Below are 121,896 nucleotides of genomic sequence, written 5' to 3'. Positions count from 1 at the left end.
TAAATATCACTGATTCACGGCCAGGAAACGTGCCTACCGGCGCTGCTGTATTGGACTCTCCCAAGGAACTAGCCCGGGGTTCTGAGGAAGTGCTCAACAAATACCGCTGCTTGATTTATGGAGGCGGGGGACGCGTCTACCAGCTCCGTTCCACTGGACTCTCCCAAGCGTTTAGTCCAGCGCTCCGCGCACGGTTAAGCGCTCCATCGATACCCCCGATTGAGGCCGAGAAGCAGGGGGTCCCAAGCCCTGCCCGGATGCCTGGGTCCCACGGGGGCGGCCGCAGGAGGGGTGCGGAGGGAAGCCCGGCCCAGCGCCCCGAAAGGGGGCCGGGATTTTGGGGTGCACGAGGTCAGGTGGGGCTGGTGCGGGGGAGACCCGCTGAGTTTAGCTCAGGGGGTGCGGGAAGGAAGGGTCGGGAAGGAGGCGGCGCGTCGGCTAGAGCCCGGGCCTGGAAGTCCGAGGGACCTGGGTTCTGATCCCGCCTCCGCCGTGTGACCCCGGCCAAGTCACTTCTCTGGGCCTCAGTTCCCTCGTCTGTCAAAGGGGGGTGAAGGGGGTGCGGCCCGGGTGGGACAGGGACTGGATCCCATCCGCTTAACGTGTCTCTCCCCCGGCGCTTAGAACCGTGCTTGGCGCACGGTCAGCGCTTCCCAAGTACCATAACGACGACGATGAATCAATCCGTAATGAGCGCAAAGCCACGGGTGCAAGGGCGAGGGAGCGGGGAAAGGCGGGGGTCCCGGCCGGGGGTCCGGGGGCTCGCGGCCCCGTCTGGTCCGTCCACTGGGGAGCCCCGGGGGTGGGGGGGGGGGCGGCTCCCGAGGGTCCCCGTCTCTGGGGGGGTCTCTGGGAGTCTCTGAGGTCTCTGCGCCGTGCAGGCCAAGGTCGCCGGGGTCGGGGGCCGAGGTCACACGGGCATGTGCAGTTCGTTGTACTCGTCCCGCCCGTCCTCGTCGAAGTTCGGCTCCGCCTCTTCCGAATCCAACTGGGCCGCGGCAGGAGGGAGGAGAAGGGGGCACGGGGTTAGGGGGGGGTCCCCGAATTTCCTCCAGGGGAAACTCCCCCCCCCGGTCTCACCGCCTTTCAGCGCAATGTCTGTCTCCCCCGATGGACTGTGAGCCCGCTGTGGGTGGGAATGTGTCTGCGGTTGAATTCTCATGAGGCTAATAATGTTGCTATCTGTTAAGCGCTTACTACGTGCAGAGCACCGGTCTAAGCGCTGGGGGAGATCCGGGGTCATCCGGTTGTCCCACGTCAATAATAATGTTGGTATCTGTTAAGCGCTTACTACGTGCAGAGCACCGTTCTAAGCGCTGGGGGAGATCCGGGGTCATCGGGTCGTCCCCCGTGAGGCTCACGGTTAATCCCCATTTTACAGATGAGGTAACCGAGGCCCAGAGAAGTGAAGAGACTCGCCCACAGTCCCACAGCTGACGAGTGGCAGAGCCGGGAGTCGAACCCAAGACCTCTGACTCCCAAGCCCGGGCTCTTTCCACTGAGCCACGCTGCTTCTCTAATACTAATGATGCCGCTTGTTTAGCGCTTACTCTGCGCCGAGCACTGTTCTAAGCGCTGGGGGAGACCCGGGGTCAGCAGGTCGTCCCTCGTGGGGCTCCCGGTCTTCATCCCCATTTTCCAGACGAGGCAACTGAGGCCCAGAGAAGCGAAGCGAAGTATAGTGCCTGGCACATAGTAAGCACTAACTCATTTGCATGGTGTAGTGGGTAGCGCCTGGGCCTGGGAGTCAGAATGTCCTGAGTTCTAATCCCGGCAGCACCACTCGTCTACTGAGTGACTTTGGGTAAGTCCCTTGACCTCTCTGGGCCTCAGTTCCCTCATCTATCAAATGGGGATGGAGACCGTGAGCCCCACGGGGGACAGGGGACCGCGTCCCACCTGAAGAGCTTTTATCGCCATCGTTCTCGTCCGTCCGTCTCCCCCGATCAGACCGTAAGCCCGTCAAACGGCAGGGACCGTCTCTATCTGTTGCCGACTTGTCCATTCCAAGCGCTTAGTCCAGTGCTCTGCACCTAGTAAGCGCTCAATAGATACGATGGAATGAATGAATGAGCTTAGATCCACCTCAGGGTTTAGTCCAGTGCCTGGCAGAGACTGGGCACTAAGGGGGTAGGGCGGTTGGATGGTGGGGGGGGGGGAAGAGGTGGAGATGATGGGGGGAAGGGGAGGAAGGGGAGGGTGGGGGGGATGGGAGGGATGGGGGAATGGGAGGAATGGGAGGAATGGAGGAATTGGGGGAATGGGAAGGATGGGAGAATTGGGGGGGGATGGGAGGGATGGGAGAATTGGGAGGGGATGGGGGAATAGGAGAATGGAGGGGATGGGGATTGGAGGGATGGGAGAATGGTGGGGTGGGGGAATAATAATGTTGGTATTTGTTAAGCGCTTACTATGTGCAGAGCACTGTTCTAAGCGCTGGGGTAAACACAGGGGAATCAGGTTGTCCCACGTGGGGCTCACAGTCTTAATCCCCATTTTACAGATGAGGGAACTAAGGGAATGGGAGGGATGGGGAATGGGGGAAGATGGGGGGGATGGGGGAAGATGGGGGGATGGGGGAATGGGGGGGATGGGGGGAATGGGGGGGATGGGGGGGATGGGGGGAATGGGGGGGATGGAGAAATGGGGGGATGGGGAAATAGGGGGATGGGGAAATGGGGGGTGGGGGGGATGGAGAGGATAGGGGGTGGGGAGGATTGGGGGGGTGGAGAGGACTGGGGGGGATGGAGAGGACTGGAGGGGATGGGGGAGGATTGGGGGGGGGATGAGGGGGGAACGGGGGGAGGCCAGCGTAGGCGGTGGACGCTCACGGCCTGCAGCTCGCGCTGTCGGAAGAGCCTGGGCAGGAGGCAGCGTCGGAGCGGCACGGTGAGGAGGAGGAGGAAGGGGAAGGCGAGGGAGGCGGCGGTGGACTTGACGGCCCACAGCAGCGCGATGCAGCTCAGCTGGATCCCCGTGAACAGGTGCATGCGCCACGTCTTCACCTGCAGGGGGCGCGCCCGAGCGCAACGGCGGAGCGTCAAGGACGGCGCATGCGCCTCCGCCACCCGCCCCGGCCCCGCCCCCTTCCCCCGCACGCGCCCCTCCCAGCGTGGCCCCGCCCCTTGGCCCTCACGCGCAGGGCTCGGCCCGGCCCCGCCCCCTTTCCCCCCACGGGCAGCTGCCACCCGGGCCCCGCCCCTTGGCCCCGCCCCCTTCCTGCCCTCACGTGCTTGGCCCCGCCCCCTTATCCCCGGGCCCGCCCCCTTCCCCTTGGCCCCGCCCCTTCCCCCGCCCGCAGCCCTCCTCATCTTGGCCCCGCCCCCGGCTCCGCCCCTTTCCCCCTCACGTGCAGATGCCGGCCCCGCCCCCTCTCCCCTCGGCCCCGCCCCTTTCCCGTCACGTGCAGCGGCCGGCCCCGCCCCTCCTCCCCGGCCCCGCCCCTGTCCCGTCACGTGCAGTTCCTTGGCCCCTCCCCTAGGCCCCGCCCCCCATACCTCGACCCCGCCCCTTCCCTCGACCGCGCCCCTCCCCCTTGTTCCCCGGGCCCGCCCCCTTTCCCGTCACGTGCAGATCCTCGGCCCCGCCCCCTCTCCCCTCGGCCCCGCCCCCCCTCCCCTCGGCCCCGCCCCCTCTCCCCTCGGCCCCGCGCGGCGCCCCCTGTCGGCGGCGACCTTGGTGACGTAGGGGCGGTCGGGATGGTGCTTGGCGGGCACGAGGAGGAGGAGGAGGCGCTGCGCCAGGCGGACGCCCGACAGCGACGTGACGCCCATGTAGAGGAAGATGCCGAAGAGCACGGCCAGCGGGATCCGCCGCAGCACCGCCCCCATCGCCATCGACAGCCCTGCCCCGCCGCCCGCGACGGCACGGCACGGCACGGGACGGGACGGGACGGGACAGGGGCGTTCATCGCACCCCCCCCCCGGCCCACCCCCCCCGTCATGATTGACAGGCGGAGGGGGGGCGCTCACCACACCCGGCCCACCCCCCTCGTGATCGACAGGCTGGGGAGGGGGAGACGCTGACCCCAGAGACCCCCCCCCCATGATTGACAGGCAGAGGGGGGCGCTGACCACACCCACCCCGGCCCACCCCCCTCATGATTGACAGGCTGGGGTGGGAGGGGGAGACACTGACACGCCAACCCCAGCCCACCCCCATCACCATCGACAGGACTGGGGGGTGGGGAGGGGACACTGTGTAGGCTGGGAGCCCATTATTGGGCAGGGATGGTCTCTATCTGTTGCCAAAGTGTACATTTCAAGCACTCAGTACAGTGCTCGGCACCTAATAAGCACTCAATAAATACTGTTGAATGAATGAATGAATGAATGGTCGAATGAATGGTTGAATGAATGAACGGTTGAATGAATGGATGGATGGATGAATGAATGAATGGTTGAATGAATGAATGGTTGAATGGATGGATGAATGGATGAATGAATGAATGAATGATTGAATGAATGAATGGTTGAATGGATGGATGAATGGATGAATGAATGAATGAATGATTGAATGAATGAATGACCACACCGGCCCCAGCCCACCCCCATCATCATCAACAGGACTGGGGACGAGGGGTGGTCACTGACCACAGAGATCCCCCCCCCCAGCCCACCCCCATCGTGATTGACAGGCTGGAAGGGGGGGAGCCACTGACACGCCAACCCCAGCCCACCCCCATCATGATTGACAGGCTGGGGGGTGGGGGAAACACCACCCACACCGACCCCCGCCCACCCCCATCACCATCTAACAGGCCCGGGGGGTGGAGAGGGGACAATGTTTAGACCGTGAGCCCGTCACTGGGCAGGGACGGTCTCTATCTGATGCCGAATTGTCCGTTCCAAGCGCTTAGTACAGTGCTCTGCACGTAGTACTTAGTACAGTGCTTGGCACACAGTAAGCGCTTAACATGCCAAAATTATTATTATTGCTAACCCCTTGGAATGGACAATTCGGCGACAGACAATCCCCGCCCAACGTCGGCCTCGAGGTCTAAATAATAATAATAATAATAATAATGTTGGTATTTGTTAAGCGCTTACTATGTGCCGAGCACTGTTCTAAGCGCTGGGGTAGACATAGGGGAATCAGGTTGTCCCACGTGGGGCTCACAATCTTAATCCCCATTTTACAGATGAGGGAACTGAGGCCCAGAGAAGTTAAGTGACTTGCCCACAGTCACACAGCCGACAAGTGGCAGAGCTGGGATTCGAACTCATGAGCCCAAATAAAACAAGTTGTCAGATATCAGTACCGTCGAGATAATTAAAGGGAATCAAAGATCTGTGCACCTCATTAATAGAGTGATAAATAATATATAAACATGCACAAGTGCTGTGGGGAGGGGAAGGGGGAAGAGCAGAGGGAGGGAGTAGGAGGAATGGAGAGGGGAGGAGGAGCAGAGGGAATGAGAGGGCACCGTGTGGGAAGGCCTCCCGGAGGAGGTGAGCTCTCAGGAGGGCTTGGAAGAGGGGAAGAGGGAGTTTGGCGGAGGTGAGGAGGGAGGGCGTTCCGGGACCGCGGGAGGACGTGGGCCGGGGGTCGACGGCGGGACCGGCGCGAACGGGGGACCTTTTTTATTAACGATGTGTATATATCTCTAATAGAGAAGCAGAGTGGCTTAGTGGAAAGCCTTTTTCCCTCTGCTCCCTCTCCCCCCCCTTCACCTCTCCGCAGCTCAACCCTCTTCTCCCCCCTTTCCCTCCGCTCCTCCCCCTCTCCCGTCCCACCCCCTCGGCACCGTACTCCGCCGCTCGACGGTCTATATCTTCCTCACCCTATTTATTTCGTTTAATGAGATGTTCGTCACCCCGATTCTATTTATTTGCCATTGTTTTTATGAGCCGTTCTTCCCCTCGACCCTCTTTATCGCCCTCGTTCTCGTCCGTCCGTCTCCCCCGATGAGACCGTGAGCCCGTCGGAGGGCGGGGACTGTCTCTCTCTGTTACTGATCTGTCCGTTCCAAGCGCTTAGTCCAGTGCTCTGCACATAGTCAGCGCTCATTAAATACTATTGAATGAATGAAAGAGCCTGGGCCTGGAAGACGGGGGTCATGGGTTCTAATCCTGACTCCACCACTTATCGGCTCTGTGACTGTGGGCAAGTCACTTCACTTCTCTGGGCCTCAGTTACCTCATCTGTAAAATGTTCAATAGTATTTATTCAATAGTATTTATTGAGCGCTTACTATGTGCAGAGCACTGTACTAAATGTGTGCCCCACACATCCAATCCGTCACCATCACCTGCCGGTCTCACCTTTACAATATCGCCAAGATCCGGCCTCTCCTCTCCACCCAAACGGCTATCTTACCGTTACGGGCTCTCACAATGTCCCGGCTGGATTATTGTGTCAGCTTCCTCTCGGATCTCCCTTCCTCCTCTCTCTCCCCGCTCCGGTCTACTCTTCATTGCGCCGCCCGGCTCATCTCCCTGCAGAAAGGCTCTGGGCCCGTCACTCCCCTCCTTAAAAACCCCCAGTGGTTGTCTATCGACCCCCGCACCGAACAAAAACTCCTCACTCTGGGCTTCGAGGCCGTCCATCCCCTCGCCCCCTCCTACCTCTCCTCCCTTCTCTCTTTCCACCGCCCACCCCGCCCGCTCCGCTCCTCCGCCGCCCGCCTCCTCGCCGTCCCTCGGTCTCGCCCGTCCCGCCGTCGACCCCCGGCCCGCGTCCTCCCGCGGTCCCGGAACGCCCTCTCTCCTCGCCTCCGCCAAACTCATTCTCTTCCCCTCTTCAAAGCCCTACTGAGAGCTCACCTCCTCCGAGAGGCCTTCCCACACTGAGCTTCCCCTTTTCCCTCTGCTGCCTCTCTGCCCCCCCTTTCACCTCTCCTCAGCTAAGCCCCTTTTTCCCCCCCTTTCCCTCCGCTCCTCCCCCTCTCCCTTCCCCTCCCCTCGTCACTCTGCTCATCCGCTCATTTGGATAGATTTTTATTACCCTGTTTATTTTTTTAATGAGGTGTCCATCCCCTCGATTCTATTTGTCGCTATTGTTTCTGTCCGTCCGTCTCCCCCGATTAGACCGTGAGCCCGTCGTTGGGCAGGGATGGTCTCTATCTGTGGCCGAATTGTCCATTCCGAGCGCTTAGTCCAGTGCTCTGCCCATAGTAAGCGCTCAATAAATACGAGTGAATGAATGATGATGATGATGATGATGATGATGGGACGTGTTAAGCGCTTACAATGTGCCAAGCCCTGTTGTAAGCGCTGAGGAGGGGACGGGTTTGGGGGTGGGGGGGTCTTCCTCACCGACGAGTCCGGCGATGAGGAGGCCGGTGACCCGCTGCTCGCGAACCTCCTGGATCTGGGGCTTGTCTCCCGGGGCGATGGCCGTGCGCATGACGGTCAGGGCGTTGACGTGGGTGACGGAGCGGACGGTGGCGGCCGTCAGCCAGGGCAGCCCGAACAGGCCGCACACCCCGCCCAGCGTCCCGATCAGCAGCAGGTCCAGGTGGAAGCCCGACCCCTTCTGCAGCCGCCGTCCCTTCTGGCTGACGATCAGCCTGAGCGAGCCACGGGGAGGGCGGGGGGCCGGGCTCAGGCCGGGGATGGGGGCCGGCGTGTCCGCGGAGTGCCCGGCCCGGCCCGGCCCGGAGGCCGGGGGCTCGGGGAGCGGGGAAGGCCCGGGCTGAGGCCTGGGAGCGGGGTGGGCTGCGGGAGTTGGGGCGATGGGGGCCGAGGCCCGGTGGGGGGTGAGGTGTGGGCCTGTGGGGGTGGGGGAGGCGGGGGGCGGCAGCCGGGGGGAGCGAGGGGGCTGGGGGCAGGGGTGGGGATGTGGGGGAGGCGGGGGGGCTGCAGCCGGGGGGGCTGGGGGTGGGTGAGTTGGGGTGAGGAGGCAGGAATCGGGCGGGGGGGGCTGCAGCCAGGGGGTGGGGGAGGCTGTGGGGGTGGGGGAGGAAGAGGGGGCGGGGGGCAGCACTGTCAGGGGAGGGGGCTGGGGGGGTGGGCTGGGGGGGTCTCCGGCGTGTCACTCACGCGGTGATCTGGGTCTCCATGAAGATGAGGATGAGGACGAGCAGGGCGGGCAGGGCGGCGGCCACCATCATCCAGGGCGGGAAGGGGTGGGCGCTGCCCAGCGGGGGCACCAGCCACGAACGCTTCTCCGGGGACGTCACCGACAGCCCCGACGGCACCGTCAGCTTCTGTCCGCCGGCCGACCCCCCGACCCACGGACGCACGGAGGGCCGAGAGGGCCGAGAGGGAAGGAGGACACCGGGAGCGAGGGGGGACGCCGTCAGGGGCCGGGGGCGCTCCGGGGGGGGGGGCTGGGGGGGGCTAGGGAGGAGGGGACGGAGACGACGCGGAGAGGATGAGGAAGGGGGACGGTTGGAGGGAATGGACGGGACGGGGGAGAAGGTGGGGGGGGAGGGTCGGGGGTCGGGGGTCAGAGGTCAGGGTGGGACCTACCTGAGTGTAGGTGTCGGGGATGGAATAGTCCACCAGGACCATGAGCAGGATGGAGATGGGGATGCCGAAGTCCCCGATGAGGCGCCGGGCCTTGGCGGGGGGCGGACGGGGGGAGAGGGATGAGGATGGGCGGGGCCGGTCGCCCCCCCCCCCCCGGCTCCCCCCTTCCCCTCCGCAGCCCCCTCCCCCCACCCCGGGGCCCCCGGGCCCACCCCGTGTCCGCCCCCCCGGGCCCGGGCCCAGACCTTGCCCCCCAGGAAACGGCTGTTGCGGAACTTGCGCAGGAAGAAGGCGATGAGGAAGGTCCCCAGCATGAGGATGAGGGACAGCAGGGCGGTGTTGGGCCGACTGCGGGGTCCGGCCGGGGGGCCGCGGGCCGGGGGGCGTCCCCCGGGCGGGGCGGTGCCGGCGGGGGGCTCCCCGCTGCCGTTCACGACCTCCGCGACGCCCTCCGGCCCCCACGGCGGCGGGGCGGCGGCCTCCGGCGGGTAGAAGGGCAGGAGCGGGTGCTCGGCGAAGACCTGTGCGGGTCACGGCCCCCCGGGCCCACCGCCCCCGCTCAGTCCGTCGGATCGCCCCGGGCCCCGGCCTCCACCCCGGCCCCCCGGCCGGCACCCCCAGCTTCCCCTCCAACCCCCCGGCCTCCACGGGGGCCTCCACGGGGGCCTCCCCGACCTCCATGCCGACCCGCCCCCCCCCCCAGCCTCTACTCCCGGCCTACGCCTCCCACGCCGGCCTCCCCCAGGCTCGATGCCGACCCCCGGCCTCCACTCCCGACCGACGGCCTCCACGCCGGCCTCAATGCCGACCCCCCCACCCTCCGCGCTGGCCTCCCCCGGCCTCAATGCCAACCCTCCAGCCTCCGCTCCCAGCCTAGGGCCTCCACGCCATCCTCTCTCAGCCTCCACACTGGCCGCTCCCCAGCCTCAATGCCAACCCCCCCGGCCTCCACTCCCACCTTATGGCCTCCAAGCCATCCCGCCCCCGACCTTATTACCGACCCCCCGGCCTCCACGCCACCCTCACCCTGGCCTGGATACCAACCCCCCCGGCCTCCACTCCCATCCTATGGCCTCCACGCCATCCTCCCCCCGGCCTCAATGCCAATCCCCCGGCCTCCACTCCCAGTTTACGGCCTCCTCACCGTCCTCCCCCAGCCTCCACTCCCAGTTCACGGCCTCCACGCCATCCTCCCCCAGCCTCCGCGCCCGGCCTCCCCCCGCCTCCATGCCAACCTCCAGCCCCCACTCCCGGCCTACGGGCTCCACGCTATCCTCCCCCTGGCCTTAACGCCGACCCCCGGCCTCCACGCCACCCGCGCCGCCCTCCCGCCAGCCTCCAGTCCCGGCCCACGGCCTCCACGGCGCCCTCCCCCGGCCTCGACGCCCGCCCCCCCCACCCCCCGGCCTCCGCGCCTCCCCCCGGCCCCGACCTTGTAGAGCTTGTGGAAGGTCTCGTAGATGAAGATGAGGGAGATGAGGAAGGCGAAGATCTCCTGGGTGAAGGGCGAGATGTAGCGCACCAGGAAGCTGCCCTCGGCGGCCACCAACGCCACCACCAGGACCGCCAGCCACAGCCCCACCCACACGCGGCCGGTCAGGTACTCCAGGCCCCGGGCCTCGCAGAACTGCACGGGAGCACAGGGGCCGGCGGGCCTCCTTACCTCCCGCGGCCTCGCCCCGCACGGACCCGCAGGGGGACCGGGGACGGAAACCGGGAGGGGGCCGGCGGGGGTCGCTGGGAGAAAGTGGGGGGCCGCGGGGGGGCTCACCCCCCTCCAGGCCGAGAGGGGACGGGAGAGGGGGTGGCCTTAACCGCCAGGCCTAGAGAAGCGACGCGGCTCAGGGGCAAGAAAGAGCCCGGGCTCGGGAGTCAGAGGTCGTGGGTTCAGATCCCGGCCCCGCCGCCCGTGACTTGGGACGAGTCCCTTCACTTCCCACGCCTCTCTCTGTCGCCATCGTTCTCGTCCGTCCGTCTCCCCCGATCAGACCGTGAGCCCGTCAAAGGGCGGGGACCGTCTCTGTCTGTTGCCGACTTGTCCGTTCCGAGCGCTCAGTGCAGTGCTCTGCACAGAGTAAGCGCTCAATGAATACTATTGAATGCATGAAGGAATGAATGGGCCTCAGTGACCTCATCTGGAAAACGGGCATGAAGACTGGGAGCCCCACGTGGGACCACCTGATGACCTTCTATCTTCCCCAGCGCTTAGAACAGGGCTTGCACGTTGGAAGTGCTTAGAGAAGCAGCGTGGCTCGGTGGAAAGAGCCCGGGCTTGGGAGTCAGGGTTCGAGGGTTCGAATCCCGGCTCTGCCGCTTGGCAGCTGGGTGACTGTGGGTAAGTCACTTCACTTCTCTGGGCCCCAGTGACCTCATCTGTAAAATGGGGATTAAGAGTGGGAGCCTCACATGGGACAACCCGATGACCCTGCATCTCCCCCAGCGCTTAGAACGGTGCTCTGCGCACAGTCGGCACTTAAGAAATATCATCGTTAGTATTATGATTATTATCTATGACTCAGTGACCGCATCTGTAAAATGGGGATGAAGACCGGGAGCCCCCCGGGGGATGACCTGATCACCTTCTATCCTGCCCAGTGCTCAGAAGAGTGCTTGGCACATAGTATGAGCTTACATGCCATCATTATTATTATCGTTATTATTATTATGAGGACCCACGACCTCCGACTCCCAAGCCCAGGCTCTACCCACTAGGCCGCATTGCCTGTCGACCTCTGGATCAGAGCTGAGAAGATCAGACCAGAGATTAGAGAAGCAGCGTGGCTCAGTGGCAAGGGGCCGGGCTTGGGAGTCCGAGGTCATGGGTTCGAATCCCACCTCTGCCCCTTGTCAGTTGGGTGACTGTGGGCGAGCCACTTCACTTCTCCGGGCCTCAGTTCCCTCATCTGGAAAATGGGGATGGAGACTGTGAGCCCCACGTGGGACGACCTGATGACCCTGGATCTGCCCCAGCGCTTAGAACAGTGCTCGGCACATAGTAGGCGCTTCACAAATACCAACACTGATTCTATTTATCTTGATTCTATTTATCGCCATTGTTCTCGTCTGTCCGTCTCCCCCGATAAGACCGTAAGCCCGTCACTGGGCAGGGACCGTCTCTATCTGTTACCGATCTGTCCATTCCAAGCACTTAGTACGGTGCTCTGCACATAATAAGCGTTCAATAAATACTATCGAATGAATATTAGTACGCGCTTACATGCCATCGTTATTGTTATGATTATTATAATAATAATGTTGGTACTTGTTAAGCGCTTACTCTGTGCAGAGCCCTGTTCTAAGCGCTGGGGGAGATACAGGGTCATCGGGTTGTCCCACGTGAGGCTCACAGTTAATCCCCATTTGACAGATGAGGTCACTGAGGCCCAGAGAAGTGAAGTGACTCGCCCACGGTGACACAGCCGACAAGTGGCAGAGGCGGGGGATCGAACCCATGACCTCTGACTCCGAAGCCCGGGCTCTTTCCACTGAGCCACGCTGCTTCCCCGATTATGAGGACCCAAGACCTCTGACTCCCGAATCCGGGCTCTACCCACTAAGCCGCGTTGCTTATCGACGTCTTTTTGAGGGATCGGAGCTGGGCGAGGAAGCAGGGGAGCGGCGGAAACGAAAAGGGGGGGGGGAACCCAGTGTGTTGGGGGGCGAGGGGGAAGGGGGGAAAGGGGGGCTCACCTTGAAGAAGGCCTCCTCGAAGACGAGCAGGGGGCCCGAGAAGCCGACCACCAGCAGCGGCTGAGCCCCGAGCAGCGCGAACACGATCCCCAGCACGGCCGTGGACACGATCAGCTCCGAGACGCCCATGAGCCCCTCCGTCTTCTCCCCTGGAGGGGGGCAGGCGCCTCCGTCAGCGGTGGCTCACTCGGTCAGTCGTACTGATGGGTCATTCATTCGATCGTATCGATTGAGCGCTTACTCCGTGCGGAGCACTGGACTAAGCGCTTGGAAAGTCAACAGATAGAGACCGTCCCTGCCCCGCGACGGGCTCACAGTCTAGAAGGGGGAGGCGGACGGCAAAACAAAACATTCACTCATTCAATCGTATTTAACGATAACAATAGCGTTGGTATTTGTGAAGCGCCGACTTATCTGTTGCCGACTTGTTCATTCCAAGCGTTTGGTACAGTGCTCTGCACATAGTAAGCGCTCAATAAATACTATTGAATGAATGAGTATGTGCAGAGCACTGTTCTAAGCACTGGGGGGAGATACAGGGCCATCAGGTTGTCCCATGTGAGGCTCACAGTCTTCATCCCCATTTGACGGATGAGGGAACTGAGGCCCAGAGAAGTGAAGTGACTTGCCCAAAGTCACACATTATAACGATGGCATTTGTTCAGCGCTTACTATGTGCCAAGCACTGTTCTAAGCGCTGGGGGAGATGCAGGATCATCAGGTTGACCCCCGTGAGGCTCACAGTCTTCATCCCCATTTGACAGATGAGGGAACTGAGGCCCAGAGAAGTGAAGTGACTTGCCCAAAGTCACACATTATAACGATGGCATTTGTTAAGCGCTTACTATGTGCCGAGCACTGTTCTAAGCGCTGGGGGGGGATACAAGGTCATCAGGTGGTCCCCCGGGGGGCTCCCAGTCTTCATCCCCATTTGCCAGATGAGGTCCCCGAGGCCCAGAGAAGCGAAGCGACCGGCCCAAAGTCACACAGCTGACGCGTGGCGGAGGCAGGATTAGAACCCAGGACCCTCTGACTCCCAAGCCCGGGCTCTTGCCACCGAGCCACGCTGCTTCTCTGTTCATTGAGCGCTTACCATGACGAGCGCTGACTGGGTGCGGAGCGCTCGACTCGGCGCTTGGAAAGTACAATTTGGCAATAAAGAGAGACAGATCCCTGCCCACCCTGGGCAATTGTTCTAGAGGTGGGGAATAACTGTGGTATTTATTAATAACAGTAATAATAATAATGATGTTGGTATTTGTTAAGCGCTTACTATGTGCTGAGCACTGTTCTATGCGCTGGGGTAGATACAGGGTAATAATAATAATAAAGAATTACGGTATTTGTTAAGTGCTTACTATGTGCTGAGCACTGTTCTAAGCCCTGGCGTAGATACAGGGGAATCAGATTGTCCCATGTGGGGCTCACATGTTTTTTTTTTTAAAGTAGGGAATAACTGTGGTATTTAATAAGAATAATAATGGTATTTGTTAAGTGCTTACTATGTGCTGAGCGCTGGGGTAGACACAGGGTAATCAGGTTGTCCCACGTGGGGCTTTTTTTTTTTTTTTTTAAATCCCCATTTTTACAGATGAGGTCACTGAGGCCCAGAGAAGTGAAGTGACTTGCCCCGGGTCACAGGCAGACAAGTGACGGAGTCGGGATTAGAACCCATGACCTCCAACTCCCAAGCCTGGGCTCTTGCCACTGAGCCACGCTGCTTCTCTATAGTAAGCGCTCAATAAATACTATTGAATGAATGAATGAATTCTCTACCAAGCCAGGCCGCTTCTAGCGAGCGCTTAGTGTGCGCCCAACACTGTACCGAGCATGAGCCCGTTGTTGGGTAGGGGTTGTCTCTATCTGTTGCCGCGTCGCACTTTCCAAGCGCCGAGCACGGCGCTCCGCACACAGTAAGCGCTCAATAAGTACGATGGAATGAATGAACGAGGGCTTGGGCGAGGACAATAAAGCAGAGGAGGCAGGCAGGTCCCCTCGCCCACAACGAGCAGGTAATAATAATAACGTTGGTATTTGTTAAGCGCTTCCTCTGTGCAGAACACTGTTCTAAGCGCCGGGGGAGATACAGGGTCATCAGGTCGGCCCACGGGAGACTCACAATTAATCCCCATTTTCCGGATGAGGGAACTGAGGCCCAGAGAAGTGAAGCGACTCGCCCACGGTCACACAGCTGACAAGTGGCAGGGCCGGCATTCGAACCCATGACCTCTGACTCTCAAGCCCGGGCTCTCGCCAGTGAGCCGCGCTGCTTCTCACTCTAAGGTCACACATCTTTCTCCCTTCCCCCCTGCTGTGAGGGACACTGAGGCACGGGGGGAGGGGTCCTCCCTCCTGCCCACCCCACACCCTCAGTCTCTCCCATCCCCCCGCTGCTCGAACCCGGCAGCCCCGCGCCCCGCCCCGCATAATGCTCCTCCTGTTCATTCTCCATCTCCTCGGTGGGCTTAGTCCAGTGCTCTGCACATAGTAAGCGCTCAATAAATACTATCGAATGAATGGGCTCCTCCTCCGCCTCCCACCCCCTCACTGTGGGGGTCCCTCAGGGGTCACTTCCGGGTCCCCTTCTAGTCTCCATCTACACGCACTCCCCTGGAGAACTCATTCGCCCCCACGGCTTCAATAATAATAATGACGTTGGTATCCGTTAAGCGCTTACTATGTGCCGAGCGCCCTTCTAAGCGCTGGGGGAGATACGGGGTCAGCGGGTCGTCCCCCGTGAGGCTCACGGTCTTCATCCCCGTTTTACAGATGAGGGAACTGAGGCCCAGAGAAGTGAAGTGACTGGCCCACGGTCACCCAGCTGACAAGTGGCGGGGGCGGCATTCGAACTCGTGACCTCTGACTCCCAAGCCCGGGCTCTTGCCACTGAGGCACGCTTCAACCCCCGCCTCTCTGCGGACGATTCCCCAGTCTCCATCCCCAGCCCTGTTCTCCCTCCCTCTCTCCAGGCTGGCATCTCCTCCTGCCCCCGGGGCCGTCTCTCGTTGGCTGTCCTCCCCTCCCCTCACCTCAGAGAAGCAGCGCGGCTCGGTGGCAAGAGCCCGGGCTTGGGAGTCAGAGGTCACGGGTTCGAATCCCGGCTCCGCCACTCGTCAGCTGGGTGACCGTGGGCCAGTCACTTCACCTGTCTGGGCCTCAGTTCCCTCATCTGTCAAATGGGGGATGGAGACTGTGAGCCCCACGTGGGACAATCCGATGACCCCGGATCTCCCCCAGCGCTTACAACGGTGCTCTGCACAGAGTAAGCGCTTAACAAATATCAACATTATTATTATTATTATTAGTAGTAGTAGTAGTAACCTGTCCTAAACAGAGCGCCTCACCTTTCCTACCCAAACCCCGTCCTCCCCGTGACTTCCCCATCATCACCGTAGACGGCACCACCGTCCTCCCCGTCTCTCGAGCCCGCAACCTCGGTGTCGTCCTTGACTCCGCTCTCTCATTCACCCCACACGTCCAATCCATCGCCGACAGCCGCCGGTCTCACCTTCGCGACATCGCCAAGTTCCGCTCTCTCCTCTCCATCCAAACGTCTACCTCGCCGGTACCATCGCTCCTCCTCTCCCGCCCGGTTGACGGCACGGGCCTCCTCTCTGACCTCCCGACCTCCTGCCTCTCCCCACTCCGGTCCACACTTCACTCTGCTGCCCGGATCATCTTTCTACAAAAGCTTTCAGGACATTTCACCCCCCTCTTCCAAAACCTCCAGGGGTTGCCTCTCGACCCTCCCTTCAAACAAAAACTCCTGCCTATTTGGCTTCCAAAGCCCCCCACGGCCCGGCCCCGTCCTCCCTCCCCTCCCTCCCGTCCTCCTCCGGCCCGGGCCGCGCGCCAGGCTCCTCCGCGGCCGCTCGCCTCCTCCCCGGGCCTCCGGCTCGCCCGGCCCGTCGTCGACCCCCGGCCCGCGTCCTCCCGCTGTCCCGGACGCCCTCCCTCCACTGATCCCACGGACGATTCCTCTCCCCCGACCTTCAAAGCCTTCTTGAAGTCCCGCCTCCTCCGAGAGGCCTTCCCCGACCGCGCCCTCCTCTCCTCTTCTCCCGCTCCCTTCCGCGTCGCCCCGACTCGCTCCCTTTCTTCATCCCCCCGTCCCAGCCCCCTCACCCCTTATGTCCACCTCCCTCATTTTATTTATTTGTAATAATGATGTTGGTATTTAAGCGCTTACTACGGGCAGAGCACTGTTCTAAGCGCTGGGGGAGACACAGGGTCATCAGGTCGTCCCACGTGAGGCTCCCAGTTAATCCCCATTTCCCAGATGAGGTCACTGAGGCCCAGAGAGGCGAAGTGACTTGCCCACAGTCACGCAGCTGACGAGTGGCAGAGCCGGGAGTCGTGACTTCTGACTCCGAAGCCCAGGCTCTTTCCACTGAGCCACGCTGTCTCCCCGCCTCCAGACGGTGAGCTCGTTGTGGGCGGGGAATCTAGAGGAGCAGCGCGGCTCAGTGGCAAGAGCCCGGGCTTTGGAGTCAGAGGTCGTGGGTTCAAATCCCGGCTCGGCCACTTGTCAGCTGCGTGACTTTGGGCAAATCGCTTCACTTCTCGGTGCCTCAGTGACCTCATCTGTAAAATGGGGATGAAGACCGTGAGCCCCACGTGGGACGACCCGATTCCCCTGTGTCTACCCCGGCGCTTAGAACGGTGCTCGGCACATAGTAAGCGCTTAACGAATACCGACATTATTATTATTACCGTTGCACAGTCCTCTCCCAAGTGCTCAGTACAGCGCTCTGCACACGGTAAGCGCTCCAAAAATACGACCGAGTGGATGAATGAATGCCCCCATCTGCCCCTCCACCAGGATGCCCCCCGTCCCCAGACGCTTCGCCCCCCCCCCCCCTTGGTGCCCCCCGGGGTCGCCCCCGCCCTTACCCAGCAGCCCCCCGAAGGTGATGGCGGGGGAGAGGGCGGCGAAATAGATGAAGATGACGGCCGCCAGGCACTGGGGGTCGAGGGCGTCACGCAGGTCGCTGGGGTAGCGAGGGTAACGGCGTCGGATGTCCCGGATCAGCCCCCCGAACGCCGAGCCCGTCCGACGCAGGGGGTCGTCCTCCTCTTCCTCCTCCTGCTCCTGCTCCTCCTCCTCCGGGGGTCTCTCGCCGCCCACCGCCCACAGCTCTGCGGGGAACGGAAGCACGCGTCTAGATGGGTACGGATCTTTCGTTCTCTTGATTTCTCTTGTCGCCCGCTCCCTCGTTTGGATGCCTGTCCCCACTGTGAGCCCGGTGTGGGAAGGGATCGTCTCTTTTTATTGCCAAATCGGACTTTCCAAGCGCTGAGTCCAGTGCTCTGCACAGAGTGAGCGCTCAACAAAAACGACGGAGTGAATGAACGGCAGAGGGACGAGGATGGAGACGGGACAGGATGGGGGGGGGGGGGGGCGGGCGGGGACAGGAGCGGGGACGGAACCGGGACGGAACGGGGAGGGGGTCGAGGACGGGACCAGGAAGGGATGGGGAGAAGACAGAGACTGAACTAGGACCAAACCTGCACCTAGATGGGCCCGGGACGGGGAGGGGTCAGGGACAGATCCGGGACGGGCCCGGGATGATAGTAAGAATAATTATTTGTCGGGCCAAGCGCTATTCTGAGCGCTGGGTAGATACCAGGTCATCAGGTTGTCCCATGGGGGGGCTCGTAGTCTTAATCCCCGTTTTCCAGATGAGGCCACTGAGGCCCGGAGAAGCGAAGCGGCTCGGCCACGGCAGAGAAGTGGCAGAGCCGGGATTCGAACCCGCGTCCCCCGACTCCCAAGCCCGGGCTTCTTACAGCCAGGCCCGCTGCTTCTCGCTGCCGGGACGGGACAGGGAGGAGGCGGGAAGAGGACCGGGACGGGCCCGGGAGGGGCCGGGGAAGGGGTCGGCGACAGAACCGGGACGGAATCAGGGACGGGACCGGGACGGGGCGAGGTCAAGGCCAGGCCCGGATAATAATGACAATTATGGTATCTGTTAAGCGCTTACTACGTGCCGAGCACTGTCCCGAGCGCTGGGGGAGATACGGGGTCATCAGATTGTCCCATCTGGGGCTCACATTTTTTTTAATCCCCATTTTTCCAGATGAGGTCACTGAGGCCCAGAGAAGCCGAGCGACCTCCCCAAGGTCACGCAGCGGACGGGTGGCGGAGCCGGGATCAGAACCCCGACTCCCGAGCCCGGCCCCTTCCCCCCGAACCACGCCGCTTCTCGATTTGGGCCGGGCCGGGGGGGGGGGGGGGCGGGGGGGGGGGCGGAGTGGGCATCGGGGGCTCTGACCTCCGTGGGCCGGGCCTCCCCCGGGGGCGGGGGCCTCGGTGCGCCGCGGGGGCTTGGCGCGGCGGTCCCGGTCCCGATCCCGGCGGTTCCTGAGCAGCTCCCGCTGGAAGGCGGCCAGGGAGCGGAGCAGGTGTCGGCCTTCCAGCTCGGAGGGCGGGAGCACCACGCTGCAGTCCAGGAACTCGTTGATGGCCCCCAGCAGGTCCTGCCGGTCGTCCGCCTGGTAGGCCGCCTCGTGGAACAGCTGGGCCGCCGGGGGGAAGGGGGCAGAACGTGGGTGGGGGGCGGCCGGGGCCTACTCTCATCGCTCCGGTGTCTCCCCGTCGCACCGTCCTCACTGTTGTAGCCAACTCTCCCGGTAAGAACAGCCATGGCATTTGTTAAGCCCTTACTCTGGGCCCAGCACTGTTCTAAGCGCTGCGGTGGACACGAGCTGTCCCCCGCGGGGCTCCCAGTCTTCATCCCCATTTTCCAGATGAGGGAACCGAGGCCCCGAGAAGCGACGTGGCTCGTCACGGAGCGGACAGGCGGAGGAGCCGGGGTCAATAATAACTATAATGTTGGTATTTGTTAAGCGCTTACTACGTGCAGAGCGCTGTTCTAAGCGCTGGGGGAGACACAGGGGAATCGGGTGGTCCCGCGTGGGGCTCCCGGTCTTCATCCCCGTTTTCCAGATGAGGTCACTGAGGCCCAGAGAAGTGGAGCGACTCGCCCACGGTCTCACAGCCGACAAGGGGCAGAGCTGGGATTCGAACCCATGACCTCCGACTCCGAAGCCCGTGCTCCCTCCACTGAGCCACGCTGCTTCTCATCCATAATAACGGTATCTGTAAAGCGCTTACTACGTGCTGAGCGCTGCCCTAAGCGCTGGGGTAGATACAGGGCAACAGGGCAATCGGATTGTCCCACATGGTGCTCACACTTTTTAATCCCCATTTTTACAGATAAGGTAACTGGGGCCCAGTGCAGTGACTTGCCCAAGGTCACCCAGCAGACGAGATTCATTTATAGTAATGTCCGTCTCTCCCTCTAGACTGTAAGCTCGTTGCGGGCGGAGAGCGAATCCGCTAATCCAATCGTACCGGACTCTCCCGAGCGCTTAGTTCAGTGTTCTGCGCACGGTAAGGGCTCGATAAATACGAATGAATGAATGAATGAGTGAACGAATGCATCAAAGGAGAGACCCGCGGGGTCTCCCCACCTCCCCCCCCCCGCCCCTAGACTGTGAATTCGCTACGGGCAGGGAACGCGTCGGCTACCTCCGTTGGCTAGGACTCTCCCCCGAGCGCTTAGCACGGCGCTCTGCACGCAGTGGGCGCTCGGGAAGTCCCGTCGTTTACGATGACGAAGAACGTAACTAAATTATAGATCGCGACTTATTTAAAGGAATGCCCGTCTCCCCCTTTACACCGTAGAGTCATTATAAGCGGAGAACGCGTCGGCTAATCCTGTCGGAGTGGACTCTCCCGAGTGCTTAGCTCAGTGCTCTGCACACAGTAAGATGATGTACATGTCTTTAAATCGTATATTATGACAGACATTTATAGTAACGCCTGTCTCTCCCTTTAGAGTTGTGGACGGGGAACGTGGCTGTTCATTCTCCTGCACTGGACTCTCCCAAGCGCTTAACTCAGTGCTCTGCACATAGTTAGGGCTCCACCAGTACCACTGACGCCGCCGATGATGCACCTAGCTTTATTCATTCATTCAATAGAATTTATTGAGCGCTTACTATGTGCAGAGCGCTGGACTGAGCGCTTGGAATGGACAGACCGGCAACAGGTAGGGACGGTCCCTAGCTTTCAATCAGATATCACGCAGGACTCATCTATCACGTCTGTCTCCCCATCTGGACCGGAAGCTGGTCACGGGCTGGGAACGTGTCCGCTCGTTCTTTCATTCATTCATTCAATAGTATTTATCGAGCGCTTCCTATGTGCAGAGCACCGGACTAAGCGCTTGGAACGGACAAGTCGGCGACAGATAGAGACGGTCCCCGCCGTCTGACGGGCTCACGGTCTAATCGGGGATCGTTCCGTCGGAGCCGATTCTCCCAAGCCGATTAATACAGTGCTCTGCGTGCAGTAAGCGCTCAGTAAATAACCAGTGATGGACTGATTGATCGACGGGACCCGGCTCTGCCGCTTGTGTGCTGTGTGACCTTGGGCAAGTCACTTCACTTCTCTGGGCCTCAGTGACCTCATCTGTAAAATGGGGATGGAGACCGGGAGCCCCACGGGGGACAACCTGATTCCCCCGTGTCTCCCCCAGCGCTTAGAACGGTGCTCGGCACGTAGTGAGCGCTTCACAGATACCAACATTATTATTATTATTAGATGGAGCGGGCGCGTGGAGAGACGGGGCCGGGGGGAGGCGGGGAGGCGGGCTCGAGTGCCCTGATGGGGTGACCCAGTGCGGGGCGGGGTGTCTGTGTGTGTCTGTGTGCGTGCGTGAGCACGTGTGTGTTGGCCGGGAGGGGGGCGGGCGAGGTCAGCTTAGTACAGTGCTCTGCACTTGGTAAGCGCTCAATAAATACGGTTGAAATATGACTGAATGAATCCCAAGGAGGGTGATGGAGCAGCCCAGGTGGGAGGGTTGGGGATGGGGGGGGGGGGGAGTGTCAATAATAATGACGACGTTGGTATTTGTCAAGCGCTTACTATGTGCCCAGCACCGTTCTAAGCGCTGGGGGAGACACAAGGTCACCAGGTTGAACCGCGTGGGGCTCCCGGTCTTCAGCCCCGTTTTCCAGATGAGGTCACCGAGGCCCAGTGACAAAACAAGGAGATGGGCATCGATAGCATCAATAGAAATAAGTGGAATGATAGATATAGACACACCAAAATAATAATAATAATAACGTTGGTTTCTGTTAAGCGCTTACTCTGTGCAGAGCACCGTTCAGAGCGCTGGGGGAGATACGGGGTCATCAGGTCGTCCCACGTGAGGCTCTCGGTCTTCCTCCCCGTTTGACAGATGAGGTCACTGAGGCACAGGGAAGTGAAGTGACTTGCCCACGGTCACACGGCTGACAAGGGGCGGAGGCGGGATTAGAACCCATGACCTCCGGCTCCCAAGCCCGGGCTCTTGCCACTGAGCCACGAGCTGGTCAGATACAAGGGGGGTGATGGAGCACCCCAAGTGGGAGGGTGGGGAGAGTGGGGGGGGGGAGGGGTCACCTTGATCAACACACGGCAGGGGGATGATGGAGTAGCCGGATGGGAGGGCTGGGGGGGGGGTCACCTAATAATAATAATAATGATGTTGGTATTTGTTAAGCGCTTACTACGTGCAGAGCACCGTTCTAAGCACTGGGGTAGACACAGGGGAATCAGGTCGTCCCACGTGGGGCTCACCGTCTTCATCCCCATTTGACAGATGAGGTCACTGAGGCCCAGAGAAGTTAAATGACTCGCCCACAGTCACACAGCTGACGAGGGGCAGCCCGTTGGTGGGCAGGGACGGTCTCTATCTGCTGCCGAATCGTCCATTCCACACGCTCGGTACAGTGCTCTGCACAGAGTAGGCGCTCGATAAATACTATTGAATGAATGAACCTGAGGACACGTCTATATAGGTACAGATCTATCAGTCTAGTTATTTATATTCATGCCCGTTTAGAGAAGCGGCGTGGCTAGAGAAGCGGCGCGGCTCAGTGGAAAGAGCCCGGGCTTGGGAGTCAGAGGTCATGGGTTCGAATCTCGGCTCTGCCCCCTGTCAGCTGGGTGACCGTGGGCGAGTCACGTCACATCTCTGGGCCTCGGTTACCTCATCCGTCAAACGGGGAGGAAGTCTGAGAGCCTCACGTGGGACCACCCGATGACCCCGTATCTCCCCCAGCGCTCAGAACGGTGCTCTGCACATAGTAAGCGCTTCACAGATACCAACAGCATTGTTATCATGATTTCGGCGTGTCTATAATTCCACTTATTTCTATCGATGCTACCGATGCCCGTTTCCTTGTTTTGTCGTCCGTCTCCCCTCCTTCTAGACTGTCAGCCCGTTGTTGGGTAGGGATCCTCCCTATCTGTCGCCGAACTCCACCCATTCATTCATTCAGTGGTATTTATTGAGCGCTTACTACGTGCAGAACCCCGGACTGATGAGAACGTCCAATTGGGGGGTCGGATAGGGACGATCGCAACCCAACGACGGGCTCACGGTCGAGGGGGAGACTTCGCCCGGATTACCTGCCTACAGAAAGGCTCTGGACATGTCACTCCCGTCCCGCGTCTATATGTACGTGTTTATGATTTTTATGAACTTGGTACATATCCGTGATTCCATTTCTCTGTTTTGATGGCGATGACGCCCGACTTCTCGTTTCGCTGTCCGTCTTTGAGACCGCGAGCCCGGCGTTGGGCAGGGATGGTCTCCACCTGTTGCCGAACTGGACTTTCCGAGCGCTTAGTCCGGTGCTCCGCACACAGTAAGCGCCCGATAAATAAGACGAGGGGATGAACCAACGAGCGGGCGCTGACGGCGCGGCCCGGGGACGGGAGCGCGAGGGGACGCTCGGCTCGTCGGAGGCCGCGGGGCCCACGGGGAAGGGCCGAAGCGTCGGGGATGGGGAGCCGAGGGGCGGGGGGGAGGTCCGGGGCGGGGGGCGGGGGGCTCACCTGGTCCGACATGAGGGTGGCGATGGAGCGGCCCACCTGGTGGTAGTCGACGGCGGCCTGCGGAGGCCCGAGCAGGACGAAGAGGAAGCGGACGGGCACGGGCACCTCCAGCACCGAGTCCAGCAGCACGGCCTCGCTGAGGCGCACGAAGGCCGTGGCCGGCTGCTCCAGGAACGGCACGTACCCTGCGCGGGACGGAGGGACACCGGACGCTCCGGCGGCGGGCGGGGAGCGGGGACCTGCCCTCGCCGCTACCCGCCAGCCCCCTCGAACGCACGCCCCCGTCCGGAGGCCTTCCCCGGCTCGGCCCTCCTTTCCCGAGAAGCAGCCGCGGCTTAATAATGCTGGTGTGTGTTAAGCGGAGCACTGTTCTAAGCGCTGGGGTGGACACAGGGGAATCAGGTCGTCCCACCCGGGGCTCCCGGTCTTCATCCCCATTTCACAGATGAGGTGGTGACTCGCCCACAGTCCCACAGCTGACAAGGGGCAGAGCCGGGATTCGAACCCGTGACCTCTGACTCCAAAGCCCGGGCTCTTTCCACTGAGCCACGCTGCTTCTGGAAAGAGCCCGGGTCAGGAGGACCCGGGTTCTAATCCCGGGCTCCTCCCCGTGTCCGCTGCGTGACCTCGAGCTGGTCCCTTCACTTCTCTGGGCCTCATCCGTAAAACGGGGATGAAGACCGTGAGCCCCACGCGGGACAACCTGATGACCTCGACCCCAGTGCCTAGAACGGTTAGCGCTTAATAAATACCGTCGTCATGATTATTTTCTCTTCTCCCACTCCCTTCTGCGCCGCTCTGACTTGCTCCCATCCCCACAGCCCGTATCTGTAGATTTGAAGAGATCTGTCGTTTAATTTATTCATCTCTTCATTTATATCGATGCCTGTCTCCCCCTCTAGACCGTGAGCTCGTCGTGGGGAGGATTGGATGCGTTTGTCGTTCTCCTGTCCTCTCCCAAGCTCTTATTTGCGCACAGTAAGCCCGGCTCTGCCACTTGGCAGCTGTGTGACCGTGGGCAAGTCACTTCGCTTCCCTGGGCCTCAGCTGCCTCATCTGGAAAACGGGGATGAAGACCGGGAGCCTCCCGTGGGACAACCCGATGACCCTGTATCTCCCCCAGCGCTGAAAACGGTGCTCTGCACAGAGTAAGCGCTTAACAAATACCAACATTATTATTATTATTATTATTAAGCGCTCAGGAAATACAACTGAATCAATGGATTGACTGGATATCTGTCATTTATTCATTTCTATCAACGTCTGTCTCCCCCTCTAGACTGTAAGCTCGTTGCGGGCAGAGAGGGTGTCTGTTTATGGTTGAATTGGACTCTCCCAAGCGTTCAGTACAGTGCGCTGCACACAGTAAGCGCTCAATAAATAGGATTTGAGTCATTTCCGAGCTTTACCGAAGGCACACCTCCTCCAAGAAGGCTTCCCTGACTGAGCCCCCTTCTCCTTTCCTCCCACTCCCTTCCGCATCGACCTTTCTTCATCCCCCCCCGTCCCGACCCCGCACCGCTTGTGCCCATTTCCCTCATTTATTCATTTCTATTCCCGTCTGTGTCCCCCTCTAGACTGTCAGCTCGTTGAGGGCAGAGAACAAGTCTGTTTAATGTTGCGTTGGACACTCCCAAGCGCTTAGCACAGTGTTCCGCACACGGTAAGCGCTCAGTAAATCAGCTCGGCTCAGTGGAGAGGGCCCGGGCTTGGGAGTCGGAGGTCACGGGTCCGAATCCCGCCTCCGCCGCTCGTCAGCTGTGTGACTGTAGGCAAGTCACTTCACTTCTCTGGGCCTCAGTGACCTCGTCTGGAAAATGGGGATGAAGACCGGGAGCCTCACGTGGGACCCCCCGATGACCCTGTATCATCTCCCCCAGCGCTTAGAACAGTGCTCTGCGCATAGTAAGCGCTTAACAAATCCCGACATTATCATCATTAATAAATACCATCACGGACGATTGCCAAATCTTCCCCTCCAGCCCCGACCTCTCTCCTCACGGGCAGGAGCGTGGCTGCTACCTCTGCGGAATCGACCTCTCCCAACCGCTTAGTCCACAGTCCACAGTAGGTGCTCAATAATGGGAAGAGCCCGGGCTTTGGAGTCAGAGGTCATGGGTTCGAAGCCCGGCTCTGCCACCTGTCGGCTGTGCGACTGTGGGCGCGTCACTTCGCTTCTCTGGGCCTCAGTCCCCTCATCTGTAAAATGGGGATGAAGACTGTGAGCCCCACGGGGGACGACCTGATTCCCCTGGGTCTACCCCAGCGCTTACAACCGTGCTCTGCCCGTAGTAAGCGCTTAACAAATACCAACATTATTATTATTATTATTATTACCGCTGATTGACTGCCTCTCTGCAGCCTCACAGTTCCTCCTCCCTACTTGAATGTGCCCGCTGACACCTCGAAGTCAACGTGTCCAAAACTGAAGACCCCTCATCTTCCCACCCAAACCGTGGCCTCGCCCTGACTTCCTCGTCCCTGTAGACCACACCACCATCCTCCCTGTCCCCCCAGCCCGTAACCCGGACATCATCCGGGTCTCATCCCTCTCCATCGACCCCACCCGGTCAGTCGGTCACCAGATCCGGTTTGTTCAACCTTCGCATCACCCGTCCTCTCGTCTCCATCCAAACTGCGGCGAGCCCTCCTCCTCTCCCTCCTTGACTCCACCCTCAGCCTCCTCACCGACCTCCCCGCCTCCCGCCTCTCCCCTCCCCGGTCCAGGTCCCCCTCGGCCGCCCGCGTCGTTTCTCCACGGAGACGTCGGGTCCGCGTCTCCCCGCCCCTCAAGACCCTCCGTATCAGACAGAAACGCGTCCCCGTCGGCTTTAAAGGCGTCCGCGGGGTGGCCCCGTCCTCCCCGCCCCGGCCTCTCTCCTCCTCCTCCTCCTCCTCCTCCACCCTGGGCCGCACGCTCCGCTCCTCTCGCGCCGACCTCCTCCCCGCCCCTCCGCCTCCTCCGTCTGGCCGCCGACCCTTCGCCCACGTCCCCTCTCTGACCTGCGACGCCCTCCTCCTCCATATACTCCAGACCGCCACTCTCTCCCCACCTTCAAAGCCTTATGAAGAGTCACATAATAATAATGATGGCACTTGTTAAGCCCTTACTATGTGCCAAGCACTGTTCTAAGCGCTGGGGGAGATACAAGGTCATCAGGTGGTCCCACACGGGGCTCACAGTCTCCATCCCCATTTTCCAGATGAGGTCACTGAGGCCCAGAGATAATGTTGGTATTTGTTAAGCGCTTACTGTGTGCAGAGCACTGTTCTAAGCGCTGGGGGAGATACAGGGTCATCAGGTGGTCCCACGTGAGGCTCCCGGTTAATCCCCATTTTCCAGATGAGGGAACTGAGGCCCAGAGAAGGGAAGTGACTCGCCCCACAGTCCCACAGCTGACGAGTGACGGAGCCGGGATTCGAACCTATGACCTCTGACTCCCAACCCCGGGCTCTTGCCACTGAGCCACGCTGCCTTTCCTGATGTGGAGATGTGGACTGACGAGTTTATCAGAGATGTCAAGTGATTTGCCCGAAGTGACCCTGCTGACAAGTGGCGGAGGCGGGATTAGAACCCATGACCTCTGACTCCCAAGCCCCGGCTCTTGCCACTTTGCCATGCACATCTCCTCCAAGACCCCTTTTCCCCACCTCCCTCTCCCTTCTGCCTGATCTTGCCCTTGGATCTGTGACCTCTGGCCGTCTGATATTCGCCCCACCCCCAGCCCCACAGCACTTATATCCATATCTATAAATTATCTGTGCTAATATAGTGTTGGTATGTGTTAAGCGCTTACTACGTGCCGGGCACTGTTCTAAGCGCTGGGGTAATAATAATAATAATAATGTTGGTATTTGTTAAGCGCTTACTATGCGCCGAGCACCGTTCTAAGCGCTGGGGTAGACATAGGGGAATCAGGTTGTCCCACGTGGGGCTCACGGTCTTAATCCCCATTTTACAGATGAGGGAACTGAGGCACCGAGAAGTTAAGTGACTTGCCCAAAGTCACACAGCTGGCAAGTAGACACAGGGGAATCGGGTCGTCCCCCGTGGGGCCCCCGGTCTTCATCCCCGTTTTCCAGATGAGGGAACCGAGGCCCAGAGAAGTGAAGCGACTCGCCCACGGTCACACGGCCGACAAGGGGCAGAGCTGGGATTCGAACCCATGACCTCCGACTCCGAAGCCCGTGCTCCCTCCACTGAGCCACGCTGCTTGTCATCCATAATAACGGTATCTGTAAAGCGCTTACTACGTGCTGAGCGCTGCCCTAAGCGCTGGGGTAGATACAGGGCAATCGGATTGTCCCACGTGGTGCTCACACTTTTTAAATCCCCATTTTTACAGATAAGGTAACTGAGGCCCAGTGCAGTGACTTGCCCAAGGTCACCCAGCAGACGAGCGGCGGAGCCGGGATTAGAACCCACGTCCCCCGACTCCCAAGCCCGGGCTCTAACCACTAAGCCATGCTGCTTTTAGGGTGGTCTGCTTCTAATAATGTTGGTATCTGTTAAGCGCTCACTACGTGCCGAGCACCGTTCTAAGCGCTGGGGGGGAGACACAGGGGAATCGGGTGGTCCCCCGTGGGGCTCCCGGTCTTCATCCCCATTTGACAGATGAGGGAACTGAGGCACCGAGAAGTGAAGCGACTTGCCCACGGTCACCCAGCTGACGAGTGGCCGAGCTGGGATTTGAACCCGGCTCTCTGTGTGTAGGGTGGTCTGTCTCCCACCCTAGACCGGAAGCTCACTGAGGGCAAGGAACTTGCCTATCAACTCTGATTTGTCCTCTCCCCAGTGCTTATTCCAGCGCTCTGCACCCAGTAAGCGCTCCATCGAAACCACTGACGGATTGGGAATAAGGCCCCAGCCCAGCGTGGCCTAGTGGGTAGAGCCCGGGCCCGGGAGTCAGAAGGACCTGGGTTCTAATCCCACCACTTCTCCGCTGGGTGACCGGGGGCAAGTCGCTTCGATTCTCCGTGCCTCAGTTCCCTCATCTGGGAAACTGTAAAGCGGGGATTAAGACCGTGAGCCCCATGGGGGAGACGGACTGGGTTCGCCCTAATTATCTTGTATCTATCGCAGCGCTTAGCCAAGTGCCTGGCACATAGTGAGCGCTCAACAAATACCATTGAAAAAGCCAAAAATAAAAATCTCAGAGCGTTCGTGGGAGGGGTCGGCCTCGGGGGTGGGAGTTGGAGAGGCATCAAAACTGGCCTCTAATAATAATAATCGTAATAATTAATATGGTATTTGTTAGGCTCTTACTATGCGTCAGGCACTGTACTAAGCACTGGGCTAGATTTTTTTCTTTTTATGGTCGTTGTTAAGCACTTATTATGTCCCAGGCACTGTACTGAGCCCTTCGTCTTCTTATGGTGTCTGTTAGGCGCTTACTCTGACCCGGGCGCTGTAAAAATAATAATAATAATAATAATGTCGATATTTGTTAAACGCTCACTACGTGCAGAGCACTGTTCTAAGCGTTGAGGTAGATCCGGGGTCATCAGGTTGTCCCACGTGAGGCTCACTTTCTTCATCCCCATTTTCCAGATGAGGGAACCGAGGCATTGAGAAGTGAAGCGACTTGCCCAAAGTCACCCAGCTGACAGGTGACGGAGCCGGGATTAGAACCCGTGACCTGAGACTCCTACTAAGCGCTGGGGCGGATACAAGCAAATCGGGTTGGGCCCAATCCCTGTCCCCCATGGGGCTCACAGTCTTCATCCCCCATTTTCCAAATGTGGAAACCGAGGCCCAGAGAAGTGAAGTGATAATAATAATGATGGCATCTGTTAAGCGCTCACTATGTGCCGAGCACCGTTCTAAGCGCCGGGGGAGATACGGGGTCATCGGGTGGTCCCACGTGGGGCTCACCAGCTTCATCCCCGTTTTACAGATGCGGGAACTGAGGCCCAGGCTTGTGAGCCCGTCGCGGGCCAGGGCCGGTCCCTATCTGTTGCCGAATTGTCCATTCCGAGCGTTTAGTCCAGTGCTCTGCACATAGTAAGCGCTCAATAAACAGGACCGAATGGAATGGACGCATTTATCTACGTTCTATCTATTCGGATGCTACCGACGCCTGCCCACTCGTTTGGTTCCGCTGTCCGTCTCCCCGCTTCTAGACCGCGAGCCCGTCGTCGGGCAGGGACGGTCTCTATCTGGTGCCCGGTTGGACTTTCCAACCGCTCGGTCCAGTGCTCCGCACACAGTCAGCGCTCAATAACTACGTTGGGAGGAGCAGCAGTGGAAAGAGCCCGGGCTTGGGAGTCGGAGGTCATGAGTTCGAATCCCGGCTCGGCCACTTGTCAGCTGGGGGACTGTGGGCGAGTCCCTTCACTTCCCTGGGCCTCCGTGACCTCCTCTGTCAAAAGGGGATGGAGACCGTGAGCCCCGCGTGGGACGGCCCGATTCCCCCGTGTCTACCCCAGCGCTTAGAACGGTGCTCTGCACATAGTGAGCGCTTGACAAATACCGACATTATTATTAACGTTATTATTATTACGTTTGAATGAACGAATGAATGAAAGTGACTTGACCAAGGTCACCCGGCAGACAAGAGGCGGAGCCGGGAGGAGAAGCCAGGTCCTTCCGACTCCCGGGCTTCAGCCACCGAGCCCTCTCTGCCGGTTGCCCCCCGCCACGCGCGCGTGCGCACACCCTGGGGTGCCCCTTCCCGCCCCCCGAACGATCCCCCCCCCCCCCCGGACCCCATCTCACCCACAAGGACCACGGTGGCCTCGGCATCCTCGGGGATCTTCTCCAGCAGCTTGAGGCATTTCCCACGGTGTCCGTCCCCTCCGGGCAGGTGCAGGCTCTTCTGCGCGGAGACGCGGGGGGCTGAGGAGGCCGGAGGAGCCCCCCGGGGGTCTCCGCCGTCGTCCCCCCCCGCCCCCCCCGACCCGGCGACCCCCCGCCCCCCGGCCGGACGACGGTCTCTCCCGCCGGGCCCACGTCTCCGTGACGCCAGACGCTCAGCTCGTTGTGGGCAGGGGACGTGTCTCTTCGTTATCATAATATAACGCCACTTGTTTAGCGTTTACTATGTGCCGAGCACCGTCCTAATAATGTTGGTATCCGTTAAGCGCTTACTAGGTGCAGAGCGCCGTTCTAAGCGCTGGGGGAGATACAGGGTCGTCGGGTTGTCCCACTTGGGGCTCCCAGGCTTCATCCCCATTTTCATTCATTCCACGGTATTTACTGAGCGCTTACTGTGCGCAGAACACTGGACTAAGCGCTTGGAATGGACAATTCGGCAACGGATAGAGACCGTCCCTGCCCAGTGACGGGCTCCCGGTCTAATCGGGGGAGACGGGCGGACAAAAACAAGACGACGTAATCACCGTAAATAGAATCAAGGGGATGGAATAATAACAACAGCTGAGGTCACTGAGGCCCAGAGAAGTGAAGCGACTTGCCCGAAGTCACCCAGCAGACAAGTGGCGGAGCCGGGATTTAATAATAATAATAACGTTGGTATTTGTTAAGCGCTTACTCTGTGCCGAGCACCGTTCTAAGCGCCGGGGGGAGATACAGGGTCATCAGGTCGTCCCACGTGGGGCTCACAGTTAATCCCCATTTTCCAGATGAGGGAACTGAGGCCCAGAGAAGTGAAGTGCCTCGCCCACCGTCACCCAGCTGACGAGTGGCAGAGCCGGGAGTCGAACCCATGACCCGACTCCGAAGCCCAGGCTCTTTCCGCTGAGCCACGCTGCTTTTTATTGTTATATCGTCCTCTCCCGGGCGCTCAGTACAGTGCTCCGCACCCAGTCAGCGCTCAATAAATACGACCGAACGGACTCATCTCTCTCGCCTCTGACCTGTCGCCCAAGTCGCGCCTTTGGCCCCCAACGCCCTCCCTCCTCGAATCCATTCATCCGTTCAATGGTATCTATTGAGCGCTGACTGTGTGCAGAGCACTGTACTAAGCGCTTGGAAAGTCCAACTGGGCACCAGAGAGAGACCATCCCTGCCCAACAACGGGCTCCCGGTCTAAATGGGGGAGACGGCCAGCAGAGCAAAAGAAGAGCTAAAGAAAGCAGGTAGTCTGGCGTGGATGACATCGAGATAAATAGAGTCGTAGAGATCTACACCTCATTAATGAAATAAACATAAATAATATATACAAATATGCACAGTGCTGAGGGGAGGGGAAGGGGGAAGAGCAGAGGGCGGGAGAAGGGGGAATGGGGAGGAGGAGCGGAGGGAATCCCCTCTTTTCAAAGCCTTCCTGAAGGCCCACCTCCTCCCGGAGGCCTTCCCCGACTAAGCCCCGCTTTTCCTCATCTCCCGCTCCCTCCCGCGTCGCCCCGACCCGCTCCCTTTCTTCATCCTCTTCACAGGGAAGCGGCGCGGCGCGGCGGAAAGAGCCCGGGCTTCGGAGTCAGAGGTCATGGGTTCGACTCCCGGCTCTGCCCCTCGGCAGCTGTGGGACTGCGGGCGAGTCACTTCTCTGGGCCTCGGTTCCCTCATGCGGAAAATGGGGATTCACCGGGAGCCTCACGCGGGACGGCCCGACGACCCTGTATCTCCGCCGGCGCTTAGAACGGTGCTCTGCACAGAGTAAGCGCTTGACAGATACCAACATTATTATTATTACCATCGTCCCCTCCCCGCTCACCGCTGACATCCCCGTCCCTCACGTATTGATTTCCACTCCCGTCCGTCTCCCCCGTCAAGACGGCCGGCTCGTCGTGGGCGGGGAACGTGTCCGTCCAGTGTCGCGCCGGACTCTCCCAAGCGCTCAGCACAGCGCTCCGCCGATACAATCCGACGACTGGACGGGAGCCGGCGGGCGGGCCGGTCCCCCGCCCCGCTCCGGTCCCACTCACCTCCCTGGCGTCGAGGTCCCGGGAGGACGCGGGGTCCCCGGGGTCTTCTCCGGCGAGGGGGCCGCGGGGGTCGGGGCCGGGGCCGGGGTGGTGGTTTCCCGGCGCCGAGTTGACGCTGGAGCTGGACGGGTTCCGGGGGAAGAAGCCATCCTTGTCGTCGTTGGGGTGGCTGCGAGGCCGGGAGAGAGCAGAGAGGCCCACGGCCGCTCACTTCTCCACCTCGACGGCGCGCGTCGGGCGCTCCCGACGTGCCGCCGGCTGGAATAAGCGCCGGGGAAGAGCCACGCTCGGCGGGTCGGACGCGGTCCCCGCCCCACTTGGGGCTGGCGGTCTTCAGCCCCATTTTACAGATGATAACCACCATAGTAACGATGGCGTTGGGTAAGCCACTTCCTCTCTGGGCCTCAGTTCCCTCATCTGGAAAATGGGGATGAAGACCGGGAGCCTCACGGGGGACGGCCCGATCACCTTGTCTCCTCCCCAGCGCTTAGAACAGTGCTCTGCGCATAGGAAGCGCTTAACGGATGCCATCATTGCTATCTGTCGCCATCGTTCCCGTCCGTCCGTCTCCCCCGATCAGACCGTGAGCCCGTCAAAGGGCAGGGACCGTCTCTATCTGTTGCCGACTTGTCCGTCCCAAGCGCTTAGTCCAGTGCTCTGCACCTAGTAAGCGCTTATTCATTCAATAGTACTTATTGAGCGCTTACTAGGTGCAGAGCACCGGAATAAGCGCTGGGGGGGACGCAAGGTCATCGGGCTGTCCCCCGTGGGGCTCCCAGTCTTCATCCCCATTGTACCGATGAGGGAACTGAGGCGCAGAGAATAATAATAATGTTGGTATTTGTTAAGCGCTTACTCGGTGCCGAGCACTGTTCTAAGCGCTGGGGGAGATACAGGGTCAGCGGGTGGTCCCACGGGCGGCTCCCGGTCTTCATCCCCATTTTCCAGATGAGGTCACTGAGGCCCGGAGAAGTGAAGCGACTCGCCCACGGTCACACGGCTGATGAGTGGCGGAGCCGGCATTCGAACCCCTGACCTCTGACTCCCAAGCCCGGGCTCTTTCCACTGAGCCACGCTGCTTCTCAAGTGAAGTGACTTGCCCAAGGTCACACAGCGGACAGGTGGCGGAGCCGGGATTAGAACCGAGGTCCCCGACTCCCGGGCCCGGCCTCTTTTTTCATGGTACGTGTTAAGCACTTACTATGTGCCGGGCACCGTACTAGGCACCGGGGTCGATCCAAGCCAATCGGGTTGGACACAGTCCCTGTCCCACGTGGGGGTCACGGGCTTCATCCCCATTTTCCTGACGAGGCCACTGAGGCCCGGGCAAGTGAGGTGACTTGCCCAAGGTCACACAGCAGACCAGCGGCGGGGCCGGGATTAAAAACGAGATCCTCTCATTCCCAGGCTCTTTTTATTTTTTGTGTGATATCTGTTAAGCGCTGACTAGGAGCCAGACACTGTACTGAGCAATGGGATGGATATAAAATAATTATATGTCCATTCTGATTTAACTGTATTTATTGAGGGCCTACTATGTGCAGAGCACTGTACTAAGCGCTTGGAGGAATACAACACAGCAATAGAGTCCCCGTGACCATGGGTCTCACAGTCTTCATCCCCATTTTCCAGATGAGGGAACTGAGGCTGAGAGAAGTGAAGTGACTGGCCCAAGGTCACACAGCAGACAAGTGGCGGAGCCGGGATTAGAACCCACGTCCTCTGAGGCCCGGGCTCTTTTCCGCTACCACGTAACTGAGCTGGTAGACACATTCCGCCTTAGAGGAGAGAGCCCGGGCTTGGGAGTCAGAAGTCCTGGGTTCTAATCCCGGCTCTGCCCCTTGTCAGCTGTGGGACTGTGGGCAAGTCACGTCACGTCTCTGTGCCTCAGTTGCCTCATCTGGAAACTGGGGATTAACTGGGAGCCTCGTGCAGTACAACCCGCTGACCCCGGATCTCCCCCAGCGCTTTCAACAGTGCTCTGCACAGAGTAAGCGCTTAACAAATACCAACACTACTATTAATCCTGGCTCTGCCACTTCTCAGCTGTGTGACTTTGGGCAGGTCACTTCACTTCTCTGGGCCTCAGTGACCTCATCTGGAAAACGGGGATGAAGACGGGGAGCCCCACGGGGGACGACCTGATGACCTTGTAGAACAGTGCTTGGCACATAGTGAGCGCTTAACCAATACCATCATTATTATTATTATTCCCTGCCCCCAAGAGGCTTACGGTCTAGTCGGGGGTGACAGACGTTCAGAGAAACGACGGATGTGGACGTAAGCGCCGAGCGGCTGAGGGAGCGGCGGATAAAAGGGGCAGATCTAAGGAGGTGGACGACGCAGAAGGGAGCGGGAGAAGAGGAAACCAGGGTTAAATTGGGGAAGGCCTCCTGGAGGAGGTGGGATTTGGAGGAGGGATTTGGAGGGACGGAAAGGGGAGAGGGGTCCGTGGGATACGCAGGTGGAGGGCGTTCCGGGCCGGAAGCGGGACGTGGGCCGGGGGGGCGGCGGCGGCGGGACGGGCGAGCCGGGGGCCCGGGAGGAGGTCGGCGTTGGCGGAACGGAGCGTGCGGGCCGGGCTGGAGGAGGACGTGGGCTTTGCTCGTTGTGGGGAGGGAACGTAATAATAATAATAATAATAATAATAATACTAGCAGACATGGCAGAGCTGGGATTAGAACCCACGACCGCTGACTCCCAGGCCCGGGCTCTTTCCGCTAGACCACGCTGTTTCCTTGTGTTTTGCACTGTCTTAATAATGTTGGTATTTGCTAAGCGCTTACTATGTGCCGAGCACCGTTCTAAGCCCTGGGGGAGACACAGGGTCATCGGGTCGGCCCCCGTGAGGCTCCCGGTCTTCATCCCCATTTGACAGATGGGGAACTGAGGCACCGAGAAGTGAAGTGACTCGCCCACAGTCACCCAGCTGACAAGGGGCGGAGCTGGGATTCGAACCCAGGACTTCTGACTCTCAAGCCCGGCCTCCTTCCACTGAGCCACGCTGTTTCTCTCTAAATGTGTCTGTTTATAATAATGTTGGTATTTGGTAAGCGCTTTCTACGTGCGGAGCACCGTTCTAAGCGCTGGGGGGGATCCAGGGTCACGGGGTTGTCCCACGGGAGGCTCCCGGTCTTCATCCCCATTTGACAGATGAGGACACTGAGGCCCAGAGAAGCGAAGTGACTCGCCCACAGTCACACAGCTGACAAGGGGCAGAGCCGGGATTCGAACCCATGACTTCGGACTCCCAAGCCCGGGCTCCTTCCACTGTGCCACGCTGCTCGTCTCTAAATGTGTCTGCTTATCGCTGTATCGTCCTCTCCCAAGCGCTCAGTCCAGTGCTCTGCACGCAGGAAGTGCTCAACAAACGCAATCGAATGAATACCTTCTCGGTGCCTCAGTTCCCTCATCTGGAAAATGGGGATTGAGACCGCGAGCCCTACGGGGGACAGGGACCGAGTCCAACCTGACTTGCTTCTATCCACCCCAGGGCTTTGCATGACATATAGTAAGCGCTTAATAAATACCGCGACCATCATTGTTATCATTATAATTACGAATGAATCATTTTAGAAAGGTTTCGGAGGAGGGAAGAGTGGTGGAGGTCGAGACGAAGAGGGAGGGAGTTCCAGGCCAGGGGGAGGACGTGGGCAAGGGGCCGGAGGGGGGGTCCGGTAGGATCCCAGTAATAATAATAATAATAATTCTGGTATTCGTTAAGCGCCTGCCCTGTGCCGGACACTGTACCGAGCGCTGGGGTGGATACGGGCAAATCGGGTTGAATCCACATGGGGCTCGCCGTCTAAATCCCCCTTTCACAGACGAGGAAACCGAGGCACAGAGAAGCGAGGTGACCCGCCCGGGGTCGCTCACTAGACAGGTGGCGGAGCCGGGGCTAGAACCCGCAACCCTCCGACTCCCAGGCCCGCGGTCTATCCACTCCGCCGCGCGGAGGGCCCCGCACACCGTAAGCACTCAGTACAGGGCTCCGCAGACAGTAGGCGTTCAGTTCGGTCCCCGGTGTAGGTGACGGGGTCGGCAGGGAAGAGCGAATAATAATAACAATAACGTTGGTACGCGTTAAGCGCTTCCTATGTGCCGAGCACCGTTCTGAGCGCTGGGGGAGCTACGGGGTCATCGGGTCGTCCCACGTGGGGCTCACGGTCTCCAACCCCATTTTCCAGAGGAGGGAACTGAGGCCCAGAGAGGTGAAGCGACTGGCCCGAGGTCACCCAGCTGCCAAGTGGCGGAGGCGGGATTAGAATCCACGACCTCTGACTCCCAAGCCCGGCCTCTTCCTCCCCTAACCTCTTTCTTCCTCCCCGACCCCCCTCTTCCTCCAACCCCCTCTCCTCCTCCTCCTCCAACCCCCTTCCTCCTCCTCCAATCCCGGCTCTGCCCCGGGTCTGCTGGGTGATGACGACGACGATATGTAAGCGCTCACCACGTGCCAGGCGCTATCCTAAGCGCTGGGGTAGATACAAGGTGATGAGATCGTCCCCCGTGGGGGTCCCGGTCTTCATCCCCATTTTCCAGAGGAGGTCACTGAGGCCCAGAGAAGGGAAGCGACTCGCCCGAGGTCACCCAGCTGGCAAGCGGCGGAGGCGGGATTAGAACTCACGGCCTCGGACGCTCAAGCCCGGGCTCTCGCCACTAAGCCGTGCCGCTCCTAAGAGCCGCCCACCCCCTCTTTAGTCCTCTCGCACACCCTGCCAGCCGTGTTGAAAAAAAAAAAGTTGTTTGTTAAGCGCTTACTACGTGCAGAGCCCTGTTCTAAGCGCTGGGGGAGACGCAGGGGCATCAGCTCGTCCCCCGTGGGGCTCCCGGTCTTCATCCCCGTTTTCCAGATGAGATCCCCGAGGCCCAGAGAGGTGAAGTGACTCGCCCACAGTCGCCCAGCTGACGAGTGGCGGAGCCGGGATTCGAACCCGTGACCCCCGACTCCACAGCTGAGCCACGCTGCTTTGGGGGCGGGCGGGGGGGGGCGGGGGTCTCGATGCCCACCCCCAGCCCTTGGGTTCGAGGAGCGGGGCCCGCCCCCGAAGCCGCCCCCGGGCACCTGTGTTTGAGCAGCAGGGTCCGCAGCACGTTGGCCCGGTCCTCGGGGCGGATCTGGTCGGAGATGATCATGGTCTCCACCACCACGTGGGCGATGCCCGGCAGGGTGGTCTGCTCCAGGTCCAGCAGCGCGGCCCCTGCCCAGCGGCGGGTCCCACGTCAGGGGTCGCGGGCCCGACCTCGGGGGCCTCGGGACGGACGTCGGGGCCACGGGCCCCGGGGGTCGCGGGCCGGAGGTGCCCACGCTCCCCGCCGCCGCCACGTCCCCCGCCCCGCGACCGGGGGGGCGGCACGTGACACGAGGGACCCCCGCCGCCGGGGACACGCCCGCCGGGCCGGGGACGCGCCGAAGACCGGGGACAAGGGAAGGAACACAAAGCAGGGGGCACACGGAAACCCGGGGACACGGCCGAGGCCGGGGACGCGCGAGGCCGGGGACGCGCGAGGCCGAGGATCCCCCCGAGACCGGGGACGCACGAAGCCCGGGACACGCGCGAGGCCGAGGTCACACGCCGGATCGGAGGTACACGTGAGATGGGGGAGACACTCTCTTTCTCCCGCCCAGCCCGCCCGCTCCGCTCCTCCGCCGCCCGCCTCCCCGCCGGCCCCCGGTCTCGCCCGTCCCGCCGTCGACCCCCGGGCCGCGTCCTCCCGCGGTCCCGGGACGCCCTCCCTCCTCGCCTCCGCCGAACCGATTCTCTTCCCCTCTTCGAAACCCTACTTGAAACCCACCTCCTCCGAGAGGCCTTCCCGGACCGAGCTCCCCTTCTCCCTCTGCTCCCTCTACCCCCCCCTTCGCAGCTCAACCCTCTTCTCCCCCCATCTCCCTCCGCTCCTCCCCCTCTCCCTTCCCGTCCCCTCGGCACCTTACTCGTCCGCTCGACGGCTCGACCGTATATATATTCATCACCCTATTTATTCTGTTAATGAGATGTCCATCGCCTCGATTCTATTTAGTCGCCATCGGTTTTTACGAGACGTCCTTCCCCTCGACTCTATCTATCGCCATCGTTCTCGTCCGTCCGTCTCCCCCGATCGGACCGTGAGCCTGTCTCTATCTGTTGCCGACTTGTTCGTTCCGAGCGCTCAGTCCGGTGCTCTGCACCTAGTAAGTGCTCAATAGATACTATTGAATGAATGAATGAAAGGAAGACAAGTGTGGTCAGGGGAACATATTCAAAACCCCCCATGGCCCGGCCCCGTCCCCCCTCCCCTCCCTCCCGTCCTCCTCCGTCCCGCGCCGCACGCCGCGCTCCTCCGCGGCCGCTCGCCTCCTCCCCGGGCCTCCGGCTCGCCCGGCCCGTCGTCGACCCCCGGCCCGCGTCCTCCCGCTGTCCCGGACGCCCCCCCCTCCTCGGATCCCACGGACGATTCCTCTCCCCCGACCTTCAAAGCCTTCTTGAAGTCCCGCCTCCTCCGAGAGGCCTTCCCCGACCGCGCCCTCCTCTTCCTCGTCTCCCGCTCCCTTCCGCGTCGCCCCGACTCGCTCCCTTTCCTCATCCCCCCCTCCCGGCCCCACTGACCACTTACGTCCATCTCTGACATTCTGTTTATTTGTATTGCTGTCTCCCCCCGTCTAAACCGTGAGCTTGTCATGGGCAGGAACGGTCACTGTTTATTGTATCGTACTTTCCCAAGCGCTTAGTGCAGTGCTCTGCACACAGTAAGCACTCAGTAAATACGACTGAATGAATGAATGAGTGAACGAATGAACACAAGGCCGGGGTGACAAGGGACATGCTCGAGATTAAGAACACGCCCAAGGTCAAGGACGCATAATAACAATAACGATAATGTTGGTATTTGTTAAGTGCTTACTATGTGCCGAGCACCGTTCTAAGCGCTGGAGTAGACGCCGGGTCATCGGGTTGTCCCACGGGGGGGGGGGGGGGCTCACAGTCTTAAAATCCCCATTTTCCAGATGAGGTCACCGAAGCCCAGAGAAGTGAAGCGACCTGCCCAGTCACCCGGCGGACGAGCGGCGGAGCCGGGATTAGAACCCACGACCTCGGACTCCCGAGCCCGGGCTCTTGCCACTGGGCCACGATGGAGTAGCGCGGCCTAGGGGGCAGAGCCCAGGCCGGGGAGTCAGAAGGTCACGGGTTCTAATCCCCGCTCCGCCGCTCGTCCGCCGGGTGACCTTGAGCAAAAGTCCCTTCGCTTCTCGGGGCCTCGGTGACCTCATCTGGAAAATGGGGATTGAGCCCGTGAGCCCCACGGGGGACAAGAAACTGTGTCCACCCTGATTTGCTTGGATCCCCTCCAGCGCTTAGTACAGTGCCCGGCGCACAGTAAGCGCCTAACAGATTCCTCAGTTATTATTATTCACTTCTCTGAGCCTCAGTGACTTCATCTGTAAAATGGGGAGAGAGACTTTGAGCCCCACGTGTACACACCGATAATTTTCTTTATTTATATCGATGCTGTCGATGCCCGTCGGCCGGTTTTGTTCAAGCCCTTGAGCCCGTCGTCGGGTAGGGATGCTCTCCATCCGTTGCCGAACCGGACTCTCCAAGCGCTTAGTCCAGTGCTCCGCACACAGTAAGCGCTCAATAAATACCCCTGAACGGATGAATGAATGACAGGGACTGTGTCCAACTCCATTTGCTTGAATCCACCCCAGCGCTTAGAAGAGTGCCGGGCACATAGTAAGCGCTTAACAAATAGCATCGTTATCGGTGATTTGCCGAAGTGTCCATTCCAAGCGCTTAGTACAGGGCTCCGCGCATAGTAAGCACTCAGTAAATACGACTGAACGCATGAATGAATGCTTCTTATATACGTGGTCGAGGGGGACGCACACATCAGGCAAGGGACATGTCCGAGGTCAGAGACGCACGAAGACAGAGACGCACACCAGGCCACGGAGACTCTCTCTCTCTCTCTATCTCTCTCCCCACGCGCCCCCTGATCGGCCCGGCCCCCCTCCCACGTCAAAACCGGGGCCAAAGCCGAGCCCGAGGGGCGACCCGAACGCCGTGGGGTCCCCGGGGGGACCGATCCCGGCCCCGCCACTTGTCCGCCGCGTGACCCCGGATAAGTCACTTACCTTCTCTGAGCCTCGGTTTGCTCATCTGTAAAATGGGGATTTAGAACCTGACCTCCCTCCCCGTGAGCACCTACGTGCGTACGCTAAATTCTGCCGTAATTTACATTGTCCGTCTCCTGAGGGACACGGGAAGTTCCACTCCCAAGCTCTAATAATAATCATAGTGGTATCTGTTAAGCGTTTACCAGGTGCCAAGCACTGTTCGAAGCACTGGGGTAGATACAAGGTCATCGGGTTGTTCCACAAGGGGCTCTCAGCGCAGCGTTCTGCACGCAGTAGACTCCTTGAGGGCAGGGATGGTGTCTACTAACTGCTCTGTCCTCTCCCAGGCGCTCAGCACAGCGCTCTGCCCGCAGTAGACTCCTTGAGGGCAGGGATGGTGTCTACTAACTGCACTGTCCTCTCCCAGGCGCTCAGCACAGCGCTCTGCCCGCAGTAGACTCCTTGAGGGCAGGGATGGTGTCTACTAACTGCTCTGTCCTCTCCCAGGCGCTCAGCACAGCGCTCTGCCCGCAGTAGACTCCTTGAGGGCAGGGATGGTGTCTACTAACTGCTCTGTCCTCTCCCAGGCGCTCAGCACAGCGCTCTGCCCGCAGTAGACTCCTTGAGGGCAGGGATGGTGTCTACTCAACTGTACTGTCCTCTCCCAGGCGCTCAGCACAGCGCTCTGCACGCCGTAGACTGTCAGCTCCCCAAGGGGAAGGATGGTGTCTCCTCACTCTTCCTCTCCCAAGCGCTCAGCACAGCGCTCAGCACCCAGGAGACCGTCAGCTCCTCGAGGGCAGGGATGGAGTCTGCTGCCTCTGTCGTCCTCTCCCGAGCGTTCAGTCCAGTCCCCGAGGAAGGGCTCAAAAAACAGCGAGGCCGGGTGGGCCGGGGCCCGGGCAGCGTCTGGCTCCAGCGAAACCAGGCCCCGGCCCCGCGGCCCGGGGTCGCCGACACGGGGGCCGCACCACGAGCTCGCGGCGGGCGGGGATCGTCGCCGTTTAATAATAATACTAATGATGATGATATTTGCTAAGCGCTTACTAGTCTGTCCGTCTCCCCCGATTAGACCGTGAGCCCGTCTGAGGGCAGGGACCGTCTCTATCTGTTACCCATTTGTCCGTTCCGAGCGCTTAGTCCAGTGCTCTGTACGTAGTAAGCGCTCAATAAACACTACTGAATGAATGAATGAATGAATACTATGTGCCAAGCACCGGGATAATAATAATAATAATAATAATAATGTTGGTATTTGTTAAGCCGCTTACTACGTGCCGAGCACCGTTCTAAGCGCTGGGGGAGACACAAGGGAATCAGGTCGTCCCCCGTGGGGCTCCCGGTCTTCATCCCCATTTTCCAGATGAGGGAACCGAGGCACCGAGAAGTGAAGGGACTCGCCCAAAGTCCCCCAGCCGACAAGTGGCCGAGCCGGGATTCGAACCCACGATCTCCGAGTCCAAAGCCCATGCTCTCTCCACTGAGCCACACCGCTTCTCATAATAATAATGTCGGTATTTGTATTTGTTAAGCGCTTTCTAGGTGCCGAGCACCGTTCTAAGCCCTGGGGGAGACACAGGGTCATCAGGTGGTCCCCCGCGGGGCTCCCGGTCTTCATCCCCATTTTCCAGATGAGGGAACCGAGGCACCGAGGAGTGAAGGGACTCGCCCAAAGTCCCCCAGCCGACAAGTGGCCGAGCCGGGATTCGGACCCACGGCCTCCGACGCCCAAGCCCGGGCTCTTTCCACTGAGCCACGCGTCGTCCCCCGCGGGGCTCCCGGTCTTCACCCCCCGTTTCCAGACGCGGTCACGGAGGCCCAGAGAAGCGAAGCGACCCGCCCGAGGTCACCCGGCTGACCGGCGGCGGAGGCGGGAGGAGAACCCGCGCCCTCCGACCCCCGAGGCCGGGCTCCGGGGCGGCGCCGCACGTTCCCGGGCGCTCGGTCAACGGGAGGGGGGGGGGAGGGACGGGGACGATAATGGCACGGGTTAAGCGCCCCCGACGTGCAGACGGCCGTTGCGAGCGCCGGGGAGGACACGGGGGGGGGGGGGGGATGGGGCGGACGCCCCGGGGGCCGGGACGAAGGGGAGGGTCCCTACCGTGGGCGATGGTCCTGCGGAGCTCCAGGAGGCTGCGGAAGGAGAGCGAGGCGACGTGGGGCTTGCCCCAGCGCTCCGTCTCCTCCTCCACGTCCTCCTCGAACTTGATCCAGCGCGCCGTCTCGCGCCACTGAGGCTCCTGGCCCTTCTCCAGCAGCAGCTCGTTCATCTCCACGAACACCTGGGCCGGGCGGGACGGCGAGGTCGGCCGAGGACGACCAGCCCCGTCATCGCGATGACGATGCGGGTGTCTGCTCAGCGCTCGCTAGGCGCGCGGCACCGTCCTAAGCGCCGAGGCAGATCCGGGAGGCTCCCGGTCTTCGTCCCCATTTCCCAGATGAGGTCACTGAGGCGCGGAGAGGTCAAGGGACTCGCCCGCAGTCCCACGGCCGACGCGGAGCTGGGATTCGAACCCGGGACCTCGGACTCCCAAGCTCGGGCTCTTCCCACTGAGCCGCGCCGCTTCCCGTAATGATGTTGGTATTTGTTAGGCGCCCACGACGTGCCGAGCGCCGTTCGAAGCGCCGGGGGAGGTACGGGGTCATCGGGTCGGCCCCCGTGGGGCTCCCGGTCTTCATCCCCGTTTGACGGACGAGGCAACTGAGGCCCAGAGAGGTGAGGTGACCGGCCCAAGGTCACCCAGCGGACAGGTGGCAGAGCCGGGATGACGATGATAATAATAACGTCGGTATCGGTTAAGCGCTTACTCTGTGCCAGGCACTGTTCTAAGCGCTGAGGTAGATACGAGGTGATCAGGTTGTCCCCCGTGGGGCTCACGGTCTTAAAATCCCCACTTCACAGGTGAGGAAACCGAGGCACGGAGAAGTGAAGTGACTTGTCCAAGGCCACACAGCAGACGAGTGACAGATCGGGGCTCATGATAATATTAACGGTATTTGTTAAGCGCTCACTCTGGGCTAAGCACCGCTCTAAGCGCTGGGCGGGGATATGAGGTTATCGCGTCGTCCCCCCGTGGGGCTCACAGTCTTCATCCCCACTTTCCAGATGAGGTGACTGAGGCCCAGAGAAGTGAAGTGGCTTGCCCGAGACCACACAGGAGACAAGTGACAGAGTGGGGCTGATAATAATAATGACAATGATAATAATGGTATTTGTTAAGCGCTTGCTCTGTGCCAAGCACCGTTCTAAGCGCCGGGGAGATACGAGAAGCGGCGTGGCTCAGTGGAAAGAGCCCGGGGGCTTGGGAGTCAGAGGTCGTGGCTTCGAATCCCGCCTCCGCCCCTTGTCAGCTGGGTGACTGCGGGCGAGTCACTTCACTTCTCCGGGCCTCAGTGACCTCATCTGTAAAATGGGGAGCCTCACGCAGGACAATCCGATGACCCCGTATCTCCCCCAGCGCTCAGAACGGCGCTCGGCACCTAGTAAGCGCTTAACAGATACCGACATCATTATTATCATTACGAGATAATCAGGTTGTCCCACACGGGGCTCACCGTCTTTATCCCCGTTTTCCAGGTGAGGTCACTGAGGCCCAGAGAAGTGAAGTGACTTGCCCAAGGTCACCCGGCTAGCGCGGGGAGGGGTCCCCCCCCCCCAGCCCCCCCGGCCCCCCGGTCCCCGATACCTCGTGCGGCCTCCTGTCGGGCCTGCTCTTCCTCTTCCTCGTCTCGCTGGGCGGGGAGGGGGTCGGGGCGGGACCCCGGGAGCCGCGCCGGGGGTCCGGGCTCCGGGACGGCTTCTTCACCAGGTGACGCCGGACACCGGGGTTGTCCTCCAGCCGGTGACCTGGGGGGGGGGGGGACGGGGACGGGGCGGCCCGCTCGGGCTCGGGGCTCATTCGTCCCGTTCATCCGTCCTGTCGTGTTTACTGAGCGCTCACTGGGTGCGGGGCGCCGGACTAGGCGCCTGGGCCCGGGGGACGCGTCCCGGCCGGGGAGGGCGTCGGGGACGGCTCCTCCGATCCGCCGCGGGGCCGGGACCGACCCCTCGGCCCCCCTCTCCGCCCCCGAGGCGGTATCCGTTCAGCGCTTACTATGCGGCGGGCACCGTATTAAGCACAGGGGTGGATACGACCAAATACGATAACAAATATCTCAAGTAATATTATCCTTGCAATGGTCTGTGTTCGGCGTTTACTATGTGCCAGGCACTGTGCTGAACACTGGGGTAGACAGAAGCAGATCCGGTTGGACCCAGTCCCCGTCCATCCCCATTTTCCGGATGAGGTCGCTGAGGGCCAGAGAAGTGAGTCGCACAAGGTCACACGGCGGACGAGCGGCGGAGCCGGGATTCGAACCCACGACCTCCGACTCCCAGGGCCGGGCTCCAGCCGCTAGAGGAGCAGCGCGGCTCAGCGGAAAGAGCCCGGGCGCGGGAGTCGGAGGTCACGGGTTCGAATCCCGACCCTGCCCCCCGTCGGCCGGGTGACTGTGGGCGGGTCGCTTCACTTCTCTGGGCCTCGGTCACCTCATCTGGAAAACGGGGATGAAGACCGGGAGCCTCACGGGGGACGACCCGACGGCCCTGTGTCTACCCCAGCGCTTAGAACGGTGCTCTGCACATAGCAAGCGCTTAACAAATACCAACATTATTATTATTATTCTCTGGGCCTCGGTGACCTCATCTGGAAAACGGGGATGAAGACCGGGAGCCTCACGGGGGACGACCTGATGACCCCGGATCTCCCCCAGCGCTTAGAATAGCGCTCGGCACAGAGTAAGCGCTTAACAAATACCAACGTAATTATTATTATTATTATTATTATTATTATTATTACGCCACGCCACTCCCAGGTCTAGTCCCTGCTGCTTCCGCCCGCTCACGTCCCGGGTCCCGCCCTCGCCCGGCCCCCCGGCACCGCCCCGCTCCTGCTCCGTGCCGGGGCTCCACCGGCCCCGGGGACACACCGGGCCGGGCCGCGGACGACCAGGGTGGCCGGGGAAGACTCTCGTGGTCTAATAATAACGTCGGCGTCTGTTAAGCGCTCACTATGTGCCGAGCGCCGTTCTAAGCGCTGGGGGAGGCACGGGGGAATCGGGTCGTCCCACGTGGGGCTCTCGGTCTTCATCCCCATTTTCCAGATGAGGGAACCGAGGCACCGAGAGGTTGAGCGACTTGCCCCAAGTCACCCAGCTGACACGTGGCCGAGCCGGGATTCGAACCCACGACCTCCGACTCCAAAGCCCGGGCTCTTGCCACTGAGCCACGCTGCTTCTCTAGTGGGTCTAGCGGGTCGAGCCCGGGCCTGGGAGTCAGAGGGTCAAGCCTCGGGCGAGTCACTTCACGTCTTCGGGCCTCGGTTCCCTCCTCCGGAAAAGGGGGATGCAGACCGTGCGCCCCACGCGGCACGGTGCATCGATGGCATCTGTTAAGCGCTTACTAGGTGCCGAGCACCATTCTGAGCGCCGGATGGATACGAAGTGATCAGGTGGTCCGCCGTGGGGCTCCCGGTCTTCATCCCCGTTCGACAGATGAAGTACCAGAGGCCCAGAGAAGCCAAGTGACTCGCCCGAGGTCACACAGCTGACAGATGGCGGAGACGGGATTAGAACCCACGACCTCTGACTCCCAAGCCCGCCCTCTTTCCGCTGAGCCACGCTGACGTAGCGGGTAGAGCCCAGATCTGGGAGTCAGAAGGTTCCGGGTTCTAATCCCGGCTCCGCCACTTGCCCGCTGAGTGACTTCGGGCGAGTCGCTTCACTTCTCTGGGCCTCGGTGAGAGAAGCAGCGTGGCTCAGTGGAAAGAGCCCGGGCTTTGGAGTCGGAGATCGTGGGTTCGAATCCCGGCTCTGCCACTTGGCAGCTGCGGGACTGGGGGCGAGTCATTTACCTTCTCTGTGCCTCAGTTACCTCATCTGCAAAATGGGAATGAAGACTGTGGGCCTCATGCAGTACAACCCGCTGACCCTGTATCTCCCCCAGCGCTTAGAACGGTGCTCTGCACACAGTAAGCGCTTAACAGATACCAACGTTATTATCTAGGAAATGGGGATGGAGACCGTGAGCCCCGGGTGGGACGGGGACTGCGTCCAACCCGATTTGCTTGGATTCACCCCAGCGTTTAGCACAGTGCCTGGCACGTAGTAAGCACTTAACAAACACCATATCGTTATTATTATCATTTATGCGGGACAGGGACTGTGTCCAAATTGATTTGCTCGTATCCACCCCAGCGTTCAGTACAGTATCTGGCATGTAGGAAGCGCCGTCTTCCCCGATCAGACCGTGAGCCCGTCAAAGGGCAGGGACCGTCTCTACCTGTTACCGATTTGTATATTCCAAGCGCTTAGTACAGTGCTCTGCACCTAGTAAGCGCTCAATAAATATTATTGAATGAATGAACTGAAATATCACAATTATTATCATTGTTAAGACAGGGGAGGGCCAGGGTGGATGGGGTAGGGAGGGATGGAGTGGGGGAGGGCCGGGATGGGGAGGGCTGGGGAATAATTATTATTATTATTATTATGATATTTGTTAAGCGCTTACTATGTGCCAAGCACCTTTCTAAGCACTGGGGTAGATACCAGCTATTCAGGTTGTCCCCCGTGGGGCTCAACGGTCTCCCCCCCATTTTCCAGAGGGGGTCACTGAGGCCCAGAGAAGCGTAGCGGTCCGCCCAAGGTCACACGGCAGACGGGTGGCGGAGCCGGGATTAGAACCCACGTCCTCTGACTCCTCGGCCCGGGCTCTCCCCACTAGGCCACGCCGCTCCTCGACGACAGGAGGGTCCGGGGAGGGCCGGGGCGGGCCGAGGCGGGAAGGCCAGGCCGCAGAGGACGAGGGGCCGCAGGGCTGGGTGGCGGCGGGCTAGGGCGGCGGGGGTCGGGGGCAAACGGGGGTCCCGGGGGGGGGGGGGGGGTCACTCGCAAGCCGGACCCCCGGCCGGGCCGCTCCGCCGGCCCCCAACGGTCCCGCGAGGGTCCGGCTCCTCCACCCCCGGCCCGGCCCCACCCCGCTCGTCCCCCACCTCGACCCTGGTCCCGGCCCAGGAGACCATCGGCGGTCTCTCTGGAGGCCTCCCCGCCGCCTGGCTCTCGGTGGGGGGGCCCCCGGGGCCCCCCGACCCTTCCTCGCACCCGGGTGCCGGGGGTCTCCGACCCCCAAAGCCCACTGGCACCGGCGGCCCTGGCCCCCCGCCCTACAAACGCTTCCCTTCCCCCGCCGCCATCGAATCGTCCCCGTCCTCGGGGCCTGGACATTTTCCATGACGTCGGTTGTCTGCTGCTCCACTTAGGGTCACGCATCCATTCGCTCGATAGTATTTATTGAGCGCTCTCTATGTGCAGAGCACTGGACTGAGCGCTTGGAATGGACAAGCCGGTAACAGATAGAGACGGTCCCTGCCCTTTGGCGGGCTTACGGTCTAATCGGGGGCCCCCACTCCCCAAAGAAGAACACTCCCCCCCCCCGTCCCCGTCCCCCAACGAGCTCCGAGGTGAAAGAGAAGCGGCGCGGCTCAGGGGCAAGAGGCCGGGCTTGGGTGTCGGGGGTCGTGGGTTCTGATCCCGCCCCCGCCGCTTGTCTGCTGTGTGACCTTGGCCAGAGCACTTCTCTTCTCTGCGCCTCATCTGGAAAATGGGGATGAAGTCTTTGAGCCCCACGTGGGACAACCTGATGATAATGATAATGTTGGTATTCGTTAAGCGCTTATTAGGTGCCAAGCGCTGTTCTAAGCGCTGGGGGAGATACAAGGTCATCAGGTAGGCCCACGTGAGGCTCCAGTCTTCATCCCCATTTTACAGACGAGGTAACCGAGGCCCAGAGAAGTGAAGTGACTTGCTCGGGGGTCACCCAGTGGAGAAGCGGCGGAGGCGGGATTAGAACTCATGACCTCTGACTCCCAAGCCCGGGCTCTTTCCACAAAGCCATGCCGCTTCGGTGATAATAATAACGTTGGCATTTGTTAAGCGCTTACTATGAGCAGAGCACCGTTCTGAGCGCTGGGGGAGAGACGGGGTCATCGGGTCGTCCCGCGTGAGGCTCACGGTTGATCCCCATTTTACAGATGGGGTCGCTGAGGCCCAGAGAAGTGAAGGGACTCGCCCACAGTCCCACAGCGCAGCGTGGTTCAGCGGAAAGGGCACGGGCTTTGGAGTCACAGGTCATGGGTTCGCATCCCGGCTCGGCCACTTGGCAGCTGTGTGACTTTGGGCGAGTCACTTAACGTCTCGGTGCCTCAGTTCCCTCATCTGTCAAATGGGGATGAAGACCGGGAGCCCCACGTGGGACGACCTGATTCCCCTGCGTCTACCCCAGCGCTTAGAACGGTGCTCGGCACGTAGTAAGCGCTTGACAGATACCGACGTCGTTATTATTATTATTGTTAAGTGGCAGAGCCGGGAGTCGCACCCATGACCTCTGACTCTGAAGCCCAGGCTCTTTCCGGATGACCCTGTATCTGCCCCGGCGCTTCAAACAGTGCTCGGCATGTAGTAAGCGCTTAACAAATATCACTGTTATTATCATTGAAGAGAGGAAGGGGATAGGGAGGGGGGGGTCTGTGCTAGTGCTGAAGGGGGCGCCGGGTCAGTCAGTCAAGGCTATTCACTGAGCGCTCACGGTGGGTTGGGAGCCGCCTCCCTGGCTCCCCCTCGTCTCTCTCCCACCCCCCCCAAGGGCTCCACGATAACAGGTGGTCCCAACCACCCCAGGCCTCGGTTAACGGGTAAGGGGGGAATGTCCAGCGGCTGCAGGGCGAAGCGGTTGGGGGGGGCGTGGGGGGAAGGGTAATAATAATAATAATAATAATAATGTCGGTATCTGTTAAGCGCTTACTATGTGCAGAGCACCGTTCGAAGCGCTGGGGGAGACGCAGGGTCATCGGGTCGGCCCACGGGGGGCTCACAGTTAATCCCCCTTTTCCAGATGAGGGAACGGAGGCCCAGAGAAGCAAAGTGACTCGCCCACAGTCACACAGCTGACAAGGGGCCGAGTGGGGATTTGAACCCATGACCTCTAGACTCCCAAGCCCGGGCCCTTTCCACTGAGCCACGCGGCTTCAGCGCCAAGCAGAGGGAGAAGAAATGGCCCTACTGAGGCAGTGTGGCCTGGTGGAAAGAGCCCCCGGCCCGGAAGGACCCGGGGACCGACAATAATGACAATACTCGTATTGGTTAGGCGCTCCCTTCTCATCCCCTCGGCACCGTACCCGTCCGGCTCAACTGTATAGATTTTCATCACCCTATTAATTTTGTTCATGAGATGTACATCACCCTGATTCTATTTATTTGCTATTGCTTTAATGAGACCTTCATCCCCTCGATCCTATTCATCGCCATCGTCCTCGTCCGTCCGTCTCCCCACATTGGACCGTGAGCCCGTCAGAGGGCGGGCACCGTCTCTATCTGTCACCGACCTGTCCGTTCCGAGCGCTCAGTCCAGTGCTCTGCACGTAGGAAGCGCTCAATAAGTACTATTGAATGACAAATACTCTTGAAGCACCCTTCTAAGGGGTGGCGTAGACACAGTGTAATGAAGTTGTCCCCCGTGGGGCTCTTTGTCCCCGTTTTCCGGATGAGGGAACTGAGGCCCAGAGAAGTGAAGTGGCTCGCCCAAGACCACACAGCAGACAAGTGGCAGAGCTGGATTCTAATAATACGAAGTAGAAGAATGGTATTCGTAAAGCGCTCATTGTGTGCCAAGCACCTTTCTAAGCGCCGGGGGAGATACCAGGTCATCAGGCTGTCCCTCGTGGGGCCCCCGGTCTCCATCTCCGTTTTCCAGATGAGGTAACGGAGGCCCAGAGAAGTGAAGTGACCGGCCCAAGGTCACACAGCAGACAAGTGGCGGAGCCGGGATTAGAACCCACGACCTCTGACTCCCAAGCCCGGCCTCTTGCCACTAAACTACTCTGCTTACGGGCTAATCCCGGCTCTGCCTGCCGCGGGACCCCAGGCAAGTCGCTTCACTTCTCTGGGCCTCGGTTCCCTCATCTGGAAAATGGGGTTTCACTACCCGTTCGGCCTCCGGCTTAATAATAGCGATGGTGTTTGTTAAGCGCTTTCCCTGTGCCAGGCGCTGTGCTAAGCACCGGAATAGATACAAGCAAGGTTGGATACGGGTCCTGTCCCACGTGGGGCTCACGGTCGCCACCCTTATTTTACAGATGAGGGAACTGAGGACCGGCGAAGCGAAGTGACTTGCCCACAGCCACCCGGCTGACGAGGGGCTGAGTCGGCATCTGAACCCGTGACCTGCGGCCTCCCAGGCCCGCGCTCGCTCCGCCGAGCCACGCCGCTTCTCAATCGATTGGCTTATCTACCCCGGCGCTTGGCACGGTCCTTAACACCCAGTAAGCATGGAGCGAATACCACAGTTATTGCCGTTATCGTCTCTAACGACGTTAGAAGGTTAAGACGAGAAGCAGCGCGGCCCAGTGGGTAGAGGCCGGGGCCCGGGAGTCCGGAGGACCTGGGTTCGAATCCCGGCCCCGCCACCCGTCAGCTGGGCGACCGGGGGCCAGTCACTTCGCTTCTCTGGGCCTCAGTTCCCTCGTCTGGAAAAGGGGGACGAAGAGTGGGAGCCCCACGTGGGACAGGGACTGTAAAGGCGTCCACGGGGTGGCCCCGTCCTCCCCGCCCCGGCCGCTCTCCTCCTCCTCCTCCTCCTCCTCCTCCACCCTGGGCCGCACGCCCCGCTCCTCTCGTGCCGACCTCCTCCCCGCCCCGCCGCCGACCCCCGGCTCACGTCCCGCCTCCGGCCCGGAAGGCCCTCCCTCCTCAGATCCCACCGACGACGACTCTCCCGCCGTTCGAATCCTTCCTGCAGGCCCCCCTCCTCCCGGAGGCCTTCCCCGACCGCGCCCTCCTCTCCTCTCGTCCCGCTCCCTTCCGCGTCGCCCCGACTCGCTCCCTTTCTTCATCTTCCCTCCCTCGGCCCCGCACCCCTTCCGTCCACCTCCCTCAGTAGAAGCAGCGTGGCTCGGTGGGAAGAGCCTGGGCTTTGGAGTCGGAGGTCATGAGTTCGAATCCAGGCTCCGCCACTTGTCAGCTGTGTGACTGTGGGCGAGTCCCTTAACTTCTCTGGGCCTCAGTTGCCTCATCTGTCAAATGGGGATGAAGACCGTGAGCCCCACGTGGGACATCCTGATTCCCCTGTGTCTACCCCGGCGCTTAGAACGGTGCTCGGCGCATAGTAAGCGCTTAACAGATACCAACATTATTATTACTATCATTATTGTTATTCCTTTCTATTCACGTCCGTCTCCCCCCCTAGCCCTTCAGCTGGCCGTCACCACGGAATTAGTCTGTGACAGTGCCCTCTCCCAATCGATTTAATCTACCGATTTTGCTAACGAGGTGTACATCTCCGTGATTCTATTGATCTCGATGATGTGGTTTTGTTCCGTTCGGCTCCGTCTCCCCCGTTTAGACCGTCAGCCCGTCGTTGGGCGGGGCTGGCCTCTCTCTGTTGCCGAATTGTTCATTCCAAGGGCTTAGTAATGACGATAACAATAACGTCGGTATCTGTGAAGCGCTTACTACGGTGCAGAGCACCGTCCTGAGCGCTGGGGTGGATACGGGGGAAGCAGGTCGTCCCACGTGAGGCTCACTGTCTTGATCCCCATTTTCCAGATGAGGGAACCGAGGCCCAGAGAAGCGAAGTGACTCGCCCACAGTCACCCAGCTGACGAGGGGCAGAGCCGGGAGTCGAACCCGTGACCTCTGACCCCCAAGCCCGGGCTCTTCCCACTGAGCCACGCTACAGCGCTCCGCACAGGGTCAGCGCTCAGGAAATACGATCGAACGCACGCTCAAGTGCTCTACACATGGTAAGCGCTCAATAGGTATCACCGATTCCTTCAATCGTATTTATTGAGCGCTTCTACCGCGTGCAGAGCACCCAGTCGCTGGGGGGGGGGGGACATCCAACACGGCAATAAAGACGATCCCTGCCCACGCCGGGCTCACAGTCGAGACGGGCGGGAGACAGATATGAAAACAAGGAAACAGGCATCGATTTAAAGAACTGGCCGCCTGGCTGACCGTATCCAACCTGATCATCTTAAATCTCCCCCAGCGTTCAGTACGGTGCCCGGCACGTTATTATTATTATTATTATTATCATCCCTAGGAGGTGGCCGATCGCAGGAGGGGCGAGGGGAAGGGATGGGCCAAAGAAGGAGAGAAGAGTAAGAAGTCACAGCAGAATTCATGAGAAGCAGCGTGGCTCAGTGGCAAGAGCCCGCGCTTGGGAGTCAGAGGTCATGGGTTCGAATCCCGGCTCTGCCCCTTGTCAGCCGGGTGACTGTGGGCGAGTCGCTTCACTTCTCTGGGCCTCAGTGACCTCATCTGGAAAATGGGGATGAAGCCCGTGAGCCCCACGTGGGACAACCCGATGACCCCGGATCTCCCCCGGCGCTTAGAACGGCGCTCGGCACATAGGAAGCGCTTAGCAAATACCAATCTTATTATTGTTATTATTATTATTAATTGGAAAAGCAGTGTGGCCTAGTGGGTAGAATCTGGGCCTGAAAGACCGGGGTTTTGATCCGGCTCTGCCAGGTGCTCGCTGCGTGACCCAGGCCAAGTCATTTCACTTTTCCGGGCCTCGGTTTCCTCGACTGTAAAACGGGGGGTCCCCGTTGGGCCTCCTGCTCGGAGCGTGAACGGAGCGTGGGGCGGGAACCGCGTCCGACCTAATTAACCGGGACCTATCCCGCCGCTCCGGACGGTGTTGGATGCAGAGTCGGCGCTCAACGGAGACCATTTTAAAGAAAAGGAACCGGAGCCGGGGGGCGGGTTTGCGGAGGGTCTGGCTGCTAAACCCAGTTCTTGTCCCCGCCTGCTGGGTGACCCTGGACAAGTCATTTCAGTCACTGAAGCGGCGTGGCTCAGTGGCAAGAGCCCGGGCTTGGCAATCAGAGGTCACGGGTTCTAATCCCCACCCCGCCGCTCGGCAGCTGCGTGACTTCGGGCAAGTCACGCGGCTCAGTGGAAAGAGGCCGGGCTTGGGAGCCAGGGGTCGTGGGTTCGAATCCCGGCTCTGCCACCTGGCCGCCGTGTGACTGCGGGCGAGTCACTTCGCTTCTCGGCGCCTCGGTGACCTCATCTCTAAAATGGGGACTGACCGTGAGCCTCACGTGGGACCACCCGATGACCCTGTGTCTCCCCCAGCGCTTCGACCGGTGCTCTGCACATGGTAAGCGCTTAACAGATAGCAACATCATTATTCTCCGTGCCTCAGTTCCCTCATCTGTCAAATGGGGAGGAAGAGCCTCACGTGGGACGACCCGATGATCCCGGATCTCCCCCAGCGCCTCCAACGGTGCTCTGCACCTAGTAAGCGCTTAACAGATACCCACATCATTATTATCATTATCAGAGGCGGTCCCCACGACCGGGGAGGGGACGGGCCGTGGCGGACTCACTTTTCATGTCGTCCAGGTCGGCCGAGCCGAGCATCCGGGCTTCCGCTTCGTCGGTGGGCGCGCGGCGGTCCTCGCTCCCGGCCCCGTCCAGGGCGCTGCCCGGGCACAGCCGCCCCCTCAGGTCGTAGCCGGCGGCCGGGCTCCACGGCCGACTCTTCTCCCCGCCCCTCGGGGCCCACGGCCGCGATCCCGGAGGGCTGCGGAGGCAAGAGGGGCGGTCCGTCGGGGTTTGTAACGATAATAATAATAATAATGATAACGTTGGTATCCGTTAAGCGCTTACTATGTGCAGAGCACCGTTCTGAGCGCTGGGGGAGACACAGGGGGATCGGGTCGTCCCACGCGGGGCTCCCGGCCTTCAGCCCCGTTTTCCAGATGAGGTCACGGAGGCCCAGAGAAGTGAAGCGACTCGCCCACGGTCACCCAGCTGACCGGGGGCGGAGCCGGGATGCGAACCCACGACCTCTGACTCCAAAGCCCGGCTGAGCCACGCGCACCTCCCGGGAGCAGAACGACGCGCCGACCGGTCGGGAGAGGACGACGGGGTGGGGAGACACGTTCGGCGTGGCTCGGTGGCAAGAGGCCGGGCCGGGCAGTCGGAGGTCGTGGGTTCTAATCCCGGCTCCGCCGCTTGTCAGCTGGGTGACCTTGGGCGAGTCACTTCACTTCTCGGTGTCTCGGTTCCCTCGGCGGTCAAACGGGGGTGAAGACGGTGAGCCCCACGGGGGACAACCCCATCGACTTGGCTCCTCCACAGCGCTTAGAACAGTGCTTTGCATGTATTCGTTCATTCAATAGTACGTATTAATAATAATAATAATAATAATGATGATGTTGGTATCTGTTAAGCGCTTACTATGGGCCCGGCACTGTTCTAAGCGCTGGGGGAGATACAGGGTCATCGGGCTGTCCCACGTGGGGCTCACGGTTAATCCCCATTTTACAGATGAGGTCACTGAGGCCCAGAGACGTCAAGTGACTCGCCCGCAGTCACACAGCTGACAGGTGGCGGAGCCGGCATTCGAACTCATGACCCGTGACTCCCAAGCCCGTGCTCTTTCCACTGAGCCACACTGCTTCTCTACTGTATGTATTGCTTCTCTAATGTATGTATTGAGCGCTTACTATGTGCAGAGCAACAGACAGAGACAATCCCTGCCCACTGACGGGCTTACAGTCATATAGGAAGCGCTTAACAAATGCCCTCATCATCATCATCATCATTATTATTATTATTCTCTGGCCCTCAGTTACCACATCTGTAAAATGGGGATTAAGACGATGAGCCCACACGGTACAACCTGATCGCCTGGTATCTCCCTCCCAGCGCTTAGAACAGCGCTTCGCACGCAGTAAGCGCTTAACAAATGCCATCGTTATTATGTTCCTCGCCCACGGTCCGCTGTGTGCGGAGCACTGTACTGAGCGCCCGGGAGAGGACGACAGAGTTGGCAGACAGGATCCCTGCTCTCGGGAAGCAGACGGTCTAATAATAATCATAGCGGCACTTGTGAAGCGCTTACTATGTGCCAGGCACCGTACCGAGCGCCGGGGCGGATACAAGAAAGGAGCCAGGTCCTTCTGACTCCCAGGTCCGTGCTCTTCCGCTAGGCCAGGCTGCTGCAGGCCGCTGTACTGAGCGCTCTTGGGAAAGGACTATAAAGCCGGCGGACACGATCCCGGCCCTCAAGGAGCCGTCGGTCCACTGCGTGCGGAGCACCGGACTGAACGCTTCGGAGAGAATAATAGACTTGGTTGGACTTGGTCTCCGTCCACGTAAAGCTTTTAGATCAGAGGGGGAGGCAGACGAGGAAATGAATTAATAACAATAATAATCATCATCATGATGGAATTTGTTAAGCGCTTACTACGTGCCAGACACTAAACCGAGAGCTGGAGTGGAAACAAGCAAATGGGCTTGGACGCAGTCCCTTATAATAATAATGATGATGATGATGACGATGATGATGATGATGCAATTTGTTAAGCGCTTACTATGTGCCAGACACTGTACTAAGCACCGGAGTGGATATAAGCAAATCAGGTTGGACGCAGTCCCTTATAATAACAATAATAATGATGATGATGATGATGATGATGCAATTTGTTAAGCGCTTACTATGTGCCAGACACTGTACTAAGCACCGGAGTGGATATAAGCAAACGAGGTTGGACACAGTTCCTTGTAATAACAATAATGATGATGGAATTTGTTCAGCGCTTACTCCGTGCCAAACACCGTACTAAGCGCCGGAGTGGATACGAGCAAATCGGGTTGGACACAGTTCCTTACGATAATAATAATAATAATGATGATGGAATTCGTTAAGCGCTTACCATGTGCCAAGCACCGTACTAAGCGCCGGAGTGGATACGAGCAAATCGGGTTGGACAGAGTTCCTTATAATAAAAATAATAATAATAATAATGACGGAATCCGTTAAGCGCCGCTTACCATGTGCCAAGCACCGTACTAAGCGCCGGAGTGGATACGAGCAAATCGGGTTGGACACAGTTCCTTATAATAAAAATAATAATAATAATAATAATAATGACGGAATCCGTTAAGCGCCGCTTACCATGTGCCAAGCACCGTACTAAGCGCCGGGGTGGATACGAGCAAATCGGGTTGGGCACGGTCCCTTATCCCACATGGGTCTCCCCATCTCCATCCCCATCTTCCGGATGAGGGAACTGAGGCCCAAGAAGCGAAGTGACTCGCCCAAGGTCTCCCAGCCGACAAGCGGACGAGAACCCATGACCTTTTGACTCCCGGGCCCGGACTCCGCCCACCACACTAATTCAATAGTATCTATCGAGCGCTTACTATGTGCAGAGCACCGGACTAAGCGCTGGGAACGGACAGATCGGCCAGAGAGAGAGAGAGACGGTCCCTGCCCAGGGACGGGCTCCCGGTCGAACGCAGCTTCTCTAATGCCAGTTGGGCGTGGACGTTCATCCGAGCGTATTTGTGGGGCGCTCACTGTGCGCAGAGCACTGTACTAAGCGCTTGGAATGACACGAGAGCTGCGGGGCTGGGGGTGGCGGGACTATCAAGCGCTTTAAGGGGTTCACGGTCAAGCGCACAGTCGACGCGGGAGGGAAGCGGAAACGAGGGCTGAGTCGGGGAAGGCCTCTCGGAGGAGGCGGGATTCCTCGGAGGGTTGTGCGGAGAGTGACCGTCTGCGGGATTGGAAGGCGGAGGGCGTCCAGGCCGGAGGCGGGACGCGGGCCGGGGGGTCGGCGGCCAGACGGAGGAGGCGGCGGGGCGGGGAGGAGGTCGGCGCGAGAGGAGCGGGGCGTGCGGCCCAGGGTGGAGGAGGAGGAGGAGGAGGAGGAGGAGAGCGGCCGGGGCGGGGAGGACGGGGCCACCCCGCGGACGCCTTTAAAGCCGACGGGGACGCGTTTCTCTCTGATACGGAGGGTCTTGAGGGGCGGGGAGACGCGGACCCGACGTCTCCGTGGAGAAACGACGCGGGCGGCCGAGGGGGATCTGGACCGGGGTGGGGAGAGGCGGGAGGCGGGGAGGTCGGCCGGGAGGCCGACGGAGGAGTCGAGGCGGCCCGGGAATGACGCGGTAGCATTTCGGACGGAGAAGAAGGGGCGGATTTTCAAGACGTTGTGAAGGTGGAACCGACGGGATCCGGTGGCACGTGGACTACGTGGGTTGAAAGAGAGAGATGAGTCAGGGATGACGCCGAGGTTAGAGGCTCGTGAGACTGGGGGGGGGGGGGGGGTGGGGGGGGGGGGGGGGGGGGGGGGGGGGGGGCCGTCTACGGTGACGGGAAAGACGGGGGAGGATGGGGGGATGGGGGGAGACGAGGGGCTGATCTGGACGCTTTAAATTTGAGGTGACAGCGGGACCTCCGAGCAGAGACGTCCCGGAGGCGGGAGGGGATGCGAGACCGCGGAGGGGGAGGGAGATCGGGGAACCGTCCGCGGAGAGGCGGCGGTCGGAGCCGTGGGAGCGGATGAGTTCTCCGAGGGAGGGGGTGGAGACGGAGAAGGGGACCCGGAACCGACCCCCCGGGGACCCCCACGGCGAGGGGGCGGGAGGCGGAGGAGGAGCGGCCGGAGAGACGGGGGGGGGGGGGGGAGAACCGACCGAGTCGGATCGCATTTCCGGGAGCGGGGGACGGGCCCCGGCGTCGAAGGCAGCGGAGGAGGAGGAGGAGGAGGACGGAGGAGGACGGAGGAGAGGCCGGCGGAGGGGGCCGGGAGGGGGGTCGGCGGTGACCCGGAAAGGGGCGGTTTCGGCGGGGCGAAGGGGACGGAAGCCAGTTCGCCGGGGGTCGAGGGCGGCCGAGAGGCGGAGGAGGAGGATGGGGTAGAGGCCGTTGGATCCGGGAAGAAGGAAGTCGGCGGCGACCTGCGAGAGGGCGGTTAAAGGGGAGCGGAGGGGACGGAGGCCGGATGGGAGGGGGGTCGGGGGGAGAATCCGAGGAGAGGAACCGGAGACGGCGGGTGTAGGCGACTCCCCCCGAGGAGTCTGGAGAGGAAGGGCGGGGGGGAGCCGGGGGGGAGGGGGGGGGGGGTCAAGGGAAGGGAACCTTTTTAGGCTCGGGGAGACGGGGGCGTGTTTGAAAGCAGCGGGGAAGAAGCCCCCCGGAGAGCCGTCGGTTGAGGATGGCGGTCGGGGAGGGAAGAAGGGAAGGGGCGAGTGGTTTCCAGAGTCGCGGCTCCATCCCGGGCCTGGGCGTCAGGGGGTCACGGGTTCTCATCCCAGCTCCTCCACCCGTCCGCTGAAGCTGTGACTTGGGGCAAGTCACTTAACTGCTCTGTGCCTCAGTCACCTCGACTGTAAAATGGGCATGAAGACCGTGAGCCCCACGTGGGACAACCTGAACACCCTGCATCCTCCCCGGCGCTTAGCACGGGGCTTTGCACGGAGTAAACGCTTAACGGACGCCACCGTTCTTCTTCTTATTCTCTGGGCCTCAGTCGCCTCATCTGTAAAATGGGGATGAAGACCGTGAGCCCCGTGGGGGACAGGGACCGCGTCCAACCCGATCATCTTGTATCTACCCCAGCACGGCGCCTGGCACCTAGCGGTCGATTCTATCGACCGCTATCGTTCTCGTCCGCCCGTCTCCCCCCGATGAGACCGTGAGCCCGGCAGAGGGCGGGGACCGTCTCCATCTGTCACCCATCCGTCCGTCCCGAGCGCTCAGTCCAGTGCTCCGCGCATAGTTAGCGCTCAATAAATACTATCGAATAAATGAATGAGTAGTAAGCCCTTAATAATAATGATGATAACTGCGGTACTTGTGGGGTGTTTACTACGGGCCAGGCCCTGTACTAAGCGGTGGGGTGGATACAAGCGAATGGGGACTGAGACCGTGGGACAACCCGATGACCCGGTATCTACCCCAGCGCTTAGAACGGTGCTCGGCAAACAGTAAGCGCTTAACAAATACCATCATCATCATCATCATCATCATCATCATCACGGATTGCCAAGCAAGTCTGAAAGAGAAACCGGAGAGGACCCCGACTGCACTGTCCTCTTCCGGACACTCAGTACAGTGCTCCGCACACAGGAGGCGCTCAATCGTGAACAGTGTCGGTATCCGTTAAGCGCTCACTCTGTGCCGAGCACCGTTCTAAGCGCCGGGGGAGACGCGGGGTGATCGGGCCGTCCCCCGTGGGGCTCCCGGTCTCCGGCCCCATTTTCCAGATGAGGTCACCGAGGCCCAGAGAAGTGAAGCGACTCGCCCAAAGTCCCCCAGCTGACAGGCGGCGGAGCCGGGATTAGAACCCCTGACCCCTGACTCCCGAGCCCGGGCTGTTGCCGCTGAGCCACGCCGCTTACCGCCGATTGATAAGAGTCACGGCCTCTGTTAAGCGCTTACTATGCGCCAGGCGCCGTACTGAGCGCTTGCGGAGGATCCAAGCAAACGGGGTCGGAGGCAGTCCCCGGTCCACGTGGGGCTCACGGTCTCCATCCCCCTTCGACAGACGAGGCAGCCGAAGGCCAGAGGAGGGAAGCGACCTGCCCAAGGTCACACAGCAGACAAGTGGAGGAGGCGGGATCAGGATCCGGGCCCCGGTGGGTGACCCTCAGGCCGGTGCTTCCGTACTCCCCTCAGCCCTCACCACGGCGCTCTGCCCACACGGAGTGAGAAGCAGCACGGCCTAGCGCGCAGAGCGTGGGCCCGCAAGTCAGAAGGTCGTGGGTTCTCATCCTGACTCTGCCACTCGTCTGCCGTGCGGCCTTGGGCAAGTCGCTTCACTTTCCCGTGCCTCGGTTCCCTCATCTGCAAAATGGGAGATGAGGCTGCGAGCCCCGCGGGGGACGGGGACTGTGTCCAACCGGATCGTTCAGTCATTCATTCGACGGTCTTTACGGAGCGCCTACTACGTGCAGAGCACCGGACTGAGCGCTGGGAATTTACAACTGGGCAACAGATAGAGACCACCCCCGCCCAACGACCGTGGCTCAGCGGAAAGAGCCCGGGCTTGGGAGTCGGGGCTCGTGGGTTCGAATCCCCGCCCCTGCCACTCGTCAGCTGTGTGACCTGGAGCAAGTGGCCTTCACTCCTCTGGGCCTCAGTGACCTCATCTGGAAAATGGGGATGAAGACCGGGAGCCCCGCGTGGGACGACCCGATGACCCCGGATGGCCCCCAGCGCTTAGAACGGTGCTCGGCACGTAGTCGGCGCTTAACGGATACCGACATCATCGTCATCATTATTATTAATCAGGGGAGACGGACAGATAAAGGCAAGACAACATCATCACCGTAAATGGAATCAAGATCATGTTGCACCTCCCCCAGCGCTCAGAACGGCGGCCGGCACACGGCAAGCGCTTAACGAATGGCGTCACTATTGTTAAAACGGGAATGGAGACTGCGAGCCCCACCTGGGGCAGGGACCGTGTCCAACCCCGTTTTAAGTGTATCTCCCCCCAGCGCTCACTCCAGTGCCTGGCGCACGGTAGGCGCTTAACAAATACTCTTATCGTTAGCAGCGTCCCCTCCCAAGCGCTCAGCCCCGTGCTCCGCGCACGGTCGGCGCTCGAGGAATACGACTGAACGAGTGAATGAATATTAACGAGAAGCAGCGGGGCTCGGAAGAGAGGGCCCGGGCTGGGGAGTCAGAGGGTGCGGGTTCTAATCCCGGCTCCGCCGCTCGTCAGCCGGGCGACCCGGGGCCAACCGCTTCGCTTCTCGGTGCCTCGGTTCCCTCATCCGTCAAGTGGGGATGAAGACTGTCGGGCCCCACGTGCGACGACCTCCCCCCGGCGCTTAGAACGGCGCTCGGCCCACAGTCAGCGCTTAACGAACACCAGAACCGTCGCGATGACGGAGGACACGATGACGGCGCTCAGAACGGTGCTCCGCACACAGTCAGCGCTTAACCAATACCCACATCGTCACGACGACGGCGGCTAAGATCGGCCGGCCGAGACGCGGCCGGGAGAGGAAGCCCCTCCTCCGGGTCGCGGGGAGGGGGTCGTTCCCTCATTCCATCGTCTTTACCGAGCGCTTACCGCGCGGAGAGTCGAGCGCCGAGATCCATCGAGCGCTCGCCGCGCGGGGAGGTCGGCGCTCAGACCGGCGCTCGGCCCCCCGCGAGCGCTTCGCGAAAACCCTCGTCGTCCTCGCCGCCGGAGCAGGCGCTTGAGGGGGGACGACCCCCGCCCGCGGATGGAGGGCGGAGAGCGGGGCCGGGTGGGTACCTCTGGGGGTCCTCGGGCTTCCGCTCCGGACTCCGCCCGGGGGTCCTGGGGGGCTCCGGGGGCCGACGGACGTCCTCCTCGTCGCTCCCGACGGAAAACTGGAGCGGAGGGGAGGGGGGCTGAGACGGGGACCCCTCCCCCTCCGGCCTCCCCGGTCCCCCCCCCCCCCCCCCCCCGGCCCCCCGGCCCCTTGCCTTAGGTCGCCGCGGGGGTCCCTCCGGCTCCCCCTCCTCATCGCGGCCGTCCTCTCGGGCCTCGGGCCCGCCGGCCCCCTCCTCTCGGACGGCGGGGGTCTCCCGGGACGGGGTGACCGACGTCCTCCCCTTCTTCCTCTTCCTCCGGGGGGCCAGGCCGGGCGGCTTGTGCGCCGGCGGCAGGTGGGCGGACAGAGGGCGGTGCGCGTGGTGGGACGCGTGACGGCGAACTGGGGCAGAAAACCGGGCCGGGGGGGGGGGCGGGCGATGGCGGGGCGGGGGGACGGACGGCCGCGCCGAGCCCCCTCCCCGCCCCGGCGCCCTCCACGCCCGGCGCGCTGGGTCTCCCCCCCCCTCCCCCCCGCCCCCGTCCGAGCTTAGTAACGATGATAATTCCGGGCGGCGGCTTCGTGGCAAGAGCCCGGGCCTGGGAGTCGGAGGGCGCGGGTTCTCATCCCGCCTCCGCCACCGGTCCGCCGGGAGACCCCCCGGGCAAGCCGCGTCCCTTCTCCGGGCCTCGGGGACCTCATCTGGAAAATGGGGACGGAGACCGGGAGCCCCACGGGGGACAATCCGATGACCCCGAAGCCACCCCCAGTGTCGGCGCGGCGCTTGGCGCCTAGTCAAGCACCCGACGCGTACCCTGATTGGTATCGGCAGTAACAGGAAGGGCTACGCGCCGGGCACCGCGATGACGACAACGGTAACGCTGGCACGCGTTAAGCGCTCCCTACGCGCAGGACACCGTTCCGAGCGCCGGGGCAGACCCGGGGGAATGGGGTCGTCCCCCCGTGGGGCTCCCGGTCTTCATCCCCGTCTTCCAGATGAGGGAACCGAGGCCCAGGGAAGCCAAGCGACCCGCCGACGAGCGGCAGCGCCGGGATCCGGGCCCCCGACCTCTGACTCCCCAGCCCGGGCTCCCTCCACCGGGCCGCGCTGCCCCTCGTCCGTCCCGAGCGCCCGAGCGGATCCGAGCCGACGGTAGGGCTCGCCGTCCCCGTCCTCCGTCTTCCGGACGAGGTCGCCGAGGCCCAGGGAAAGGAAGCGACGCGCCCAAGGTCACCCGGCGGACGGGTTCACTGGGTCGTATTTCCCGAGCGCTCGCCGTGCGCACGACGCACGGCGACGGGGAGGGAAAGCGGGACACGGCCATAAAGAGCGACACGGTCCGCAGGCTAGAGCGGCAGGGCGGGATCAGAACCCGCGACCCCGCGACGCCTCGCCACAGGTCAAGCGCGGGGCACGGCGGCCCGCGCGCGGTCAGCGCCCGGTAAAGCGGCCGGGAAGCGGAGGACGGCTCGGCGGAGAGAGGCCGGGCCCGGGAGTCGGAGGGACCCGGGTTGTCGTCCCGCCCCCGCCCCGTCGGCCGGGCGGCCCCGGCCGGGTCGCTTGGCTTCTCCGGGCCTCGGTGACCGCCCCCGGAAAATGGGGACGGACGGAGACCGTCGAGCCCCCCGCGGGGGACAGCCCGACGGCCTCGGGTCTGCCAGGACGGCGCTCGGCGCGTAGTAGGCGCTCGACGGCTCCCGTCGACGTCATCGGTCGTTATCCGAGACGACCCGACCGGAGGGATGGGATGGGCTGAGGTCGGCGAGGGAGGGGTGGGGGGCGGGGAACGCGGGGAGAGAGAGAGAGAGAGCAGGAGCGGGAGGGCATCTCGCTGGGGGGGGCGGGGGGGGGGTCTCGGGGGGGTCCGCCGTGCCCGTTCGGAGCCGGGGCCCGGGGAGGCCGGGCCCTGACACCCCCAGCCCGAACCCCACGGGGCGGGGGGGGGGCGCTGGGGTGACCGAGGGGTGGTGATGGGGGGCGGGGGGGACGGAGGATGCAGGGGGAGGGGGATGGAGGGCAGGGGGACGGGGGGCTGGAGGGTGGGGGGATGGAGGGGGATGGGAGCAGGGGGGTGGGGGGCGGGGAGATGGGGGCAAGAAGCTGGGGGGCAAGGAGATGGGGGGCAAGGAGGGGGGGGCGGGGGGGGCAGGGGGATGGAAGGAGGGGGATGGAGGGCAGGGGGACGGGGGGCTGGAGGGTGGGGGGATGGAGGGGGATGGGAGCAGGGGGGTGGGGGGGCGGGGAGATGGGGGCAAGAAGCTGGGGGGCAAGGAGATGGGGGGCAAGGAGGGGGGGACGGGGGGGCGGGGGGATGGAAGGAGGGGGATGGAAGGAGGGGGATGGAGGGCGGGGGGATGGGGGCAGGGAGATGGGGGGCAAGGAGGGGGGGACGGGGGGGGCAGGGGGATGGGAGCAGGGGGATGGAGGGCGGGGGATGGAGGGCGGGGGGATGGGGGGCGGGAAGATGGGGGGCGGGGGGATGGAGGGGGCGGGGGTCCGGGGAGGGGTTTGGAGGGGGCGGGCGGCGCCCCCGGCCCGGTCCGGTCCCCACCGTGGAAGTCTCTCTCGCTGAAGCTCCGGCGGGGCTCGTTGGGGTCCCGGGCGGGGGCTTTGCCGATCAGGTCCCCGAACCTGCGCACCGCCAGGCTCCGGCCCAGGTCTTCCTCGTCGTCGTCGTCGTCGTCCTCGTCCTCCTCCTCTTCCTCCTCCTCCTCCTCCTCCTCCTCCTCCGCCACCCCCGCCACCTCCTCCTCCAGCTCCTCCTGCGGGGACCCCACAACCCAAAAGCTCAGCCCGTCCGTCCTTGCCCCCGCGGCGCCCCCCGCCCCCACCCCCCCCCCCCCCCCAGCCCCGGCCGGCCGGACGGGGAGGCTGACCTGGGGGTCGGGGAGGCCCCCCGCCGACGCCCGCCCAGAGCCGTGGGCCATCGCCGCCCGCGGGGCGCGACGCACCGGGGATGCGGGAGGGAGGGAGGGAGGGAAGGGAAGGGAAGGGAAGGGAAGGGAAGGGAAGGGAAGGGAAGGAGGGAGGATGCGGGAGGAGGAGGAGGAGGAGGGAGGGAGGAGGGAGGGAAGGAAGGGGGAGGGGAAGAGGAGGAGCGGCTGCGGAGGCCCCGCCCCCCTCGGCGTCTCTCTCGCCGTCTCTCTCCGTCTCTCTCCGTCTCTCTCCGTCTCTGTGATGGGGTCTCTGTCTCCGTCTGGGCGTCGCCGCTCCCCGCCTCCGCCGGCCCCGCCCCCCACGACTCCGCCCCCTCCCGTTGGCCCCGCCCCTTCCCTCCCATTGGCCCGGCCCCGCCCCGACTCCGCCCCTCGGGCCCCGCCCTTCCCCGACTCCGCCCCCTTCCTCCTTTCCTCCCTCCCATGGGCCCCCGCTGGCCCCGCCCCCTCCCTCCGGCCCCGCCCCTCCCCGACTCCGCCCTTTCCCTCCTTTCCTCCTTCTCATTGGCCCCGCCCCTTTCCCGACTCCGCCCCCTCTCCCTCCGGCCCCGCCCTCCCATAGTCCCCGCCCCCTCGGGCCTCGCCCTCCCATTGGTCCCGGCCCCATCCCCGGCCCCGCCCCCTCTCGCTGGCCCCGCCCCGTGGCCGGGGGAGGGGCCTCTTCTCCGCGCTTGTGCCGGCGGTTCCCCCCGCCCCCTCCTCTCTCTCTCTCTCTCTCTCTCTCTCTCTCTCTCTCTCTCTCTCTCCTTCTCTCTCTCTCTCTCTCTCTCTCTCTCTCTCTCTCTCTCTCTCTCTCTCTCTCTCTCTCTCCCTCTCTCTCCCTCTCTCTCTCTCTCTCCCTCCCTCTCTCCCTCCCTCTCTCCCTCTCCCTCTCTCCCTCTCTCCCCCTCTCCCTCCCTCTCTCTCTCTCTCCCTTTCTCTCCTTCTCTCCCTCTTTCCCCCCCTCCCTCTCCCCCTCGCTCTCTCCCTCCCTTCCTCTCCTCCCTCTCTCTCTCCCTCTCCCCCCTCTCTCTCTCTCCCTCTCCCCCCCTCTCCCTCCCTTCCTCTCCCTCCCTCCCTCCCTCCCTCCCTTCCTCTCCCTCCCTTTCTCTCCTTCTCTCCCTCTTTCCCCCCCTCCCCCTCTCTCCCTCCCTCCCTCCCTCTCTCTCTCTCTCTCTCTCTCTCCTTCTCTCCCCCCCTCTCTCTCTCCCTCTCCCCCTCTCTCTCTCTCCCTCCCTTCCTCTCCCTCCCTCTCTCTCTCTCTCTCTCTCCTTCTCTCCCTCTCTCCCCCCCTCTCTCTCTCCCTCTCCCCCCCCCCTCTCTCTCTCTCTCTCCCCCCCCAACGCTTATCGCAGTGCACGGCAGGCCGGAAGCCCTCCCCAAATACCACTCAGTGAACGAGTGAGTGAATGAATGAATGAATGAACCGAGGGTCGAATAATGATAATGGTGGTATCTGTTAAGCGCTCACTCTGTGCCGGGCCCCGTTCTCAGCGCCGGGGGAGACGCGGGGTCATCGGGTCGGCCCACGGGGGGCTCCCGGTCTTCATCCCCGTTTTCCAGACGAGGTCGCGGAGGCCCAGAGAAGTGAAGTGACTCGCCCACGGTCCCCCAGCTGCCAAGGGGCAGAGGCGGGATTAGAACTCATGACCTCTGACTCCCGAGCCCGGGCTCTTTCCGCTCGTGGGCAGGGACTGTGTCTGTTTCTTGGCCCACCATGCTCTCCCAGGCGCTCAGTACGGTGCTCTGCACACAGTGAGCGCTCATTGAAGTCATTCGATCGATCGATTATCGAAGCAGCGTGGCTCGGTGGAAAGAGCCGAGGCTTGGGAGTCAGAGGTCGTGGGTTCTAATTCCGCCTCCGCCACGTCTGCCGGGCGACCCTGGGCAAGTCACTTCGCTTCTCTGGGCCTCGGTTCCCTCATCTGGAAAATGGGGCTGAAGACCGGGAGCCTCCCGGGGGACCACCCGACGACCCCGCGTCTCCCCCGGCGCTGAGAACGGTGCCCGGCACGGAGTGAGCGCTTAACCGATCCCCACGTTATCGTTATCATTCTCTGGGCCTCGGTGACCTCATCTGTCAAATGGGGATGAAGACCGGGAGCCTCCCGGGGGACCACCCGACGACCCCGCGTCTCCCCCGGCGCTGAGAACGGTGCCCGGCACGGCGTGAGCGCTTAACCGATCCCCACGTTATCATTATCTTCACTGGACGGATCAAGCCCGTCCGGGCCGGACGGACGGGAAGAGGGCACGATGAGACCTCAAGCACTTCCAGGGTGGCAGTCCTGAGACGGGGGGGGGCGGGGGGACGGCCATGGCGGGAGCGGGACGGGGATGGAGGCGGGGGACGCTTCCGGGCCGGAAGGCGGGAACCTCCGGGCCGAGCGGGAGAGGGATGGAGGACGGGAGGACGGGAGGCTTCCGGAGCCGGCGGGGAGGACGGGACACGGGGCCTGCGGCCCGGAGGGAGGAACGGGAAGCAGGGGTCACCCCCGGGGTTCGCGGAGGCCTGCGACGCCCCCCGGCCCCGGCCCCGGCCCCCCGCGGGACCGTCGGGGGGAGGGGGGCGGCCGCCGGGGTCCTCGCAGCCCTGCGGGGGAGGGAAAACCTGAAGAATAGTAACGTCGGTATCGGTTGAGCGCTTCCTATGTGCCGAGCGCCGTTCTAAGCGCCGGGGGAGGGACGGGGTCATCGGGTCGTCCCCCGTGAGGGGCTCGCGGCTTTCATCCCCATTTTCCGGATGAGGTCACTGAGGGCCAGAGGAGGGAAGCGACTGACCCGGAGTCACGCAGCCGATAAGCGGCGGGGTCGGTCGGGATTACGTGTTGGTATCTGTTCAGCGCTCCCTACGTACCGGGCACCGCCCTAAGCGCCGGGGGAGACGCGGGGTGGCCGGGTCGTCCCACGGGAGGCTCCCGGTCTTCGGCCCCATTTTCCAGAGGAGGTGACCGAGGTCCAGAGAAGCCAAGTGACTCGGCCACAGTCACCCAGCCGACAAGGGGCAGAGCCGGGATCCGAGCCCACGACCGCTGACTCGCGAGCCCGGGCTCTCTCCACGGAGCCGCGCTGCCTCTCGAGGGAGGTCAGACCGAAGGCTTAGCGTGGCTGGGGAATCGTCGTCCGTCGGATCGTGACATCGTCCCCTCCCGTGCCCTACGCACACGGTCGGCTCTCCCCGGCGCTTCACGCGGTGCCCCGCACTCACCGTGCGGCCTCCCAAGCGCTCGGTCCAGCGCTCGGCACCCGGGAAGCCCTCGGTAATACCGATCGGGACGGTGGCCCCGTGGAAGGAGCCCGGGCCTGGGAGTCAGAGGTCGTGGGTTCGAACCCCGGCTCTGCCACCTGTCGGCTGGGTGACTGGGGGCGAGTCACTTCGCCTCTCTGGGCCTCGGTTCCCTCGTCGGTAAGATGGGGGTGAAGACCGGGAGCCTCACGTGGGACCACCTCATTCCCCCGCGTCTCCCCCAGCGCTTAGAACGGTGCTCTGCACGTAGCGAGCGCTTCACAGATGCCGACATCGTTACTATTTGTTGAGCGCTCGGCGCTGGGGTAGATAACGTGCAGAGCTCCATAATTCTACTTCTGGATCTGGACGCCGTCGACGCCTCCTGTCCGTCGGGTTTGTTTTACCGCCTGTCTCCCGTCCTCGGGTGGGGATGGTCTCCGTCCGTCGCCGAATTGGACAGTCCGAGCGGTCAGTCCAGTGCTCTGCACGCAGTAGGCGCTCAGTCGATACGACCGAACGGACGAACGGATGAACGGGATCGACCGCCCGAATGAGGCGTGGATGCCGACGACCGACTAGTAATGATAACGTCGGTATCCGTTAAGCGCCTACTACGTGCCGAGCACCGTCCTAAGCGCCGGGGGAGATACGGGGTCGTCGGGTCGCCCCCCGGGAGGCTCCCGGTCTTCATCCCCATTTTCCAGATGAGGTCACCGAGGCCCGGAGAAGCCAAGTGACTCGCCCACGGTCACGCGGCTGGCCCATCTGACTCTATCAGATCTATCAGATCTGAATCTGACTCTGATCGTCGTCGCTATCGCCGTCGCTGGCTTCCATTCACGTCTGTCTCCCCAGATCCGGACCGTCCGCTCGCCGCGGGCAGGGGACGCGTCCGTTTCTTGGGGTGTCGCCCTCTCCCGGGCGCGCGGGCCGCGCTGCGTCCGCGCGCCTCGCTGGCCGCTCCCCCGCCGGACTCTCCCAAGCGCTCGGTCCGGTGCTTCGGGGCCGCGGAGGCGGGGTCGGCCTCGCCCGGCTGGGGACGGGCCGGAATCCCGCTCCCGACAACCCACCGCGTGCTCCGCCGCCGCCCCCTAGGGCGTCCCCTGCCGGCCAAGCGGCGGATGCCCCCCCCCGGGCTCGCGGGCGCCCCCCCCCGCCGGTCCGGCGAGGCTCAGTGGAGAGCGCCCGGGCTCGGGAGTCGGAGGTCACGGGTTCGACTCCCGGCACGGCCATTTGTCGGCCGGGTGACCGTGGGCGAGTCACTTCACCTGTCTGGGCCTCAGTGACCTCATCTGTCAAATGGGGATGAACTGTGAGCCTCCCGTGGGACCACCCCAACACCCTGCATCTCCCCCAGCGCTCAGAACGGTGCCCGGCCCGTAGGAAGCGCTTAACAAATACGAATATTATTATCCGGAGAGGCGGCGCGGCTCAGTGGAGAGCGCCCGGGCTCGGGAGTCGGAGGTCCTGGGTTCGAATCCCGGCTCGGCCCCCCCCCCCCGTCGCACTTGGAAAGTGCAGTTCGTTCATTCGGTTGCATTTATGGAGTGCTTCGTGTGTGCAGAGCACTGGACTGAGCTCCTGGAAAGTTCAATTCATTCGGTCGGATTTACTGAGTGCCAACTGTGTGCAGAGCACTGGACTGCGCTTGGAAAGTACGACTCATTCGTTCAGTCGTATTGAGGGCCTACTGTGTGCGGAGCGCTTGGACGAAGCCCTTGGAAAGTGCAGTTCATTCCTTCAATAAGAATGATAAGAATAACAACAACGTTGGTGTCCGTTAAGCGCTTACTCTGTGCCGAGCGCCGTTCTAAGCGCCGGGGGAGATACGGGGCGATCGGGTGGTCCCCCGGGAGGCTCCCGGTCTTCATCCCCATTCGACAGATGAGGTCACCGAGGCCCGGGGAAGTTAAGTGACTCGCCCACAGCCACACAGCTGCCGAGCGGCAAAGGTGCGATTCGAACTCATGACCTCGGACTCCCGAGCCCGGGCTCCTTCCACTGAGCCCCGCCGCTGCTCCGAGGGGAAGTGAGTTTCCCGAGGTCACCCAGCAGACGAGTGGCGGAGCCGGCATTAGAACCCATCGCCCTCCGACCCCCAGGCCCGGGCTCGACCCAATCCGACGAGACCCAGCCGCCCGGTGGGACTCACGGTCTCCATCCCCATCTTCCAGATGAGGAAACCGAGGCCCGGAGAAGTGAAGCGACCGGCCCCGGGCCTCCCAGCAGACGGGCGGCGGAGACGGGGTGAGAACCCGGGTCCTTCTTAGAACCCTGCCCCGGCGCCGCCCCCAGCTCCCACAGCCAGATGAAGCCCAGAGAAGCAAAAACACACAACATTTATTGAGTCCTGAGAAAACGATTCCACCTCCGCTCCGGGGAGGGTCTCAGACGGCTTCCGGTCTCACCCGGCCCTCGGGGGGGGGCCGGGTCAGGGGTCGGGGTCCGGGTCGGGGGCATCCCGGGTCAGGGTCCGCAGCGCGATGGAGAAGAGCTCTTCCCAGGGGCCCCGGATCCAGGCCAGAAGCTCGGCCAGCAGCTCCGGATTTCCCAGGCGCAGGGCCCAGAAGTTCTCCTCCCGGAGGACCTTGTCGGGGGCGGACGGGCGGTCGGGGCCGGGCCGCCGGGGCCCCCGGCCGGCCCCGCCTCCCACACCTCCCGGGCCGGCCCCCGCTCCGACGCCCCCCGCCCCCGCAACGACAACGGCGGTGTCCGCCGAGCGCCTCTCCCGTGCCGGGCGCCCCATTCGGCGCCGCGTCGGGTGCGAGCAAATGGGGTCGGACACGGTGCCCGTCCACCTCGGGGCTCACGGTCTCGATCCCCCTTGTACCGATGAGGGAACCGAGGCCCGGAGAAGCGAAGTGACTCGCCCAGAGTCGCAGAGCTGACGCGCGGCGGGGGCGGGATCAGAACCCACGACCTCCGACTCCCAAGCCCGGGCTCTCGCCACTGAGCCGCGCTGCCCCTCCCCTCGGCACCGCGCTCGTCCGCTCACCTGTATATATTTTCATCACCCTATCTGTTCTGTTAATGAGATGTACACCGCCCCGATTCTATTCATCCGCTATCGTTTTAACGGGACGTTCTTCCCCTCGACTCCATCCATCGCCACCGTCCTCGTCCGCCCGTCCCCCCCGATGGGACCGTGAGCCCGTCGGAGGGCGGGGACCGTCTCTATCTCTCACCGATCTGTCCGTTCCGAGCGCTTAGTACGGAGCTCCGCACCTACTAAGCGCTCCGTGAAGACTACCGAGAGGCAGCGCGGCTCGGCGGAAAGGGCCCGGGCTTTGGAGTCGGAGGCCCTGGGTTCGACTCCCGGCTCGGCCGCCCGTCAGCTGTGGGACTTGGGGCGAGTCGCTTCACTTCGCGGTGCCTCAGTTCCCCCGTCGGCAAAACGGGGACGAAGGAGACCGTGAGCCCCACGTGGGACGACCCGATTCCCCTGGGTCTCCCCCGGCGCTCGGCACGGCGCTCGGCGCATGGCGAGCGCTTCACAGATACCGACCTTGTGATTATTACTGAGTGAACGTAGCGCTCTCCGCAGAGTAGGCGCCGGACGAATACGACCGAATGCAGAGTGAGCGCCTCCTCCCTCCCCCGGCCGACCCCTACCTCATCGTAGAGCACCAGGCGGACGTCCCGAGGGGCGGAGCGGTAGAGGACGACCGAGCTGAGGCTGCTGATGGGCTGCCGCTCCCTCACCCGCACGCCGTCCCGCTCCCCGTCGGCCGCCGGCCCCCGGTGGTCCTCGTCCAGCAGGTAGAGGGTGGCGGGAGTGACGAGCACCGACACCGGCCGCGGGGTCCGGCCTGCCCGGGCCGGGGGGCGGAAGGGAGGAGAGAGGCGGGGCCGGGGGTGACGGTGGGGAGGGGCCCGGGGCAGGAAGCCCCCCCGCCCGGGCCAGGGGAGACGGAGCGGGTCCGGTCGACGCGGCACGGGCGGGCAGGGAACGGGTCCCGTCGTTCTACCCGACTCGCCCGGGCGCTCGGTACAGAGCTCCGCACGCGGGAAAGCCTCGCCGAGGGCCGCGGCCGTTCGGTCGTGTCTACTGAGCGCTCGCTGCCTGCGGAGCACTGGACGAGGCGGTCGGGAGAGGACGACGACAAACGGATACGATCCCTGCCCGCGACGACGAGCTGCCAGTCTGGAGGCCTCACAAGGCCAAGTCCCCCCCATTTTCTCGTCTCCCGCTCCCTTCCGCGTCGCCCCGACTCGCTCCCTTTCTTCATCCCCCAGTAACAGCCATAATAGTAATAATGGTATTGGTTAAGCGCCTACTATGTGCTAGCACTGTGCGGGGGGGGGGGGGGGGGGATACAAGGTGATCGGATTGTCCCACCCGGGGCTCACGGTTTTAATCCCCATTTTACAGAGGAGGTCACTGAGGCCCAGAGAAGTGAAGTGACTTGCCCAAAGTCACCCAGCTGACAATTGGCGGAGGGAGGATTAGAACCCATAACCTCTGACTCCCAAGCCCGGGCTCTTTCCACTGAGCCACGCTGCTTCTCTAAGCAGTAAGCGCTTAACAACACCAACAGGATCGTTATTATTATTCCCAAGCGCTCAGGACAGTCCTCCGCTCAGGGTAAGCGCTCAATAAATATGACGCAATGAAGGAAGGAGGCGCTCCGCAGATACGATCGACTGACTCACCTCCCACCAGGAACGCCAGCAGGTAGAAGAAGCGGGGGCCTTCGGGTCCGGGGTCGGGGTCCAGCAGCGGCCTGGGCGGAGGGGGAAAGGGGCCGGGCAAAGGGACGCGTTCGTTCATTCACACGGTCATTCGTTCGTTCGGTCGGATTTATTGAGCGCTTACCGTGTGCAGGGCACTGTAGCGAGCGCTTGGGAGAGGACGATAAGAATCATAATAATGACGACGGTATTTGTTAAGCGTTCACTATGTGCCAAGCACTGTTCTGAGCACCGGGGGCGGGGGGGGATACAAGGTCATCAGGTTGTCCCACGCGGGGCTCACAGTCTTCATGCCCATTTTCCAGATGAGGGGACTACAATGACTTCTCAGTCTACGGTGGGGGAGACAGACATCGATACAAATGAATAATAATAATAATAAAGTTGGTATTTGTTAAGCGCTTACGATGTGCCAAGCACAGTTCTGAGCGCTGGGGGAGATACAAGCTACTCGGTTTGGACCGGGTCCCTGTCCTTCATGGGGCTCACAGTCTTCGTCCCCATTTTACAGATGAGGGAACTGAGGCCCAGAGAAGCGAAGCGACGTGGCCAAGGTCTCACAGGAGACAGGTGGTGGAGCCGGGATTAGAACCCAGGTCCCTCTGACTCCCAGGCCCACATATCTAGAGAAGCAGCGTGGCTCACTGGAAAGAGCACGGGCTTTGGAGTCAGAGGTCATGGGTTCGAACCCCGGCTCTACCCCTTGTCAGCTGTGTGACTTTGGGCAAGTCACTTAACTTCTCGGTGCCTCAGTGACCTCATCTGGAAAACGGGGATGAAGACTGTGAGCCTCACGTGGGACAACCCGATGACCCCGTATCTCCCCCAGCGCTTAGAACAGTGCTCGGCACATAGTAAGCGCTTAACAGATACCAACATTATTATTATTATTATTAGACAGATAGGTAGGTAGAAAGCTGGATAGATGGATAGGTAGATGGACAGGCAGACAGACAGGATGATAGATCTAGATAAGTAGGCAGATAGATGGTAGGTAGGTAGGTAGAATAGAGGATAGATAGATCTAGATGGATGGTAGGTAGATAGACAGATAGACAGACAGACAGATAGACAGACAGACAGACAGACAGATAGATAGATAGATAGATAGACAGACAGACAGATCTAGAGAGGTAGGTAGATAGATGGTAGGTAGGTAGGTAGGTAGGTAGGTAGGTAGGTAGGTAGGATAGATAGAAAGACGGAAAGAAAGAAAAACAGAAAGATGATAGATAGGTGGATAGATAGATAGATAGATAGATAGATAGATAGATAGATAGATAGATAGATAGATAGATAGATAGATAGATAAGATAGATAAGATAGATAGACAGACAGATCTAGAGAGGTAGGTAGATAGATGGTAGGTAGGTAGGTAGGTAGGTAGGTAGGTAGGTAGGTAGGATAGATAGAAAGACGGAAAGAAAGAAAAACAGAAAGATGATAGATAGGTGGATAGGTAGATTAGATAGATAGATAGATAGATAGATAGATAGATAGATAGATAGATAGATAGATAGATAGATAGATAGATAGATAGATAGATAGATAGATAGATAAGATAGATAGATAGATAGATAGATAGATAGACAGACAGACAGACAGATCTAGAGAGGTACGTAGATAGATGGTAGGTAGGTAGGTAGGTAGGTAGGTAGGTAGGTAGGTAGGTAGGTAGGTAGGATAGATAGAAAGACGGAAAGATAGAAAGATAGAAAAATAGAAATATAGATAGATATAGATAGATATAGATCTAGACAGGTAGGTAGGTAGATAGGTGGTAGGTAGGTAGACAGAATAGATGACAGATCTAGATAGGTAGATAGATAGACGGTAGGTAGGTAAGTAGAAAAGATGATAGATAGATCTAGATAAGTAGGTAGTTAGATGGTAGGTAGGTAGATAGAATAGATAATAATGTTGGTATTTGTTAAGCGCTTACTAGGTGCCGAGCACTGTTCTAAGCGCTGGGGTAGACACAGGGGAATCAGATTGTCCCACGTGGGGCTCACGGTCTTCATCCCCATTTGACAGATGAGGTAACTGAGGCACCGAGAAGTGAAGTGACTTGCCCAAAGTCACACAGCTGACGAGTGGCCGAGCCGGGATTCGAACCCATGACCTCTGACTCCAAAGCCCGTGCTCTTTCCACTGAGCCACGCTGCTTCCCTGAGCCACGCTGCTTCCAGATATAGATGACAGATAGATCTAGATAGGTAGGTAGGTAGGTAGGTAGGTAGGATAGATAGAATAGGTGGATAGATAGATAGATAGATAGATAGATAGATAGATAGATAGATAGATAGATAGATAGATAGATAGATAGATAGATAGATAGATAGACAGACAGACAGATAGATCTAGATAGGTAGGTAGGTAGGTAGGTAGGTAGATGGCACATAGTAAGCACTTAACAAATACCATTTTTACTGTTATTATAGTAGATAGATGGAAGGAGAGAATGATGGATGGATGGATGGATGGATGGATGGATGGATGGATGGATGGATGGATGGATGGATGGATGGGTGGGTGGGTGGGTGGATGGGTGGATGGATGGATGGGTGGATGGATGGATGGATGGATGGATGGATGGATGGATGGATGGGTGGGTGGGTGGGTGGGTGGATGGGTGGATGGATGGATGGGTGGATGGATGGATGGATGGATGGATGGATGGGTGGGTGGGTGGGTGGATGGACGGAAGGGTAGATGAAAGGACAGATAGCTATATGGATGGACAGATAGGTAGATAGATGGATAGATGGAAGAATAGACAGATGGATCGATAGATAGCTAGATGATAGACAGATGGAAGGAGAGACGGATGGATGGACGGACGGACGGACGGACGGACGGACGGACGGACGGACGGAAGGGTAGATGAAAGGACAGATAGCTATATGGATGGACGGATAGGTAGATAGATGGATAGATGGAAGAATAGACAGATGGATGGATAGATAGCCAGATGATAGACAGATGGAAGGAGAGACGGATGGATGGATGGATGGGTAGATGGATGGACAGACGGATAGACAGATGGTGGAAGGGCAGGGGTGCCCCTCCCTCCCTCCGTCCCTCCCCCGCCCCCCCCCCCCCCAACCGGGGCCCGCCCACCCACTCACCAGAGACGGTGTTGCGGGGTCATCTCCTCCGCGGTGACCGGGGTGACCGGGCCCTTCCGGCCCGGGGCCTGCGCCTGCAACAGATCTGGGCCCGGGGACCCGGGGGCCGGAGGGAGTCGGCGGGGCCGCGGCCCCTCCGCCCGCCCCCTGCGGGGAGCCCCCCGGGACCGCGCCTCCCCGGCGCCCCTCTACCCCGCTCCGGCCCCGGCCCCCGTCCGGCCTCGTTGCATGATAATGGTCCTATCCCGTAAGCGCTCGCTACGTGCCCGGCGCCGCTCTGCGCCCCTCCCCGTCCTCCCCGATCGAGCGCCGACTGTGGGCCGGGGACTATACTGAGCGCTCGACAGATTACGACGTGATGGAGCCCGAGGGACACGATGCCCGTCTACGAGGAGTCTCCAGGCTACCGTGCGTGCGCAGAGCGCTGGACTGAGCGTTTGGGAAAGGACAGTGGAGCTGGTAGACACGCTCCCTGCCCCCGAGGAGCTTACAGGAGACCCAACGCGGCGTAGGGGCGGGAGCCGCCCGGGGCCTGGGAGTCGCAAGGTCCTAATAGTAATGAATTGGTATTTGCTAAGCGCTCACTATGTGCCAAGCGCTCTTCTAAGCACCGGGTAGATACAAGGTCATCAGGTCGTCCCACTCCTCTGGGCCTCAGTGACCTCGTCTGGAAAATGGGGATTAAAAACCGGGAGCCCCACGTGGGACGACCCGATCGCCTTGGATCCCCCGGCGCTCAGAAGAGCGCTCTGCACACGGTAGGCGCTTAACGGGTACCCACCTCATCGAGCTCCCTGTGGATGGCTTCCCCCGGCTCGGCCACACTCTACCCCCCCCCAACCGCTCGGCCGGAACCACCCGGCCCGGCCGCCCCGCGGCGCCGGCGCCTCCCGCCTCACCGTCCATCTCCCGCAGGAAGGTCCGGCAGGCGTCGGGGTCCCGGGTCAGCAGGACGCAGCCCGGCCCGGCGGCCCCTCCGGACGTCCAGTCCAGCCGCACGCTCTGCCCCGCCAGGCCCAGCTCCACCAGACGCAGGTCCCGCGGGGGGAAGGCCCAGCACGGACGCAGCCAGCCGGACGGGTCGCCCCTGACCCCGGGACGGGGCGAGGGCAAAGGGGAGGGTACGTGGTGAGCGCTCGCTCCGACGACGACGGTATTCGGTAAGCGCTTACTGTGCGCCGAGCACCCTTCTGAGCGCCGGGGGAGAGACAGGGTCGTCGGGTCGTCCCTCGTGGGGCTCGTTTAATGTTTCTTTAATCCCCATTTGACAGATGAGGGAACTGAGGCCCACAGAAGTGAAGGGACTCGCCCACAGCCACCCGGCTGCCGAGCGGCAGAGCCGACATTCGAACCCGTGACCTCTGACCGCCGAGCCCGGACTCTTTCCACGGGAGAAGAGGAGAGGGGGGGCGCAGTCAGGGAAGGCCCCGGGAGGCGGTGGCCCTCCAAGAAGCGGGGGGAGAGGAGCTGTCCGTTTCTAACCGTTGCCGAGCCGTCCTTTCCAGGCGCTCGGCACGGTGCCCCGCCCGCGGGAAGCGCTCAATCAGTGCGATCGAATGAAGGAATGTGGGCGTTGAGGAGGGAGGGCGTTCCGGGGCGGAGGCGGGACGCGGGCCAGGGGTCGGCGGCCGGCCGGACGCCTAGGGGGTCACGGGGCGGCCGGGCCGGGGGGTGGGAGGGACGGGGAGCCGCGCCTCGGGCCCCGCGCTCACCGCATCTCCCCGGTCACCTCCAGGAGATAGAGCCGGTGGTCCGAGGCCACCACCAAGGCCGGGAATTCTCCGGCGCGGCCCCCCAGGACCAGAGGCACCTGTGCGGGGGGCGGGAGGGGAGGGGAAATGATGATAACGTGGGTATCTGCTAAGCGCTTACTACGTGCCGAGCACCGTTCTAAGCGCTGGGGTGGGTGGCGGGGGTCATCGGGTCGGCCCACGCGGGGCCCGCGGTCTTCACCCCCATTGGACGGATGAGGGAACCGAGGCCCAGACGAGTGCAGTGACTTGGCCCAAGTCACACGCTGATAACGCGGCTCGGTGGAAAGCGCCCGGGCTCGGGAGTCAGAGGTCACGGGTTCGACTCCCGGCTCCGCCACCTGTCCGCCGTGTGACCGGGGGCCGGTCACTTCCCTTCTCTGGGCCTCGGTTCCCTCATCCGTCAAACGGGGATTAACCGGGAGCCTCACGGGGGACGACCCGACGACCCCGGATCTCCCCCGGCGCTTCGAACGGTGCTCCGCACACAGGAGGCGCGTGACAGATACCGACGTTCTCATTATTAATAAGTGGCGGAGGCAGGATTGGAACCCACGACCCCGGACTCCCAAGCCCGCGCTCTTTCCGCTAAGCAAGCGGGAGGGTCCCCGGGGTCGGGTGGGGGCAAAGGGAAGGGAATTAGAGCCTGAAAGGGGGCTCCTTTTTTTCCGTTTCTCCTGTCTTCGCTAAGTGCTTACTACGTGCCGGGCGCTGTTCGCCAGCTGATCGGGTTGGACCCGGTCCCCGTCCCCCGTGGGGCTCCCGGTCTCCGTCCCCACTTTCCAGATGAGGTCGCTGAGGCCCGGAGAAGTGAAAGGACTTGCCCTAGGCCACACGGCAGACGGGTGGAGGAGCCGGGACTAATAATGGTAACGTTGGTATTTGCTAAGCGCTGACTACGTGCCGAGCACCGTCCCAAGCGCCGGGGGAGCTACGGGGTCATCGGGTCGTCCCGCGTGAGGCCCGCGGTCTTCATCCCCATTTTCCAGAGGAGGTCACCGAGGCTCAGAGAAGTGACTCGCTCACAGTCACCCGGCTGACCGGCGGCAGAGCCGGGATTCGAACCCATGATCTCGGGCCCCCAGGCCCGGGGCTCCTTCCACTAGGCCACGCGGCTTAATAGTGATCCATCGCGGTATCCGACAGGAATGACGATGAAGCGGGGCAGCTCAGTGGCAAGAGCCCGGGCTTGGGAGCCAGAGGTCACGGGTTCGAATGCCGGCTCTGCCGCTTGTCCGCCGGGTGACCCGGGGCGAGTCGCTTCCCTTCTCTGGGCCTCGGTGACCTCCTCTGGAAAACGGGGGCTGAAGACCGGGAGCCTCAGGCGGGGCGGCCCGACGACCCCGCATCTCCCCCGGCGCTTGGGACGGTGCTCGGCACGTAGTCGGCGCCTCACAGATCCCGACGTCATCGTTATCATCTTCCGGGTGAGGGAACCGAGGCCCAGAGGAAATGACTCGGCCAAGGTCACCCGGCAGTCGGGGCGGGGGGGGGGGGGTGGGTACCTGGAGGCAGAACTGGAACTCCTCATCGGCGTCGCCGAACACCTCCACGTCGAGGAAGAGCCGGAGCCGGTGGTCGACCGAGCGGAGACCCCGGGGGCCGGGCCCTGGCCGGGAAGACGGGAAGTCCGTCCGTCCGTCCGTCCGCTCCGCGGAGCGCTCGCTGCCCGCGGGGCACTGCCCCGGGCGCCTCGGAGCGTCCGAGAGATCGGGGAGACGGGATTCCCCGCCCTCCTCGGGGGGCTCGACTCCGTGCCGAGCCCCGGACCGAGCGGTCGGGAGAGGTCGCCGGAGGCGGTATCGTGGTATTTAAGCGCTTACTACGTGCGAAGCGCCGGGGGACGCAAGGCGATCGGGCGGTCCCACGGGGGCTCACGGTCTCGATCCCCGTTTTCCAGGTGAGGTCACCGAGGCCCAGAGAAGCGAAGCGACCGGCCCGAGGTCACACAGCGGACCGGCGGCGGAGCCGGCATTAGAACCCGTGACCTCGACCCCCGAGCCCCGCTGCTTCTCTAGGGGAAGGTAGTAGACGCTTCCTCCGGCCCGGAGGCCCCCGCCCCGCGCTCCTTGAGGGCCGGGAGCGTGTCTAGCGACTCTCCCGCCGTAGCCCTCCGAGGGTCTAGCACGGCGCTCCGCGCGCTCCATCAACGCCACCCGTCGATTAGCGACGCGGCCCGGTCCGTCCCCCGCCCCCGTGGGCCTCCTTCACCTCGCTCGGGGTCTCCCGCCCTCGAACCCGGCTCGCCCCAGCCCCGCCCCCACTTCCTCCCACCCCGGCTCCTCCCGCCCCGTTCATTCATCCATTCGATCCTATTTACCGAGCGCTTGCCGTGTGCGGAGCGCTGATCTAAGCGCTTGGAAAGTCCAATTCGGCAACAGATGGAGACCGTCCCCGCCCACCGCGGGCATCCCACCCCCTCCCGGCCCACGGGAAGCAGCGTGGCTCAGTGGAAAGAGCGCGGGCCTGGGAGTCAGAGGTCAGGGGTTCGAATCCCAGCTCTGCCACTCGGCAGCCGGGTGACTGTGGCCGAGTCACTTGGCTTCTCTGGGCCTCGGTGACCTCATCTGGAAAACGGGGAGGGACGGTGAGCCCCACGTGGGACGACCCGATGATCCCGTATCTCCCCCAGCGCTTAGAACGGTGCTCTGCACGTAGTAAGCGCTTAATGAATACCAACATTATTATTACTATCCCGACCCCCGCCGGCTCGTCCCACCCGCTCCCGGCCCCCGTCCCGACCCCCGCCGGCGCGTCCCACCCCCTCCCGACCCCCGTCCCGACCCCCGCCGGCGCGTCCCACCCCCTCCCGGCCCCCGTCCCGACCCCCGCCGGCGCGTCCCACCCCCTCCCGGCCCCGCCCGTCCGCCCCCCTCACTCACGAGGACCGAGGTTCCAGCCGTCCGAGAGGGCGCCCGGCGGGGGCGCCCCGAGGGAAGGCCCGCCGTCCCCGCCGGCGCCCGGGGAGGCGGCCGGGGGGCTGGGGGGGGCCGGCCCCGACCCCCTCCCCTCCTCCCGGGCCCCGGCCCCGTCCGCGTCGCGCGGCGGGTCGTCCCCGGGGCCGGGCTCCTCGGCCGCGGGCGCCGGCAGCAGCACCACGTGGTCGCTCCCGCAGCAGGGGCACAGGGGCGCGGACCCTGCCGGGGCAGAATGGGGGTCAGCGGTCCCCACTCTGCCCACCCCCATCCCGACACCCCCCGGCCACCCCACGAACACCGACAACGATGCCGACGGCACTCGTTCGGCGCTCGCTACGCGCCGAGCGCCGTTCTAGGCGCCGGGGCGGATACGAGGTCGTCGGGCTGTCCCCCACGTCTTCGTCCCCATTTCACAGATGAGAGAACCGAGGCCCAGAGCAGTGAGGTGACTTTTCGAAGGGTGTTTTTTAAGAGGTTACTCCGCGGTAGGCACCGTACTGAGCGCTGGGGTGGAATCGAAATAATCGGGTCGGACCCGGTCCCCGTCCCGCGTGGGGCTCACGGTCTTCATCCTCGTTTGACGGACGAGGGAACTGAGGCCCAGAGACGTGAAGTGACTTGCCCAAAGCCACTCCGCAGGCAAATCATAATAATAATGTTGGTATCTGTTAAGCGCTTACTATGAGCAGAGCACTGCTCTAAGCGCTGGGGGAGATACAATAATAATAATAATAATTACGGTATTCGTTAAGCAGTTAGGTGGAGAAGCAGCGTGGCTCAGTGGAAAGAGCCCGGGCTTTGGAGTCAGAGGTCACGGGTTCGAATCCCAGCTCCGCCACTTGTCGGCTGCGTGACTGTGGACGAGTCACTTCACTTCTCTGGGGCCTCAGCTACCTCATCTGTAAAATGGGAACTAAGACCGTGAGCCCCCCGTGGGACACCCTGATCCCCCTGTGTCCCCCCCAGCGCTTAGAACAGTGCTCGGCACATAGTAAGCGCTTAACGGATACCAACGTTATTATTATTATTATTATTATTAAGGAGCCCGGGCCTGGGAGCCAGGGGTCATGGGTTCGAATCCCGGCTCCGCCGCTTGTCAGCTGGGTGACCGCGGGCGGGTCACTTCACTTCTCCGGGCCTCGGTTCCCTCATCTGTCAAATGGGGGCGAAGACCGGGAGCCTCCCGCGGGGCGACCCGACGGCCCCGTATCTCCCCCGGCGCTTAGAACGGTGCTCGGCGCATAGTACGCGCTTAGCAAATAGCAACATTATTAAGACAGTGCAAAACCCAGAGAAGCAGCGCCAGACGCAAGGAAACGGCATGGTCTGGCGGAAAGAGCCCGGGCCTGGGAGTCAGAGGGCGTGGGTTCGAATCCCAGCTCTGCCATGTCTGCTTTGTGACCTCGGGCAAGTCACTTCCCTTCTCTGAGCCTCAGTTCCCTCATCCGTAAGGTGGGGATGAAGAGGGTGAGAGGGACCGTGTCCAACCTGATTATCTAGCATCTACCCCAGCGCTTAGCAGAGGGCCTGGCACCTAGTAAGCAGTTAAATACTATTATCACCATTATTATTATTATTACTAAGCGCTGGGACAGAGTCAAGATCACTGGGTTGGAGACGGTCCCTGTCCCACATGGGGCTCACAGTCTCCGTCCCCATTTTGGATCCCGTGTTGGACCTGATAATAAAAATAATGATAATGGTATTTTTTAAGCGCTTACTATGTGCCAAGCAGCGCTCTAAGCGCTGAGGCAGATACAAAGTCATCAGGTTGTCCCACACGGAACTCCCGGTCTTCAGCCCCGTTTCGGGTCCCTCGTTGGACCCGATGGTAATCATAATAATAATAACGCTGGCATCTGTTAAGCGCTGACTCTGGGCCGAGCACCGTCCTAAGCGCCGGGGGAGACACGAGGTCGTCGGGTTGTCCCCCGCGGGGCTCCCGGTCTGCCCCGCGGGGGACAACCTGATCACCTTGTACCCCCGGCGCTTGGAACGGTGCTCGGCCCAGCGTAATAACAAATACCATTTTCCAGATGAGGGAACCGAGGCCCAGAGAAGCGAATCGGCTTGCCCAAAGTCACCCGGCGGACAAGCGGCGGAGCCGGGATCAGAGCCCACGTCCTCCGACTCCCAAGCCCGGGCCCTTGCCACTAATAATGTTGGTATCTGTTAAGCGCTTACTATGTGCAGAGCACCGTTCTGAGCGCTGGGGGAGACCCGGGGGAATCGGGTCGTCCCACGTGGGGCTCACGATCTTCATCCCCATTTTACAGATGAGGCGACTGAGGCACGGAGAAGCGAAGCGACGCGCCCACGGTCACACAGCTGACAGACGGCAGAGCCGGCACGTGAACTCATGACCTCCGACTCCCAAGCCGGTGCTCTTTCCACTGAGCCGCGCCGCTTCCACCCCATGACCTCGTCCCCCCCCCCGGCGTTTAGAACAGCGTCTGACCCGTACTAAGCGCGTCAGAGATATCGCCGTTCGTCGTCACGGCTGCGATCTGAGGACGGATGGCGGCTAAGGGGCCCGGGCGGGGGTCAGCCCGGAGGAGGCGACGGGGGGAGGCCCACCTGGTCCGGCGGGACGGCGGGGCGGGGGGTCCCCGGCCGGGCCCGTCCCCGGCCCGGCGGCCGCGGGGCCCGGCGGCCGGCCGCAGCGCAGGCAGTGGAGCCCGGTGGCCCCGGCAGGTCTTCCCGGGGTCCCCGCCTCCCCGAGCGGCGGGTGCGAGGCGGCGGCCGCCGGGGCCAGGGCCGTCAGGAGCTCCTGAAACGGGAGGGAAGGGGGGACGGGGGTGGCTCCCCCGCCCCCCCCCCCCCACCCCGGGTCCCCCCCCCCCCGAGCCGGCCCGCCCCCCCGCCCGGCGCCCCCGCCCGGCCCGCACCTGCCGACGGCCCTCGGCGTCGTCGTCGAGGATCAGGTAGCGCCGGACGCGCAGGCCGGGCTGGACGTAGGTGAAGTGGAGGGCGAGGCAGGGGAGGGGCCGCGCCGGGTCCTGGAGGGGCGGAAGCGGGGGGCAGAGCCACGGTCGGTTGGGGGCGGAGAGGGGGCGCCCGGGGACGGGGGGGGGGGGCGAGAGGACGGAACCGGGCCCGGCGTCCGAGGGGGGCACGGAGGGGGACGGGTGGGGGGCGGCGAGTGAAGGGGCGGGGGGATTCGGGCTGGGCGGGGGGTGGGGTGGGGCAGGGAGGGGGAAGCCCATCACGGGCAGGGAACGCGGCCACTAATTCCGTCGCACTTCCCCTCCCAAACGCTGAACGCGGCCTTCTGCGCGTCGCAAGCGTTGGGTGAGTACCGCCGACTGAGGTATATGGGTGCAGGGGAGGGGCATTTGGGGCGGGGGGGTACGGAGAGGGGCGGGCCGGGGGGGGGGGGGCATTTTGGCCGGGGGTGGGTATCGATCGCTACTTTCGAGCGCTCGCTATGCGCGGAGCACTGTATTAAGCGCTTGGGACGGGACGGGACGAGAGAGTATGGAGGGATACGGGTGGGGCGGAGGGGCATTCGGGATGCGGGGGGGCGGGGGGCGGATGGGGGGCGGGGACCCGGCCGCTGATTCTCTCGTGTCGTCCTCTCCCAAACGCTTGGTACGGTGCTCCGCACCTAGAGAGCGCTCAATAAATACCGACGATGGATTGAGGGCTACGGGTGTGGGGGGCTGAGAGGGCGGCGGGGGCGTTTTGGCCGGGGAGGGGGGGGGGTGTGCGGAGCGGTCCGGGGGTGTCCGCGTGGGGGCGAGCGGGCGGCGACGGGCAGAGCGACCGGGGGCAGAGGGGGGTCCGCATGCGTCCGCGTGGGGGTGAGAGGACGGCGGGGGGCAGAGAGGGGTCCGGGGGTGTCCGCGGGGGGGTGAGCGGGCGGGGAAGGGCACGGCGAGGGGGATCGAGGTGGGGGGGGCCTCACCGTGACGGGGTGGGCGGCGGTCCCGGCCTCCACGCGCCACAGGGCCCGCAGACTGAGGCGCCTCAGGGCCCGGCCGGCCCGCAGCTCCAGCTCCGCCACGTGGCCCCGCGTCACCCGCAAGAACCGCTCCGGCCCCGCGTCCTCCACGGGCCTCACCAGCACCGGGCCGCACAGCTCCGCTGACCCCCGCGGGCGCACGCGGGCACCGTGAGGGCCACGGCTCCGCCGGACCGTTCCTCTCCCCCCCGTCCCGAGCCTCACCGGGGGGGGGGGGCCCCGCCTCCTCCGGGAGGCCCTCCCGGACTCGGCCCCCCCCCCTTTCCCGCTCCCTTCGGCGACGCCCCGACCGGCTCCCTCTCGTCATCCCCCCTCTTCACGCCGAGAAGCCCCGGGGCTCGGCCCGGGGCGGGCGGGGGGGGGGGGCCCGGGCCCGGGAGTCGGAGCCCGTGGGTTCGGACCCCGGCTCCGCCGCTCGTCGGGCATCGGGCGAGCCACTTCACTTCCCCGGGCCTCGGTTCCCTCCTCTGTACAGTGGGGACGAAACCTGCGAGCCCCACGCGGGACAACCTCGAAGGGCTTCGCACGGTGCTTGGCACCTAGGGAGCGCTTAACAGATACCGACGTTATCGTCGTCGTCGTCGTCGTCGTCCCCGTCCCCCGTCCCCACCCCACCTAGGGACGCATCCTCTTTTTTATTTATTTGTAGTCTATCTGTACCGATGCCTCTCTCTCCTCTTCTAGACCGTGAGCCGAGCGGGGCCCGTCGCCCTTCACTGCCGCGTCCGCGCCTTCGGCGCTATCATTTTTTGGAGCGCTTACTGTGTGCGGAGCGCCGTTCTGAGCGCTTGGAAAGGACTCGACGTTCCCGAGGGCTCGGCCCAGAGCTCCGCGCTCAGTAGGCGCTCGCTAAATACGGCTGAACGAAGGGACGCCCGCCGACGGGCAGACGCGGACGCACGGACCCGCCCGCCCCGCTCCCCATCTTGGGGTCCTCGCCCCGGGGTAACGGGAGGAGGGCACTGCCTGACCCCGCTCCGGCCGGATCGGGGGAGACCGGGGGGTCCCGGACGGGAGGGGGGAGGACGAAGAGGAGGAGGAGGAGGAGGAGGAGGAGAACGCCATCCTCCATCCCCGGCCGGGCCGAGGGGAGAGTGGGGCCGACTGGACCTCCCCCGAGCTCGCCTCCTCCGAGAGGCCTTCCCAGATCGAGCTCCCCTTTTCCCTCCGCTCCCTCTACCCCGCCTTCGCCTCCCCTCAGCTAAGCCCTCATTTCCCCCCCCCCCCTCCGCTCCTCCCCCTCTGCCTTCCCGTCCCCTCGGCGCCGTACTCGTCCGCCCGACTGTCTCCATCTTCATCGCCCTATTTATTCTGTCGATGAGATGTACGTCCCCTGGGCGGGGATGGTCTCCATCTGTTGCCGAACTGGCCTTTCCAACCGCTCAGTCCAGTGCTCCGCACGCGGTCGGAGCCCAATAAATACCACTGAGTCAATAACTGAGCGAATCAGGCCGGGAGGGCCCCCCCCCGGGCGGACCCCACTGAACGGCGACGTTGGCACCTGTTAAGCGCCTACCCTGTGCAAAGCACTCTTCTGAGCCCTGGGGAGGACACGAGGCGATCGGGCGGTCCCACACGGGGCTCTCACGGTCTTCGTTCCCGTCTTATAAGTGAGGCCCAGAGAAGTGACTTGCCCACGGTCGCCCGGCTGACCGGCGGCGGAGCCGGGATTTGAACCCACGATCGGCCCCAACCGCTGGCCCTCCGCCATCCCTCGTCGACGGACCCTCCCCCTCCCGCCTTCTCCCGCCTCCTCACCTTCTTCCTCGCCCTCTTCTTCCTCCTCCTCCTCCTCCCGCTCTTCCTCCTCTTCTTGCTCCTCCTCCTCCTCCTCCTCCTCCCCGCTGCTGCCGGCCGTCTCCCCCCGGGCGGGCTCCCCCAGCTGTCTGGGGCCGGGGGGCAGAGGCGGGGGAGGCGGGGGCGGAGGGGCCGGGGGCGGGCTCCTCCCGGGGGTCTCCAGGTGGCTCCGATACTGCAGCCAGTCCTGGCCGAATCGCTCCCGGAAACTACTCATCAGCTCCAGCTCCCGCTGCTGCTGCACGAACCGGCCTGGGGCGGGGGGGCGGGGGGGGGGGGGGGCGGTAATAAGGAGGGTATTTCTTAAGCGCTTACACTCCGTGCCGGGCACCGTCCTAAGCGCCGGGGGAGATACGGGGTCCTCAGGTGGTCCCACGTGGGGGTCTTCGTCCCCTTGGACGGACGAGGAGACCGAGGCCCAGAGGAGCGGTCATTCGCCCAGATGACAATGATAACGACGGTATCTGCTGAGCGCTTACTACGTGCCGGGCACGGTTCTAAGCGCCGGGGTGGAGACGAGGTCATCAGGTGGTCCCCAGGGGGGCTCACGGTCTTTATCCTCATCTTCCCTCGGACGAGGGAACCGAGGCACAGAGTTCAGCGGCTCGCCCCACGTCACGCGGCAGACAGGCGGCGGAGCCGGCATTAGAACCCACGACCTCGGGCTCCCCGGCCCGGGCTCTTGCCACTGAGCCCCGCTGCGGGAGGGGGGTGGGGGGGGCCCGGGGTGGTTGAGGAGAGGGTTGGGGGTGGGGGGGGGGGGCGGTCTCACCAGCGGGCGAGGGGTCCGGGGTCCGGGGGTCCGGATCGGTGTCGCTCGGCTCCGAGATGCTGGCCCGCCGCACCCGCACGCGGCTCTGGGGTCGGCAGAGGGGAAGCGGGACGGTGGAGGGCCGGGGGGGGGCCCGCTCCCCTCCAGATCCCTCCCCGCCTCCCCGCCCCCGTTCTAGGGCCGAGGCCCTCCACTGCCCTGAAACGGCCCTCTGATAATGTTGGTATTTGTCAAGCGCTTACCATGTGCCGAGCACCGTTCTAAGCGCCGGGGGAGACATAGGGGAATCGGGTTGTCCCATGTGGGGCTCACGGTCTTGATCCCCATTTTACAGATCCGACGGCTCCTCCTCCATCCTCACCCCCCTCCACCTCGCAGCCGCCTTCGACGCCGTGGCCCGTCCCCCCCTCGACACGGCACCCAGCCTCGGCTTCACGGACTCCGTCCTCTCCCGGTTCCCCGTCTCCTCGGCGGGCTCCCCCTCCGCCTCCCACCCCCTCGCCGTGGGGGTCCCTCGAGGCTCAGGCCTGGGTCCCCCTCCGGTCTCTATCCACGCTCGCTCCCTGGGCCAACTCATCCGCCCCCGCGGCCTCGACTCTCGTCTCTAGGCCGACGATCCCCACATCTCCATCTCCTCCCCCGTCCTGTGCCCCTCCCTCCGGGCCGGCATCTCCTCCCGCCTCCGGGACGCCTCCCCCCGGCCGTCGGCCCGCCGCCGCCTCAGACCCGACGCGTCCGAGACCGAGCTCCTCGTCTTCCCTCCCGAACCCCGTCCTCTCCCCGACTCCGCCGTCCCCGCGGGCGGCCCCGCCGTCCGCCCCGTCTGGCGGGCCCGCGACCTCGGTGTCGTCCTCGACTCCTCTCTCTCTCGTCCGCCCCCCACGTCCGACCCGTCGCCGACGCCTGCCCCTCTCACCTCCACGACGTCGCCGAGACCCGCCCTTTCCTCTCCAACCGAACGGCTACCTCGCCGGGACCACCTCTCATAAGATGCCGGCTGGATTATCGCATCGGCCTCCTCTCTGATCTCCCATCCTCCTGTCTCTCCCCGCTTCAGCCTACTCTTCACTCCGCTGCCCGGACTGCCTTTCTACAGAAGGGCCCTGGGCCCGTCACTCCTCCTCAAAAACCTCCAGCGGTTGCCTATCCACTGGAAGCGGCGTGGCTCCCTGGAAAGAGCCCGGGCTTTGGAGTCAGGGCTCGTGGGTTCGAATCCCGGCTCCGCCACTCGTCGGCTGTGTGACCGTGGGCGAGTCGCTTCACTTCTCTGGGCCTCAGTTCCCTCATCTGGAAAACGGGGATCAAGACCGTGAGCCCCACGTGGGACGACCCGATTCCCCCGGGTCTCCCCCGGCGCTTAGAACGGTGCTCGGCGCATAGTAAGCGCTTGACAGATACCAACATTATCATCATTATCCACCTTCGCATGAAGCAGAAACTCCTCACTCTCGGCTTCCGAGCCCCCTCCCACCTCCCCTCCCTTCCGTCCTCCTCCGTCCCGGGCCGCACGCCGCGCTCCTCCGCCGCCGCTCGCCTCCTCCCCGGGCCTCCGGCCGGCCCGGCCCCCGGCCCGCCGCCGGCCCGGCCGCCCTCCCTCCTCACGGCCGCCAAACTCGCTCTCTTCCCCCCTCCCGAGCCCTCCTGAGAGGTCCCCTCCTCCGGGAGGCCTTCCGCTCCCCCTTCCCGCCCCGTCGCCCCGACTCCCTCCCTCCGCTCCGTCCCCCTCCCCGCCCCACACCGCTTGTCTATAGAGGTACGTATTTATCATTCCATTTATTTCGTTAATGACGCACAGACATCTATCATTCTGTCGATCTATTCCGATGCTATCGATGCCCGTCTACTTGTTTCGTTTGGTTGCCCGTCTCCCCCCTTCTAGACCGTGAGCCCGCTGTCGGGCAGGGATCGTCTCCGTCTCTCGCCGAACTGGACTTTCCAAGTGCCCAGTACGGTGCTCTGCGCACGGTGAGCGCCCGATAAATACGACCGAATGAATAAACGATCTTCCATCCGTCCGTTCGTTCGGTCGTATTTACTGAGTGCTTACTGTGGGCGCAGCACTGTATTGAACGCTTGGCAGAGTCCACTAGAACGGTCACTTGTGTATATTGAGCGCTTACCTTGCGCGGAGCACCTACTAAAAGCATGGACAGGACCAGTGTAAGTCAATCATACTCACTGAGCACTTACCGTGCGCAGAGCACTGTACTGAGCGCTTGGGGGAAGTCTAACCCAACAATCAGCTGGGTTTATCGAGCGCTTACCGTGTGCAAGGCACCGTACTGAGCCCTTGCGAGAGTCCAGTATAACGGTCAGTCAGCCAATTGTATTTACTGAGCGCTTACTTTGCGCCGACCACTCTACTAAGACCTCGGGCGAGTCCACTGTGACAGTCAGTCAGTCGTATTTATTGAGTGCTTACTGTGTGCGGGGCTCTGTACTAGGCGCTTGGGAGAGTCCACTGTAACGGTCACTCGATTATATCTGTCCATTCCAAGCGCTTGGCACAGCGCTCTGCACATAGTCGGCGCTCGATAAATACTATTGAATGACTGCAGGTTTATCGAGCGCTTACTAGATGCGGGGCTCTCTACTAAGCGCTTGGGAGAGTCCAGTATAACAGTGAGTCGGGCAGTCGTATTTATCGAGCCCTGACCTGGTGCGGAGCCCCGCGCCAAGCGCTGGGGAGAGGACGAGGATAATGATAACGTTGGTATTTGTTAAGCGCCTACTATGTGCCGAGCACCGTTCGGAGCGCAGATACACCAATCAACAGACACATTCCCTGCCTACAGCGAGCTGACAGCTTAGAAGGGGAGACGGACCTTAAGATAAATAAATGGACATAAATAAATTATTAATAATAATGACAACGCTGGTATTTGTTAAGCGCTTACAAAGTGCCGAGCACCGCTCCAAGCGCCGGGGGAGATCCGGGGTCGTCGGGTCGCCCCACGTGAGGCTCCCGGTCTTCGTCCCCATTTGACGGGTGAGGGAAACGGAGCCCCGGAGAAGCGAAGGGACTCGCCCGCGGTCACCCAGCCGACGAGTGGCGGGGCCGGGATTCGAACCCACGACAACCGACTCCCAAGCCCGGGCTCTCTCCGCTGAGCCGCGCCGCTTCTCTAGAGCTATTAGCCCCCAGCGGACCCGCCCCCGCCCCCTCCTCGCCCACCCCGGCTCACCTTCCCCCTGCGGAGGGCGGGCCGGGTCACCCCGACCCCCCGTGGGGGGCTGTCGCTCAGCTCGGCGCCGCAGCTGCTCTCCGGGGTCCCGCGGAGCTGGGGGGTGCGCGGAGGGGCCGGGGGTCCAGCGGCCGGGGGGGCGGGCTGGGAGAGAACGGAGGCGTCGGGGTGCGGGGGCAAGTCGGATTTCTCCCCCTGAGCCCCAACTGAATGATGATACTAATAATAATAACTGGGGTGTTTGTTAATAATAACGTTGGTATCCGCTAAGCGCTCACTATGTGCCGAGCACCGTTCTAAGCGCCGGGGGAGACACAGGGGGATCAGGTCGTCCCACGTGGGGCTCACGGTCTTCATCCCCATTTTACAGATGAGGGAACCGAGGCACCCGTTAAACGCTTACCACGCGCCAGACCCCGTACTAAAGCACTGGGGTGGATCCAAGCAGATCGGGACGTTCCCCGTCCCCCGCGGGGCTCCCGGTCTCCATCCCCATTTGACAGATGAGGGAACTGGGGCCCAGAGAAGTGAAGCGACTCGCCCAAGGTCACACAGCAAAACGGTGGATCCGGGATTGTTATTAACAATAATAATAATAATAATAACAACAGCGCTTGTCCAGCGCTTACTATGTGCCAGGCACTGCACTAACCGCTGGAGTAGACACAGGCAAATCGGGTTGGACGCGGTCCCCGTCCCACGTGGGGCTCACGGGCTCAATCCCTATTTTACAGACGAGGGAACGGAGGCCCGGAGGAGCCAAGTGGCTCGCCCGAGGTCACACAGCGGAAAAACGGTGGATCTGGGATTATTAATAATAATAACGTATTTGCCAAGCCATCACCCTATCCATTTGGTTAATGAGACGTACGTCGCCTCGATTCTATTCATCTGCTATGGTTTTAACGAGACGTTCAGCCCCTCGATCCTATCCATCGCCGTCGTTCCCGTCCGTCCGTCTCCCCCGATCGGACCGCGAGCCCGTCGGAGGGCGGGGACCGTCTCTATCCGTCGCCGAACTGTCCGTTCCGAGCGCTCGGTCCGGTGCTCTGCACATAGTAAGCGCTCGATAAATGCTATTGAACGAATGAATGAATGAATGAATGAATGAATGAAGCCCTCACTACGAGCCGGGCATTGTGTCAGGCGCTGGGGTGGATCCAAGCAAATCGGGATGGACTCGGTCCCTGTCCCCCGTGGGGCTCCCAGTCTCCATCCCCGTTTGACGGATGAGGAAACCGAGGCCCGGGGAAGTGAAGCGGCTTGCCCGAGGTCACCCGGCAGACGGGCGGCGGAGCCGGGATTCGAACCCACGACCTCCCGACTCCCAGGGCCGGGTCACGGCGTCCCCCCGGGGCCCCCCGCCGAACCCGCCCCCCGGCCCCGGACTCACCCGCAGGTCGGCCGGCGACAGGGCCTCTCCGTCGAGGAGAAACTACGAGAGGAGACGGGGGGGGGGGGGGGGGGGGGTCGGGGAGATGGGCGGGATTCGATCCCGGGACCGGACCCGCCCAGAGGAACGGAGCAGAGACCCTCGGCATCCGCGGGGTAGGACGGGGGGAGGCGACGGGGAGCGGTCGGTCGGTCGGTCGGTCCCGGGGGGATTCCGGCAGCGGGCGGGAGAGGGGGACGCGGCGGCTGGGGCGTGGGGACGGGTGCGAGGACGCGCGCCGGGGAGTCCGGGAAGGAGGGTCACTCACCCCGGGGGCCTCCACGTTGGCCGCGGCGCGGGGAGAGAGCCTCCGGGCCGTGGCCGCTCGGTGATCCGGGTGGAACCAGAGCGGGTTTCCTTCCAGGTGCAGCTGCCGAACGGAGGGTGGGCCGGGGTGAGCCGGGGGCTCGGCGGGGGCGGGGGGGGGAGGGGTCTCCCCCGCCCCCAAACCCGGGATAATGAGGTCGCTATCTGTTAAGCGCTTACTGTGGGCCAAGCACCGTTCTAAGCGCTGGGGGAGATACGAGGTCATCGGTAAACGGACGCATCCCTCGGGCCCCCCTCGGCCCGCCGCCCCGGGCCCGGCCCACCCCCACCCTGTCACCCGTTCACTCGATCCTATGTAGTGAGCGCTTTCTGGGCGCAGAGCGCTATACCGAGCGCTGGCGAGCGGATAACTCGACGCCGAACGGACCCATCCCCCGCCCCCGGCTTTCGGCCTGAAGGAGGAGTTCGGAGCCCCCCGGGGCCTGCTGCCCCGCGCTGGCCTCACCCCCGCCCCGTCACCCGTTTCGTCGAGCGCTTCCTGGGTGCGGAGCACTGCAGGAAGCGCCGCGGAGAGGGTCACTCAACAGTAAACAGACCCGTCGGCTGCCCTCCCCCTTACTAATAACGATATCGCTGGCATCTGTCAAGCGCTTACTGGGTGCAGAGCCCCGTTCCAAGCGCCGGGGGAGATACGGGGTCGTCGGGTCGTCCCCCGTGGGGCTCCCGGTCTGCGTCCCCATTTGACCGATGAGGTCGCCGGGGCCCGGAGAAGCGAAGTGACTCGCCCAAGGTCACACGGCTGACGAGGGGCAGAGCCGGGATTAATAGTAACGGTGGTATCTGGGAAGCGCTCACTGGGTGCCGAGCCCCGTTCTAAGCGCCGGGGTAGACGCAGGGGAGTCGGGTCGTCCCCCCGTGGGGCTCCCGCTCTTCATCCCCGTTTGACAGAGGAGGTCACCGAGGCCCCGGGAAGCCCCGGGGTCACAGGGCAGACCCGTGGCAGGGCCGGGATCCGAACCCACGGCCGCGCCCTTTCCACTGAGCCCCGGCCGCTCCTCCGGGACGCCCGCCCGGCCCCGGCCCCTCACCCGTCGGAGCCGACCCAGCCGGCCGAGGGGCTCCAGCGCCTCGTGCGTCTCCAGCAGGTTGTAGGCGACGTCCAGGTGTCGCAGGGCCTCGAGCCGCTCCAGTCCTGGGGGGAGAGAACCCCGCCCCCCGTCACCCACCCCGGTCAGCCCGGACCCCGGCGCCGCCCTCCCCCGGCCCCGTCCTCCCTCCGTCGCCCCGGCCCCCGGACCTTCTCACCGGCAAGGCCGCGCAGCTCGTTCCCTCGCAAGATCAGCGTCCCCAGGGCCACCCCCGGGGGACCCAGCGGCACCGAGGACAGCAGGTTGTAGGACAGGTCCAGGTGGGAGAGGTCGCCCAGCGCCTGGGGACGGGGAGGAGGGTCCTGGGGCCCGGGACGCGAGGCCGCCGGGGCGCCGCGTCCGGGCCCCCCGGGGCGCGGGGGCCGGGGGCGGGCGGCGGAGGGAACGGGCCGGGGGCCGGGGCCGATGATTGATGCCGACTGTATTCACTCAGCGCTCGCCACGTCGCAAGCGCCGGACTAAGCGCTGGGGCGGACCCGCTCCCCGGCCCCCGTGGGCCTCCCGGTCCTGATCCCCGTTTTGCGGGTGAGGTCACCGAGGCCCCGAGAAGCGAAGCCACTTAACCCGAGGTCACCCGGCAGACGGGTGGCGCAGCCGGGATTAGAACCCGTGACTTTCTGACCCCCGGGCCCGGGATCTATCCCGGCTGCGTGACCGTGGGCGAGTCGCTTCTCTGGGCCTCGGTGACCTCATCCGGAAAACGGGGACCAGGACTGGGAGCCTCACGGGGGACGATGGCTCAGGGGAAAGAGGCCGGGCTTTGGAGTCCGAGGTCACGGGTTCGAATGCCGGCTCGGCCGCTCGTCAGCTGTGTGACCGTGGGCGGGTCACTTCGCTTCTCTGGGCCTCAGTTCCCTCATCTGGAAAATGGGGAGGAAGACCGGGAGCCCCACGGGGGACGACCCGATGACCCCGTATCTCCCCCGGCGCTTAGAACACCGCTCTGCACAGAGTAGGCGCTTAACAAATACCAACATTATTATTACCCCAGCCCTTAGCACAGTGCTCTGCACATAGTAAGCGCTTAAATACCGACATCATCATCGTCATCATCATTATTATCATCTACCCGCCGTGCTGCCGGCGGGGAGGATCGCGGGAGTTGCCTCGGGCACGGGGGGGATGTCAGAATCAGACCGTGCGCCCGTCAGACGGCAGGGACCGTCTCTATCCGTCGCCGACTTGTTCACTCCGAGCGCTCGGTCCGGCGCTCTGCACACAGTAGGCGTTCAATAAATACTACTGAACGAATGACCGAAAAGCGGGGACGGGGGACCAGAGGGACACTTCAGAGAGGACGTGACCGGCAGGAGGGGAAAACGAAGCACAGAGAGGACGCGGTTCAGGGGCTAGGGAGGACACGGGGGGGGGAAAGGAGAGGACGCTGCTGAGGGATGGAGAGGAACGGTCAAGGGACAGAAAGGACAAGCCAATCCAATAATCCCTCATCCTCTCCCACCCGGATTCCTCCATCAGGCTCCCGGCTGACCTCCCTGCCTCCCGTCTCTCCCCACTCCCGTCCCCACTTCGCTCTGCTGCCCGCCATCATTTCTCTACAGAAACTTTCCGGACACGTCACCCTGCTCCTCTAGGAACTCCGGCGGTTGCCCAGGCATCTCCATGCCGAACGAGAACTGTCACCGGCGGCTTCCGAGCCCCCCGCGCCCCGGCCCCGTCCCCCCTCCCCTCCCTCCCGTCCTCCTCCGTCCCGCGCCGCACGCTCGGCTCCTCCGCCGCCGCTCGCCTCCTCCCCGGGCCTCCGGCTCGCCCGGCCCGTCGTCGACCCCCGGCCCGCGTCCTCCCGCTGTCCCGGACGCCCCCCCCTCCTCGGATCCCACGGACGATTCCTCTCCCCCGACCTTCAAAGCCTTATCGAAGTCCCCCCTCCTCCGAGAGGCCTTCCCCGACCGCGCCCTCCTCTCCTCTCCTCCCGCTCCCTTCCGCGTCGCCCCGACTCGCTCCCTTTCCATCTCCTCCTCCCAGCCCCGCACCGCTTAGGTCCACAGCTGTCATTTCTTAATTTCTATTGCTGTCTCCCGTCTAGACTGTAATAATGTCGGTATTTGTTAAGCGCTTACTATGTGCAGACCACCGTTCTGAGCGCTGGGGTAGATACAGGGTCATCAGGTTGTCCCTCGTCAGGCTCCCGGTCTTCATCCCCATTTTAATAATAGTAATAATAACGTTGGTATTTGTTAAGCGCTCACTATGTGCCGAGCACCGTTCTAAGCGCTGGGGTAGACACGGGGGAATCGGGTCGTCCCACGTGGGGCTCACGGTCTTCATCCCCATTTTACAGATGAGGGAACTGAGGCCCGGAGAAGTGAAGTGACTCGCCCACGGTCCCACAGCTGACAAGGGGCAGAGCCGGGAGTCGAACTCATGACCTCTGACTCCCAAGCCCGGGCTCTTTTCCACTGAGCCGCGCTGGCAGGGAATGTCACCACTGTTATATTGTACTGTCTCAGGAACGTAATACAGTGCTCTGCACACAGTAAGCGCTCAATAAATACGAGTGATGGAATGACTGGCGTCTAACCTGATTGGCTTGTATTTACCCCAGCTCTTAATACGGCGTCTGGCTCATAGTAATAATGTCGGTATCTGTTAAGCGCTTACTACGGGCCGAGCACCGTTCTAAGCGCTGGGGGAGACACAGGGGAATCGGGTCGTCCCACGTGGGGCTCCCGGTCTTCATCCCCATTTTCCAGATGAGGTGACCGAGGCACCGAGAGGTGAAGAGGCTCGCCCACGGTCACCCAGCTGACAAGTGGCCGAGCCGGCATTCGAACCCGTGACCTCTGACTCCAAGGCCCGGGCTCTTTCCACTGAGCCACGCTGCTTCTCATCGTAAGTGTTTAATAAATACTGTTTTTAAAAAAGGAGGACTACGATTAGAAGGCGGAGGAGAAGAAGGGTGAGAATGATGAAAAGGAGAAGTAGGATGGAGGAAGATGAGGAGAACAATGAGAAGGAGGATGATGAGGAAGAGGCAGATGAGGAGGAGGAGGATATGGAGGAGGAAGAGAAGGGAGGAAAGGACGAGGAGGAGGAGGAGGAGGAGGAGGATGAATCTTTTAGACTGTGAGCCCATCGTTGGGCAGGGATTGTCTCTATCTGTTGCCGAATGGTCCATTCCAAGCGCTTAGTACAGTGCTCTGCACACAGTAGGCGCTCAATAAATACGACTGACTGACTGAATGAATGAGGAGGAGGAGATGGAGTAGGAGGACAAGAGGGAGGAGGAGGAGGAGGAGGAGGAGAAGGAGGAAGAGGCACAAGGAGGAGGAGGAGGAGATGAGAATGAGGAGGACAATGAGGGGGATAAGAAGGAAGAGGATGCGGATGAGGAGGAGGAGGATCATGAGGAAGGAAGAGGAGGAGGAGGAGGAGGAGGAGGAGGAGAACCATGAGAAGGAGGAGGATGACTATGAGGAGGAGGACGACCATGAGGAGGAGGAGAAGGAGGGGACCATGAGGAGGAGGAGGATGATCATGAGGAGGAAGAGATCCTGAGGAGAAGGATGACCAAGGAGGAGGAGAAGGAGGAGGAGAAAGATGAGGAGGAGGAGGAGAACTATGAGGAGGAGGAGAAGGATGACCAGGAGGAGGAGGAGGATCGTGAAGAGGAGGAGGAGAACCGTGAGGAGGAAGACCATGAGGAGGAGGAGGACCATGAGGAGGAGATGAGAAGGAGGAGAAGGAGGAGGAGCAGGAGGAGGAGGACCATGAGAAGGAGGAGGAGAACCATGAGGAGGAGGAGAAGGATGACCAGGAGGAGGAGGATCGTGAAGAGGAGGAGGGGAACCGTGAGGAGGAGGGCCATGAGGAGGAGGTGAGAAGGAGGAGGAGGAGGAGGAGGAGGAGGACCATGAGAAGGAGGAGGAGAACCATGAGGAGGAGGAGAAGGATGACCAGGAGGAGGAGGATCGTGAAGAGGAGGAGGGGAACCGTGAGGAGGAGGGCCATGAGGAGGAGGTGAGAAGGAGGAGGAGGAGGAGGAGCAGGAGGAGGAGGACCATGAGAAGGAGGAGGAGAACCATGAGGAGGAGGAGAAGGATGACCAGGAGGAGGAGGATCGTGAAGAGGAGGAGGGGAACCGTGAGGAGGAGGGCCATGAGGAGGAGGTGAGAAGGAGGAGGAGGACCATGAGAAGGAGGAGGAGAACCATGAGGAGGAGGAGAAGGATGACCAGGAGGAGGAGGATCGTGAAGAGGAGGAGGGGAACCGTGAGGAGGAGGGCCATGAGGAGGAGGTGAGAAGGAGGAGGAGAACCATGAGGAGGAGGAGAAGGATGACCAGGAGGAGGAGGATCGTGAAGAGGAGGAGGGGAACCGTGAGGAGGAGGGCCATGAGGAGGAGGTGAGAAGGAGGAGGAGGAGCAGGAGGAGGAGGACCAGGAGAGGAGGAGGTGAGAAGGAGGAGGAGAAGGATGACCAGGAGGAGGAGGAGGAGGATCGTGAAGAGGAGGAGGGCCATGAGGAGGAGGGCCATGAGGAGGAGGTGAGAAGGAGGAGGAGGAGGAGGAGCAGGAGGAGGAGGACCATGAGAAGGAGGAGGAGAACCATGAGGAGGAGGAGAAGGATGACCAGGAGGAGGAGGATCGTGAAGAGGAGGAGGGGAACCGTGAGGAGGAGGGCCATGAGGAGGAGGTGAGAAGGAGGAGGAGGAGCAGGAGGAGGAGGACCATGAGAAGGAGGAGGAGAACCATGAGGAGGAGGAGAAGGATGACCAGGAGGAGGAGGATCGTGAAGAGGAGGAGGGGAACCGTGAGGAGGAGGGCCATGAGGAGGAGGTGAGAAGGAGGAGGAGGAGGAGGAGCAGGAGGAGGAGGACCATGAGAAGGAGGAGGAGAACCATGAGGAGGAGGAGAAGGATGACCAGGAGGAGGAGGATCGTGAAGAGGAGGAGGGGAACCGTGAGGAGGAGGGCCATGAGGAGGAGGTGAGAAGGAGGAGGAGGAGCAGGAGGAGGAGGACCATGAGAAGGAGGAGGAGAACCATGAGGAGGAGGAGAAGGATGACCAGGAGGAGGAGGATCGTGAAGAGGAGGAGGGGAACCGTGAGGAGGAGGGCCATGAGGAGGAGGATCGTGAAGAGGAGGAGGGGAACCGTGAGGAGGAGGGCCATGAGAAGGAGGAGGAGAACCATGAGGAGGAGGAGAAGGATGACCAGGAGGAGGAGGATCGTGAAGAGGAGGAGGGGAACCGTGAGGAGGAGGGCCATGAGGAGGAGGTGAGAAGGAGGAGGAGGAGCAGGAGGAGGAGGACCATGAGAAGGAGGAGGAGAACCATGAGGAGGAGGAGAAGGATGACCAGGAGGAGGAGGATCGTGAAGAGGAGGAGGGGAACCGTGAGGAGGAGGGCCATGAGGAGGAGGTGAGAAGGAGGAGGAGGAGGAGGAGCAGGAGGAGGAGGACCATGAGAAGGAGGAGGAGAACCATGAGGAGGAGGAGAAGGATGACCAGGAGGAGGAGGATCGTGAAGAGGAGGAGGGGAACCGTGAGGAGGAGGGCCATGAGGAGGAGGTGAGAAGGAGGAGGAGGAGCAGGAGGAGGAGGACCATGAGAAGGAGGAGGAGAACCATGAGGAGGAGGAGAAGGATGACCAGGAGGAGGAGGATCGTGAAGAGGAGGAGGGGAACCGTGAGGAGGAGGGCCATGAGGAGGAGGTGAGAAGGAGGAGGAGGAGCAGGAGGAGGAGGACCATGAGAAGGAGGAGGAGAACCATGAGGAGGAGGAGAAGGATGACCAGGAGGAGGAGAAGGATGACCAGGAGGAGGAGGAGGAGGATCATGAAGAGGAGGAGGAGAACCATGAGGAGGAAGAGGATGACCAGGAGGAGGAGGAGGAGGATCATGAACAGGAGGAGGAGAACCATGAGGAGGAGGAGAAGGATGACCAGGAGGAGGAGGGGGATCGTGAAGAGGAGAAGGATGACCAGGAGGAGGAGGGGGATCATGAAGAGGAGGAGGAGAACCATGAGGAGGAGGAAGAGGAGAAGGACGACTATGCAGAGGAGGAGGAGAAGGACCATGAGGAGGAGAAGGAGGAGGGGAAGGAGGAGGAGAAGGAGGAGGACCATGAGGAGGAGGAGGAGGAGAAGGAGGAGGAGGAGGAGAAGGACCAACAGCGTGGCTTGGCGGAAAGAGTGCGGGCTTGGGAGTCAGAGGACGTGGGTTCTAATCCCTGCTTCCCCACTCATCAGCTGCGCCAAGTCACTTCACTTCTCTGGGCCTCAGTTCCCTCATCTGGAAAAGGGGGATGAAGCCCGGGAGCCCCAGACGGGACAACCCGATGACCCCGTGTCTCCCCTGGCGCCTCGAGCGGTGCTCGGCGCAGAGTAAGCGCTTAACAGATCACATCGCTGTTATCGTTGAGCCCGAGGAGGAGGAGGGAGGCGGGAGGGGGCGCGGGGGCGGGCGACGGCGGGAGGGGGCTCACGGCGAGGAAGGCGGCGCAGTCGCGGATCCGGTTGTGGCTCAGGTCGAGGACTCGCACGGCGCTCAGAAGGTCCTGGTGGCGGTCGGGGCCGGACGCACCGAGGGGAAGGCGATGGCGGCCGGCGGTCGGGCGGAGGGGGGCGACCGGAAACCCCCGCCGCCCCCCGGCCCGGCCCCCCACCGTCCCGGCTCCTCGCGCTGCGGGGTCCGCGGGGAGGAGGCGGGACCCGCCCCGATCCCACTCCCGGATCCCGCCCACCCCGGGGACGCCCCCACCTACCAGGGATCCATCGAGGCCGGTGAGCGCGTTGTGGCCGAAGTGGGCGTGGAGCAGGGCCAGCCAGGGCAGGGCCGAGCTCTGGTCCCCGCCCAGCCCCGACAGCAGCTCCTGCGGGACCGGTGGGCACGGGACCGTCGGGGGACGCCCCCTTGACGCCCCCAGGCCCCCGCCCGACCGCGCCGCTCGGGGCTGGGGGGCACAGAGGGGAGGGTCCTCCGGCCGGACTCCCCCTGCAGCGATCCCCCGGGGGGGGGGGGGGGGATGAGCGCCGGGCACAGTGCTTTGCGCAGAGTAGGCGCTCGGTCAATACGACCGCAGGAACGGGAGAAGGAGGGAACGCGTCTGCCCACTCCAGGATACTGGATTTCCATCGGTCAATGGGATGGACCGACGAGAGAAGCGGCGTGGCTCAGTGGCAAGGGCCCGGGCTTTGGAGTCAGGGGTCACGGGTTCGAATCCCGGCTCTGCCATCTGTCAACTGGGTGACCGTGGGCGAGTCCCTTCGCTTCTCTGGGCCTCGGTGACCTCATCTGGAAAATGGGGACTAAGACCGGGAGCCCCACGGGGGACGACCCGATTCCCCCGTGTCTCCCCCAGCGCTTAGAACGGTGCTCGGCACGCAGTGAGCGCTGAACGAATACCAACATTGTTATTGTTGAGCGCTTACTCTGTGCAGAGCACTGGACTGAGCGCTTGGAATGGACAACTGGGCACAGAACGGCGCAGGGCTCCACACACCGGAAGTGCTCAGTAAGTATCACGATGATGAGGGGAAGACACACCGCCCTCCCCCCCCCCCGCCGGCCCCCGCCCCTCCTGCCCCAGGCCACGGAGACCCCCCCCCCCGCCGACCCCGAGATGCCCCCCGACCTGTAGCGTCTTGAGGCTGTGGCTGCAGACCAGGGTCTGGAGGCTGGAGTAGACGCCACGCAACCCGCGGAGCCATTGCAGGGGGACGCCGTGCAGCTGCGGGGGCGGGGTTCGAGGCTCACGGGAGAAATGGGGGATCGCCCCCTCCCCAGCCCCCCCTCGCCGCCACCCCTGGGAGAGGCAGCGTGGCCCAGTGGCTACGACCCGGGAGTCAGAAGGTCACGGGTTCCAATCCCCCCCCCCCGGCCGCCTGTCCGCTGGGAGACCTCGGGCAGGTCGCTTCACTTCTCTGGGCCTCAGTTTCCTCATCTGGAAAATGGGGAGTCCTCCAGACCAACTCGCCGTGGGCGGCGGGTGCGTCCGCTTGGCGCGGTAGCGCGCTTTCCCGAGGGCTCAGTACAGTGCTCTGCACACAGCGGGCCGAGCGGCGTGGCCCGGCGGCAAGAGCCGGGGAGGCGGAGGTCGGGGGTTCGAATCCCGCCTCCGCCGCCTGTCCGCCGTGAGACCCGGGGCGAGTCGCGTCACTTCTCCGGGCCTCGGTCCGCTCCTCCGTCAAACGGGGCTGAGGTCGGTGAGACCCACGGGGGGGGGGGGGGGGCCGCCTGATGACCTCGTACCCGGGAGAGCGCTCGGCCCGGAGCGAGCGCTTAACCCACGCCGTCGTCGTCGAAGCGCTCGGTCCGGCGCTCCGCGCCCGCTAAGGGCTCGGTGCGGAGCATCGAATGAATGAATGAGTGGTGGAAGGGCTGAATGAATGAATGAATGAATGAATGAGAAGCGGCGCGGCTCAGCGGCAAGAGGCCGGGCTTGGCAGTCGGAGGTCACGGGTTCGAATCCCGGCTCTGCCCCTCGTCAGCTGTGGGACTGTGGGCGAGTCCCTTCGCTTCTCTGGGCCTCAGTTCCCTCATCTGTGAAATGGGGGTGAAGTCTGGGAGCCTCACGTGGGACGCCCTGATGACCCTGTTTCTACCCCAGCGCTCAGAACGGTGCTCGGCGCATAGTAAGCGCTTAACAAATACCAACATTATTATTATTATTATTATTATTATCATGAATGAACGTACCTCCAACTGGCGCAGAGACTTGAAGGGGAAGAGGTGAATGGGTCCGGGCGGAGCGGGGGGCGCCGGGCCCGGCCAATGCACCAGCTAAAGGGGTGAAAGGGGAGGATGGTGGAGGGAGGGACACCTGGAGGGGGGGGGGGGAGGCCACGCCCCCTCCACCCTCAGCCCCGCCCCCAACCTCCTCAGGCCACGCCCCCGTGCAGGACACACCCCTGTCACCCACGGGCCACGCCCCCTCCCTAAATCCCCGCCCACCCCGCAATACACCCCCCTCCACACACAGGCCACGCCCCCACCCGCAGGCCACGCCCCTCCACCCCCAGGCCACGCCCATCTCTACAGGCCACGCCCCATCCCGCCTCCCCGGGCCCCGCCCCTCCGTCCACAGGCCACGCCCTTATCCCCCCTCAGACCACGCCCCCTCCATCCCACCTCCTCGGGACACGCCCGCCCCACAGGCCACGCCCCCACTCCAGACCACGCCCCTTCAACCCACAGGCCACGCCCCCTCTCTAAGGAAACGCCCCATCCACGCCCCAACCTGCCCGGGCCACGCCCATCCCGCACGATTGGTCCCTTCCATACAAGGCCACGCCCACCTCCCCCTCGGGCCACGCCCCCACCCGCAGGCATCGCCCCTCCACCCAGACCACGCCCCCGCCTCGGGCCACACCCCCTGCCCGCAGGCCCCGCCCCTCGCCTCCCCCACCAATCCCGGGGCAGGCCTCCGACACGCCCCTCAGGGGCCGCCCCTCCTCCGGCCCCCACCAATCCGCTGTCCCCCCGCTCTTCCCCAGGCCCCGCCCCCTTCGGCCTCTACCAATCCGCTGTCAACCGACCTCCCAGCCCCGCCCCAGGCCCCGCCCCTCCCTCAGCCCCCACCAATCGGCTGTCTTCCCGCGCCCTCCCCGGCCCCGCCCCCTTCGGCCTCCACCAATCCGCTGTCAGCCCTCCTCCCGCCCCCTCCCCAGGCCCCGCCCCTCCCTCAGGCCCCCACCCATCGGCTGTCGGCTGTCTTCCCGCCCCCTCCCCAGGCCCCGCCCCCTTCGGCCTCCACCAATCCGCTGTCAGCCCTCCTCCCGCCCCCTCCCCGGGCCCCGCCCCTCCCTCAGCCCCCACCAATCGGCTGTCTTCCCGCGCCCTCCCCTGGCCCCGCCCCCTTCGGCCTCCACCAATCCGCTGTCAGCCCTCCTCCCGCCCCCTCCCCGGGCCCCGCCCCTCCCTCCGCCCCCACCAATCGGCGTTCGGCTGTCCTCCCGCCCCCTCCCCGGGCCCCGCCCCTCCCTCAGGCCCCCACCAATCGGCTGTGGGCCGTCCTCCCGCCCCCTCCGCGGGCCCCGCCCACCTTGAGCGCGGGGACGCTCTGCAGGACGTCGAAGAGGAACTGCAGGCCCAGCAGATGCGTCGATCCGGACGGGTGCGACGGCAGGGCCACGAAGCCGCCCTGGCCCGGCCCCGGCCCCTGGCCCTGGCCCGGCCCCTGCCCCCGCGGGCCCAGCAGCGGCTCCAGCTCCCGCACCAGCTCCCGCACCAGCTCCCGCAGCGTGGCCGTGGGCAGCGTCAGCAGGCTCCGTCCCGACACCACCTCCTCGCCTGCGGGCACCGGGCCGGACGCGGGGGGGGGGGGGGGGGGGGGACACGCGCACACACAGGACCGAGGACTCACTAATTGCTTCATTACAACAGATGATGATAAGGAATGCTATTGGTTAAGCGCTTACGACGCGGCGGGCACTGTTCTGATAAGAATAATCATAATAATGTTGGTATCTGTTAAGCGCTCACTATGGGCCGAGCACCGTTCTAAGCGCTGGGGGAGACCCGGGGCCATCGGGTCGGCCCACGGGGAGGGCTCCCGGTCTTCATCCCCATTTTACAGATGAGGTCACTGAGGCACGGAGAAGTGAAGTCACTTGCCCACAGTCACGCAGCTGACAAGTGGCTGCCCAAGTAATAATAATCATAATAACGTCGGTATTTGTGAAGCGCTTACTATGTGCCGGGCACTGTTCTAAGCGCTGGGGTAGACCCAGGGTAAAGCAGGTCGTCCCACGTGAGGCTCACAGTCTTAATCCCCATTTTACAGCTGAGTTAACTGAGGCCCCGAGAAGTGAAGTGACTCGCCCACCGTCACCCAGCTGACACGTGGCAGAGCCGGGATTCGAACCCGTGACCTCCGACTCCCAAGCCCGGGGCTCTTTTCCACTGAGCCGCGCTGCTGCTTCGAAGCGCTGGGGGTGAATGGCAGGGCATCAGGCGGCCCCCCGGGGGGGGGGGGGGGGGGGGGGCGCACGGTCTCCATCCCCATTTTCCAGATGGGGTCACTGCGGCCCGGTGAAGTGACTCGCCCACAGTCACCCAGCTGACGAGTGGCAGAGTGGGGATTCGAACCCGGGACCTCGGACTCCCAAGCCCGGGCTCTTTCCGCTGAACCACGGTGCTTCTCTAATAATAATGTTGGTATTCGTTAAGCGCCTACTATGTGCCGAGCACTGTTCTAAGCGCGGGGCGGGGGGGGGGGGGGCGGATACAGGGTCAACAGCTTGTCCCCCACATGGAGGACACGGTCTCCATCCCCCATTTTCCCATTGGAGAAGCGGCGTGGCTCAGTGGAAAGAGCCCGGGCTTGGGAGTCCGAGGTCCCGGGTTCGAATCCCGGCTCTGCCCCTTGTCAGCTGTGGGGCTGTGGGCGAGTCACTTCCCTTCTCCGGGCCTCAGTGACCTCATCTGTCAAAGGGGGATGAAGGCCGGGAGCCTCCCGTGGGACAACCCGCTGACCCCGGATCTCCCCCAGCGCTTAGAACGGTGCTCGGCACCTCGTAAGCGCTTAACACATACCAACATTATTCTTTTCCAGAGGAGGTCACTGCAGCCCAGGGAAGTGAGAACCCAGGTCCTCTGACTCCCAGGCCCATGCTCTTTCCACTAGGCCACACTGCTTCGCACTGTGAACCCGCTGTTGGGCGGGGATTGTCTCTATTTGTTGCCAGATCATACTTTCCAAGTGCTTAGCACAGTGCTCTGCGCACAGTAGGAGAAGCAGCGTGGCTCAGTGATAACAGCCTGGGCTTGGGAGTCAGAGGTCATGGGTTCGAATCCCGGCTCTGCCCCTTGTCAGCTGTGGGACTGTGGGCGAGTCACTTCCCTTCTCTGGGCCTCAGTGACCTCCTCTGGAAAATGGGGATGAAGACGGGGAGCCCCACGGGGGACGACCTGATCACCTTGTATCTACCCAGCGCTTTAAAGAGTGCTTGGCACAAAGTAAGCCCTTACCGAATACCAGAATTATTATCACCCAGCCCTTGGGACAGTGTTTGGCACATAGTTGGCGCTTAAATAACAGAGTTATCGTTATTGCTATTCTCCCCCAGTGCTTAGAACAGTACTTGGCACAAATTTAAGCGCTTAACAAATACCAGAATTATTAATGCTACGATGACCCAGCGCTTGGAACAGTGCTTAGCACAAATTAAGTGCTTAACAAATACCAGAATTATCAATGCTACGATGACGCGGCGCTTGGAACAGTGCTAAGGGCACAGCAGGTGCTTAACAAGTACCCGAATTATTATTGCTATGATGACCCAGCTGAGAGCTGACCCAGCTCTTGGAACAGTGCTTTACCCATAGTAGGCGCTTAACAAATACGAACTGTTCTTACTACCATGACCCAAGACTTGGAACCGTGCTTGGTACATAGTAGGCACTTAACAAATAGCATTAAAAAACAACGATCAGTAAGCACTTAATAGGAAGGAAGGAAGGAAGGAAGGAAGGAAGGAAGGAAGGAAGGAAGGAAGGAAGGAAGGAAGGAAGGAAGGAAGGAAGGAAGGAAGGAAGGAAGGAAGGAAGGAAGGAAGGAAGGAAGGAAGGAAGGAAGGACTGGCTGAATAACTGAAGGAATGACTGGATGAAGGAATGAATGACTGAAGGAATGACTGGATGAAGGAATGAATGAATGAATGACAGAAGGAATGACTAGATGAATGAAGGAATGAATGAATGACTGGATGAATGAATGACAGAATGAATGAATGACTGGCTGAAGGAATGACTGAAGGAATGACTGGATAAATGAATGACTGGATGAATGAATGAATGAAGAAATGACTGGCTGAATGAATGACAGAATGACTGACTGAAGGAATGACTGGATGAATGAATGAATGACACAATGACTGACTGAAGGAATGACTGGCTGAATGAATGAATGACTGACTGAATGAATGAAATGACAGAATGTCTGACTGAAGGAATGACTGCAGCATGGCTCGGTGGCAAGAGCCCGGGCTTGGGAGTCAGAGGTCATGGGTTCGAATCCCAGCTCGGCCACTAATCAGCTGTGTGACTGTGGGCAAGTCACTTCACTTCTCTGGGCCTCAGTTCCCTCAGCTGTAAAATGGGGATGAAGACTGGGAGCCTCATGAGGGACAACCTGATGACCCTGTCTCTCCCCCAGCGCTTAGAACAGTGGTTGGCACATAGTAAGCGCTTAACAAATGCCAACATTATTATTATTATTGTTATGAAGGAATGACTGGCTGAATGACTGACTGAATGAATGAATGAATGGCTGAAAGAATAACTGGCTGAATGACAATGACTGGCTGAATGACTGACTGAATGAATGACTGAATGAATGAATGACTGGCTGAATGACTGACTGACTGAATGAATGGCTGGCTGAAAGAATAACTGGCTGAATGACTGACTGAAAGAACGACTGGCTGAATGACTGACTGAATGAATGAATGACTGGCTGAAAGAATGACTGTGACTGGCTGAAGGAATGACGGGCTGAGTGAGTGAGTGAGTGAGTGAGTGGCGGTGTGACGCGTTGTGACGCGTTGTGACGTAGCCGGCGGGGGTGGCGGGCGCGCGCACTCACCCGAGTCCCGCAGCAGGCGGACGAGGCTCCTCACCAGGCTCCGCACGGGGGCGTCCTGCGGCGTCGAAGCCGACGCCGTCGCCATGGCAACCGGGGCGCGGACCTGCGGGAGCGCGAGGCCTCAGGCCGGGCCCGGAAGCCCAGGGGGGGCCCCCCCCCACCCTCCGCGTCGGGCGGCCCGACCTCCGACCCCCGACCTCCGACCCCGCCGCTCCCAGCCTCAGGGTGCCCTCTGCACCACCCACCCCCGCCCCGGACACCTGAGAGCCCCTTCCTACCATAGAATCCCCGCCAGGAGCCCAGAGCGGCGCTCACTGGCGCGGTCACTTCCGGCTTCCGGGAAAGCGGCCCCGGGCGTCATTCGGAGACCATAGAGTCGGATGTCCTAGAGCGCCCCGCCCTGCCCGCCGACTCTCGGGCGCCGCCTCCGCTCGGCCCTGTGTACTGCAAGCAATCGGTCTTTTTTAGGCGTTCGTTCATTCAATCATTCAATAGTATTTATTTATTCAGTCATTCAATTCAGTCATTCCTTGATTCAATCGTATTCACTGAGCGCTAACTGGGTGCAGAGCACTGGACTAAGCGCTCGGAAAGTACAATTCAATACAATACAATACAATAGAGAAGCAGTGCGGCTCAGTGGAAAGAGGCCGGGCCTGGGAGACAGAGGTCATGGGTTCGAATCCCGCCTCTGCCACTTGTCAGCTGGATGACTGTGGGCAAGTCACTTCACTTCTGTGGGCCTCAGTTCCCTCATCTGTAAAATGGGGATTAACTGGGAGCCTCACGTGGGACGACCTGATGACCCTGGATCCCCCCCAGCGCTTAGAACAGTGCTCTGCACATAGTAAGCGCTTAACAAACACCAACATTATTAATATTATTATTATTACAATTCAGCAATAAGGAGGGACAATCCCTACTGAAAGCTCACCTCCTCCAAGAGGCCTTTCATTCATTCATTGGTTCAATCGTATTTACTGAGCGCTTACTGTGTGCACAGCACTGAACTAAGCGCTTGGAAAGTACAACTCATCAATAGGCACAATCCCTATTGAAACCTCGCCTCCTCCAGGAGGCCTTTCATGCATTCGTTCATTCAATCGTATTTATTGAGCGCTTACTGTGTGCAGAGCACTGAACTAAGCGCTTGGAAAGTACAACTCATCAATAGGCACAATCCCTATTGAAACCTCGCCTTCTCCAGGAGGCCTTTCATGCATTCGTTCATTCAATCGTATTTATTGAGCACTTACTGAGTGCCGAGCACTCGACTAAACGCTCTGCCCAATCTATACAATCCCTGCCCAACAATGGGCTCACAGTCTAGAAGGGGGAGACAGACAAAACAAAACAAGGAGACTGAGCCCCCCTTTTCCTCCGCTCCTCCTCTTCTCCCCATTCCCCCTGACTCCCTCCCTCTGCTCTACCCCCATCCCCGCCCCGCAGCCCTTGTCTATATTTGTACATATTATTCTATTCATTTTATTTATGATGTGTATCTATCCATAATTCTATTTATTTATAGTGATGCTATCGATGCACGTCTACTTGTTTTGTTGTCTGTCTTCCCCCTTCTAGACTGTGAGCCCGTTGTTGGGCAGGGATTATCTCTATTTGTTGCCAAACTGTACTTTCCAAGCGCTTAGTACAGTGCTCTGCACATAGTAAGCACTCAATAAATATGATTGAATGAATGAATACCGGGCTTACCACACCGGTCTTACAGTCTAGTGCGCGGAGCACTGTACTAAGCACTGGGGAAAGTACAATACAACAATAATGAGTGGCAATCCGTGCCCACAGCGAGCTCACAATCTAGAGGGGTGAGAGACAGAAATCGATACCAGACATCAAGACATCTAGAGGGGCTCACAGTCTTAATCCCCATTTTACAGATGAGGTCACTGAGGCATGGCTCAGTGGAAAGAGCACGGGCTTGGGAGTCAGAGGTCATGAGTTCGAATCCCAGCGCTTCCACTTGTCAGCTGGGTGACTGTGGGTGAGTCCCTTCACTTCTCTGTGCCTCAGTTACCTCATCTGTAAAATGGGGATTAACTGTGAGTCTCCCGTGGGACAACCTGATGACCCGGTATCTCCCCCAGCGCTTAGAACAGTGCTCTGCACATAGTAAGCGCTTAACAAATACCGACATTATTATACAGAGAAGCAAAGTGACTTGCCCAAAGTCACACAGCAGACAAGTGGTGGAGCCGGGATTAGAACCCATGACTTTCTGACGCCCAGGCCCGAGCTCTTTCCACTACACCGTGATGCTTCTACTAAACACTGGGGTAGATACAAGTAATCAGGTCCCACATGGAGCTCGCAGTCTTTAACCCCGTTTTAGATGAGGAAACTGTTCCGGAAGGTGTCGGCTAATTCTGTTGTATTGAACTCTCCCAAGTGCTTAGAACAGGGTTCTGCACCTAGTAAGTGCGCAGAAAATACCATTGCTGCCACTTGTCAGCTGTGTGACTGTGGGCAAGTCACTTAACTTCTCGGTGCCTCAGTTCCCTCATCTGTAAAATGGGGATGAAGACTGTGAACCCCACGTGGGACAACCTGATTCCCCTGTGTCTATCCCAGCGCTTAGAACAGTGCTCTGCACATAGTAAGCGCTTAACAAATACCAACATTATTATTAAGGCCTGGGGAAGATATAACATGTACACAATTCTGGCCCCAAACAGGGTTTACAGTCTAAGGAGGGGGGAGAAAAGCTGCTGAATCCCCATTTTACAGATGACATAACTGAGGCGCAAAGAAGTGAGGTGACTTGCCCAATAGCACAGGGCACACACGTGCCGGAACTAGGATTAGGATCCAACCTTTGGACTTCCTAGCCCATGCTCTTTCCTGTAATGATAATAATAACTGTGGTGTTTGTTAAGCACTTACTATATGCCAGGCATGTTTTTGTCTTTTTTGTCTGTCTATCTCCCCCGATTAGACTGTAAGCCCGTCACTGGGCAGGGACTGTCTCTATCTGTTACCGATGTGTCCATTCCAAGCGCTTAGTAGAGTGCTCTGCACATAGTAAGCGCTCAATAAATACTATTGAATGAATGCATGAATAATTATGTTGCTATTTGTGAAGCGCTTACTATGTGCAGAGCACTGTTCTAAGCGCTGGGTAGATACAAGGTCATCAGGTTGTCCCACGTGAGGCTCCCAGTCTTCATCCCCGTTTTCCAGATGAGGGAACTGAGGCCCAGGGAAGTGAATTGACTTGCCCACAGTCACACAGCTGACATGTGGCAGAGCCGGGATTCAAACCCATGATCTCTGACTCCCAAGCCCGGGCTCTTTCCGTCACTGGGGTAGATACAAGCTATTTGTGTTGGCCCCAATCCCCGCCCCACAAAGGGCTCACGGTCTTACTCCCCATTTTACAGACTAGGAAACTAAGGCACAGAGAAGTGAAGTGACTTTCCCAGGGTCAAACAGCACACACGCGGTGGAGCCAGGATTAGAACTCGGGACCTCTGAAACCCAGGCCCGTTCTCCATCCGCTAAGCCACACTGCCCTTCTAGATCCCGAGAGGGGACACCCAAGCCCGGAGGACTACGGAACAGTGTTAACAGTGCTTGGCACATGCTATTGTTTTTGTCTGTCTCCCCCGATTAGACTCTATGCCCGTCAGTGGGCAGGGACTGTCTCTATCTGTTGCCGATTTGTACATCCCAGCGCTTAGTACAGTGCTCCGCACGTAGAGAAGCAGCGTGGCTCAGTGGAAAGAGCCTGGGCATCGGAGTCAGAGGTCATGGGTTCGACTCCCGGCTCTGCCGCTTGTCAGCTGTGGGACTGTGGCCAAGTCACTTCACTTCTCTGCGCCTCAGTGACCTCATCTGTAAAATGGGGATTAACCGTGAGCCTCCCGTGGGACGACCTGATGACCCTGCATCTCCCCCAGCGCTTAGAACAGTGCTCTGCACATAGTAAGCGCTTAACAAATACCAACATTATTATTATTATTATCCCACCTGAAATGGGGGACTTCCTGAGACAAAAACAGAGTCATTTAGATCAAGAGCTGCTATGCTCAGAATGCTGTTTTTAACAGAAAGTCTATACATTCATTTATTTATTCAATAGTATTTACTGAGCGCTTACTATGTGCAGAGCACTGGACTAAGCGCTTGGAATGGACAATTCGGCAACAGATACAGTCCCTGCCCTTTGACGGGCTTACGGTCTAATCGGGGGAGACGGACAGACAAAAACAATGGCAATAAATAGAGTCGAGGGGAAGAACATCTCATTAAAACAATGGCAAATAAATAGAATCAGGGTGATGTACATCTCATTACCATGGAGTGGCTCTGAATTGCTATGAATTGTACTTTCCCAGCGCTTAGTACAGTGTTCTGCACGCAGTAAACGCTCAATAAATACTATTGAATTAATAAAGGAATCGGAAGTGACTCGACGGCCCTTCATAATAATAAGAAGAAGATGAAGAACAAACCAGAGGCCCACCCAATCAATATAAGCAAAGTCCGTGATGTCATCGGTATCCGGGCAGATTTTTCTCCCGGAGCGGCGTCCGGAGACCCACCCAATCAATATTAGCAAAGTCCATTGACGTCATCGGTCTCCGGGCAGTTTTTTCGCCCACAGTAGCGTCCGGAGGCCCACCCAATCAATAGTAGCAAAGTCCATTGACGTCATCGGTCTCCGGGCAGTTTTTATAGCTCGGAGGGTCGTCCAGTGGCCCACCCAGTCAATATTATTCATTCATTCATTCAATAGTACTTATTGAGCGCTTACTATGTGCAGAGCACTGGACTAAGCGCTTGGAATGAACAAGTCGGCAACAGATAGAGACGGTCCCTGCCCTTTGAGGGGCTTACGGTCTAATCGGGGGAGACGGGCAGACGAGAACAATGGCAATAAAGGCAATAAATAGAGTCAAGGGGAAGAACATCTCGTAAAAACAATGGCAACTAAATAGAATCAAGGCTATTTAGTAAAGTCCTTTGACGTCGTCGGTCGACGGGCAGATTTTTTCGCCCGGAGTGTCGCCCGGAGGCCCACCCAACCTTCCCTTAACTTCTGTCTTTAACCGCTCACTCTCAACGGCTTCTTCCCCTCTGCCTTCAAACATGCCCATGCCTCCCCCGTCCTAAAAACACCCTCTCTCGACCCCACTTCCCCTTCCAGTGATGGCCCCATATCCTTCCTACCCTTCCTTGCCAAACTCCTAGAACGAGTCGTCTACACTCGCCGCTTAGAACTCCTTAACTCCCATTCTCTCCGGGACCCCCTCCAGTCTGGCTTCCGTCCCCTCCGCTCTACCGAGACCCCTCTCTCTAAGGTCACCCGTCACCTCCTTCTTGCCGGATCCGACGGCTCCTACTCTATCCTGATCCTCCTCTACCTCTCAGCTGCCTTTGACACCACTGACCATCCCCTCCTCCCCCACACCTTATCTCACCTCGGCTTCAGGGACTCCGTCCTCTCCCGGTTCTCCTCTCATCTCTCCGGCCGGTCGTTCTCGGTCTCCTTCGCGGGCGCCTCCTCCCGCTCCCATCCTCTAACTGTGGGGGTTCCTCAAGGCTCGGTTCTCGGGCCTCTTCTGTTCTCCATCTACACTCACTCCCTGGGTGAACTCATCCGCTCCCACGGCTTCGACTCTCATCTCTACGTCGATGACACCCAAATCTCCATCTCCACCCCCGTCCTCTCCCCCTCCCTTCGGGCTCGTATCTCCTCCCGCCTCCGGGACGACTCCACCCGGCTGTCCGCCCGCCATCTCAAACTCAACATGTCCAAAACTGGGCTCCTCATCTTCCCTCCCCAACCCCGGTCCTCTCCCTGTCTTTCCCGTCACTGTGGACGGCACCGCCATCCTTCCCATCTCACGGGCCCGTGACCTCGGTGTCATCCTTGACTGTGCTCTCTCATTCACCCCACACATCCAACCCATCACCGACGCCTGCCAGTCTCACCTTCACAATATCGCCAAGATCCGGCCTCTCCTCTCCACCCAAACGCTACTTTACCGTTACGGGCTCTCACAATATCCCGGCTGGATTATTGTGTCAGCTTCCTCTCGGATCTCCCTTCCTCCTCTCTCTCCCCGCTCCGGTCTACTCTTCATTGCGCCGCCCGGCTCATCTCCCTGCAGAAAGGCTCTGGGCCCGTCACTCCCCTCCTTAAAAACCTCCAGGGGTTGTCTATCGACCCCCGCACCGAACAAAAACTTCTCACTCTAGGCTTCGAGGCCGTCCATCCCCTCGCCCCCTCCTACCTCTCCTCCTTTATCTTTTTCTCCTGCCCACCCCGCACGCTCCGCTCCTCCGCCGCCCACCTCCTCGCCGTCCCCCGTTCTCGCCCGTCCCGCCGTCGACCCCCGGCCCACGTCCTCCCGCGGTCCCGGAACGCCCTCCCTCCTCACCTCTGCCAAACTAACTCTCTTCCCCTCTTCCAAGCCCTCCTGAGAGCTCACCTCCTCCAGGAGGCCTTCCCACACTGAGCTCCCTCTTCCCCTCTGCTCCCCCTTCCCTCCCCGCCCCGCCCTCTGCTCCTCCCCCTTCCTTTCCCCTCCCCTCAGCACCGTGCTCATTGGTATATATTATTTACTACCCTATTTATTCTGTTAATGAGGTGTCCATCCCCTTGATTCTATTGATCGTGATGATGTCTTCTTTCTGTTCGTCTGTCTCCCCCATTTAGACCGTGATCCCATCGTTGGGCAGGGACGGTCTCTACCTGTTGCCGAATTGTCCATTCCAAGCGCTTAGTTCCGTGCTCTGCACATAGTAAGCGCTCAATAAATACTATTGAGAAGCAGAATACTATAGAGAAGCAGCGTGGCTCAGCGGAAAGAGCCCGGGCTTGGGAGTCAGAGGTCATGAGTTCGAATTCCGGCTCTGCCGCTTGTCAGCTGTGTGACTTTTGGGCAAGTCACTTAACTTCTCTGTGCCTCAGTTACCTTATCTGTAAAATGGGGATTAACTGTGAGCCTCACGTGGGACAACCCGATGACCCTGTATCTCCCCCAGAGCTTAGAACAGTGCTCGGCACATAGTAAGCGCTTAACAAATACCAACATTATTATTATTATTATTGAAACTGAAATAGCAGCACAGTCCGTGACGTCATCGGTCTCCGGGCAGATTTCTTTTTCGGCCTGAGTGGCGTCTTCGGCCTCCGGAGGGCCGCGTGTCCCTTCCCGCCCAGCAGGCGGCGCGCGCGTGCGCGGGGAAGGGAGGCGCATGCGCGGGGAAGGGACCGGCGACACGGCGGCGCCGGGCGGGGCAGCGCCCCCTCGTGGCCAGAGCTCGGACCTGCGACGCACGAGGACCCGGGTTCTAACAGCGCTTAGAACAGTGCGTTGCACGTACTAAGCGCTTAATAAAATGCCATTATTATTATTATCATTATCATTATTGTTAAAAACGGCATTCTGAGCACAGCAGCTTTTGATCTAAATGACTCTGTTTTTGTCTCAGGAAGTCCCCCATTTCAGGTGGGATGTATATCACATCTGCAAATTCCAAATTCCGGGGGACGGGAGATTGCTTCTTTCCCAAAACAGATAAGGCCTGCTTGAAGAGTCTCTTTTGTCATTGAAGAAAACACATTGTCCGACTTCTTTTGTGATTGGCTACTTCTCCTATACGTTGCAAATAAAGGCCCAGCCAAACAGGAGAGGGGGGCCGTTGTGTCACTCGTACCTCTCCGGAGGTGAACGGGCAGTCGGTCACCTTCCTCCCTTTTCTGATCTATCCAACACTGTCTCTGAGTGTTACTTTCCTTACTTGCGTCACCACCTTGGGTTCGAATCCTCACTGCCTTTTAGTTCCGTTCTCTTTTCGAGTACAATTATTATTATTATTATTATTAATCCCGCCCCCGCCACGTTTCCGCTGGGGGATCTTGGGCCAGTCGCTTCGCTTCTCTCAGCCTCAGTGACCTCCTCTGCAAAATGGGGATTAAATAATAATAATAATGTTGGTATTTGTTAAGCGCTTACTATGTGCCGAGAACTGTTCTAAACGCTGGGGTAGACACCCTCTTCCAGAAGCAGGATGGCTCAGTGGCAAGAGCCCGGGCTTTGGAGTCAGACGCCATGGGTTCGAATCCCGACTCTGCCACTTGTCAGCTGGGTGACTGTGGGCGAGTCGCTTCACTCCTCTGGGCCTCAGTGACCTCATCTGGAAAACGGGGATGAAGACTGTGAGCCCCAGGTGGGACAACCTGATTCCCCTGCGTCTATCCCAGAGCTTAGAACGGTGCTCGGCACATAGTAAGCGCTTAACGGATACCGACATTATTATTAGACTTTGAGCCCCACGTGGGACCAGGATGGTGTTTGACCCGATGATCTCAGCGAGGCTGCAGCAGCATGTTCAGTGGTTAGGGCCCGGGCCTGGGACTCAGAAGGGCATGGGTTCTAATCTAGGCTCTGCCGTTTGGCTGCTGGGTGACCTTGGGCAAGTCGTTTCACTTCTCTGGGCCTCAGTTCCCTCATCTGTCAAGTAACAATAATAATAATGATGATGGCATTTGTTAAGCGCTTACTATGTGCCAGGCACGGTACTAACCGCTGCGGTAGATATAAGGTCGTCACTTTGTCCCACATGGGGCTCACAGTCTTCATCCCCATTTTAATAATAATGATAATGTTGGTATTTGTTAAGCGCTTACTATGTGCAGAGCACTGTCCTAAGCGCTGGGGGAGATACAGGGTCAACAGGTTGTCCCACGTGAGGCTCACAGGCTTCATCCCCATTTTCCAGATGAGGGAACTGAGGCCCAGAGAAGTGAAGTGATTTGCCCACAGTCACACAGCTGACAAGCGGCAGAGCTGGGATTTGAACCCATGACCTCTGACTCCCCAGCCCGGGCTCTTTCCACTGTGCCAAATGGGGATTGAGCCCGTGAGCCCCACCTGGGAGAGGGACTGTGTCCAACCCGATTCACTCGAAGCCACCCCAGACTTTAGTTCAGGGTAGCAGCGTGGCTCGGTGGAAAGAGCCCGGGCTGGGGAGTCAGAGGTCATGGGTTCGAATGCCGACCCTGCCACTTGTCAGCTGGGTGACTGTGGGCGAGTCACTTCACTTCTCTGGGCCTCGGTTCCCTCATCTGTAAAATGGGGCTGAAGACCGGGAGCCTCCCGTGGGACGACCCGATGACCCCGTATCTCCCCCAGCGCTTAGAACAGCGCTCTGCACATAGTAAGCGCTTAACAAATACTAACATTCTCATTATTATTATTCAGTGCCTGCCACATAGTAAGTGCTTAACAAATCCCACAGTGGTGATTATTATTATTATTATAGAGCTGGGAGTCAAAGGTCATGGGTTCTAATCCTGGCTCCACCATTTGTCCGCTGGGTGACCTTGAGCAAGTCCCTTCATTTCCCTGTGCCTCAATATCCTCATCTGTAAAAAAGGGATTAAGACCGTGAGCCCCAGGTGGGACAGGGACTGTGTCCAACCGGATGACCTCGTATCTACCCCAGTGCTTAGAACAGTGCTCGGCACATGGTAAGCGTTTAACACATGCCACTGTTATTATTGTTGACTCCCGAAGTTCACCATTCCCTGTGCTGGGTCTCCTCCAGAAGCAGGTGCCGACGATAATAATAATAATAATGATAGTGATATCTGTTCAGCCCTTACTATGTGCCGGGCACTGTTCTAAGCACTGGGGTGGATACGAGCAAATCGGGTTGGACCCGGTCCCCGTCCCAGGTGGGGCTCCCGGTCTCAATCCCCATTTTACAGACGAGGAAACTGAGTCACAGAGGAGGGAAGTGACTCGCCCGAGGTCACGGAGCAGACAAGGGGGTGGAGTCGAGATTAGAACCCGTGACCTTCTGACTCCCAGGCCCGGGCCCTACCCCACGCTGCTTCTCTGTCGGGGGAAAGGGGCTGGGAGAGGTCCCTGGTCCCGAATGATTTATGTTGAGGTTTATTAGGTTCTATCGCTTTGCTAAACAAAGTGTTGAGCCCTGAGGTAGAGAGAAGGTGATCAGGTCAGACACGGTCCGTCTCCTTCACGGGGCTTACGGAGCGCTTACTGCACGCGGAGCACTGTACTGAACGCTTGGGAGAGTCCACTGTAGCAGAGTTGGTAGCCACGTTCCCTGCCCACAGGGATGGCGTAGTAGATAGAGCCGGGGCCTGGGAGTCAGAAGGTCGTGGGTTCTAATCCCGGCTCCGCCACTAGTCCGCTGGGTGACCCTGGGTGGGTCACTTCACCTCTCTGGGCCTCAGTTCCCTCCTCTGGAAAATGGGGATTTGAGACCATGAGCCCCACGTGGGACAGGGACCGTGTCCAACTCGATTGACTCGTATCCACCCGGGCGCTTAGAACAGTGTCTGGCACATAGTAAGCGCTTACAGAATACCACAGTCATTATTAGGGATACCTAAACTCCATTTTCCAGGTGAGAAAACAGAGGAGCGGCAAACTATAATAATAATAATGTTAGTATTTGTTAAGCGCTTACTATGTGCAGAGCACTGTTCTAAGCGCTGGGGGAGATAAAGGGTCATCGGGTCGTCCCACGTGAGGCTCACAGTTAATCCCCATTTTACAGATGAGGTCACTGAGGCCCAGAGAAGTGAAGTGACTCGCCCACAGTCACCCAGCTGACAAGTGGCAGATTTGGGATTCGAACCCATGACCCCTGATTCCGAAGCCCAGGCTCTTTCCACTGAGTCACGCTGTTTCCCATTTTAATAGTAATTTAAATTTTTTAATTTTAATATTTTTTAAAAAAAACTTTAAAAATTTTAATTTTAATATTAGAATTTCTCGTTTAAATAGTTTAAATAAAAACTATTTAAAGCCGGGGTCTCCTGACTTCCAGGCCCCGTAATCAATCGATCGATCGGCCGTATTTATGGAGCGTTTAACTAAGGGCAGAATGCCGTACTAAGCGCTTGGGAGAGAACGATTCAGTAGTCAGGAGACGGGATCCGTGACTTCACATGGCTTACAGTCCGCCGTATGCAGAGCCCTGTACTATTTGCTTGGGAGAGGACGGTGCAATAAGAATGATAATAATAAAAATAGTATTTGTTAAGCGCTTACTAGGTGCCAAGCACTGTACTAAGCACTGGAGTAGACACAAGGCCATCGGGTCGTCCCACAGGGGGCTCACGGTCCTCATCCCCGTTTTACGGATGAGGAGTCAACAGGATCGAGCCCCGCCTGAAGAAGCGTCCAGTCTACCGTTGGCAGAGCGCTGTATTGAGCGCTTGGGGGAGGACATTAGAGTCAGTAAGCTCGAGCCCTGCCCTCAAGAGGAATCCGGTCTACTGGGTGCAGAGCACTGTACCGAGCGTTTGGGAGAACAGTAGAGAGAGCAGACACAATCCCCGCCCTCCAGAAATTAATCGACGCGAGGCAGGGAGCTGTATCCGTCGATCGGTGGTATTTATTGAGCATTTGCTACGTGCAGAGCACTGTACTGAACACCTGGGAACGTACGATACTAGAGGAGGAGACACGTTCCCCGCCCGCGATGAGCTGACAGTCTAGAGACCGCGTACTGAGCGAGCCCTTGGAGGAGGACGATACAAGCGAGGTTCCCGCAGCTGGGGAACGAGGATAATAATGTTGGTATTTTGTTAAGCGCTTACTATGTGCAGAGCACTGTTCTGAGCGCTGGGGTGGATACAGGGTCATCAGGTTGTCCCAAGTGAGGCTCGCAGTTAGTCCCCATTTTCCAGATGAGGTCACTGAGGCCCGGAGAAGCGAAGTGACTCGCCCACAGTCCCACAGCTGACAAGTGGCTGGGCCGGGGTTCGAACCCATGACCTCCGACTCCCAAGCCCGGGCTGTTTCCGCTGAGCCACGCTGCTTCAATATGTTAGGATGATACTAATTAATCCTGGGTACTTGTTAAGCGCTTACTGTGTGCCAAGCACTGTTCTGAGCGCTGGGGGAGGTCCGCGGTAATCAGGCTGGACGCGGTCCCCGTCCCGCCTGGGGTCTTTATCCCCACTGTACAGATGAGGGAACCGAGGCACAGATGACCCAGCGGTCCGGAGAAGCAGCACGGCCTAGTGGGCGGATCCCGGGCCCGGGAGTCAGAAGGACCTGCGTTCCAACCCCACCCGTCTGCCGGGTGACCTCGAGCGGGTCACCGCGCTTCTCCGGGCCTCGGTGGCCCTCCTCTGGAAAATGGGGCCGAAGGCCGTGGGCCCCACGCGGGACAGGCACCGCGCCCGACCCGATGTGCTCGTTTCCACATCGGCGCCTCGGCGGTGAGTGTTTAGCACCTGCGTCAGAAGAAACCCAAACCAACGGTAGGCCCGAGGCGGAGGCGGAATCAGGACCCGGGTCCCGCGGAAGGCTCTTCCGTTCGCTCGCTCATTCGGTGGCATGGACCGAGCGCTCACCGTGCGCGGGGCACCGTCCTAAGCGCTTGGGCCAGCGGACCCAGCCCCCTTCCCCCCCCAAGGGGGTCCGGGTCCGGAGGGGGAGAAGGTTCTAGAGGCAGGCGCAGTGCTGAGCCAGCATGTTGGGGACGGTCTCGTACTTGAAGGAGTCCCCCCCATCCGAGGTGGTGCGGACCCTCAGGGCCCTCATGGTGCCGGGCAGGGCGGCGCAGCAGGCCCGGACCCCCGGGGGCCGGGGCAGGGGGACGGGGGCCGGGCCCGGGTCCTCCCCGCAGTCACCATGGCAGTAGTGGAAGAGGAAGCTGGCCGGGTGGACGATCCACCTGTCCCAGCCCAGCTCCTCGAAGGAGATGTTGAGGGAGGCCCTGCGACACCGGGGGTGGGCGGTGGGCTCCTCCGGCCGCAGCTGCAGGAGGTCCGGCGGCCCTCGGGGGTGAGGCGACCGCCGGGCCCTCTCCGCTCCCCCGGCCGCCGGCCCGGCCTCGGAAGGGCCCCGGGCCCGGGTGTGGGCCGTGAGGAAGGGCGAGGTGTCCGGCCCGGACGGGCGGGGACAGGCCGGGCAGCGCAGGAGGAGGACGAGGGCGGGGCGGCTCAGGAGGGAGAGCGAGGGGGCGGCCAGGCGGAGCACGGCCCAGTCCGGGCCGGCCGGGCCCGGGGACGCGAGGACCGGCTCCGGCTCCCCGGCCGGGGACGGGGTCAGCAGGGTGGCGGGGGCCGAGGCGTTGGCCTCCCCCGGGCCGCCCCCTCGGGGACCCGTGTAGAACCAGAGTTCGGCCGCGGTGGGCCGGCGGCGGCGCGTGTAGTGGGACGGGCGGAACACGTAGGCGAGGAGGCCGTCGGGCCCCGGGTTGGCTCCACCGGACTCCGGCTCCTCGCGGCAGTCCACGCCTGCGGAGGACACGGGGATCGCTCGGTCACCCCTCGCTCCTATCGACTGAGCGCTCCCCGGATGCGGACCGCTAGGTTCGGCGCACGGGAGGGTCCCACCCCACCGAATCAGCCGTGGCCTTCCCTGCCCGGATCGTTCTTTCAATCGCATCCGTCGAGCGCTTACCGTGCGCGGACCATCGGATAAACGCTTGGGGGAGAACGACTGAACGGTGGACCGACACCTTCCCTGCCCGCAACGAGCGATGGGTCTAGATTCATTCGTTCCTTGGATCGATTTGGTTGAGCGCTCACCGGCTGCAGAGCGCTGTACTAAGCACTTGGGAGAGGACAGCGGAACAACGGACGGACACGTTCCCTGCCCGCAACGAGCTCACCGTGTGCGGGGTGCGGTACGAAGCGCTTGGGAGAGGACGATAGAACGATAAACGGACGCGTCCTTCCAGGCTCAAAGATGCTACGCTGACCGATGGGGAGTGACCCCTTCCCCCGCCCTCCGGGGGTCCCACGGCAAACCGCCCCCCCCCGGCCTCCCCCTTCCTCACCTGGGGCCGGGAAGAGAATGATCTGAGACAAATCCTCCCCCTGGCCCTCCCGGGGACCGGGATCGTGGCGGCGGGTCCGGGTTCGAGCCCGGGCCTGGTCGTCCCCGGCGTCCCCGGGGTCCGCGGACCCCATCCCCTCCAGCAGCAGGGTCCGCACTTTGGCCAGGACCAGCTCCCGGTCCTCCTCTGGGCCCGGGCAGCCGAGCCCGACCCCCAGGGACCAGAGGAGGAGGGCCGGCGGAAGCAGCGACGCGCAGGGTCCGGCCATGGTTGCGGAGAGCGGGTCCCCGTGCCACCGTCCGATCGCGTCCGCTGGCCGGTCCGCTGACCGAAGAGGTCTCCTTGCCCCGTCTTCTATCTCCGCCCGCCCCTCCTCCCCGCCCCCGTTCTTTCCCACGCCACCCCCCGCCGCCTGGCACCGACCGACGTCTCTCCGGGATGCGCGAGGCGGCGACCTTGAACTGGGACGACAACTCCCACCTGGCGTGTTGGGGAGGCAGTCGGGCAGGCGATACTTACTGAGCGCTTGCTGCGGGCAGAGCCCTCGACTGAACTCTTGGGAGAGGACGATACCACAATAAACACTGGGGAAGCAGCGTGGCTCAGTGGAAAGAGCCCGGGCTTGGGAGTCAGAGGTCGTGGGTTCGACTCCCGGCTCTGCCCCTTGTCAGCTGTGGGACCGTGGGCGGGTCACTTCACTTCTCTGGGCCTCAGTTACCTCATCCGTAAAATGGGGATTAACTGTGAGCCTCACGGGGGACGACCCGATGACCCTGTATCTCCCCCAGCGCTTAGAACGGTGCTCTGCACATAGTAAGCGCTTAACCAATACCAACGTTATTAAACATTACCAACAAATACCGACGTTATTATTAAACAGCCACGGTCCCGGCCCACGATGAGCTGGCAGTCTAGAGGCACCATATTCCTAATTTATTTATTTCTATTAATGTCCGTCTAGAGAGAGACAGACATTACGAGAAATAAATAAATCACCGATATGGACATAAGCGGGTGCGGGGATGGGACCGGGGAGGAAGAAAGGGAGCGAGTCGGGGCGACGCCGAAGGGAGCGGGAGGAGAGGAGAGGAGGCCTTAGTCGGGAAGGCCTCTTGGAGGAGGTGGGACTTCGATAAGCCTTCGAAGAAGGGCAAGTCTGGATTCTAGTCTGTAAACTCATTTGGGGAAGAAGCCCTGTCTACCAACTCTGTTGTAATGACCTCTCCAAATAATAACAATAATAATAATGATGATGACGATGATGCTGGTATCTGTGAAGCACTTGCTAGGTGCCGAACACTGTTCTAAGCACTGGGGGAGATAAAAGTTGATCAGGTTGGACCCAGTCGCTCTCCCACATGGGGCTCACATCCCCATTTGTACAGAAGAGGCACAGAGAAATTAAATAATAATAATAACATATGGTATTTGTTAAGCACTAACTTGGTGCCAAGCACTGTAATAATAATAATGATGATGACGATGACGGTATTTGTTAAGCGCTTACTAGGTGCCAAGCAATGTTCAAAATGCCGGGGTAGATACCGTCATCAGGTTGACCCACTTGGGGCTCACAGTCTTAATCCCCATTTTGAAGATGAGTTTAACTGAGGCACAGATAGGTTAAGCGGCTTGCCCAAGGCCAAACCCCGGACGAGTGGAAGAGCTGGGATTAGAACTCATTTCCTCTGACTCCCAAGCCCGGGCTCTTTCCACTAAGCCACACTGCGCTGGGGTTGGTGCAAGTAAATCGGGTTGGGCTCGGTCCCTGTCCCACGTGGGGCTCACAGTCTCCATCCCCGTTTTCCAGATGGGGTCACTGAGTCACCGAGAAGTAAAGTGACCTGCCCAAAATCACACAGCAGACAAGTGGCGGAGCTGGAATTAGAACTCGTGTCCTCCTGACTCCCAGGCCTGTGCTCTATCCACTATGTCACGCTGGGCAGAGCACTGGACTAAATGCTTGGGAGAGTAATGATAATAATCATTACGGTACTTTTTAGGCGCTTACTCTGTGCCAAGCACTGTTCTAAGCACTGGGGTAGGTATAAATTGATCAGATTGGACACAGTCTCTGTCCCACATGGGGCTCACATCCCCGTGGGCAAGTCACTTAACTTCTCTGGGCCTCAGTTACCTCATCTGTAAAATGGGGATTAACTGTGAGCCTCACGTGGGACAACCTGATTACCAGGTATCTACGCCAGCGCTTAGAACAGTGGTCGGCATATAGTAAGCGCTTAACAAATACCAACATTATTAATCCCCATTTTTTAAGGATGAGGCCACTGAGGC

At 61.3% G+C, this 121,896-nt stretch overlaps 3 protein-coding genes across 3 annotated transcripts; all 3 read right to left on the bottom strand.

Annotated features, from left to right (window-relative positions):
- Positions 1–910: 910 nt before the first annotated feature.
- SLC4A3 (solute carrier family 4 member 3) lies at positions 911–62,768 on the bottom strand. The gene is made up of 22 exons (XM_029063219.1): positions 62,723–62,768; positions 61,230–61,459; positions 61,036–61,133; positions 53,353–53,549; positions 43,675–43,766; positions 42,021–42,201; positions 36,890–37,025; positions 31,828–31,996; positions 29,717–29,816; positions 22,999–23,183; positions 18,380–18,623; positions 17,195–17,243; positions 16,998–17,095; positions 12,105–12,253; positions 9,847–10,041; positions 8,660–8,935; positions 8,415–8,504; positions 7,983–8,272; positions 7,257–7,642; positions 3,675–3,844; positions 2,832–3,005; positions 911–988 (listed from the first exon to the last, which is right to left on the bottom strand). The coding sequence occupies exons 1-22, from the start codon at positions 62,766–62,768 to the stop codon at positions 911–913; spliced, it is 3,633 nt and encodes a 1,210-aa protein (XP_028919052.1).
- Positions 62,769–69,522: 6,754 nt separating this feature from the next.
- Positions 69,523–106,150, bottom strand: LOC114811213 (serine/threonine kinase 11 interacting protein). Its single transcript, XM_039914971.1, has 26 exons — positions 106,077–106,150; positions 105,799–105,901; positions 102,256–102,503; positions 100,911–100,994; positions 99,847–99,942; positions 98,977–99,084; positions 98,698–98,769; positions 92,414–92,537; positions 92,197–92,300; positions 91,110–91,211; positions 90,803–90,844; positions 89,410–89,604; positions 86,225–86,309; positions 85,414–85,704; positions 83,599–83,777; positions 82,580–82,690; positions 82,338–82,461; positions 79,817–79,910; positions 79,656–79,753; positions 78,279–78,382; positions 76,735–76,832; positions 75,922–76,109; positions 75,023–75,107; positions 71,856–71,926; positions 70,815–71,011; positions 69,523–69,789 (listed from the first exon to the last, which is right to left on the bottom strand). Exons 1-26 carry the CDS (start codon positions 106,077–106,079, stop codon positions 69,634–69,636), a joined length of 3,162 nt encoding a protein of 1,053 aa, XP_039770905.1. The 5' UTR covers positions 106,080–106,150; the 3' UTR covers positions 69,523–69,633.
- Positions 106,151–117,910: 11,760 nt separating this feature from the next.
- INHA (inhibin subunit alpha) lies at positions 117,911–119,951 on the bottom strand. The gene is made up of 2 exons (XM_029057769.2): positions 119,602–119,951; positions 117,911–119,056 (listed from the first exon to the last, which is right to left on the bottom strand). The coding sequence occupies exons 1-2, from the start codon at positions 119,867–119,869 to the stop codon at positions 118,260–118,262; spliced, it is 1,065 nt and encodes a 354-aa protein (XP_028913602.1). The 5' UTR covers positions 119,870–119,951; the 3' UTR covers positions 117,911–118,259.
- Positions 119,952–121,896: the final 1,945 nt, after the last annotated feature.

This window comes from Ornithorhynchus anatinus, chromosome 1 (genome assembly GCF_004115215.2).
Source record: "Ornithorhynchus anatinus isolate Pmale09 chromosome 1, mOrnAna1.pri.v4, whole genome shotgun sequence".
NCBI classification, from domain to species: domain Eukaryota; kingdom Metazoa; phylum Chordata; class Mammalia; order Monotremata; family Ornithorhynchidae; genus Ornithorhynchus; species Ornithorhynchus anatinus.
The sequence above is the reverse complement of the archived record's forward strand: the minus strand, read 5'-3'. Positions and strand labels throughout refer to the sequence as shown.

Bases quoted from the DNA above. Each gene is read 5' to 3' on its own strand.
- SLC4A3 (XM_029063219.1), bottom strand. From the start codon at position 62,768: ATGACGTCGACGGGAGCCGTCGAGCGCCTACTACGCGCCGAGCGCC. The intron at 61,134-61,229 runs GCAAGGGGCCGG...CCTCCGCTCCAG, and splicing joins GACCCCCGCGGCGACCTAAG to TTTTCCGTCGGGAGCGACGA. The intron at 10,042-12,104 runs GTGAGCCCCCCT...GCTCCCGTGCAG, and splicing joins TCGAGGAGGCCTTCTTCAAG to TTCTGCGAGGCCCGGGGCCT.
- LOC114811213 (XM_039914971.1), bottom strand. The intron at 83,778-85,413 runs GTGAGGAGGCGG...CGCGGGGGTCAG, and splicing joins AGAAGAGGGCGAGGAAGAAG to CGGAGCTGTGCGGCCCGGTG. The intron at 69,790-70,814 runs GTAGGGGTCGGC...GCCCCCGACAAG, and splicing joins GCCTGGTGCTCTACGATGAG to GTCCTCCGGGAGGAGAACTT.
- INHA (XM_029057769.2), bottom strand. From the start codon at position 119,869: ATGGCCGGACCCTGCGCGTCGCTGCTTCCGCCGGCCCTCCTCCTCTGG. The intron at 119,057-119,601 runs GTGAGGAAGGGG...TGTCCTCCGCAG, and splicing joins CATTCTCTTCCCGGCCCCAG to GCGTGGACTGCCGCGAGGAG.